Source organism: Saccoglossus kowalevskii, chromosome 7 (assembly GCF_978046115.1).
Source record: "Saccoglossus kowalevskii chromosome 7, keSacKowa6.1, whole genome shotgun sequence".
Taxonomy (NCBI): domain Eukaryota; kingdom Metazoa; phylum Hemichordata; class Enteropneusta; family Harrimaniidae; genus Saccoglossus; species Saccoglossus kowalevskii.
The window spans coordinates 17,058,994-17,167,772 of NC_140647.1; the positions used below are offsets into that span (position 1 = coordinate 17,058,994).

General features: G+C 35.2%; 3 protein-coding genes across 4 annotated transcripts; 2 read left to right on the plus strand and 1 right to left on the minus strand.

The window, feature by feature from the left end:
• Positions 1–1,238: 1,238 nt before the first annotated feature.
• On the minus strand, positions 1,239–49,292 carry LOC100378579 (lipoxygenase homology domain-containing protein 1-like). Of its 2 annotated transcripts, XM_085501184.1 has the most exons (48): positions 49,101–49,292; positions 39,253–39,401; positions 37,778–37,930; positions 37,224–37,387; positions 36,331–36,441; positions 35,816–35,998; positions 34,812–34,986; positions 34,066–34,261; positions 33,277–33,464; positions 31,541–31,685; positions 31,201–31,303; positions 30,629–30,761; positions 29,860–30,113; positions 29,599–29,734; positions 28,100–28,347; positions 27,367–27,502; positions 26,545–26,696; positions 25,902–25,925; positions 24,402–24,559; positions 24,031–24,107; positions 23,395–23,588; positions 22,214–22,406; positions 21,475–21,635; positions 20,875–21,193; positions 20,172–20,326; positions 19,469–19,602; positions 18,971–19,140; positions 18,696–18,800; positions 17,855–17,963; positions 17,024–17,208; positions 16,596–16,774; positions 15,985–16,101; positions 14,894–15,053; positions 13,609–13,763; positions 12,992–13,198; positions 12,486–12,636; positions 11,829–11,933; positions 11,115–11,218; positions 10,377–10,560; positions 9,648–9,808; positions 8,164–8,250; positions 7,570–7,702; positions 6,384–6,611; positions 5,654–5,827; positions 4,765–4,903; positions 4,276–4,440; positions 4,022–4,128; positions 1,239–2,567 (listed from the first exon to the last, which is right to left on the minus strand). In XM_085501184.1, exons 2-48 carry the CDS (start codon positions 39,368–39,370, stop codon positions 2,191–2,193), a joined length of 7,512 nt encoding a protein of 2,503 aa, XP_085357310.1. In that variant the 5' UTR covers positions 39,371–39,401; positions 49,101–49,292; the 3' UTR covers positions 1,239–2,190. The 2 variants fall into 2 exon arrangements, with proteins under 2 accessions (XP_085357310.1, XP_085357311.1); XM_085501185.1 differs by lacking the exon at positions 25,902–25,925 and having other exon boundaries at positions 49,101–49,291.
• A 1,493-nt stretch (positions 49,293–50,785) lies between these two features.
• Positions 50,786–57,838, plus strand: LOC102806712 (uncharacterized). Its single transcript, XM_006819538.3, has one exon. It carries the CDS (start codon positions 51,024–51,026, stop codon positions 53,088–53,090), a length of 2,067 nt encoding a protein of 688 aa, XP_006819601.1. The 5' UTR covers positions 50,786–51,023; the 3' UTR covers positions 53,091–57,838.
• Positions 57,839–64,456: 6,618 nt separating this feature from the next.
• Positions 64,457–108,555, plus strand: LOC100378428 (ubiquitin carboxyl-terminal hydrolase 40-like). The gene is made up of 25 exons (XM_085501824.1): positions 64,457–64,486; positions 65,346–65,492; positions 66,496–66,639; positions 67,347–67,472; positions 68,794–68,940; positions 69,947–70,015; positions 70,130–70,338; positions 70,768–70,928; positions 78,576–78,657; positions 79,860–80,031; positions 80,452–80,542; positions 88,364–88,437; positions 88,897–89,198; positions 90,575–90,707; positions 91,615–91,720; positions 96,362–96,450; positions 96,545–96,631; positions 97,066–97,167; positions 98,226–98,397; positions 98,879–99,092; positions 102,886–102,951; positions 104,364–104,589; positions 106,050–106,154; positions 106,687–106,787; positions 107,382–108,555. Exons 1-25 carry the CDS (start codon positions 64,457–64,459, stop codon positions 107,497–107,499), a joined length of 3,273 nt encoding a protein of 1,090 aa, XP_085357950.1. The 3' UTR covers positions 107,500–108,555.
• The last annotated feature ends 224 nt before the right edge of the window (positions 108,556–108,779 follow it).

The following is a 108,779-nucleotide window of genomic DNA, read 5'->3' on the forward strand; positions in this document are numbered from 1 at the left end:
CTCCATTTTAACTTAGAATTATCAAAAACTACACACCCTGGTAGGGAGAACCCTATCTCCCTCCCTTGGTGGCACCGCTGAATTGCAGTGCTCTTGCAGTTTTTTTCTAGAAAAACCTCTGTAGAGCAAATACAGTATTTAACACGTGGAACATTTTCAGAAACTGTGTAAAGCATGGTCAGTGCTTCATCAAATATTGAATGTTTTTATTGTGAAATTATTCATATTTCTTTGTCATTCGTATCAATATGCAATATCTATCAATGTGAACACATATACTGACGTTCATTAAATCACATGCCGTTGTGTTAAGTCCAAATCTTTAGAGCATGCCCTCTATAGAAATCAAGTTTATCAAGCAAACTTTTGTCCATGCAATTGTGTGTAAGACAATATTTTAGTTAGACTTGGTCACTTCTATGTGGCTGCATTTGAATGAAAAAAAAAATGTTTAAGTCACAGATACATGTTTTGCCACTTTAAACTGCTAACATGACCAAGGTTAATTTCTTTTTTAAGAATGTTATTTTCTGCATGTTCAGGGTTATATTGGGCAAGGAATTTGACAGATTATTACAAACTATGAAGCATAAATTAAAGGTTCAAAATATGTCATGGCAATATTTTGTACTGCCACTGAAAGACCATGATTGCAAAAGGTTATAAAACGTATAGTCTATATTCTGATTTGCTGTCCCCACAAACCTGTGCTTGATAGTGTTAGAAAAAGCTGTATTCTCAGTAAATGGAAAGGTTTGATCCATCAATCAGCATTTCTGTAACAAATCAATTTCAAATTTAAACCAATAGAATTTGTCGTCTTATATCACGCCATAGCTAAACATGTGACTGTTTCCATGGAAACACAATGCAACACATGTTTGATCTTGTCAACAGTGAAAATAAGTTGATAGTGAGAATCCTGCAAAGGTATGATGAGTTGACAGTTAAATTGATGAACCATGGCCAGTAAAGTTGTGTATAGTTAAACCTGTGTATAGCGACCACCCAAAGGACTTCATTAAAATGTAGTCACTGCTAACACAGGTTTGTACCTCATTCACTTGAATGGAAATTATTTGACAGACTTTAAGTTCAGATGTGGCTGTATCTATTTCTCAATCATTTCTAATCTCAAAAACAGGGTTTACCTAAGGTTTGGAGTATGGTAGATTCTATGGCAAGATCATACTTGCTTTCCTATGTTTATTCTCATTGATTCAATCAGACATTTGAAGTGTGATGCCAGTTATTTTATTTTTATACATAGCTGCCATGTGAAAGTTGGAGCTTGTCTTTACTTTGACCTTTATTGAGCAGTTCTAACAGGATTATAAACATTGTTTGATTTGAAAAAATAGACTATTAATTTAAATAGCCCTGGCTTTAAAAAAAGAAAGATTTTGAATGAAAATTACAGAGTTGGATGTTCTATAATTAAATCAACACTATTGCAGCATCATTGATACTTTCTATTTTGAATTAAAAAATCTTTATCATGAAATTTACAATACATTAAATTAAATTAAAAGATAAATGTACTCTGGTATAAAAAATTACAAAAATAAGTATCTCAAAACCATGTTCACAAAGCCTCTAATTATTTCTTATGACAATCTCAAAACATTTTATTTACATTTGTGGGTGTCATTGGATTTGTATACGACGGCCATTTTGAATTCACATAATATAGTTGGAGTGGCCATCTTGGATTGAAATGATTATTAAAATAACAGAACTATGTGGAATAGCATACTGTAGGTATAGAAATAGATTCCCATGATAAGTACTGTTTATGACAACGTATAACTGCCTATAACACCAGAGACAATGATAACTATAATCAAATGTATGGAAGGACTAACCAGTTCCGTTTTATACTATGACAAGACTTGAGATTGATATATACAATGTACCGGGTAGTAACTTTTCATGAAACTAAAAATCCTGAGTTAAATAAAAAAAAATGTGATAATAACTAAGAAAAGAAATACTTACAAATGTATTTATATTTAGCTGATTATCCTATAGCTTTTTCCCAAAATAGTTCTAATAAATTTAAGGAAATTTTAAATGTGATCTATAACTTGTGAAAAATAAAATTTGTTCATTTTCTTGACTGATTTATTATAAATGAAGTGTAGACATCAATGTTACAACGAACTTCACCTGTTATGTTCAAAATATAGTTTACTCTTGGTGGGGGAACAATTCCTTGAATATTTCACCATCTCCTTTCTTCTTATCTAACCATTTCTGTGCGGGGAAAAGTGTCCTCATACCTGTACTTTGATTAGTGACTTCAATTTTATCCAGAAACCAGCCGGGGCTAAAACCTGAATTATCGTGTTCTACTCGACACTTAATCAACTCTCCAAGATCTAACGCTTCGATCTGAAATTTATCCACCTGTTTTCGTTCGAACAGATCACGGAATCGCTGAGTTAGTGGCCTTTTTCCAGAATCTCCATACTCTCCATATAAAGTTATGAAAACATTGGCATTTGTTCCGGAACCCTTTTCGTCTCCAGTAGTGACTACTATTTCATATTTTACTGGTGCCAGATCTAGAATAGGGGAAAGAAAAAAAAAAGATTTTAAATTGGCTGGAAACATTATGCAAATATGGAATCAGTAAACCTCAAGGAACCACCATTCTTATATTAAACTGTGGTACTATGCAATGGAACCACGGTATGATGCAGTGGAACCATGGTACGGTGCAGTGGAACCATGGTACGGTGCAGTGGAACCACGGTACAATGCAGTGGAACCATGGTACGATGCAGTGGAACCTTGGTACGATGCAGTGGAACCACGGTACTATGCAGTGGAACCACGGTACTATGCAGTGGAACCATGGTACGATGCAGTGGAACCATGGTACAATGCAGTGGAACCAAGGTATGAGGCAGTGGAACCATGGTACAATGCAGTGGAACCAAGGTATGATGCAGTGAAACCACGGTATGATGCAGTGGAACCACGGTACGATGCAGTGGAACCATGGTACGATGCAGTGGAACCACGGTACTATGCAGTGGAACCATGGTATGATGTAGTGGAACCATGGTATGATGCAGTGGAACCACGGTACGATGCAGTGAAACCACGGTATGATGCAATGAAACCATGGTATGATGCAGTGGAACCATGGTACGATGCAGTGGAACCTTGGTACGATGCAGTGGAACCACGGTACTATGCAGTGGAACCACGGTACTATGCAGTGGAACCATGGTACGATGCAGTGGAACCATGGTACAATGCAGTGGAACCAAGGTATGAGGCAGTGGAACCATGGTACAATGCAGTGGAACCAAGGTATGATGCAGTGAAACCACGGTATGATGCAGTGGAACCACGGTACGATGCAGTGGAACCATGGTACGATGCAGTGGAACCACGGTACTATGCAGTGGAACCATGGTATGATGTAGTGGAACCATGGTATGATGCAGTGGAACCACGGTACGATGCAGTGAAACCACGGTATGATGCAATGAAACCACGGTATGATGCAGTGGAACCATGGTACGATGCAGTGGAACCACGGTACGATGCAGTGAAACCATGGTATGATGTAGTGGAACCATGGTACAATGCAGTGGAACCAGGGTACGATGCAGTGGAACCACAGTACTATGCAGTGGAACCAAGGTACGATGCAGTGAAACCACGGTATGATGCAATGAAACCACGGTATGATGTAGTGGAACCAAGGTATGATGCAGTGGAACCATGGTACGATGCAGTGAAACCACGGTATGATGCAATGAAACCACGGTATGATGTAGTGGAACCACGGTACGATGCAGTGAAACCACGGTATGATGCAATGAAACCAGGGTACGATGCAGTGGAACCACGGTACTATGCAGTGGAACCAAGGTATGATGCAGTGGAACCATGGTACAATGCAGTGGAACCATGGTATGATGCAGTGAAATAAAGTGGTGGTCAGCCTACCAGTACATAAAAGATACTTTTTCAACTGGGGTGTCATGTACCGGGTACTTACTTCTAATCACATCAGCTCTTCCTTTCTCTTTCTTTGTACATTCAAGTCTCTTTGCTCCTTTCTTACTGTCACTGAGAGGAATCCAACTCTTGCATGGGAATACATACCTAGAACATGTGGAAAACACAATTAGCAAAATGTGGTAGTCATGACAACAACCAACACACTTCAAAGATTCGATCATGACCTGAAATCAACATACCAATTTAATATAAATTAATTCAAGGCATGAATACACCCTCATAGGTACTTACTTATCACCACTTATTGTGTTTTGAACTATAATCTCGTAACAATACCACTCGACATCGCGTCCACTACCCTTGGCTTTCAAGTCGTATCGCTCGCGATGACCCAAAAGGATAGTATCGATCTCTCCTACGTTTCTGGTATTGAACTTGAAATCATCTGTGTCACCTCTGAAAGTTAGAAACAGTCATTATTTAATAGACTAGTACTTATGTTTTGACAATAATTCTAGATTCTACACTTCCAGTCAAACATATGCAGTTTTATCCAGATTTGTTAGTGCTCAGTTTGTTGATCTTGTATTGTCGGCACTGTAGGGCATGATGAGCAGGTGGCCTTTGAAATTTTCATAAAATACAAGAAATGGTGTTTTTCTTTCACATACATACTGATATAAAAGCAGGACAAAATTATGTCATCCCAATGTCCTGTTCTGTCCTGTCTTGATGAGCGACAGTCATTGAAAGTTATTAAACTACAGAAAGTGCTCTTACCTTCTAAATATTTTATTCTTAGCAGAATTTTCCATGAGAAACTCTTTTGAGGATCGTTTATCTCCTTCCAGGATGACCCACACATTATGTTGTGTACCTGCACTGTTTTTGTCTCCAGTAACTATGGTGATGTTGTAAGCTACAAATAAAGAAAATTCATCATAAATTATATTCAGTAACTTACAAATGACTTTGATTCAAAGATTTATCAACTGTAAAAAAGTAAGCACCAGTGAGGCAAATGCACATCTTAGATATTTCTGAAAAACAACCAATTTTGAGATTGAAAAAAACAGATTGTGCACATGTTACCAATAATAATTATTAAAAATGATCAATGTATTTAAGACATGAATACATTCAAAAACAAAATGGCTGCCAGTTAGCCATCTTTCATTAAAGGAAATGGATGCTGAATACTTCTATGTACGCAAACATATATCAAATACAGTACCAAAACAGTATAGAACAGTTTTCACTTGTTATGATTTTAAGTGATGGTGATGGAAACATTTTGTATTGTGACTCTGTTTAAAGTAGAGAGTATTGAAAGAGCTTTATTTGGGATCTATTATGTGGAATATTTGATGGTTTGACTTTGCTCGGATTGTGGAAAATTTCAATACTTTTCATTGTGTTTGAACATTCAACTTTCAATCTGATTGTGTGTTTGAATTTTTTTGGGCTAATAATTATATTGTTCCAGTGCATGCTTCTCTGGAAAGGGCATTTGCATTGGGGGCTGGAGTGTTAGAGTTTAGGTGATAGGGAGGCTTAAGGAATATCTATTTTGAGATGCATGGAAATACACAGCATTAATCTTTGCAGTCATTTGTATACAAAAATGTATATTTTGTCTCAACTTTGACTTGATATGATTTGTTCTCACCTATTTTGTCGTCTTCTCTTCCCGGAGTGGCAGGACCACTGCAGGTCAGTTCTCGCATGATCTGTTTATCGTCTTCATTCTTTGCCAACCATCGATTGCAATGGAACATGTAATTAGCGTGCGTTTTCTCATCAATGACTTCAATATATTCTAAATGCCAGGCTGCTCCCCAACCTTTGTACATGATTAAATAAAAATATTGCAAAATATTATCTAAAATACACTTCATATTTTGGACTAACATGATAACTCGGCATCAAAACCAACAGATACAGTCAGGTGTACAACCATTAAGAAACGAAAATGTTACTTGATTCTAACCTTTTCACCACCAGTTCCCTCTTTTTAATACAAATTCAGAAAATAGTCCTGTTTATATTTGCAGTTTACTTCAGAAGATTGGGACAAAAATAGCCATTTTTTTGAGTGAAAACCAAACATTGATACAATTTGTTCTATTGGCTCCAAAATAAGGGTTAATTTCCAGAAATATTGAAGAATATAAGAAAAAAAGTGCAGGAAAATTTGGACAAAAAAGTCTGGTGATAAAGGAGCAAATATCTACTCAATTTTTTTCTATTGGCTTCAGAATTAGGGTTCATTTCCAGAAATATTGAAAAATATAAGAAAAAAGTGCAGAAAAATTTGAACAAGAAAGTCTGGTGGTGAAAAGGCTGAAGGAGCAAATATGATAAACAAAACCAACAATCTCAAACATTGACAAACTAACCTTTGTTATCGTGCCAGACTCTGCATTTCAAGAGATCGCCAAGACTCAGCATCTCAAATTTAAACACATCAAGCTGATTATTCTCAAACTTATTTTTATTGGTCGCAGATTCTTTCAATGCCAGTTCTCCTGAATCACCATTCTCACCAAATAATATGAGAAACACATTGGAATCGGTTCCAGCTCCTCGTACATTACTGGTTTTCACATTGACAGTGTAGAACGTAGCTGGGGAAAAATATAAATCAAACATGGATTGTCACCACAAGAAATTTTCCTTAGTAGATTGGGAAACTATGGAATGTGAATAAGGATAATAAAAATATATACATTGTATATCAAAGATAATATGCTTAAATCATTGCTTTATTTCAGGAATCAATCAGACTGTACCATATAAAGAAATTCATTGACTCAGATACTTCAAAGTACATTTTTGGCATTGATGAACATTTATGTTCATGTTTGATCAGTATGCAATAAATACAAGTTGATCAGAGGTACTACTATTATTGCATAGATATGGGAATTCAGTCTGGATAACCATTACATAAATGGTGCAGTCACGCGAACTTACAATAATATCAACGAAAAGTTTATCTTGAAGAGATATCGACAGAAGGGAAATATTTCTGCAGATTATAGATAACTGTCAGCTCGTTAATTACAAATACATGTCTACTGAGTTATGTCATATTTGCAAAAATTAGCATATGATTTGTAAGTGTAGTTTTGTAAAATTTTGATTCTCTTTTTTATCAATCTGAGTTGGTCATGTGATTAAAAGGTTATCACCTGATATCACTTAATATTCAAAATCTTATTGATACTTATCATGGTATGTATCATCTATTCCACCTTCTAAACAAGGATGACCATGACATCACTTGTATCAACCAGCTGGGTTGAAATCGGATGAAAACCTCATGTCAAAGTATAGATGCAGGTTCACGGGCATTCGGAGTGAAATTTTCTTTTTTTTTTCTTTTTCATACCCAGATAGTGTTAAAATTTCGGAGCATTGTCAATGCTAAAAACATACTCAAAAATCAATTTTAAAATATAGGGAACCGAGGCACGCGTATGTGATTAAAAGTCCCGATAGTTTGTATATAGAATGTAAATTTCTAACACTGTTTATCTAGGTATAACATTAAGAGACTCTAAATAATGTACACAAACTTACTTTTGACCAATGTTTCACCTCTAACTGTAGCTGATATTTCTCTGGTCAGTTTTCCATCTCCCATGCTTTTTGACAACCATTGATCACAGTGGAATGCAGTTAAGTCACCAGTGTCCATATTACGCATTAATATCTTAAATGAAAAGAAAGAAAACAGTGAAATGAGTCATATTGCAGGGTTTGTAGATGGTATGCCCTACAAACTAGTACTTGTATTACAAAAAATGACTAATTTTCACTGGGTTTAAATTTCGCTGATTACCATTTCAGGCATATCAATGGGTTTGAAATTCATGGTTTTATCATTTAGAGAATGTGTTCTATGCTAAATTTTACATTTTCACTGGGTTTTAATTTACCACATTTTCCAGTCAGCGAAATAAGCAAAATTAAAACCCAGTGAATAATTAATCCTTTTACAGTATACATATTTAAAACACAATATTAGCATGTACCGTAATAACACAATTTTATTTCAATTTCTCAAGTACCCTAATAAGTTAAACTGTGGTTAAGTTTCATACTCTGAGGTGAAATGGTGAAGTAAAAAAAAAAAAAAAGCACAGAAATGAATCATTTGAATGATAATCTAACCTTCTCAAGATACCAATCAGGTCGACTTCCTTTCCCATCAATACTGATTCTGATTTTCTTCAGCGGAGCTATATCTTCTAATTCCAACTGAAATATAATAAAAACAAATAAGATGAATATCTCGCCATAGGGGGCAGGCTTCACGTACGAGAAAGTTGCACACATTATTAATGTAAAGACATTGAATAAATTTGTACATCTAATTGTCTTTAATGTGGTGGTGACATGCACAACCAACACATTGAAGTGGCAAGCAAAATTTGTTGAGTAAAAAAAAACAAGCAGCCTCTCGGCTGAGATAGCTTCGCTGTTAGCAATGCACATTTCAATTAAAGAACAAAAGATATCATTAGAAAATGAACAATACGTATAGTATCAATGCAATGGGACTTGCTGTTTTCAACAAGAATTCAAAAATGCCATTTTTCACCATAAATGATTGTGGTTTTTAACAAGAAGAAAATATCACTTTTTACCAAAAATGACAAAAATATTCACCAAAATTAGATAATTAAAGATATCATTACAAAATGAACAAATCTGAGAGAGGTCCACATGTAGTACCTATATATGTAATAATATCAAAGAAATTGGACTTGCCGTTTTTAACAAGAAGTCGAAAATATCACTTTTTACCAAAAATGACGAAAATATTCACCAAAATTAGAGAATTGACGATATCATTACAAAATGAACAAATCTGAAAGAGGTCCACATGTAGTACCTATATATGTAATATCAAAGCAATTGGACTTGCGCTTTTTAACAAGAAGTCGAAAATATCACTTTTTACCAAAAATGACAAAAATATTCACCAAAATTAGAGAATTAAAGATATCATTACAAAATGAACAAATCTGAAAGAGGTTCACATGTAGTACCTATATATGTAATATCAAAGCAATTGGACTTGCGGTTTTTAACAAGAAGTCAAAAATATCACTTTTTACCAAAAATGACAAAAATATTCATCAAAATTTGAGAACTAAAGATATCATTACAAAATGAACAAATCTGAGAGAGATCCACATGTACCGGTAGTACCTATATATGTAATATCAAAGTAATTGGACTTGCGGTTTTTAACGAGAAGTCGAAAATATCACTTTTTACTAAAAATGACAAAAATATTCACCAAAATTAGAGAACTAAAGATATCATTACAAAATGAACAAATCTGAGAGAGGTCTACCCAAGGTACATATACATCAAGTATCAAAGCATTCAGGCTTGTAGTTTTCAAGAAGAAGTCGAAAAAGTAAAACATTGACACGGACGCCGGACGACGCCGGACAATGACAGACAATCACTCATATGATAAGCTCCGCTCGACAAAGTCGACAGTGGAGCTAAAAAAACTGCAAAATCAGACAATGATTTGATTCACAGGGTCCATTATGCTCACATACATGTACAGAAGAGAAGTACTGATATGTGTCTAACTATGAAAGCTATCATAATGAAATGAAATTCTAATTATTCACCTTAATCATATCAGCTTTGCCTCTTTCAAATCTGTCTCCATTTTTATCGACCACAAGGTCTGGTGCTTTCCCGTTGGCACCGAACACAGTCAGTGTTACTTTAGAGTCTGTACCAGCACTCTTAACATCACCCGTGTAAATGGTCATTTCATAAGGAATTTCTGAAATTTTATAAAATATTAGATGTTAGCCATTTAGTAGGAATGGAAATAGGCAAATAAATATTTACAAAGAAGCAGTCTGTCGGCTGATATAGCTTCACTGTTAGTGATGCACATTTCGCAAGCAATCTACCACAGTACAAGAAAGACATCCAGTATGCAGAGTGAATTGAGGGCATGGATTTGATGTAGGAGATATTTATAATATCACAATTAAGAATATTATTATTAAACAAAATTCAAGAATTTTTGAGATGCACAGAGGGAAAAGCATCTCATCAAGCACACTGAAGTTGATAACATTTTTTTTTACCAAAAATCTTCAGTTAGGGAATTAAACTTATCATAATGAAATGAAAAAATCCAAGAGAGTTACATTTGTAGTGAGCATTCATAGCCCAAACAGCTGACTGATTGAATTGTAATAAAAAAGGAAATAAAACAATGTTGAATGTGGAGGTAACAAATATACCGAGGTACAAGAACCCCGATCAATTATATATTTTTCAGTTTTGACCAGTATGAACATTTCCAAACAGTCACTAGTCTTCAGCAAATATAAACTTACTAGGTTTATATTGAACACTCTCGGCATCTGCTACAAACAATGTCCGTGAAATCAAACCATCGTCTTTATCTTTAGAGAACCATCTTTTACACGGGAAATGGTAATGTTTACCAACAGTTGGCATGTCAATCTCCAAGTCTTCAACAAACCATCCATCTTTGGGGGTTATACCATCATGGCCAAGCTGAATCATAAAAAATCACAAGATTTGGTAAGTCAGTGAAAATTCCAGTAGGACACTTTAGAAATCATGAAATTTAATTTTTGTGAAAGAAAATCTCTAAAATTCAGCAAAGATTTAACCCTATGAGGGTGAGATATTTTTCTGTCCCAAAATTGAGTGCAAAAATTTTCATATTTAGTAGAATTTTTACTAAATTTCATCAATATTTTGGACCATATGAACAGTTTTAGATATTGCTTTAGTTTTTTATCAAAAGGTTTGTCAATGGATATCAACATTTTATGTAAAAAGGAGCAGACTACCGGTACAAAATAATTTTGTGGATGGTGCAAAAATTTACAAAAGTGCTTATCGAGATAAAAGTATATTGCTGCTCCATTATCCTAATTCCAAATGATATCATCATCAAATCTATATTTCTGAGAAACTTGTCTTTCCAACTATGGTCTAATAAATTTCTATAAGAATCCATATATATTTATCCAATCACATACTATTTTAAAAAATAGATTTTGATAGACATTCCACAGATGTTTTTTCTTGACTGATCCTACCTCAATTTTCTTGATTTCTCCCATATCAGGTGCTTCTAGGGAGAATGTTTCAGTGGATTTGGGTTCAAATTTGCTTTTGTTGTAAATCTCTAAAGGAATTTTACCTGAAATATATAAGAACCATGTGTATAAGAACATGAAACATAACATGATATATAAGAGCATGAAACATAACATGATATATAAGAATATGAAACATAACATGATATATAAGGACATGAAACATAACATGATATATAAGAGCATGAAACATAACATGATATATAAGGACATGAAACATAACATGATATATAAGAGCATGAAACATAACATGATATATAAGAGCATGAAACATAACATGATATATAAGAGCATGAAACATAACATGATATATAAGAGCATGAAACATAACATGATATATAAGAGCATGAAACATAACATGATATATAAGAGCATGAAACATAACATGATATATAAGAGCATGAAACATAACATGATATATAAGAGCATGAAACATAACATGATATATAAGAGCATGAAACATAACATGATATATAAGAGCATGAAACAACATGATATATAAGAACATGAAACAGAACATGAAAATAACATAATATAAAAGCATGAAACATAACATGATATATAAGAGCATGAAACATGATACATGTAAAGAACATGATATATTTCATGTTTTTACATCTACTGTATTTTGCAGAAAAACATGGAAAAACTCACCAGATGTCTTGGGTTTCTTGCTACCTATGATTTCAATAAAGACATTAGCTTCGGTTCCCATATCACTGTCTTTGCCGGTAGTGATTTTAACAGTGTATGGTATAGCTGAAATAAAGAAAACCATCATATAGTATGTTTTGTAGTATAGATCTCAAGATAAAAAACTTGATTTTGATTTGATTTCAAATAGGAAATGATTTAAACTCAAGCAGTATCACAACTATGTCTTAGGCCAGACTTTTATTATCCCTTGTTTCGCGAACCAGCCGAATAACCAGGACCCGAAAATGAAATAAAAATAAAATTTTATTTCAGCGTAATTCTCGCGCCCGCCGACTTGTAAGTGCAAAAAATTGCTAAAAAATTATTATTTTTATCTCCATTTTTTTGGCGCCCGTCGCAGAACAAACCCAAGTTGCATTTTCATGGAAGTATCATGATCAAAGTAACGAAGTCTCACACAGATGAGAAACAAGATTATACATGGAATAAAATTTTATTTCATTTCTTCTCTCCAATCAATGATCTCACTTACAATTCTGAGAATCACACAAATCTAATGGAAAAAAAGAATTCATTTTATTTATTTTTTCGCCCTCCTCAAAAAAATTGACTTAAAAACTTGAGAAACAAGGAATAAAAAAAGTCTGGCCTTACTTGGACCAAAGTATTCTGGTTCCTGTGCTCCAGCGGTTTTCCGTCTTGCTGATGGACTGTCAGGACCGAAGGCGCTGCGAACAGATTTTAGAGACCGTGATGATCCAGAACGAGCTAGCGTACTCATACTTGATGTGTCTCCTTGGTAACCCTATCGATGAAAAAATAAAATGAGAATGATTGTACTACAACTAATAGTTTTATAAATTATAAGAATCAATTCATAAATCCACTCCAGTTCCATTTTCTGCATCCTACCATATTAGGAAATGAATATTCCAAATAAGGATGGTGTGATGCAGAATATAGTAATGAATGAAGTTCATAGAGGAAATATTTGACTAATTTTTATCACTTTGCCAAGTCGAGAACAAGGATACAACAAAGTATCAAACAAACTCTGTATAAAATATATTTGTGAAAATATCATAAGCTAAATTTTCTGATATAAAACGCATTATTGGCGATAATTCCAAATGCAAGTAAAATGCACAATATATACCTACCTTAATATACAAAGTTCTTTCAATTTTACCATTATCTTTATTCTTAGCCAGCCATCTTTCACAATGAAATGTAACTACATCATTCTCATCATCGATAATCTCAACTTTGTCTAAGAACCATGCAGGGGATAACATTGAGTTGTCATGACGAATTGTCATTTTATATATTTTACCAAGATCCACAGCTTCAAGCGTAAATTTATCAGTCTGTTGAGAAGGAAAAAAATAAATAAAAATATGTCTTGTAATTTTGATGTAATTTTGTTAAGATTTATGTTAGTATTAACATACTGTCTGCTGTGGCTTTTTTGGACACTGTCAGTAAAGATTTCAGCAGGAATGTTACTCATTACTGATTACAAATTATCACAATAAGAATGCTGCATTAAGGCCAGGAAAAAAAAAATCTCTGTTTCTCGTTTCATGGAATTTTTTTTTTTTTTTTTTGAATAAAATGGGGGAAATTTGAGACAAGTGCGAGTACAAGCACATTTTGGAATGCTTTAGAAGGAAAAAAACATCCGAGGCACGTAGTTCAAAATGATGCGCTCGGAAACGAGAAATAGAGATATTTTTTTTCTCAGCCTAAAATATAAAATACTGTATAAATAACTCACTTGTCCTTTTTCAAACTTATCCATATGCGTTTCTGATTTGACTAGTTTTCGTTCTCCAGTGTCGCCATATTCACCAAATACATTTATAAATACATTGGCATCCGTACCAGCTCCTTTGACATCTCCAGTTACTACATTGACTTTATACACACGTTCTGGAGAATGAGAAATATGCAGTATGTGAAAAAAAAAATATTTTTAGATTTGAGGTTTTCCAGATAACTGGTGAACTTATCACGGGTGTCTACACAAGTTTACACAAGTCAGGAAAATTACAAAATTGTGATATTTCAAAATGGCTGGCACACTTCATGGTGTGAACCATACAATAATGTATAATATATGGATTTAGAGCAAACAAAACTCTAACAAACACACACACACTCACACATAAGAATGTAACTTCATAGCATGGGAATTTATAAATGGGAATTTGTAACAAGGGATTGTTGACTGAGTTCATGTACACACACACATGCATATCAGTCACCTTGGCAACATAACAAAGCTGAAAAACACATTTTTCATGTAAAATATATTTACACATGAGAAACATTTCATAGTTATCTGAATTTGAAGTTCAAATGATCCAAATTCATTATTTTATAAGAAACAAAGTTTTTTAAAAGAAAGGGATTTACCAAGCTAAAAATTTCACTCTTATGAGAAGATAAAGAATTATAAGAACCAGGATGTGTGACCTTAGACAGAGGTCAGACAGGAAGTGAATCTGATCAAATGAGCAACCACACATACATTAAGGAAATATTTTTTGAACTTAAAAGAATTACCAGATAAGAAAGAAGCAGAAATAGAGTATACATATAGAAAGTAGAGAAATAAGAAAAGATTTGGTAATCATCATACTATTATGAAACATATGCACCAATGAAATACAATAAATATATTATTAATAAGACAAAATCAATGTTTTTAGCAGGCATCTTTATAGTGAGAAAAGTATAATTTTCCTTTCAATATTTTGCTTGTATTTAGTTGTATCAATGGAATAAAATTATCCAACATTGAATTAAATAGGGATTGGGAGATTTAGAATTAATGTAAAATACTAATTTATTTTAACTGAATGGATGATTCAGTGAAAATAAAATCTATTTAATATACATTTTTTTCTAAATTCAGTGAGATAAACTCCTTACAAACCATCCAAAATATCTTTTCAGTCATTGATATAAGCACATGCACTATTACTATAGTAAGTAAAGTATGTATATTGTCAAAATAACAACAGTTTATAGGTAAAAATAATTCATATTGAACTTACTCTCAAGGGTTGCTTGTTTTACTTGTTTGGTTTTAACAGAACCATCCTTTCGAGTCACTTCCTCCACAATATGCGTCGGCACTAACTCTCGAACGATAGAACCATCATCTTCTTTCCGTGCCAACCATCGACCACAAGGAAATGTAAAAATCTTTGAACCCTATTCAACAATCACAACAATATATATTTATTCAAATCATAATAATTAACAAAGCAGCCAACACAGAAGTCCCTTAGAAGTATCGACTAATCAGAATGCAATAAATCAGTCATGTGACATATTCCCAGGGTGTCTGCCATTGACTAATCAGAATGCAATAAATCAGTCATGTGACATATCCCCAGGTTGCCAATCTGAAGTTTAAGCAGTACCGATAATTTCATATATTCTTAGGGTGTCTGCCATTGACCAATCAGAATGCAATAAATCAGTCATGTGACATATTCCCAGGGTGTCTGCCATTGACCAATCAGAATGCAATAAATCAGTCATGTGAGATATCCCCAGGTTGCCTATCATTGGTCAATCTGAAGGTTAAGCAGTACCGGTAATTTCATATATTCTCAGGGGTGTCTGCCATTGACTAATCAGAATGCAATAAATCAGTCATGTGACATATCCCCAGGTTGCCTATCATTGGTCAATCTGAAGGTTAAGCAGTATAGGTAATTTCATATATTCTCAGGGTGTCTGCCATTGGCCAATCAGAATGCAATAAATCAGTCATGTGACATATTCCCAGGGTGTCTGCCATTGACCAATCAGAATGCAATAAATCAGTCATGTGAGATATCCCCAGGTTGCCTATCATTGGTCAATCTGAAGGTTAAGCAGTACCGGTAATTTCATATATTCTCAGGGTGTCTGCCATTGACCAATCAGACTGCTAAACAGTCATGTGACATATCCCCAGGGTGTCTACCATTGACAAATCAGAATGCTAAACAGTCATATAACATATCCCCAGGGTGTCTGCCATTGACCAATCAGAATTCTAATCAGTTATGTGACATAACATCATCACGGTATCAAGAAAACATTAAATTATGCAAATTATATGCAAAACACAGCAAAATTTTGTTCCTCTTACCTTTCCTTTGTCAAGGAGTCTTCTGACTTCTACTTTATGTAAATGCCAGGCTGCACCAAATCCTGAATCATCATGTCCAATCCTTATCTTCTCAATTGTATCACCCACATCCTCCATCTGTAAAAGTTATTTACCTTGTGATATAAGTATGATTCTATTGTTTATCATAAATACGATTCTAATATTGACATACTACCATAAAATCTTTATTTGTAACAACATTACTACTAGAAGCTGACCAAACATTCACCATTTCTCATATGTGAAGCTGCATCTCCTCTGTTGCATTATACCATTTTAATAGAAACCACAGCTTCTAATACAGATTTTACAGTGCAATCATTTTAACAAGTGATATGTATTGTTTAATTATACACCCAACTTTGATGCATATAGTTCTATCATATACCTTGCTGTGGATATTTGTTGACCCAAGTGGTACATACATTAGTGCAATACGGGGTTTTGTGGAGGTCGAATTTACATATTAAGTATCTGAAGAAAGCTACAATACACATATTTATTTCTACTTAATATCTCTGTCTCACAAGTACATCACTGGCATAAGTCTCCCATGTTAAAGTTGTCACTGAATAAAAAAACTTACTTACCTCAACAACAAACTTATCTACTTTGTTCCTCTCAAAGCATTCTTTTCTTTGTTTTTTATTGGAACATAAACTCTTCTGTGAAGTGCAGGTGTCTTTGCCAAACAGAACAATATAGACATCTGCATCTGTGCCGGCACCTGACTTATCAGTGGTGTGGACGGTGATTTCATATGGAACATCTAGCAACAGTAATAATAAAATTTCAAATTTAAAAATTCAAAATGGACATGACTGATGAGTAAAAACATGTTAAAAGTACTACAAAATGATACTTGGCAGATTGAAAGTTTCCATTAAATTAATGACAAAAAGCACATCAAAACCATAGGTATGACTACTTTCAAATAAAATTGTTATCACTAAAGTAAATATTTCATTTTTAGTCAAATATTGATACAAAGTGAATGACAACAATCGTTACATCTTACGTTTCTCATATTCTTCAGTTCTTGTTTCCACCGGATACAATTCTCTCTCAATCAGACCATCGTCTTCTTTCTTGTCGAACCATCTATGGCAGGGGAATGTCCACTTTTTGCCTAACGAGGGCGCATCAATGTCCACTTTTTCAAGCATCCATCCAGGACCTGCTCCGCCATTGTTGTGACCAATTCTAAATGTAATACAATATACATGTATTTTATTAGTAGTGTATGCACTAATACTTAAATGACAAAGGTGTGTCTGTGGTTAAACTATGGTAATTGCAGAAGGAATCACAATTAATAACAGAATTTGCAAAAAATATGCTTTAGTTCATCTAAAAAATGACAAGTAAAACAGTAGGCACTGAAAATGTTTGTTTTTTTAAGCTTTTGTAACATAATTGGAAAATCATTTCAGTCAGATTTAAAATAAATACCAAACTCTGATGTGATTAAATAATTCAATATACTAGTATGCCGGAAATGTATTGAGTGCCATTGTCATTGTTTGACACCTTTACAAAATAAATTTGAACGGTCTGCTCATTCACTTATAAAATGTTGATAAAAATTGACAAACCTTTTGATCAAAAACTAAAAGCAATACCTGAAAATGTCTGTATGGTCTAAAATGATGATGAAATTTAGCGACAATTTTCTAAATGTGAAAATATTAGCACTGAATTGTTTCCGGGAAGAATATCAAAGGGTTATTTAAAGTGCCAGAGGCTGTATGCCTAGTCCTCTTTACGCAGGATACCAATGACACAGATGCTACAAAATGTTTTTTTTTAAAGTGTCATATACCAGATCGGATAATTAAGCACGACTTACTTCAATTTCTTTATTTCTCCAATATCAACTGCTTCAATTTCAAACTTATCAACTTTACCACGTTCAAACTTATTCTTATTGGTCTTTGAGGTCTTCAATTGTATTAAACCTGAACATAATTGGAAAAAAAATCATAGTAATGTCACTAACAATAAATTCTGAATGAAATCTCTATTCACGAACATCCACCTGTCACATTAGGTCACATGACAAGTCATCTGTCACAATCACTTTCAGGTACTACCGGTACACCCACTCTCCTGAGTCGCACTGAATCACCTTCACATTGATTTACCTATGTCACACTGACTCCCCTGTTACATTGACTCAATAGTCATATTGACTCACCTGTGTCACACTCAACTAATGCATTGACTAAAATGCGACACTCACCTGTGTCACTCATTTGCCTGTGCTATTGAATCACTTGTCACATTGACTCATCTGTGTCATACATACGCACCTGTCACACTCATCTGATACACTGAGTCACACATATTCACCTGCCACACATACTAACATGAGTCACACTGACTCACCAGAGTCACACTGACCCACCTGTGTCACATTGACTTATTTGTTTCACTGACATACCTGACTCAATCTCACTAATCAGAGTCACACTAACTCATCTGTCACACTAACTCACCCGAGTCACACGGACCCACCTGTGTCACATTGACTTATTTGTTTCACTGACATACCTGACTCAATCTCACTAATCGGAGTCACACTAACTCACCTGTCACACTGACTCACCCGAGTCACAGCTGTGACACATTGACTTGTGTTTCACTGACACACCAGACTCAATTCACTAATGTGAGTCCCACTAACTCACCTGTGTCATCACTTTCCCCATACAATACCACATAAACATCAGCATCAGTACCAGCTCCTCTAACATTGGCTGTTTCTACTGCTATGTAGTAGGTTGTCATTATGGCTGGAAAAAAAAAGTAGAAAATGAAGAAACAAATTCCTTGTTAAATAATTATTTCATATGAATTTAATAATACAGTATTATCATCCTCAAGACCCAGTTATGAAAATTTCAATTTATAGGTAGATTTATCTTCTTGATATCACTGGCAGACAAATCATCTCTCTGGTTACCTTTAGTTTCCAATGCCAATGAGTCCCTGAGACCAGTGCTGGATTTTCGTTTATCTCCCATTCCTTTCATCTTAGATTCCATAATCCGTCTATCCACTGGCACCAAGTCACGAGATATTTGACCATCATCCTCTTTCGTTGCTAGCCAACGTTGACATGGGAAATAATACCTAGAGACAAAGAAGACCAGTTACATCTTATTTTAATTTTGATATTTTCAAATATATTTAGAATATTAGTGTTATATAATTTTTCAAAAACAATTTTGTATGTATATTTACACCAATACTTAATTGCATTTAGAAATTGATCATTAAAATTTGACTTATTAAAACACATCTCTATCATTTACGTAAGCGCATAGATATACTACTAATATACTACTAATACATCAATCAACGAAATACGTCTTGTAACTCAGTACAAGCATGTCTAAGAAATAATGCTACAAACATTTCTAATACTGTTTATTACTGATGTTATCATGAATCTCAGTACCTCTCTTTGTTTTGTGTGTCTTCGATCTCCACTCTATCCAGAAACCATGCTGAACCCAACATTGAATCATCATGACGAATCTTTAATTTCTTCAAATTTCCAAGTTCTACAGCTTCTATCCTGAAGACGTCCTCCTACAGAAAAAATGTGTTGTTGAATGAATGTTAAATTTGATGAAATGGTGGTATGCACATTCAGATGAGCTGCAATAAAATCTGATATTTTAATTTTTTTGGAATCTTTTCATTTTTTTCAAATAAATTATGCCTAAATCATAGAAAATTAACAAACGAATTATGAAAAATGAAAGGAATTTTGAAAAATAATAAATTTTGGCAGAAAATATTATTGCTTTCAAATTTTCAAAAAAAGTGTTAATCTTGCAGGAAACGCAAGTCAGCAGAATCAATCTTTTGTTTACTCAAATATTTTCCCAAAATATGACATTTTTTATATATCACCAGTGGTTGATTTTGAATATCAACATCAGCTTTCACAAAATAAACTAACTTGTTTTAATAGTCAAATTCCTTTCAACAAAAAATGGCTGCTATCACCAAATATATAGCCAACATATTTTTTTCTAAAAAAATATTATATTGATATAATAAAGAACTCACAAATACAAATTATAATTCAAGGGCATTTCTTGTTTTGAAGAGGCTTGCATATTAACTGTATTTACTGAGTGAATCCAACTTACGCTATTCTTTTCAAACTTATTTCTGTTTGTTTCTGACTCTTTGAGTTCTCTTTCACCAGAATCCCCCATTTCACCAAATAAATTGATAAACACATTAGAATCGGTGCCAGCTCCAGACACATCACCCGTGAATATGTGAACAATGTATTCGTTATCTGTGGGGAAAAAAATGAATATGCAATTTACCGGGGAGTCACAATGATTTTGAAAAATATTCTTAACACCCAGTGTATCATGCCAGTCAAAACTTTTTTAAGGTTTTTTTGTCTCAATTTTATAAAAAGCGAAGAGAAAAAAATATATTTTCATGAAAAATCACAAATTTAACGACAATTGCAGAACATTTTTCATTTTACAAAAGTGTTACAAAAAGTAAAAAACATCTAAAAATCATTCAAACAGTTCAAATACTGCCTACAAAACCTCTACTGTTATACTGCAACAGGTTTTATTTTGTGAAAAACAACTCTTTGCAAATTATTTGAGTCAGGGAAAAGACAAAATATTGTAACATTAAGATTTCTGTGACATTCACAAAATATTATCACTCTCAAATTCTGACATCATAAATATATCTAGCTGCAACAGAATAAATTTGATGTTAAATCTATTTCTAGTTGCAAGAATTTGACACTGCTTTCAAATTTCAACCCAAATTATCAAAAAAGCACAAGATTTTGAAAACAGTTGCCATGGTACTCACAATTCAGACCATGTCCTTTGAGAGCCCTACCCTCCTCATCAGTTGGAAGTAATTCCCGGACAATCTGATGATCTTCTTCATCTTTGGCAAACCATCTATTGCACACAAAATTTACTACATTTGTTTCAGGAATATCATCGTAATCCTCCTCATCATACTCTCCTCTTCTTCTCGGTGTTCCGCTCCTCTTTCGTTTCATTTTTCTCTTTGGGGGAAATCTTTCAATAATCACTCTTTCGAGATACCACCCAGCCGATCTGCCGCTATTATCATGACCAATACGGATCTTTGTTAACATTGCTACATCAGCCGCTTCAATCTAAAGAAAAGAAGTAGTTGATGATCACTTGATTTTACTTTTGATCTAAGTCATAAAATTCATTTTAAATTTGCAAAACATCATTTTTTATCATTAAACTGTGAAGTTGTATATGTTCAGTACCGGTAACAGTTATTAAACAAGGTCTCTGAATACATGGAATAAAGGTTGGATCCACAAAATGTCATCTGAAACAGAAAACAAACATTTCCTCATTCTCTCTTATTGTGAATTGATTATTAATTAAGAGAGTAGAACCTCCATTGTCAAAGTTTAATTACCTTGAATTTATCAGTCATGCCCCTTTCAAAATTATCAGTTCTGTTATTAAGGATAAATTCATCAGTTTTTCCTTTAAGGCCGTACATTCTGATGAAAACTTGGGCATCGGTACCAGCTCCAGACTTGTCTCCGGTGATCACTGTTATTTCATATGGTATTCCTGCAAATAATTACATTTTGGTTACTCTGGTCTCATTCTGGCAACTCTGGTCCCTTTCAGCCAATCTGGTTTTCAGGTATGATAGGTATTATATGATGTTCTCAACATGTACTTCAAAAATTACTATAAAACTCAAACAATGTGATGAAAAAAATCAACACTCTGGTCTACGCATTCATTAAGAAAACATGCTCCTGACATACAGTGACACATGCACATTATATGACTTTTACATGTTCATAAGATGTTCATATAAACATCCTATAGTTGCATCACTTTTAAACTTTAATTCACACCTTTGACAAGAATTTTTTGAAATTTTTCTAAATTATTCCCTGTGGCTAAATATTAAAATGTCTGTCAACTAATTTGAGGTATCTGATGTACAATATTGAGTAGGGGAGGGTAATGCAATGAGGAAATCACAGTCACTGTTACCCCTCTTACTTTTCATTTTTTTTGGTCATTAATTTGATTGAAAACCTTTGCTCAACATTTTTGGTTATCAATAGGTAAAAAAAATGCTTGTGGTATGCGTACAAATTTCATGGGACAAAAAATTCACACTTTTGACGTACTTGGTGAAAACTCTTTCATTTCGGTGATTTGTAGCTCCACCTCTATCTCTCCATCTCCTTCACTTTCAGCCAACCAGCGATGAGCGGCAAACATATAATTGAGACCATTTGATGGTATATCTATCTCTACGCTGTCTAAGAACCAACCAGAACCAGGTCCACTACCATCATGGCCAATCTTAATATATTCAAGCTGAGAAAATATAACAATTTTTTTTTATAATTAATTTAAATTTTATTGAATGTGAGACACCTCAACAAAGAATTCTTGTACAGAAAAAATACACTACTTCTGGTGAGCCTATGATGCGCACAGTTTTTTATTGCTCATATTATCATCAAGTCTGTTAGATCAAAGACTTATAGGATGAAGGTATGCAAGTGGTCAGATATGCATTGAAGATCTCACACAAATTGACAAAGTCACGAATTGCGACAAATATACATTCCTAGAAATAGGAAAATGAGTGATTCTGTGAAAGAACTGGTTAATGTTCATTTCCTAACATCTCTTCCGTGGTGCCATTGGCTAAAATATTGCTGATTGTACGCACACACTAAAGAAAACTGCAAGAACTTGAGATCTTGTGAGAACATCATCACATATCACCGGATATCTAAGTTGCATACTGTAATATACTTTATTTTAGCTGGAATTAATTTTTGTTGAAAAGACTTTTCGGGTGTTTTGTATGGAATTTATTTTCACTGATTTTTGACCAGTTGAAGTAAAATATAGGCAATATTTTCACTGAATCATTTCTTCAGCAAAAATAGTGAAAATTAATTCCAAGCGAAAGTATTTTACAGTACACTTATCTTATAGATGCTTGGATAAATATGTATTTTAATGACAATATTTCTATTATGACTTGCTTGTAATTGAACAATCACTTACTGTAGAATACTTTATTATCGCTTGGAATTTATTTTCGCTATTTTCGCTGATTGGATGATTCCGTGAAAATAAAATCCAGCGAATATACTTTTTTTCCTATATTTCACATTAAACTCATGAAAAATCAGTGAAAATAAATTCCAAGCAAAACGCCCAAAAAGCTTTTTCAGCGAAAATTAATTCCAGCGAAAATAAAGTATTCCACAGTATTTATATCCAATTCAATCCATTATGCTCAACATAAAAGCCATCAAAATAACCCGAGAATAAAATAGATAACTACCTTGCCGATATCGCATGCTTCAAGCACAAATTTATCCTTTCTTCCTTTTTCAAATTTGTTCTTTGTATTTTCAGACTGCTTGAGCGGAAGTTGTCCAGAGTCACCAAGCTCACCAAACATTTTAAGATAGACATTAGCATCGGTACCAGCATTCCGCTCTTCTCCTGTCTTCACGGTCACATGATATGATGTTGCTAGGATGAAAAATAAATCAGTTGTAATCATAATCACAAAGATAAGGACCACTCATGTTTCTGGTCACTGTGCTCATCAGTTAAAATGTATCCCTAGCATTTTTACAGGTTTTTGTCCAAATTTTAGAAAAAAACTAAAAATAAAATTTTAAGAAAATCAAAATTTAATCTCAAAAAAAAAAATGCATTAATAAATAAATGCATTTTTTTATTTTGAGATTTGAATTTTTTTTTCCATAGTTTAGTTTCATTTTACAGTGTTCAGTTTGGACAGGTAATGTGTTACTAAGAAAAAGCATTCAGCTAAGACAGGTATCAGGGTTCAGTTTAGACAAATTTCCAGTCTATTTAGACAAATATTTTCCTATGTAACATATTTCTCTTATTTTCTCTTCAAACAATAAACCAAGCATTCATTGCACAGACATTAATAGCTACTTACTGGACAGCAATTGTGATACACCTTCTGGTACTAATTCCCTTACTATCAAACCATCATCTTCATCTCGATCTAACCATCTAAAATACAAATATACATGTGCATGTTATGATAAAACAATAAGGATTAAATCGAGTTTATTATAATAGTTCAATGTTAAAATGTTGATATTCAAATGTGAAGAGCACATTATTAAAATTACTTTCGCATTTGTCAGATCCAACATGATGTTTTGATGCTGTGATGCTATGACCTCTGCCTTTCTTTAATAATCCATTTCACACATAACACATGATCTTGAAGTGAACGAAAAAAATGATCTTTTATATTTCTAGTAATCTAATCCATAGAGTCTGATAAAATTTAAGTTGTACCTGTTACATGGAAAGACGATTTTAGATTTAGGGTTATTCTGTTCTTCTACAATAACTTTATCCAAATGCCATCCTGCTCCAGCCCAACTGCCGTCATGGAATATTTTTACTCGTCGCAATTTCTTTAGCATCACTGCCTCAATTTCAAAAGTATCAGTCTGCAAATGAAATTATCATTACACAATGTCAATTTGGGTTTTAAATTATGGTGCATCACATGATATGATGTAGCCAATCACAGATCAGCATTTTGCATCATCAGTGATAAATTATGAATATAATGTGCTAGAAAATAAGAAAATAAACGTTTACTAAGGATCATTATCTAAATAAAAGTATGTACATACAGCATAAAACAATACTCTATCTTGGAACTATAGCGCCAAAGTGAATGAACAAACATGCCATTTCTGTTTGTCTACCACCTAAATATACATACTACATGATACCTGTCTACAACGTGCACTACTTTTTCATATCCTACTGATGAAATACTATTGCCCAAAATGCCTGGTTATTGTGAATCCTTGCTAACTACAAAAGGATTCTACTATTACCTATGGTCACTCATTCAATAGGATCTAGATTACGTGCATTTATAAATGTATCCATGGTTACTTGGCTCTCAATGAATATAAGGGAGTATATGCAGCAAATGATAGCAGCTATCATACTATTGGAACAGGAATTTTAATACTAAATTATTCTTTATGATCAGCTGTTTTAAATTCCGCAGAAAATATCCAAACTTGTTTTTTTAATAGAGCCTCAATAATTAACATTTTGTTCAGTTCCCAATCCAAATTGGCCACCAAAGTAGGATTCCATGTTACATTGTAATCACAAAGTTATTGTTTCCATGGAAACAAGTTCAGGTACCTAAATTTTAAAATTTTGCTTTGCTGAGTTTTTTAAACATCCACAGATTTCACAAGTTAGCCACATCTCTGGAATGCCATACTAGAAATTGTTGACATTATAATTGTGGATGATATAAAGTTCAAAAATTTTTCCATTTTTTTCTAATTTGTGAATTGCAAAAATGTACTCTGCCTTGAATGATGTTACATGATGTGGTTACACTAGTCTGGTGCTTGCATGCAAAAATTCACACATATTACTATACTGTATTTGCTCAAACAGAAGTGCATCTCCAATAAAACACATCAGATCCTCAAGAAATGTGTTTAGGTGGAATTTCATGAACTCACATTGTAATTTGTTTGCTTTAACATTACAAAAAGATTTTAAGTGTATGTCTTTCTGATAGAGCAGATACAGCATAGATATATTATCTCCATAGAGATACTAGTACAAAAAGATTTTTTTTTTAAATCAACATAATAATACCTGTATTAAAAAAACTATAAATTTAACACATTTTTAAATGTCTTAGAAAGTGATGAAGAAAGTGTGTAAAGTTAGTAGAGGTCAGAGAAACGGAACATATTGCACGTGACATAACAAAAACAACACCTTTTAAGCAATAAACATACTTACTGAACCTCTTTCAAAAGCATTGATCTATTATGTGCATATGGTAAGAAAGCAGGATACAATGGGAAGAAAAAAGGTGATTCATTATGAAATTAAAATTATCAAGAACGGCTTATGTTGCTGATTATTCAATTTTGAAAACCGTGAAGAAAAATTGTGTTTCCGATGTCAGCTCTTTTCTTTCTAAAGAAACAGATGTGTAAATAATAGTGGTATTTTATTATCACTAATTTTAATTAAGACATTGTAACAATACAATAAATAGTATCCTCGGGGGCGGAGCTACGTCACAGACGTTCTACGTTGCTAAGACGCACACCACTGTACCATGCATTTCTATGGGCTCTGTGCGCGCTGCTGTGGAACGCCGGTGGAGCCGGTGAAAACTTGAGAAAACAACACAAACTCAACTTTGAAGTAATCCTGAACAACCAAACTTATATATGCTACACACGTAGGGCTAATCTTGTTACACTGTTCAGGGGACTCTCAACAACCATCGCAAAGTACCGTTTTCTGCGAGTTTTTGGTCTTTGTTTTCACCGCGAGGGTTGCCAGGTGGTAGAAAATGGTAATGGAATACATTTCAAAGTTAGCGTCCCCTATTGTGTGGACAATGATAACAAAAATGAGAACAATTACTTACATCACCTCTTTCAAATTTATTGATGTGTTCACTTTTGACTAGAGGGCGCTCTCCTGTATCTCCTTGGTCACCATAAAGCACACAGAATACATTGGCGTCTGTACCAGCACCAAATTTGTCACTGGTTACCACGGATACATTGTATTTCACAACTTTTAAAAAAAATGAGTAAAGTTTGTTATATACTTATCAAACCACTGCATGTTATATGCAGTTACATTATTGTCTGGTTTAAAAAATATAACGCTTTCACTGCCAATGTTAACTTTTGTAACCTTCCACACAATATAGTCCCATTACAAATCTACTCATTTCTATACAAGAATGTCAATTTCTAAAATTTTGAATTTCTATCAATATTTTATTCTATCTGTTTGGTTGAAAAGTAAATATCAATTTATAAAAAAAAATATATTTGGATTTTGTCACGAAAATATTTGACTGTAAAAATTGTTGAAAATTGGAACCAGATTATGAAGAATCTTGTCTGGAAATATTGCATTGCATCATGGGATTTGTTACAGACTTTCTTCACCAACCTAAGGCTTGGATAGTGAACATGATTTGGTCTTAATTAGCACTGAAATTCCAAAGACAACTATGGTCACCTTTCATAAAATATAAGCCAATATATTTTTTTTCACATTTATTCTTTTTATTTTGATTCAAACGTGGAGCCAATCAGAATATATGTTCATTTGGTCAAAACATAAAAGAAATTATAGAAAATACATGAAAATGTGAAAATGTTGGTGGGAAAAATAATGGTTTTTAAAGAGTTACAAAACTAACTGAAACTACTATAACAATATATGTTCTTACGTGGTTGTGGTTTTTTAATAGTTTCTCCCTCAGCTGGGATCTCTCTGACAACACAACCATCATCCTCGTCTTTAGCAAACCATCTATTGCAATTGAAAATATATTTCTTCTTTGTTGACATATTTTCCATTGTAACCTTACAAGAAAACAAATTTAATTATTTTTTTTTACAGTGTCATTATATGTAATTTACTTGCAGTAGTAAAAAACATCAATTTCATTTTCAGTTTATACAATAACACACTGAATGGTACTTGAAGTTTGGGACAAATCCTGCACACAAACAAATCTTGAAAGCCTGGATGTTCATAAATGTTTGTCTACGAAGAATACTGAAAATACGATAAAACAGTTGTGATCAGCAACCAGGAGTTATGGGAAAGAATGAGTCAACAGCCCTTACAACGGGAGATATTTCAGAGACGCTGGCGCTGGCTGGGACATACCGGTACCCTATGAAAAACAGTCCAAAACATCACAAGGGCAGCACTAAATAAAACCCACAGGAAAAAAAGAAAACGAGGTCGTCCAAGAAACACCTGGCGATGGGATGTAGAGGCTGATGTCCGGAAGCTGGGCTATACCTGGGGAGAAGTGGAAAAACTGACACAGAACCTCTCCTAGTTGGAGGAATCTTGTTGGTGGCCCAAGAGGGATGATAGGCATAACTACCTAAAACAAATCTTGCACACAAACAAATCGTGCACACAAATTAACACATACAGACACATACCTGTTTCAAAAACCATCCAGCAAATGCACCAGCATTATCGTGTCCAATTCGTATCTTATAAGGTTTGCCAACATCAGGCACTTCTATTTTGAAACTGTCTACGTTGCCTTTTTCAAAGTTATCGCTTGCATTGTTAAGTACTATATCATCTGATTTGCCTTTAGATCCGTACAAACACAACATGACTTTGGAGTCTGTGCCGGCAGCAGTCTGGTCACCTGTGTGTACAGTCACATGCCAAATATTTTCTGAAATGAAAGAATAGGACAAGAAAATAAAACACAAAAAGTACTGGAATGATTACAGAAATGACGTGTAAGAACCACCATAGTCAGTGATATATAACTCAACAATATTTTCTCTTTAGATTATATATCTATATCCTAAATCTCATCGTATTTTGGGTTCAGCTTCATGGCAGTTTTGTGTTAGACCCATAATTCGAGTAACTGAGAAATATTTGAGTAAACTATGATAAAAGCATGAAATAACTGACGAATAGCTCCTAACAATGCCAACGACAACTTTCTGGCACACTTGGTATACGTCGATAGAGGGAGCGATTTCACTTTGGTGGCATGCGAACATTGTCTATGACACTTGCCATTATGCAAACTTTTGTAATTTTCTTGATAAATGCGAATACAAACAATTTGTTTTTTACACAAATCAATGCTTATTCAATTGGAATACTTTTCTGGGAACTTAAAATGTTGTACCAAACCAAGTCTACTATGGCTAGGAAGCTACTCTGATAGAATTCATGAATGTCTGTTAATGTCAAACTAAGAGGGAGATTTTGTGGATTATATAAATTATTAGTTGTTTTTATATCTTAGTCAAATGTAAATATGGTAGAAGTGAAACAGTGGAGTGCTGGATGTGAGACTATTGTGCTATTATAATATTGAATATGAATAAATTACTATACATGTACATGCTGAGTATGACAACACAAAAAAAATTCTTTATATTTCACTAGGTTTTAAGCATTTCTGAAAGACTGAATACTAATTCTGGAAACGAAACACATGCGTTTGACAATCTGGACCATGTTTATCATATTTGGGAGTTATTGGACTGCATAGAAACCTGGAATCTATGGACAACTTTTTAGTAGCTATAGTAGTACTGGTTGGTATGTATTGCAAATCTTAGTGATGTGCATTTTTTATCTGTCCCTTATAACATGAATGAAACAATAAACTGAAATGACATGATCAGGTTGATGGCCTTGTAAAACATTATTTGACATGTGACATGTGGCCTCAGATTATGTTGCTGTCATAATAACCAGTCATTAAGCACTAGATTCTAGGATTCACAGATTTAATTGCATTTGATAGGTAATATTCATTCACTGTCACAGCTGTTCTGTTTGACACAATAAGTTTTAATCTGGACAGGATGATTCAGTCATCAAGCCAGACATTATTGAAATACATTGCACACAAATTCTAGCATAAGAATGCAGATTTTGATTGAATCTGTGTACTTACTTGCTTTCTTAACTTTTCTCATAGATTCACTTTCGTTCATGGTCCTCTCAATGCAACCGTCACTCTCGTCGTCTGCCAGCCATTTATCACATACAAATGTCTGCGTTATACCAGTAGCCGGACAGTACACCTCAACCTGATGTGGAATTAGATTCAATATATTATGCATGTTTGATCGAATTAAATGAGTTAAATAAATTTAAAAAAAAAATGCCCTCAAAATTAGAACATCCTAAAGTGTGTGCAAGGCTATTAACCTACCTTTTCTAGATGCCAACCCGATCCGGGTCCCGAATTGTCATGACCGATGGTTAACCGAGACAGCGGACTCAGCATTGTAGCACATTCCACGTTACAAATATCTGTACGACCACGCTCAAACTTGCCATCATTCAACCAGACCTTGCCACTGTTCTCTTCACCTCTTTCACCACCATACATTATCACATAGATTCTGGCACTGGTACCGGCATGGCGTTTGTCACTGGTAGTCACACGGAATTCATACGGAAAACCTGAATGATAAATTAACTCAATCATTAAAAGTAATCAATCTACGAATGACTGCAATGCATACACACTTTATTCCTTGTTAAAATACAAATGTACTATGATCCAGTAATTGCTTCCGCTTCCAATTTGATCGATCAATTCACATGCCAATAATAACTCAGTGCGACAAATACATTTGTATGTGCGATTTTTTAAATACTTTACACTCTTTGTGCATATTCATACCCTCAAATACATGTACATCACGTAATAGTCCCAGCACCTTGATAAAGCTATATAAATAATCTCCAGTGCAATTTTAACTTTCACAAAAATTATGCTCTCCAAACACTCTCAAATTATTTGACAGTGAACATTTCTAGCAGCAAAACTTTAACCATTCACACGCAATGTGTTAGGATGATATGACACACATATATAATCCTTTTTTTATTTCTATCTATTGTCACTTGACCATGTTAATTTCAAAGTGAATAATAGCAATAAAAGTAAATACCACTAAAAGATGTGTGTTTACCTGCAGGGGCATCTCCTGGTTTACCTCCAACTAATATATCTCTCTGTATCTGACCATCATCTTCTCTTTTGTCAAACCACCTATGACATGGAAATTCATAACACCTCTTCTGTTCAGAGTCATCTATTATTACCTACATTCAAATACAAAAATACATTACATTACACACCTATCAGTAACTATGAATATCATATTACTTTAAATTATATTATATTACATTACATTACATTACATTACATTACATTACATTACATTACATTACATTACATTATATTATATTATATTATATTATATTATATTATATTATATTATATTATATTATATTATAGTACAGTATTAACGTCATGATGAACAAAATTTATTCATTTTATCTTTTTAAAATGCACCGCCAAGGGAACATATGATAATACAAATTCTCATTCCATGCATGGAAAGTTCATCACTCTCCAAGCAACTTTTTATTTAAATTTCAAGTGACAGTTGTCAGCACAGATTCAACAGGATATAGGACAAAGCATTATTTACTGAATTGACTGCTAGTAACAGTATCGTATGTTATATTATTCCTGTACCTTATCTAGAAACCAACCAGGTCCAAGTCCTGCGTTGTCATGTCCAATTCTTATCTTCTTCAATTCACCCAAATGTGGACACTCTAAAATGAATTTGTCTTCACTGAAAATAAGCAAAACATTATAAAATGAAAACTTCTGTAGACTATGTCAATTCCTGTAGACCACACCCATTTGTGTAAACTATGCCTATTTCTGCCAACCACGCCCACTTCTGTAGACCTTGTATAAATATATGTGCTCATGCTGGCTTGATGTAGATAATATGTACTTTCAATTTTTATAAGTTTAATATGCAAATGTTTTTTTCAATAATAGACACAAGTTCATTTGTACTCACCTTCCTCTCTCAAAATTATTGCCTTTAGCCCGTAGTTTCTTCTCACCACAATCTCCAAACTCTCCAAAGATTGTGATGGAGACATTAGCATCAGTACCAGCCTTTGCTCTATCTCCGGTATACACACGTACAATGTACTTATTAGCTGAATAGACAAATACACATTGTTTAATTTCACTACGCAGCAGAGAATATTTACATTATTTCTTACATTTACATGCATTTCCACGCCTGAAAATCCTGAATCACAATTACAATTTCTCTTGTAGCCGACGATGACCAGCAAATTTATAAACAGAAATGGCAATGCTTCTTTAGTTTCACTATGATTTATTATGTACCATGAATGAAATCTGTTACGTAGTCACAAGCCAAGATCAAGCCCATATGCCGTTCATTATAAGCATGATATATACCCAAATTCAAGTGATGTTTATGCATAATAAATAAATAAATAAACGCAAAAACAAATAAACAAACAAACAAATAAATAAATACAATGTTGTGATGTACAGGGTTATACACAACATGAAGACAGTCAAAAGAAATTTTTTGTTTAACCAACAATTACGTTTCAGCTATTGGCATGCCATAAATGTAATTATTGACCATGTGATCTAACATTGCGAGTAACAAAAGTTCGAAAATGTTTAATGAGTTTACATGGTTTATTCAAGGCAGCTCGTAGACAGTCAATTCGCAAAAAATATAGTTTTGCATCATGTGGATCAGTTTTGGATGAGGGAACCATAAAGTAATGGCTTGTTCTTCACATGTGCGTTTTGTGAACCAACATAAAAATAGTTTGATCTAACCAGTTTCAACCACATAACAGTTCTGAAACAGTAAGCTGGCTAGCAAAACAGTAAGCTGGCTATGTTGCCATTTCAGTGTATGATACAACATGAAAGTGAACATAATATAACACAATGATTAACAATTTTTTTTATTATAGGGCCCTTTTCTCTCAACATTTCTATATCAATGTATATCACAAACATTCATTGGTGCACACGATACTATGATATTGAACTGATAAAGTTTAGTGAAGTTATTATTAATTAGATGTAACCTACCTAGTCCTGCAAAATGGCAGTATGTATGGTATGAGTGAGAAAAAAATTATAGAACAAAATGTGAATAATTAAACATGATGAATGAAATAGACTGTAAACCGCTTGAAATTTCAGGGAAAGTCAAAGAGGTGAAGATTCCACTGAGTCACAGCGATCTGCACAACATTTTTTCTTAGTTAACATTAAATTATTCAATCAAACTGGTCAAGTCAGTATTAACGTAAACTACATGAATTTAAAGAGACACATTTTTGAAAATTTCAGTCAGTGAAAATCGGGAAATTTTGTAGCACTTGAAATTTATTCCGACGTTTCTAAACACACATAATCAGAGCAACTTTACAAAATGTTGTCATCATGAATGAAAATTCAACGGTTTACAGTATATAGTAAGTGGATAATGGGTAAAATATTGTCCTATTATTGTGTTGTAACATGTAATGGAGGTGCACTGGAAGCAATTACACTCAATAGTGAGTGACTATATTATCATTAAAGAAATTACAAATTTTTTTTAGGTTTATAATGAATACAGCATGGCACTGTGGTACTTTATCCAACTTAGTAGGTTTGTATTATACTTATTAATTAATTAGTTTATTACTGTTGTTTTCTGTGATAAAGGAAAGAAGACAAAATCACTATTAAAACTCAACACACCTTTCCTGACAGCCATTGGATCTGTACTACCCAGTAAATCTTTGTACGTCAACCGATCTCCTTCATCCTTGGCGAGCCACTGACCGCAAGGGAAATAAAACTTAGCTTTTTTTGGATTTCTTAAATCTGTAATGACAACCCGTTCAAGAAACCAACCAGGACCGAATCCAGTGTTGTCATGCTCAATCCTACAAGAAAATTACAAACTTATTTTTCACATTTTCCAGAATTGTTGAGGCCTGATGGCTTCATAGTGAAAAGCATTCTAAATATGTCAAGGTTTGCCAAAAGTTATGTTTCGTAAATAAACAAGGAAATACTTCAATTTTTGGGAAGATTGACAATTGACACAGTACTGTAGAATAATTTATTTTCGCTTGGAATTAATTTTTTGCTCAAGGAATGATTTAGTGAAAAATAAAATCCACCGAATATACCTTTTCCCTTATATTGTACTTTCAACTCGTCAAAAATCAGTCAAATATATCCTATACAAAATACCCAAAAAGTCTTTTCAGCGAAAATTAATTCCAGCTAAAATAAAGTATTTTACAGTGTTTTACTTTATAAGGGTAAGGCTTCACAGTAGTTGCCCAGCCTATGTTAGAATTCCATGTATCTTGCATGGCACCCGAACAGTCATGAAGTGGTGTGATAACTGTACTGCTTTAATAATATATACATTGACATACATTGGTACAGCTAAGGACAACCCCTCATATGTGCATCACACCTATTAACAACCACAAAACAATACAAAATTGTTTTCAAAAATTATTAAAATCTGACCTTATTTTTCGAATCATGCCAACATTGTTAGATTTGAATCTACAAATATCTGTCTGTCCTCTTTCAAATGCATCTGCTCCTTCTGGCCTCAGGTGTTTCTTACTTGATGTACCCCTCTGTCCATACATGGTAACGTAGACATTAGCATCAGTACCAGCTCCTTTCACATTACCGGTGATTGTCACAACTTCGTATTCTGGAAAAACAACCAACCAAAGACATTCAGAACGCTATCAAATGTTGACGTTAATTGGTTAGTGCTTTAAAGCATTATAAATTACAGTGGATTTCAAAAGAGAGTTCCTGAATTACTATCAAGTCAGTTAAGAACTTTACACTGCTACTATACTACATTTGAATGTAAAGTAAGTAAAGGGAACTGGACACTGTTTTGAAATTGATGATATTTAAAGCTGAGGTAACACTGCCTCAAGTATAATTTAAGAACATAGTCCTTTAGAGAAATTACAGTGAATTTCAATTTGCTGTATTTGTTTCAACACATCTGATCAGATCAAAAAAAAAAAAAAAACTGTAAAACATGTCTTTTTCGCGAGCATGTTTTAGCTACTGGGTTATTTGTAATCTCGCTATAAATTCAAGATGTCACTAATTTAAAATAAAGTATATTCTCACAGTGAGAGTGTTGGCACTTTAGCAAAATTAAGATTCTGTTAATATATAATTCATGCAGAATCTGGATTAACAACATTAATATCGCTACCTTCTTATTAACTACCACTGACCTGTTTTGCCATATTTCTTCCCATCATATGCTTTCAATTCTCTAGACAGCTGACAGTCGGCTTCAAATAATGACAGCCATTGATTACAAGGAAACAACCATGATTTTCCACTTATTAAATTGGTAATAACAACCTCTTCTAAAAACCAACCACATCTCTTTTCTAGGCCATCATGCTGTAATAAAATCAATACAGACATTATTGATTTGTCTACAAATATTCTCGCATATATTATGATATTTTTGCAATGAGAAAACATAGAAGTTGTACCCCACCTGCCTCAAATTTCAAAGTGATTTATCTATTTATCTACCAACAATAACAGTCTCAACACAGCTACATTAATTGTACATTAATTGATTTACTGTGACTTTGAAAATATAACATGTAAGAGAGAACAGAAATACAACAACAGCAAACACCTACAGGATTTTGGCATTAGAATCACCCACCAGTTGACAAATAAGGGCATGTAATTTATTAATAATTCAAGTGGTGATCTTTGGTACTGACATCATGTCTACATGATTGGGTGTTGTTTCAAAAGCTAAAGGTCAAGATAGGCAAATTTATAGTGGATGGAACAGAAATACAACAACAGCAAATGCCTACATGATTCTGCTGTGTTTGAATCACCCACCAGTTGACAAATATGTGCATGACACTTAATAATTACATGTATTCAAGTGGAGGTTTTTGCTACTAACATCTTGTCTTAAATGATTGGGTGTTGTTTTAAAGGCTAAGGGTCGAGATATGCAAATTTATAGAACAGAACAGTAATCATCTAGCAAATGTTCTGGATTCTATTTTTGAAATGAAGCAGAGAAAAAAGACAGAAGCAGATTGGGTATAGAGGTTAGTTCACCACAGTAGATTCATAGTTCAAATACTACCAGGAGTTGAACTCCAAAATTGAGATCAACCTATATTCTCGAATAGTGTGCCACAAAAACAATAGAGGCATAATCAGTGTCTGAGAATCCTTCAATAACAGTTTTTACCTCAATGCGCAGTGATGTTAAGTCTCCTAAGTCTTGACTCTTCAGTTTAAATGATTTTGTTTTACCCCTGGTAAATTTAAATGGTACTCCGGATTCTATTTTGGCATTTTTCTTTACGGAGGTCATTTTACACAATTTCTTCTTTGGCATTTTTCCTTTAGTTCCTTTAATCCAGATAAAAACCTATAAAAATAAATGAAATGATTATGAATAATATAACTATGACATCATCAGTGGTGTAATCTATTTATAGTTATGAAGAATATATTGTAAAACATTCAATATTTGTACTATTCAAAATCACAGATTTCTTGCAAGTCACTGTGACCTCTGAACCTAATGTTCATTGAAACAAAAGAACTTGACTCATGCAAGTAATTTCCTCTCACGAATTAAATCTACCATAATTTATTCTGCTAAAATATTGATGCAATAGTTTGCATGTTTTGAAGTATATTTTTTAAATTTGTGAAAAATTTAGTCTTTCACAAAAATAAAATGCTTCTTTGACTCACATTTGCATCGGTTCCCGCATTTTTTCGATCTGCAGTTTTCACATCTACCTTATACACAATAATTTTACCACCCCCGGGACCTATTGCACTTCCAGTTCGACTTCTCACACTCTGGAATGTAAACACACAATGGAAACATTTTAATCAACAATTGGGTGGAAACACAAGTGTCTATTTTGTCCTGTCACAATTTTCACCACCAAAAATAATTTTCAGAAATATAACACAAGTGAGTATTAAAGCTGAGCATGGATTGAAAAAAAAAATAGTCACATTGTTTTAATTTCACTCTATTACCAGTACACATTCACCATTTTGTAAGGAAACAAAAAACTACTGTAGAATACTTAATTTTCGCTTGGAATTTCGCGATTTTTGCCGAAGGGATGTTTCCGTGAAAATAAAATCCAGCGAATATACTTTTTTTCCTATATTTCACATTAAACTCATCAAAAATCAGTGAAAATAAATTCCACACAAAACGCCCAAAAAGCCTTTTCAGCGAAAATTAATTCCAGCGAAAATAAAGTATTCCACAGTATTCTACTGTAAAATACTTTATATTTTCGATTGGAACTAATTTCCACTATTTTCGCTGAAGGAATGATTCAGTGAAAATAAAATCCAGCGAATATCTTTTTTTTTCCTATTCCTACATTAACTGAGCAAAAATCATTGAACATAAATTCCATACAAAAACCAAAAAAGTCCTTTCAGCGAAAATTAATTCCAGGTAAAATAAAGTATTTTACAGTACTACTTGTTTACAGGCATTTGGAATCCATATTGCGAGTGTGACATGTGTAACATGACATCCTGGGAGCATATAAAGCATAGCAAGTTAACAATAGGAATTAAGACTTCCAGATGTAACAAGAATTGTAACAACTTACCCCAGCGGTCGGTGGCTTTGGTTGAAATCCAAATTTTCTGGCAAAATAGTCCACAAGATGTGGGTCGTTCAATGAACTATATGGGGGTGCTGTGACTGTGTTGCCATTTTCCACTCGTGGATAATGCTTGATATCAGCTAGATCTATTGAATCATATTTTCTTGCTATCAAACAAAATTAAATAAAATGTTAGTTATATATTCTTTTATACCAACTGGAATGTATTTTTTTTTAAATTTATTTGTTAATTTTGGACCAGGTAGTCATAGTTACAAGAAAAATCTTTGGAAAAATATGAAAAAAATGATGCAGGCATAACCTAAATAACCTAAACTCTAACTTTAAATCCTATTTTCATGCAATCATTATGCAACAGTTTATGTAGAAGTGAAATAAACAGCTGATACGGTAGTATGAAATCATTAATTTGTATAAATTCATAACATTTTTCAAAACTTTTATTATTCACAAGCTTAAGGGCTTCTCTTGCTCACTGTATTGTTATTACACAGCAGCATAAGTGGCCCCTTTCTAACTTTAATTGTAATACTCACCAGCATAAGGAGCCCTCTTGCTGACACGACTTTCTATTGGATTGTGTCTTAATGATATCGTGAAGTTTCTTCTCTTGGCATGGTTTAATTCAGCTCTGGAGTCATGCCATGCTGGTCTCACATCTACAGGACCAGTGGGACGTCTCACTGGAGCTAAAACAAACAAATAATACAAAATAAATAAATATTATGATGGGATTTCAGTCACTTGAGATAGATAAAAGAAATATGCATGTTCAATGAACTATCACACATTCAAATTTGGTTTTTGAAGGCAAAAATGGGTTGAAAATAATCAGAAATGTGCAATAAGTAACCATTTAAGTTTTGTATTTTTTGTTCCAAGTTTGAACAAAATTGTAAGAGAAATACATTGAAAGCTGGAGTCAGTATAAATGTTTATACGGTAAATATAAAATTTTTATAAATCAAAATAATAAAAGCTGTTGATTGGTATTTAAAAATTGTTATAAATATGTCTTTAAACATATGTGTAATTCGTAAGACCAGATTTCATCAAACAGAGATTTAAAATGTACACATGTTAAAACTTCGATGGACTATGCCACAGTATACTATTACACAATCTAGCACCGAAAACAATAAAATTTATCGTCATTAAAAAGCTGTATTTGCATTCATTCGAAACATGTTCAAAACTTTCCTTTGTTTATAATGGTAGCAGAAGCACTGTAGCGCATGGCAAAAATAGAACCAGTCACTGAACACAAATAATCATATCCTCGGGGGCGGAGCTACGTCACAAGACGTTCCACGTTGCTGAGACGCGTACCACTGTACATGCATTTTTATGGGCTCTGTGCGCGCTGCTGTGGAACGCCGGTTGAGCCGGTGAAAATTCGAGAAAACAACACAAACTCAACTTTGAAGTAATCCCGAACAACCAAATTTATATATGTTATACACGGTGATCTAATCTTGTTACACTGTTCAGAGGAGTCTCAACAATCATCCCAAAGTACCGGTACTGTTTTCTGTGAGTTTTGGGCCTTTGTTTTCACCGCCGCTGGTTGCTGGGCGGTGAAAATACCCGGATGTCCGCCCCCGAGGATAGCCACAAATCTTAAATACATCTTTTGCTGAATTTTTGAGCTGTGTTCTTTTATCAAATTTTCATGCAGGTAGGAAACAGTATAATAATTATAATATGGTTATCATGAGCATACTGCAGGTATGCAACTCAGCAATCACACTGATCTCTGCTAATGTTGGTTGATATGAAACGCAGTACTGCACTTTGTGGTATTTTTTTTATGTAACCTTACATGTATATTATGAAATACAAATGTACTTCATGGTAATTACATCATAGCTTCATCTTCCATCATCTAAATTCAAATTTCCTATGTACGAAGAACTGTTCATCAATTTATCTTCAACAGCCTGGGTAACTGGCAAACACCATAACAGAATATATATGGTCTTAAAGTAAAAATAAAGACTCTCTTAATTACCTGAACTTGGCCTTGTTTTGCCTGTGGCATATGGTGCGTAGGGATCTCTAGTCCTGACAGGCTGATATGATGTGTATTTGGGAGTTACCAGTAAACTCTTGACACCTTCAGAACTCATTCTCACTTCAAATGCTTGTTATCATTATGTACTACAGATATAGACAAAGAAGATAAATCAGTCAAGAGTCAGTAATGATATGAAAACATCTGTAGCTAGATTCTTTACCTGATATTACCTTGCCATGAAACATTATATTTGTTTTCAAATAGATACACATTATTAATAAGCCATGATGTGTTTTTATTCTCTTGAATATTGATGATAACTTTTAATTAACATATAAAAACAGTAATGATATTTAGGTAAATAAAATATCAATAGGCCATGATAAAAATGATGTTATCACATTATCATGTACATGAATGTGTAATAAGGATTTATAAGGTATAAAGTACTGTGAAATACTTTATATTTGTTTGGAATTCATTTTCACTATTTTCACTGAAGGAATGATTCAGTGAAAATAAAATCCAGCTAATATACCTTTTTTCCTGTATTTTACATTCCAGTCATCAAAATTCAGTGAAAATACATACAAAACATTAAAAAATTATTTTACAGTATGCAACTGGTATGATATGATGTGAAAATCTCATTTGAAGACACAAGAATTGTGAGATTACTAGTATTACAATTTCTAGAAACAGTAAATAAGTATGTCTGTGAAAAAAATGGTTATAGTGTTCTTCTCTGTATATGATACATGGTTATCTAGTTAACATTCCCATATATTATAAATGGTTGGTGCTATGTGTAATATATTAATAAAGTTTGTTATCCTTTTTTATAATACTCATGCATAGACATATATCAATCTTTGAATGTCTCACGATGGAATGAATGTTTTGACATATATTGAGTTATATTGTTCTTAGTAACAATTCCCTAGTTTTTAAGAAAATTAACCATATGAATTATGAGTTAAAAAGCTAGTTATGTTAGATCATCTATCATTACCCATAAGGCATTATGAACCTATAGCACATATGTATATGCAGGGTTATTTTCAAAAAATTAAAATATTAATAAATTATAATCACAGAGGTATGATGTAAAGCAAAAATACATAGCATCTTTCAGATCTTTGAAGACACATTTATCTGTAAGACCTAGAAAACAAATATGTATTTCTGGTCATGCACACCCCAGTTAAAATGTGTGAGTCACAAATTTGTTTGAAGATTTTAGTCAGCATTTTAGAAAAAATGAAAGCAAAATTCAGTTTCACAATTTTAAGGACAATTTTAAAAGTGAAAGATGGAATCAACCAAAAGGCTCATATTTTTTTCTTGTCCTCACTTGGTATTTTGATATTACTCCCACTACATTTAGCATCACAACTTTGGTTGAATGGACTTCAACAATAGTTTCCATGGTAACGATAATAATTTAATAAATGACATTTGAATGAGTACAAATATATAATAATTCACTTTTACAATTCCCATGGGGCTTTAGAGACATTTAAAGACAGTATACAAAAACAAATTTTGGAATTATTTGATTATAAATGTTTGTTTTTGACATTTTTTAGTGTTCATATTTATTAATTTCTTTGAACAGATATACATTATTTATTGTAATGTGGAATGGGGAGGGACTATTTAAGTTGTATTACATTTTGTTTTGCAAATCCCGTAGTAATTTTAATCCATGAAAACTTGTTTGTTTTGACATTTAGGTAAGATGCCCTGGTGAATTACTGGTAAATATATTGCTAAACATCCCTGTAGTGAATTCATTATTAATTTAATTTAACCACAGGGCTGTCCACTAACAAGATGCTCACTCATTGGTTAGGATGGCATCACATGATACATACTTGCTCACTCATTGGTTAAGAGGGCATCACATGATACCTAGAATTACTGGTATATATATTGCTAAATATCCCTGTAGTGAATTCATTATTAATTTAATTTAACCACAGGGCTGTCCACTAACAAGATGCTCACTCATTGGTTAAGATGGCATCACATGATACAAACTTGCTCACTCATTGGTTAAGAGGGCATCACATGATACCTAGAATTACTGGTATATATATTGCTAAATATCCCTGTAGTGAATTCATTATTAATTTAATTTAACCACAGGGCTGTCCACTAACAAGATGCTCACTCATTGGTTAGGATGGCATCACATGATACATACTTGCTCACTCATTGGTTAAGAGGGCATCACAAGATACCTAGAATTACTGGTATATACATTTTTGTATATTGCTAAACATCCCTGTAGTGAATTCATTATTAATTTAATTTAACCACAGGGCTGTCCACTAACAAGACGCTCACTCATTGGTTAAGAGGGCATCACATGATACCTAGAATTACTGGTAAATCTATTGCTAAACATCCCTGCAGTGAACTCATTTATATTAATTTAATTTAACCACAGGGCTGTCCACTAACAAGATGTTCACTCATTGGTTAAGAGGGCATCACATGATACCTAGAGTTACTGGTATATATATTGCTAAATATCCCTGTAGTGAATTCATTATTAATTTAATTTGACCACAGGGCTGTCCACTAACAAGATACTCACTCATTGGTTAAGATGGCATCACATGATACATACTTGCTCACTCATTGGTTAAGAGGGCATCACATGATACCTAGAATTACTGGTATATATATTGCTAAATATCCCTGTAGTGAATTCATTATTAATTTAATTTAACCACAGGGCTGTCCACTAACAAGATGCTCACTCATTGGTTAAGATGGCATCACATGATACATACTTGCTCACTCATTGGTTAAGAGGGCATCACATGATACCTAGAATTACTGGTAAATATATTGCTAAATATCCCTGTAGTGAATTCATTATTAATTTAATTTAACCACAGGGCTGTCCACTAACAAGATGCTCACTCATTGGTTAAGATGGCATCACATGATACAAACTTGCTCACTCATTGGTTAAGAGGGCATCACATGATACCTAGAATTACTGGTATATATATTGCTAAATATCCCTGTAGTGAATTCATTATTAATTTAATTTAACCACAGGGCTGTCCACTAACAAGATGCTCACTCATTGGTTAGAATGGCATCACATGATACATACTTGCTCACTCATTGGTTAAGAGGGCATCACATGATACCTAGAATTACTGGTATATATATTGCTAAACATCCCTGTAGTGAATTCATTATTAATTTAATTTAACCACAGGGCTGTCCACTAACAAGACGCTCACTCATTGGTTAAGAGGGCATCACATGATACCTAGAATTACTGGTAAATCTATTGCTAAACATCCCTGCAGTGAACTCATTTATATTAATTTAATTTAACCACAGGGCTGTCCACTAACAAGATGCTCACTCATTGGTTAAGAGGGCATCACATGATACCTAGAGTTACTGGTATATATATTGCTAAATATCCCTGTAGTGAATTCATTATTAATTTAATTTGACCACAGGGCTGTCCACTAACAAGATGCTCACTCATTGGTTAAGATGGCATCACATGATACATACTTGCTCACTCATTGGTTAAGAGGGCATCACATGATACCTAGAATTACTGGTATATATATTGCTAAATATCCCTGTAGTGAATTCATTATTAATTTAATTTAACCACAGGGCTGTCCACTAACAAGACGCTCACTCATTGGTTAAGATGGCATCACATGATACATACTTGCTCACTCATTGGTTAAGAGGGCATCACATGATACCTAGAATTACTGGTAAATATATTGCTAAATATCCCTGTAGTGAATTCATTATTAATTTAATTTAACCACAGGGCTGTCCACTAACAAGATGCTCACTCATTGGTTAAGAGGGCATCACATGATACCTAGAATTACTGGTATATATTGCTAAATATCCCTGTAGTGAAATCATTATTAATTTAATTTAACCACAGGGCTGTCCACTAACAAGATGCTCACTCATTGGTTAAGAGGGCATCACATGATACCTAGAATTACTGGTATATATTGCTACATATCCCTGTAGTGAATTCATTATTAATTTAATTTAACCAAAGGGCTGTTCACTAACAAGACGCTCACTCATTGGTTAAGATGGCATCACATGATACCTAGAATTACTGGTAAATGTATTGCTAAACATCCCTGTAGTGAATTCATTATTAATTTAATTTAACCACAGGGCTGTCCACTAACAAGATGCTCATTCATTGGTTAAGAGGGCATCACATGATACCTAGAATTACTGGTATATATTGCTAAATATCCCTGTAGTGAATTCATTATTAATTTAATTTAACCACAGGGCTGTCCACTAACAAGACGCTCACTCATTGGTTAAGAGGGCATCACATGATACCTAGAATTACTGGTAAATATATTGCTACATATCCCTGTAGTGAATTCATTATTAATTTAATTTAACCAAAGGGCTGTTCACTAACAAGACGCTCACTCATTGGTTAAGATGGCATCACATGATACCTAGAATTACTGGTAAATATATTGCTAAATATCCCTGTAGTGAATTCATTATTAATTTAATTTAACCACAGGGCTGTTCACTAACAAGATGCTCACTCATTGGTTAAGATGGCATCACATGATACCTAGAATTACTGGTAAATCTATTGCTAAACATCCCTGTAGTGAATTCATTATTAATTTAATTTAACCACAGGGCTGTTCACTAACAAGATGCTCACTCATTGGTTAAGATGGCATCACATGATACCTAGAATTACTGGTAAATATATTGCTAAATATCCCTGTAGTGAATTCATTATTAATTTAATTTAACCACAGGGCTGTTCACTAACAAGACGCTCACTCATTGGTTAAGATGGCATCACATGATACATACTTGCTCACTCATTGGTTAAGAGGGCATCACATGATACCTAGAATTACTGGTAAATATATTGCTAAACATCCCTGTAGTGAATTCATTATTAATTTAATTTAACCACAGGGCTGTCCACTAACAAGATGCTCACTCATTGGTTAAGAGGGCATCACGTGATACATACTTGCTCACTCATTGATTAAGAGGGCATCACATGATACCTAGAATTACTGGTATATATATTGCTAAATATCCCAGTAGTGAATTCATTATTAATTTAATTTAACCACAGGGCTGTCCACTAACAAGATGCTCACTCATTGGTTAAGATGGCATCACATGATACCTAGAATTACTGGTATATATATTGCTAAATATCCCTGTAGTAAATTCATTATTAATTTAATTTAACCACAGGGCTGTCCACTAACAAGACGCTCACTCATTGGTTAAGATGGCATCACATGATACCTAGAATTACTGGTATATATATTGCTAAATATCCCTGTAGTGAATTCATTATTAATTTAATTTAACCACAGGGCTGTCCACTAACAAGACGCTCACTCATTGGTTAAGATGGCATCACATGATACCTAGAATTACTGGTATATCTATTGCTAAACATCCCTGCAGTGAACTCATTTATATTAATTTAATTTAACCACAGGGCTGTCCACTAACAAGACGCTCACTCATTGGTTAAGAGGGCATCACGTGATACCTAGAATTACTGGTAAATCTATTGCTAAACATCCCTGCAGTGAACTCATTTATATTAATTTAATTTAACCACAGGGCTGTCCACTAACAAGACGCTCACTCATTGGTTAAGAGGGCATCACATGATACCTAGAATTACTGGTATATATATTGCTAAATATCCCTGTAGTGAATTCATTATTAATTTAATTTAACCACAGGGCTGTCCACTAACAAGATGCTCACTCATTGGTTAAGATGGCAGCACATGATACATACTTGCTCACTCATTGGTTAAGATGGCATCACATGATACCTAGAATAACTGGTAAATATATTGCTAAATATCCCTGTAGTGAATTCATTATTAATTTAACCACAGGGCTGTCCACTAACAAGACACTCACTTATTGGTTAAGATGGCATCACATGATAAATACTTACTCACTCATTGGTTAAGAGGGCATCACATGATACCTAGAATTACTGGTAAATCTATTGCTAAACATCCCTGCAGTGAACTCATTTATATTAATTTAATTTAACCACAGGGCTGTCCACTAACAAGACGCTCACTCATTGGTTAAGATGGCATCACATGACACATACTTGCTCACTCATTGGTTAAGAGGACATCACATGATACCTAGAATTACTGGTAAATCTATTGCTAAACATCCCTGTAGTGAATTCATTATTAATTTAATTTAACCACAGGGCTGTCCACTAACAAGATGCTCACTCATTGGTTAGGATGGCATCACATGATACATACTTACTCACTCATTGGTTAAGATGGCATCACATGATACCTAGAATTACTGGTAAATCTATTGCTAAACATCCCTGCAGTGAACTCATTTATATTAATTTTATTTAACCACAGGGCTGTCCACTAACAAAATGCTCACTCATTGGTTAAGATGGCATCACATGACACATACTTGCTCACTCATTGGTTAAGAGGACATCACATGATACCTAGAATTACTGGTAAATATATTGCTAAATATCCCTGTAGTGAATTCATTATTAATTTAATTTAACCACAGGGCTGTCCACTAACAAGACGCTCACTCATTGGTTAAGATGGCATCACATGATACATACTTGCTCACTCATTGGTTAAGAGGGCATCACATGATACCTAGAATTACTGGTAAATCTATTGCTAAACATCCCTGTAGTGAATTCATTATTAATTTAATTTAACCACAGGGCTGTCCACTAACAAGATGCTCACTCATTGGTTAGGATGGCATCACATGATACATACTTGCTCACTCATTGGTAAAGAGGGCATCACATGATACCTAGAATTACTGGTAAATCTATTGCTAAACATCCCTGTAGTGAATTCATTATTAATTTAATTTAACCACAGGGCTGTCCACGAACAAGATGCTCACTCATTGGTTAGGATGGCATCACATGATACATACTTGCTCACTCATTGATTAAGAGGGCATCACATGATACCTAGAATTACTGATGATAATAGACAGATGTACATGTATAGGCCATGAAACAATAATTTATATAGTTATTTCAACAAGCTTAATACATATACATATATAGATATTCATAATTTTCGACAGAATTTGTTATGCAATGCTCCATTGTATCCATTTTACACTGCCTAGTATCAGTCTCAGTCCTTGACAATTATTCAAATACTGAGCAAGCTTGCATTCTAAAAATAAATTTGTAACATTTATTTTTGGTTAGGAATGTCTTTGTTTAAGAAATGTTTTGAATTTGGTAAACTGATACACATTGCCTTAAAAGGAAACAGCCTTGCTTATTACAATTCTCTAGAAAGTCAATAGTGAATAGAAGCATGATCAATACTGTTCACTAAAAAAAATGTTTGATGTCTTTTAAGATCATTGCTGCATTGGATATGAGACAAATACATGAGCATGTTGTTTTGAACATTTATTTGTATTCAACGATATTGTGTATATAAATTCAATTACTGTAAAACCACTAACATTTAATTTCACTATTTTGATGTTTTGAGCATATTCACTATAATTTCATGTATTTGTCAAGGAAACAATGAGTTTTATTGTTATTTTACATGTCCAGCTAGATTTAATTTTGAGAATTTTACTTGTTAGGAAAAATAACAAAATTAAAACCCAGTTTTCATTCAAGTTATAATGATTATACTATAGGTAATGACTGATAGTGTTTCTACAACAAACAAACTTCTTCTTTTATTGAAAAAAATATTAAAAATCATTTTTCCTATTGTCCCTGCGACAAACTGTTTTTGTTTTGGCCTAAGGGAATTTTTGTTTCAACCTTCTGCATCAATTGACTTGATTCATATGTACAATGCATCATGGGAGGTGAAAATCCCATTGATAAGTGATAAGTTGGCTTAGTCTAGATTGACCCTTGACTAGCGTGGGATTACTTAGGGCTAAAACACAGTCAATCCAGGGATAAAAATCCAAATAATGACATCAGAATTTTTGTAACAGTAAAATTGGGTTATGTTTAATTAATTTATTTAAAAAGTCATATTTCTACTACCACTATTTTCCATTACTACTTTCTAAAATGCTTAAAATACTATATGCATGGGTCTATGAGTAATTAAAAAGGTCTGATAGAATTTGCAATTGTGTTCAACAATTTTTGACATTTTCAGTATCAAAACTGCAAAAATGAGGGTAATTCCTTGAACAGGTAGACATTTACACTTGATACGACTTGTAACAGCAGAAATGATGACCTAAAAGTCAGGAACATCAGACCAGTATGACCAGAACTCAACTCATCATTAGAATAAATATCAATATTAGACTTTTTAAACTCATGTCACAGAGCAATATTTTAGATATGATAAAATTCACTCTTTTTGGATTACTTGTTGTTTACTGTACTTTTTGAAAATACAGTAAATTCAAATCAACGAGAGGTTGTGATTATGGCACTTGTTTGTATAGCCCTCCATGCGTAGGCTGATTAGAAGATTAGAAGATGTATTAATCTCTAAATTATATTTATTTACACCAGTGACATCAAATCACAGATGCTCAGATTGGTTGAATGCCTTTTAACTGCTATTTTAAGTTTTTAAATGTTATTTCAGCATATATATAAGATAACCGCAAACCACATCCACGGGTAATCAAAATGGTATACATGTTATAAATTATTTATAAGCTTAAATATTTAAAAACTCAAACTAATTAAGTCTTTCCATTTGGATTTGAATGATACTCTTGTCGCAACAAAGATATTTATAAGTTTCACAATTCAAACTGAAACAAGAGATTTCTACAGGCCGATAGAATAACAATAATGTTTTCAAATGACATTGTTGTGCACTGTGCTTGCAGATTAGCTGGTTTATTGACATTGACATTTATAAATTATTATAAAGATGAAGGGATGCCTTTGTTTTTATAAAAATTTATAAAGATGAAGGGATGTCTTTGTTTTTATAAATATTTATAAATTTCAATGACAGTTGAATCTAACCAGCCAATCAACAGGCACATTGATGTCATTTGAATATGTTCCAATATTATTTCATCGGCTATGAGAACCTCGTTTCAGTTTGAATTGTGGAATTTATTGTAATTTATAAAGATGAAGGAAATGGGTCTGTTTTGCTGGAAGTAGTGATTTATAATTGAAACCCTGTATATTTATATTTGCTGACTTGAGTGTACCATAAAAAATAAAATAAAAACATAGATGAATTTTAAATAATTAATTATTCCACAAGATTCATTTCATTTTTTGCATCCTACTGTGTGTTCTACAGATAAATTTATCAAAGTGTTTCAGTACATCTTGTGGTATACCAACTCAATCTACAGTTCACCAAATTCTGAAGACAATGAAATACTTTATATCATTATAAATTCTCTATTAAATTTCGATTTTGGTACCGTAATTAATTGACAGATAAATGTCAGTTTCCGTTAAAAAGCTTTCCAGACTTAATGACAATGTAGATGTCATACCGGGGTCACTGTGCTGATGGTTATGTAATACCATTCACGGATTGAAATACGGTATGCCATTCATTGGAAGCGAAAGTAACAGTTTATTTTCATTTTGCACCATACTGCAGCCTGAGAAAGACCACAGAGCCATACACTAGTCTGGAAGTGAAATTATGGTGCTCGATATCAGTGATATGCCTTCTGGTATGTGTATGTATACAACATCAGAGAGTACAATGGTGTGTTATTGCAGCGTTTGTATTATAAATGGGTTTGGCCGTGTGTATCACAGCCATTGCTCCTTACCTTGCCGACTTACGCAGTTATGCGGTGAAATCCACAGTCTTCGGGGGTGTGAATTACGGTGGACAGTTTTCTTGGGTAAACAACTCGTCGATAAAGATTATATGATCTGCACTTTGTCACTGACGTCAACGGAGAACGGAAAATTAAAAACTTCACGTGTGTCGAGCGTAGTTTGTAATCTCTGATAACAATGTTTTGAACGTTGCCAACATATATTGCACGCATGCGCAGATAAATTAGTTGAGTACTACCGCCTGAATATGTTTGCATATCAATGACACTCTTCAACGACTCCCGAACTGGAAAAACTCTCTTTCAGAACCGTCTGAAAATGGAAGTACATTTTGTAGAATTGTCCCACATCCGCTAATGACTACTTACGAAAGATCTCATTACTTTTGACACTGTTATTTTATTTTTCAGCAATAACGGGTTTCAAAACTTTTTCTTTGGTTACTGAGGGAGACTTGTTTTCCACGCTTTACCGCTCCTAGGGGGTTGCAAGCTGAAACCCCTTATCCCCCGACCGTAATCTTGGCTGTCCGTAGTTTGCATGATATTTTGTCAACGCCAGTTATAAGCGATGATATCAATCGGTGCATAACTTTATATCTTATCATATATATTATTCTGCATGGGAAAATCGGAATAATATTATTTTGAGTGGAATAATTTTATTCAAAGTATATTCAAGGATACAATGAAAGTTAAGAAATAACACAGTTAAATGTTGATATTCTGAATCAGGCACGGTATACATCAGAATGTCTACGCATACGTATTGTTTCCTCTTTTAATTTCACGTCAACGTGGGAGCATATTATCTTGTCTCTAATATTATATAGTATAGTCATATACCTCGTATTTCTAAGGTATATGGCATAGAAAGTCACCTACCATACGTCATAGACACAGTCATTGTGAGATAAATTCTTGAATTTCAGCGCACCAGTGAATTGAAATCCAAATCTAAACAATAATCAAAATATATTTAGAAAAAAGTAGAGGATAACTGTTTCGATTTAACTTGAACACCGTATTGTATGTATAATAGCTTTATTGTCCCCTTGTAAAAAGAATAAAATTGGAATCACAAAAAAGTTGTTTTTCATTAATAAATGACACTTACTAGTACTACAAAGTTGTAACTTCATTGACACCAACCAAATTGTGCCATTGCAAATCAGCAAAGAATTGCATGAACAACTGGTTGCCCCCTGAGTTTGACAAAATCAACGAGTAAAATAAACAAATCTTCTAAAACAAAATGTATAATCACCATAAGCGGGGAAAAAAAATAATAGAATGAGTTTGTGAAAAATACTAGTAGTGTTTTCGAGTTCTGATTACATTAATCTCAGATATACTACAATTATGAACTGTTTCCACGGAGTGTTTGTTAAAGAGAAGTACATAACGCATTTACTGTTATTTTTCGTTGGCAGCAGAACAAAATGTATATTGGAACAACATAGAGCTGTAACATACCGTCAGCGTGGTGGACATAATAAAACATAATAAATAAAATAAAACATATTTATATTTCGGGGGTCGTTTCGTTAATCCTCCATAAAGAATGTGAATGTATTACTCGAATTTCATTACCCAATCACCGTCAACCAGACGGTTATTGGTTTTATTTGCATATGAATAGATATCTATCCCAGAATGCAATACGTTTTACCGCGTCATCACCGTCATGGCGTTGGTCCCCCTAAGCCTTTGTGGTGAGTCGAGCTAAATTTCGCAAAAGTACTGCCCTAAAATTAATTTCAGACCTGTCGGAGTATAGTGATTGCGTTTCCGCAGAAACTTGTGAACATTTTGGTGTGAAATTCGCCCAGCTATTGACACATCTTGCTGGCGAAATTTTAGACCGAACTAGGGGTACAAATTTTACCTGGGAAAATTGAAAAGAGCAAAATGGCTGCCACGACTCCAACCTACGTAGAAGTCACCATACCGGCTCCAGTGGCAACATCGCCTCAGCAACAGCAACAACAAGATCATCACCAGCGTCAACTTAACGACTACGAAGCTTTTAAAGAATACATCGAGGTGTTCCTTGTCGAAGTTTACCGCTGTAAACTATGTAAGTACAACAGCGCCGTGAAGGTGAATATAGCGGAACATATGAAGGAAAACCACTTTCCGACTTACAATCAAGCTGCTGGCAATGGGGATCAGAGAGAAGAACATGCCAATGCCGAATCTCAGCAGCAAAATCCAGTTCATTTAGGCGACCTGACAACACAACAAAATGACGCAGTTTCTCTGTCAAATGCTTTGGAAGTGTTGATGGGGTTAGGAGCTGAATGCGCCGCTGACGCTGCTCGGAGTGCCGAAAACACGATGTCGCAACCAGAAGGTGAGATGCAACATCAACAGGGGCAGGTTCAGAGTCAGGACCCAACTGTGACGCAAGAACAAACCGACCAGGATGATGACGATGATGACTGTGAGGCAAAACAGCTGCAAACAGTCGACACACAGGTATTGAAAGATGTTTCTAGTCAACAGACGACCATAACGATTGTACAGGATCCAGCATCTGCGCACGGACAGCTACACACTGCAAGTGGCCAAACCCTCATCTTGAGTAGCAAGCACTTCAAGAAAAGTAGAAAAAGTGATGCTGTGATCCCTACCAGAGAATCGCTAGGTATATCATCTCCATTCCAGAAGAAAGAATATATAGGGCAGCGAAAATTTCAGTGTGAGAAATGCAAGATGAGATACAAAACAAGAGATGAATTGGATAAGCACATTCAGAAAAAACACAATCGAACAAAGAAATTCTTGTGCGAGATATGTGGTGAAAAGTTGTCAACGAGAGCCAGTGTCAGGCATCATGTGCGAAGAAAACATGCCGACTCCAAAGAAATTCTTAGTTGTGACAAGTGTGACTACATCACCAAGTTTGAATCTCGTCTCAAGATACACATGGGAAAACACGGATCAGAGTTTCAATGTGAATTGTGTAACCGTACATATGTGAGTAGTGAAAAGCTGGAAGCCCATTACAAAACACCCATGCATAAAAATGCAGTGAATCCCATCATATGTGAACACTGTGGGTATAGAACAAAGAAGAAAGACAATTTTCTGGTTCATATGAGGAAACATACCGGGGAGAAACCCTACAAGTGTAACATGTGTGACTATGCTAGTGCCGATGGGAGTACCTTAAAAAAGCATGTGATGGCAAAGCATTCTAACATTCGCCCATTTAAGTGTAATCTGTGTTCTTTTGCTTGTGTTGACAAAAAGGGACTGACTATCCATATGCGACGACATACTGGTGAACGGCCGTTCAAGTGTGATATGTGTAATTATGCAGCGAAGCGACGCAGTGCTCTTAATGTTCATAAACAAACCCATCTGAAACAAGCTGAAGGGATGGTGAGAAGAGCAAAAATGCCTGGGGTTGTACCTAGTCAAGTCACCATAGCATATGACGACCAAGACCAAGCCTACCAAGCAACAACTGTCAGTTTTCCGACGCAGAGTAATGTCCAGGCGCACTCATCACAGATACCAATTGTCCACCATGTCATCACTCAACAAGAAACTGAACAAGCTGTACGTCAAGCTACCCAGATAACTCATGTCATCAACCAGGATGGAACCCAAGTTCAGATACCATCATCTATTGCACAGCATGTCATTGCGCAACAAGAAGCAGGACAGACAGTACAGATTCCAACCTCCATCGCCCAACATATCGTAGCACAGCAAGATGGTAGTCAAGTGCAGATCTCATCAAGCATTGCTCAGCATGTTATCGCACAGCAGCAACAACAACAACAACAAGAAGGAGTGCAAACCGTGCAGATACCAACATCAATTGCACAACATGTAATAGCACAACAAGATGGTGGTGTCCAGTCAGTAAATCAGGCAGTTCAGATTCCTACATGCATTGCTCAACATGTCATCACACAACAAGAGACTGATCAGTCGGTTCGAGCTATTTGGCAAAGCATGTGAAAGTGACTTGTGAATGAACAATTAATTTAAATCAATTAGAAATGGATTTAGTTTTCGCTGATAATACATACTTTCAAACAATTCAACAGTTGCGTTCTTTGATAGAGGCTGTAACATTGCTTTTCGTAGAGGTGCTTTAATATTATATTTGAGCTGAGTCACCATTGATTTAATTTGTCAGCAACAATTACATACTTCTTTACATGGCACTTGTGGTCTAAAGCTTCATGTCTTAAGTGAGAGGTGCATTTTTCTCCTTGTAGAGAACACAGTTGTCTGGCATTTAATATTTGTATGCATGACTAAGAAAACATGAGTGCGTAATACTATAAACCATTTAATTTCCACATTTTGATATCTTCATTACATTCGCATTACCTAATGTGTGGAAACTGTTCTTGTGAAATGAAATGGGTTTACATTAGTAATGCATTTGTTGATCATTTCAAATTGAGAAATACTTTAGTTATTTTAGAGTGGAATATTTTTCCACTGAAGATGCAACAGTCTGGTGTTTGTGTAATTACGTATTAATAATTTCAACTTTAATTCAATTCATATGAAAAAAAGTGTAGGTGTCACTAAGACTGAATTTCACATGGTGCATCAATTCTTTGCAAAGCTTGTATTTCAATGGGAAAATGCCAGTGACATTCTTAGCTTCCAAATTATTAAAGCATTTGTGTTCATAGTTTGAATAATATGGAAGCTATGATGTCAATGAGTGCCCATTTCTATTTCTCCCTAGATTTTTGTTGAGTTATGAATACAAATAGTGAAAATTAGTGATAATTTATATGTTTGTAAATTTATTAACTGCTAATTAGAAATGGTAGTGTGTTTGGCTTATATAAAAATATCAAGTATTACTGAGATGGTCCATCTCTAAATCAAAAATGTTTTACTGTGGCTGTATTTGAAATTCATTATTGTTGTCAAATACTGTGAATTTTGCCATAGAAACCTGAAACCACACAAATTTCTATCTGCAAATATTGATAAACTGTTTACAGTACATTGTGTTATATAAATATCCAGCAGTAAGATGTGTAAACTGAACAATTTTCAAGTGCTTTTTTTCATAGACTTGTGAGTATATTGTATTTTGAGTTAATACCGCTGACCAATGATTCTCCTAGTCAAATTGATTTTTCATATACCTCGGTTTCACCAGTCACCAATGCCAAATTACCATATGCTTAGATTTGGCTACAGGTAATTATTTTGAATTACAAACATTGTCATCAATTAATAAAACTAGGTCATTACACTAAAAAAGATAAATTAAAAATCAGGAAAACATACTGTTTATTATGTTTAAATGCGGAATTATAAGATGATGGTATGCAGTTGGTGTGATATGATGGGAAGAAAATCTTGCATGTATTGAAGAAGTCAAATGTACATTTCTGGAAATGAAAATAACAGTGTTTGACTAGGGCTGTTTCTACTAGCGTTGTGTTGGTTAGAATACATTTCATTGAAGTGTGCATGAAACTCTATCGTTATCGCAGACTGTAAATAGTTAATATGAAGATGCATACCCTTGTAAATTCATGGTACCGGTATACGTGTATATTACTGTAGTATCACTGTAAACCGCTTAGATTCTGTGAAAGGCAAATTCTCACGAGTCTGTGAGAATTCTGTCTTCAAAAACACTATTATGAAACCATGAAAATTAAACTGTTTACATTATTTTAATCTTACCGGTAATTATGCTGTTTCATGAGGAAAGTTTCTCTTCCTGTCTAAATATAAAGTGGGAATAAAAATAATGTAGTCTTTGGTTAAAAGTATTTGATACTTGTTAGAACCCTAGTGTATAATATTTTTTCATGAAAACAAACTGTATGAATCTTTAAGTTACAAATTAAGTTCCCCTGGCAGGAATGGCTGCATAATGTCATTCTACTAAAATGCACTTTTATATTGAATAAATAATTCCTGATAGGTTTTGAATCTTTTTTCAATACTTGGGTACTGACTGAATTAAGGGAAAGGTTTCTTGCACACAAAATGGGTCAAATATACTCTTGACATTTCTTTCCATTTTTGCCAACCAGCATGGGCAAGTCAGCACTAACTGGTGACATTCCGCAAACATCGTTTTATTAACCAGAACATGTAACGTAATGGCTCTATTAGAAATAAATTTCTAATAAAACTTTGCATAAACCAATGATTGCATTTATTGAATGCTGAATGATTAAAATAATATGATCATATACATGCATGTTTCAAGTAATAGAGCAAATATGGTACATGGGAAAACAAATGACATTGGCGAATAGTCTCATTTGATGAGTGACTGGTTTTTGTCACTGTCAACATGCACAAAATGAAATGTAGCCTTGCCCAAAACAGAATATACTCGTACTGTAAAATTATTTTAGCCAGAAATAATTTTCACTGAAAAGACATTTTTGCTGTTTTGTAAGAAGTTTATTTTCAGTGATTTTTGATGAATGTTAAATATAGGGAAAAAGTAATTTCATTGATTCATCCCTTCAGCGAAAACTGCAAAAATAAAGCCAAAGCAAATTACTTTACACTAGTTCTTGGTGGATGAATAAGTTATATTGAAAGTTGAGGTTTCTAATCGTACTGTAAAAGGGTTAATTATTCACTGGGTTTTAATTTTGCGTTTTCGCTGACTGGAAAATGCGCTAAATTAAAACCCAGTGAATATGTAAAATTTATTATAGAACACATTATCTAAATGATAAAACCGTGAATTTAAAACCCACTGAGTATGCCTGAAATGGTAAATCACCGAAATTTAAACCCAGTGAAAATTAGTCATTTTGCAGTATTCTTTTATAATTCAATATTACCAGATGACGTTTCGGCATCAGTCTTGTTATTTTTGGATTACACTTACAATTTCACACTTTCAATATACTTTATAAAATATTCCATGTTTTATTATCAAAATATGTTGCAGAATTTGCATATACTTGGCATAATAATGTGTGCTTATCAAAAGAATTAGTGACTGAAGTAGGTGGCCAGCTGAAAAGTTTACAGACCAGTCACCCTGTGAATTTATGATGAAATGTGCATTGACAATATGCTTATCTGCCAGTGACCCCAACTACCTACCCACTTTGCATATTAATCAGTTTTGTAAAGTATAGACATGATTAGCTTGCTTAAAATGAAAAATTAACTTTGGTTATATTTATGTACTAAAATTTTCTTGCCAAATTAACGCTTGTCAACAATTGTATTTTTTAGTATACTAAATTAATCTTGTGCAATTGTTGAATTTACAGATATACAGTTGCATATTGACCTTTTTTTTTAGCAATATAACTGCCAATGACCTCTTTGTTGTACATTTAAACCAATCAAATTCTTTGTCTTGGCCCAAAACTGATACAAGAAAATAGGACAACAAAAAACATTTGTTATATCAACTAAGTTGAGATTTGAATAAATCAATGTGACAAATATCCATATTTTGAAATGAGATATTGATGTTTTCAAGGGACATATAACCATGATCTAATTGTATTTTATATCAGATACATGTAGTGTGGAAATATCAAGTAGTACTATGCTGAGATGATATATACTGTACATTCAATAATTATGTAAATTTGAAACTTGAGTTAATTTTTCAGTTTAATGCAAAATCTTGCCTGATATCAATTATAATTCCTCTAGTTCCTTTTCTTGAGGAAGAGTGAGGAATGCTTCATGAGTTTTATTGAATTAAAATTGTGTCAAACTTAAATTTTGATAAATTAGTATACATACATCAATATGTTCAATTTATGATTTTGTGTTGATTATTACATTTCCATTGCAGTTATGGACAGTTTTATTTGTGATCAGAGAAGGATGAAGTTCCCCCCCCCCCCCAAATTAAAACCTCTTGTTTTGCTGTGGGTAACATCAAAGTAGAGTTATAGCATCTGAATATGGCAAATTCCAACCAGGTGGTTGAATTGCTAGAGAAAAATAAATTATATTTTGAGCACAAATCAGCTGGTCCAATTAAAAGAGGAGCCAATGGAATGACAATTTGTTGTTAATGTTGCAATCTTTGACAACTCGTCAAAATAGTGCCCTGTGATTAGCAAAAGACTATATAAAAGTCTAAAATACAGACCAGCTGCTTGCAGATATCAGACAAGGCCACTCAAGTGGAATATTAGCTTATATTTGTTGATTATAACCCATTTTGTTAATGGTATGAGTGAATGAAAACTACATTTTTCCCCATCAATAATTTTCTAATTTACTTTGAAATAATTGCATAATTTGTGCATCAGTCTGTTGAGTGCTTTGTAAAGTTAACAATTTATTTTGTACATAATACAAGCCTTTCATTTAGTAATTTCATAATGTAAGTGAGAAGAACTGTAAAGGTACTACTGAAATGCTATTATATTAGAATTTTGATTCAAATTTTGATTATATTCCTGTCCTTTATTTGACAGAGAAATAATAAATTGAAACATTTGAGTGTTCACTATCAATATAATTGTAATTTTTTGATTTTAACTCAATTTTTCACATCTACGAATTTGTGTATTCTTTGGTTGTGATCAGGAAATTGTTTAAAAAAAGACTGAATTTATTTAACTTTTAAACAAGATTTATTAAGATCTTTTCATATTATTTCAATATTCAGAGTACTGCATTTCACATTGTTAGCATGCCAAACTGTTTCTTGGAGCTTATTTTTTCTTTGGTGTACAGAGAAAAGATTATTAAACATTTTTTTGTGAAAACTATTTCCTTTTTATCACTGCTATCAGTGTGGATGACAAAAGGGGAGCTATTCGTCATCAACGTCCTCAACTTAGTTGACAAAAGAGCTATTTTGACCGTGATTTTGCTGGCATGCTTTCATTATGCCCTACCCTCAAATTAATTTGAAATGAGGTGATTGAGGTCTATTGTACACATATGCACCCAACTGGCAACCATATTTGATCCAAAAATGGCAGAAAACTTGCATTTTATGTGTGTGCATTGCCCCTAAATTGTGCTGACCAATTGGAATATTAGTAACACCTGTTGGCTTGCTGAGAGACATCAATATTTTTTTCAGGATTTGTTCCAACATTGACCAACTGGCGGCCTATTTGTATGACAAACATATTTAGTCTCTGTTTCGAACAAAGTTTGGACTCATGGGTTATTAATTTTGGTTCCGTTTGTCAAACATGCTTTGACCCATCACAGGGCCCATGTATGATGACTTGCATGTGCACTTTGACTTTTATTATTTGATCAAATATGGCTGCCTGGTGGTTCTCAAAATTGCTAAATTCTAATACCTAAATTTGTCATTCAATATATTGTAATATTGTAGGTTATGTTATTTTATGATTTAATAAAATTTATCAAATTGACAGCCATTTTGTCTAAAATTGCAGTGTGAAAATGTGTTCAGAATAATTAGGCCTTTGTATCGGGATCATACATACCATAGATGGTATCCAATGCTAGTTCCTCTGTATGCATGATTGTAATCACCACATTTTGTCAGTCAATGTACTTCAAGTTGTACTGCATTAAAATTGACATACAAATGATGCACAAGTCCTTTGGTAGACATGTCTATCTACATGTGATTTGTACTAAACACTGAGATCAACTGCTGGTAAAACAACATGGGGACGATGCATTGTCAAAGCTTGTTATTTATATTAAGCTTGAGTATGCAACTAGTAAAGTTTATTAAAACTTAGTACAGACGCAATGTATTGTTTCACAAACATTCTTTTTGCAGCAATCCTATACAAGATGGCCAACTGGCAGCCATTTGTATCACAAAAATTTAGTAATCCTTATTTTTTCTGCACAATTATGCTTATACATTTGTATCTCAAATTCACACTGTGCAGGTAATTTGGTACACAGAAAATTGTGTTCAAGCACATCAATAAAAGATGATTTGTGTTGTGATACAATCCAAGATGGTCATATTTTCATCCAAAATTTCAGCAAAATGCTGGGAGATGGTGATGTATTGCCAAATATGGTTGCTATGGTGGATTATAAATTTGCAGTTATGTTCTTGCTGCTGACCTATCTTTTCAAGATACAAAAACTAAAATTTAAACATGATACACTGTCATGGTGACCTAAAATAAAAATATTTTTGGCTGTATGTTATCATCAGTAATATTGGTAAGTTACTGTTTGTTATACTGCCCTCTATGATACATGTATTTGTCATAAACACAAGTCTATTCAGAACGCTTAGGCAGAGTCACAATAGGACAGCGACAAGAGACTGGAACTGAGTCTATTTGTATGTAGAAACTTTTGAACTGTGGAATTCACACTATGGTGTACCGGTATGTTAGGCTGGAAAGTAACCACTCATAACGTTGCGTCAATTGGACAGTTTTAGAACAAAATTGTTGCAACTTTTGAAAAGAGATGTATTGTTCTAGTGATTACAACCACCATTTGAATCGTGAATTAGACCAGTTTTAGAATTAAGTTGTTGCAACTTTTGAAAGTATTGTTCTAGTGATTACAACCAAGGTTTGAATCATGAATCAGACCAAATTTGAAACTAGCAGAAGATGAACTATATCTATGATGCACTTACAAATGGCTGTGAATTGTACAGAGTAATTACAATTCAACATGTATACAGGAGTTGACTATTTGATTTTGCACAGTGAAAATTTGAAAAATAAACATCATACAGGGCAAATGAAAGAAAAAAAATATTTTACATGTAAAAAGGAACGCATACAAACACTGATAGAAAGAGGAGAATATATTTTTAGAGTATCATCAAGTGCATGAAAAAACATAAATTGCAGTTTTCCACCACTATCTCCACAACAATTATGATGGATCAACCCTGAATAGGATTTTGTTGTTGAATATAATAGAAACATACTACATGTATTACATTGAAAACCTCACTTTTAAAAAATTGAAAAAAAAATCCGGATATGAAAAAATAGTTTTATTTTAGAAAACTACAAAAAAAGTTACCAGACGTATTACAGCCTGTAAGGACGTAGTTCCAGTACTGAGTCAACCAACTGAACTTTCGAGAGTTCACTCTCGCGTAAAGCATTGTGGGAAAACAAAATGGCTGCGTACATTGTAGAAGTCGAGCCGCACAATGTTGTGCAATGTTGACGCTTCGCCCCACTCAGCTGCTGAAGTCCATCCACACTCTGCAACTGACTGCACGCGAACAGTGAATTGAAGATGTTCGAGGGGCTTTTTGGCGACGAGGATGATGCGTTCTCTCAATCGTTTGCCATGGGAGACGCTCTTACCGAAGTCAACGGTAAACGATTTCCGGCCCCGAGCGCACCCCGTCGGCCCTGTGGTTTATGTGGCATACAGAACCAGGGGTCCACATGTTATTTGAATTCATTACTCCAAACTTTACTCTATACACCAGAATTCAGGGGTGAGTTTTCCATAGCCTTACACATTTTTTCTTAAATAAATAAATAAGAAATTAATTCTGCCAAGAAATCGCGACTCTGGTACTGTACGATCTGTCACTGCACATAGAAAAACCAACACGGACGGGCATAAACCATTTCAAGCCTGTTAGTGTAACCACCCTCTATAGACCAATTGCTTGACAATGCATGTTAGTAACACACCATACCGTTCAAAGGGCCCTGGAGACGCCAAACCATGATGAATATAATCATAGCTTTTTGATGAATTGTCATTGCCCGAAACGCAATTAGATTCAAAGAAACCGATGTGATAAATCTTGTGGTTCTGTAATTATCGGACTCTGTGTTCTAATTTGCATAGTTATTGGAAAAATTGTAGGTTAAATTTAATAGTAGATGTAAATAAAAAATTTTGATTGTACAAATGTTACATTTGTACTGCATATTTATAATTTTGTTAGTTGTTTTCTTATAGAAAGTTTATTCCAAATTGGATCTGATGAATTAGGAGAGCTGTCAGAAAAGGATAATCCACAGGCAAAGGTTTGTAACATTTATTGCACTTTTTATTTCACCTTGTATTGTCAGCAAATTAGCTGATTGTGTGCCTAGCTTTAAAGCAGGAGTGTCCGTCACCTGTGCACGCGCAGGAATTTAGTCCCAAACGACGGTAACAACACACGCTAAAAATGCAAAGGCTCATGGGTAGACGCCTGTTTGTAAACAATGACACACTATGGCCATCTGACGCATGCGCATGTAATGACTTCCCCCGCTTTAAGCATATGACACAAATTTGGAGCCATGGTGAAATAAGTCAAATAAATACAAAAGTGTGTGAGCATTGGTGACTGCATCTCTCTTCCCAGCATCAACATTTCCTCTTGCCTAATATTTTTTTCACCAAAATGATTTATTCAAATGCTGCAATGCGTTTGGTAAATGCTGAAGGCATTTCAAGGCTGTAAAGCCCAAGAGACTGGTATAAGCCGCTACACCATCACATGCGTGGTCAACATAGAGTAAATGGCATAGAACATAAATCAGCTCCTTTAATGAGCGGAAATGCAATATTTATTCATGACTTTCATCATAGTTTTGCGAAGTAACATTTTTGGAGCGCCTTTAACCAGATCTTTGTCATACACTCCGATTTGACCTTTCCATGCTAAACAAGCTCACGCCTATATGCAAATTTTACTGTGTCATCCTGAAGCATGCTTAATTAATAGGCCTTCGGTCTATAACATCACTCGGCATTATGGCATCTGATCGTTTAGTTAAAAAAAAAAACATTATCAAAGAGGGTTCTTTCACATTTGTTCATTACAGGTGGCAACTGTTTTTTTCTAATATTTGGTCAAAACTGCAATTTTTTACTTCTTTCCTGCTTTGATATCTGTTGGGTCTGTGCAAAGGTGTAGTCTCATTTAGATTTGTTCATTCAATGATAATATCTGCTTTTTTCTGTTTTGGGGAATTTGTTTTTTATTCAATATTACAAATTTTCAGCAGTGACACTATTTCAACCAACAAGGCATTTCTTGTTTTACATTTTCATTTGGTGTTTATACACACAGGTTCGAGTGATTCCAATTCAGCTACAGAGACTGTTTGCTCAGCTATTGCTGCTAGACCAATACACAGTGAGCACTACCGATCTAACTGATAGTTTTGGATGGACCAATAATGAGGTAAACATTCTCAGATTTGAAATGTGATTTAATGTGTACATTTCAAGTATGTGACTGCATTTCTCACAAGAAGAGACCAATGAAACTAGAATTCTGTTGTGAAAGTCTCAGTGCATGTACATTTGTTTTTTTTTATGGGAAAAACTTTTTAAATCATGAGGAGTGCCTTGAAGAGTTTGACCAGGGCAATTTTTTTTCATCGTTTCTTGTGTGTACATTTTTATTTTGCTTTCTTTCATTTTTTTATTTTTATCTCATTGTCTAGCTTGCAATTTTTGTTTACACAAATCTTCCAACCACTACCCACGGTTCCATATGGTCGACTTATTATTTACTGATGTATTTGAAATAAACTTTTAAATATTTGTATGCGATTTCAAACTGACATGACATAATAGTAATCATATTACTGAATTTGTTGTAGGAGTTGCAGCAACATGACGTGCAAGAGTTGAATCGTATTTTATTCTCAGCGATAGATAATTCATTAGTCGGCACATCAGGACAACACCTTATTTCAAAGCTGTACCATGGCTCTATTGTCAATCAGGTTTGTCAAATGTAGACTTGTGTATTATCTGTGTTAAATTGAACTACACATTATAATTCAAGGAAGGCCTAAAAAGCATAAAAAGAAAAGCTTTAAAAGCCTTATTCTCCTTAAAGGGAAAAACAGGCAAAAATCTAAGTATACCACTGTCACTCTGTTTGATAAACTAATCAGACCAATTCTCACATATGGTAGTGATGTTTGGGGAGATGAAATTTCACTAAAATCACCAATTGAAGATGTACATATAAATTATCTTCGTTTTCTTTTGGGTACATCCAAAAACACTACAACAATGGGTTTATACGGAAACTTGGACGTTACCCATTGGAGACTTTTATCGAAAAACAAATGATAAAATATTTTAATCGTATAAAGAACTCGTCAAATCCATTACTAAAACTAGCTTTCCAAGAAAATAAAGAAATTAATAGTAAATGATACACCAATATAGATTCCCTTTTAAATAACATCACCAAAGATACAATTCATAGCCTTGCTAAACAACAGTGGCCTAACACTCCCCGTAGCAAGGTACCTAAAGACGTGTTTTGAAATAAGACAGCAACCCCAGTGACAACCTTCTTTCACTATTTGAGTTTTGCATTTTGTTTTCTATCTATCGTAGTATCATAATTTTATACTTGCTATTATCTGTAATGTATTAGCTTAGCTTTTTTTTTTTTTCCTTTTTTCTATTTACTGTTTTGTAACCTTTTATTACCTTTTTATTATAAATTATAAAGACGGTGCATTGCCATTCTGTGATGATACAGTCTGCTGCACAATCAACATTCTTGGTTAACAATAAATCATATAAATATGTGTTTCCATCAATGTTGCATTTTTAACCAACTCGTTCAGTATTCTTGGTGCAAAAATATTAACATCATGGGCAACACTCTCCTGTAGTAATTTTAATAGACAGATTCGAATTTGGTTCTTTTGCATTGGAAATATTCTGTGGCATTTCATATGGAACATCCTAATGTAGACGGCCGGCCGGCCGACTGGTGGCCATGCCCATGTGATACCATACATTGATGCATTTGATTGAAATATCTTACATGTTTTAGGTCATACATAACATTTCATGTACCTTTTAAAGCTAGTATCATAATATTGGTGCTAAGAACCACAAATGGTTAAAATTATGTGAGTGTGATCATGTAACTAAAAAGATGGCATTTGTCATGCGCAATGACTGGTTGGCTTGATAAAATATCAATAATGCAACACCACAATATAAGCCAGGAATAACCTCTAAGCCAGTGTGCCAGCCTATATGCCTCGTTGTAATAAAAAATATTAATGTTAATCATTTTCAAAAAGAGTTAAATGTAATTTGAATTAATGTAAACAATTGCTGGGTTTAGTTACATGTTTACTCATACCATGCTCTCCTCTCTGCTAGATTATATGCCAACAATGTGGGAAAATAAGTGAAAGACAGGTAAGTAATTCACTAAAGACAAAATAGTTTGTCTGTTCCATGTATGCTGCAAGTTTAGAAGTACAAGAAATACACCAGTTATCAGTTTTTAATTTCACACTTCTTATTCAAAATTACTGTTTTGGCATCATCTACTGTTGACACATAAACACCAAACATTAATTACTGCCCCCTTGGCATGCATGTATGACAAACAATTCCCACAGTCTGTATGCACCATACAATATATTGTAAATTAGATCCTTTGGTGCATCAGCATGACAAGCATTTCTATAGTCCTTGAAACAGTAACCAACTTGGTTACATTTTGATATACTGGTACCATCAATAGCGAGAAAAACATAGAACTGTTGTGATCATAGAAAGCTGTATGGTGTGTTAATCTTTTCACCACCATTCCCTCTTTTCATCACAAATAGTCTGCACTTTCCTTCAGAAGATTGGAAGAAAATAGCCAAATTTTTTGAGTGAAAACTGAAAATTGACTCAAATTTTGACTATTGGCTCCAAAGCCAGGGATCACTTCCAGAAATATTGAAAAATATAATTAAAACAAGTGCACACAATTTGGGTAAGAAACTTATGAAGTTATCAAATGAGCACCAAGTGTGCAGATAATAAAGACAATTGTGTTACTTTGCTGGGATTATCCATTATTTGTTGTGAATCCCAAGAAAGTTTGTTGTCCGAACATAGGAATTATTTTGAAACCAGATTTAACAGTGTTCTCCCCAGAAAAACAGCATAGAGTATCAGGTAATTTGCATAATAATAATATAATATGTTAATCATCACTATTCATTGTTATGCTAAATTGGCCATATTGTTTATCCAAAATTAAACACTTGGAAACCCCTATTCTTTAATGCCCTGAAGAGAACCCTACACAACAGATATAACACCTGTCACTATTTTAGCTTTCTCTTTATTTATTTATTTATTTATTTATTTATTTATTTATTTATTTATTTATTTATTTATTTATTTATTTATTTATTTATTTATTTATTTATTTATTTATTTATTTATTTATTTAATTAGATGTCCTCATGAATAATTAATTACCTGTGAAACAATCAGAGCAAATTTTAGATGCTTGATGATTGTATTGTTATCTATTACTGAAATATTATTTGATTTTTGCAGGAGGATTTTCTTGACTTGACACTGGCTGTGTGTGGGTATAAAGGTTTGGAGGATGTGCTTTATTCCTGTTATCAGGAGATGGAATTATTATCAGGCAGTAACCAGTATAGATGTGAAAAATGTAACAAGTTGGTCAATGCCAAAAAGGTAAAGTTGCTGTTTTACTCTCATGTGTGCGGGTATATAGAACACAATTTTACAAGCATTCCAATACAATTATAAATACTGTTTACAACATTGTAACAATTGGGCAGACTTGCTGTTTATCTTACTTCCAGGACAAACAAAATAAATCCTTCATCCATTTGCAAAAGGGCAGCTATTTAGTCATCACATCAGAAACCATTATGTCTTTATTAACATGTCTTGTGGAGTGTTTCCCCTTGCATTCATGCAGTAAAATCTGCCCAAGTATTTTACAGTATTAGTAACTATGCTTTTGTGCTTAAGGGAAAATCCTACTCATGATTTCAAATTCCCAGAATTTATTCATTTTTTAATGAATTGCACATCTGGGCAATACAAGAATATTGACCTAAAAAAGTTGGGGGTCACCAGTTTGATGTTCAAGAAAATCATGGTTGTATATTTGTGGATAGTGGCCATTTTGGCAGTATTATAGTGCTTTTACCATAGGAACCTATGGCAGAGATATTATTTCATATCTCAAATTGTGACATAGACTGAAAAAATAATATATTGTTACTGATGGGGTACTTTTTGTTTTCCTGATTTTTTTAAAAATAAATCTGGGTTTTAAAAAGCGTTGAAAAATGCAATTTTCGTTTAACATTGCACTCTATGGAATTGTTCTAAAAATAGCTATTTTTGAAAAAATATTACCGATAGTACAAGTTTCTCAAAATATGTCACTGTAACACACAATAGAATGCTATTTCATGGTGCAATGGGACAATAGCTTCATGATTTTACATAATAAACCAATGCGATTTATGACCAACTTTCTCAAAAATGATGAGTAGGCTTTTACCTTAAAATACACTATGTTCAAATTTTGCATAGATATACAATGCAATTTGCCCTCGCATACATATAATAATGCTTTCATAATAAATAGTCTTATTCAAAGACTTTTAAAACTTGTGTCATCTGCGATGTCCAGAATTTTGATCACTTGTTATGATTTTAGGGTGCCAGACTACGTACATTACCACCAATCCTCACATTGTCGCTACTCAGATTTAGTTATGACTTTGTTAAATGCGAACGATACAAAGAAACTGGTAAATTTACATTCCCTCTGGAAGTTGACATGAGTCCATACTGTGAAAACGTAAGTATAAATTCTGTAATTTGACATGATGGTATTCATACAAAATGTATATTCAATAATGTTGCAAGTTAGATATTAGTCTTGCTGCCTCTTTTCATAATCTTAAACCCTGTAACTAAGACTAGTTACTCATTGCTATGAAAATGGAATCTTCCGCTTTGAGTTGAACCAATCCCAGTATTGAACTTTAAGATCATTATGCAAATACATGTTCTCAAAGTTACCAGATTTTTGGAGAAAGTAGTTCTGGTTTTGATTTCAATGTGCTTGAATAAATGGGACTTCATAGATCTCTGATTCTGACTTTATGCTTCTTGGAATTCTTTGTACTCCACACAAAACAATCCTAATACTCACCCCACCCAATAATCATAAAATCACAAGACAAACGTACATTTCTACAGATATGAATTCAAATGAAATCTTGTTGAAAGCTGGCCAGAAATACCCAATGAAACATGATGTTTCAAAATCTTAATGTTTCATTATAATTTAGAATAGTTTGAAAAATGGTATCTCGTCATGTGATATGATGGATGTAACCCAATGACTGGTTTTCAACTTCTTGTTTACCATTGTTTGCATTGTTGAATCTTACACTTTGTCCTCCTGAAAAATAAAAAAAAAGGAACGTTGAGCATGTTTTTGACAAAATTTTTTAGTAAAGATCACAAAATTTTAGAAGCTATTTCAATTTTTTTACACAGACCTTACCAGCAGAGAGTACTGAATATGAGTTGTTTTCAGTCGTCATTCATAAAGGCAGTGGGTATGGAGGACATTACCATGCATTCATCAGAGATGTTGATACTCTTGGGAAATGGAATTCACCTGTAAGTAATGATTATTCAATGATGTGTTACGAGTTTTGCCGTATGGTTATGGCAGTCTGATTTTAATGGCTTCCTACTACTATATGAGTGGAATACCAATTAAACCAGAAGTACAAAACATTCTTATAGTACTCCTATATATAGGACTTTTCATGAAATCTTGTAGAATAATAAGGCCCATAGGATTTTACATTGTCTGTTCTATAGAACTAATACATAAAATCACAAAGCCTACAGGATTATAAAATTCTTATCAGACAAAATCCTATAGGATTCCTGTAATATGTTGACACATTTTTCTATAGGATTCCTATAGGACTATTCCTATACAATTCAGTGTAAAATGCTATAGGAATCCTACAGGTGTTTGTCTTTCGAAACAAAGTGCTCTACATAAATAAGAATTTCATACACAATGTAGAAGCTAACCTAAATCAAAGGTAATTAAATTATAAAAAAAACAAAATTAAAGCAGTTTACTTGTATTAATTTGCAAATCTACCAGTAGTGTGAGAAATATAACCATATTTTGAGGTTTTTTAATATCATATTGTAGTTATCTATACCCTGACCTTGTACCTGTGCCTACTTAGTACATGTAGTTATTAATTCCTGTTGGTATGTAGTAGGAAACTTGAACTTATTGATTGTCCTCTGTGCTTCCATTTGTCATGATCACATTTAAAATTGACACATGCATCATACATCTTGGAAGACATAATGCATGTTCATTTATTTCATGATCAGATTTAAGATGGTTGAATGACGGCCATTTTTACTCACATGCTGGAATTGAGTCCCAAGCTGCAATAACAACACGCGCTAAGGCTCATGGGTAAACGCTTGTTTGTAAACAATGACACGCTATGACCATCTGACGCATACGCAGGTGACAACTCCCCCACTTTAAAATTCATCAATAGTTTTCTCTTCGTTGTCTTTGGTGAATTTTGTTCAAAATTGATAGATACATTGAACATAATGCCCATTTTGTTTAAATGAATGCAGTTTCAGAGCTATATCTCTGACATACATTGACTGATTGACATGTTGAGACATATACATTACTTATGCTCTTATGCACATCTGTTTGTTTGGTAATCAGGTTAAAGATGGCTGAGTGGCAGACATTATAATGTTGAAAATTCAGAAAAATCAATCTTTTCTGCCATTCCGTTATATTGTTATTAATATATAATCTTTGATAGGGAAAACTTACCTACTTACCTACTATGTAGTTTGTGAATCAATGTGCATACCAACATATTTCACAGCAAACATTTTTAACAATTTAAATATCATTTCACTCTTTGTTTTTAAGGAAGATGAACCAATTCACATAGCTTCTGATCCAAGCAGTGGTAAGATTGATTACATTGAACTGGGTAAACCAGACGAGGTCTTATCAGCCATACTGGTGCAAGAAGGTGGACCACATTGTAATTTAACAATAGATAAGCTATGCCAGGTTAGTGCTCTGATATCTGTCTTTTGTCTGCTGGTCAAATACTACAACTGGCACCAATTATATTTCACAAATTAACACCATATATTTCATTTACTGACATAAGACAAGATAAGACTTTATTTATTACAACTTTACAAATGTTAACAAGTGGAAATACCAACAATTTGTTTGACTTTTTCAACAGTTTGTGCTGTCTATTTTAGAACCAAATTAAGTTTTAGTTCATGCATGTGTGCATGTATGTATGCATGTATGTATGTATGTATGGATTAGCAATTTGCACACTAGTTCCTGTTGGGCATCAGTAGGGTAAAACTAACGTGTCTCACGACAATACCTGCTCATGTTTGATGTTTAAAACGTTGACCAAGCTTGGTTCGAACTACGATTTTCTTATTGGTAGTCAGTACCTATAATCCCTACTCTATCAGAGGTTTGACTGGGATAGATATAAAGATGTATATGTTTGAAAAATACATTCATCATCATTGATATGTATGACAATGTATTTTGTATTTATGCAAATGTACTCTTCCACTGTCAACAATGGGTGGAGCAGTGTGTGCATTTATTTTGCATTTTCAATGGTTTGTCATGGTAAAAATCATTAATACCATTGTAGCTATGCTGTTTCAAGTGTAAAAGCCACATATATCATCAGCATCTTGGAAACACTTAGCACGGCCACTCAGGTGATTAACTATACAAATTACATTGTATCATATGATGTTCATCTCCCGTCATATGTGTTCAGTTTCTGTCTTCCACTGGTGTTTTAGGTTGTGTGTAGTGTTCTCTCTCAATTGCTAGTTTATGGCTGCTGATTCTAAACTACACCATTGGCTTGATTTACTGTCTGTTGTTGTCGAGTAGTTTATTTCTTTTGTTCTAATTTTGTTTTTAATGTATTTTGAGTATGTAACTAGCATTATCTCTCTTGTTGTCTCATTCCATCTGTTGTTGTTAGTGAAGTTTTTTAACCAACTGTAATTTTATTTGCAAGTAGAACTTGATAAAACATACTGGTGTGACATGGAACAAGCGATTCAAGAAACACTATGGGCCAATTCAGAAGGTACAGTAGCAATGACTATTTCACACCCAAGTATCCCACACCAGCTACATTTATTTTTTTATTTATTTATTTATTTATCCTTTTTTCGCTCATTCTGTTTTCATTTATTTTCAGTTTTTAAAAAAGCATGATGAAACTTTTAACTTCTCTCCCACAACAAACTCTGTCAGTTTGAAGCACACAGACAAGAAATCCATCTCCTTGGCCACAGTAACCATGGAAACCAGTTGTGAAAAGAAGCTGCAAGAAAATGAACAATTGGCAGCAGAAGAAACTTTTGATGAGAGTAGGCGAGACTCTAAAAAAAGTTCAAAGTATAAAAGGTAGTTATTGGCTTGTCACTGCATTATTGGGTTACATGCAGGACGGTATGCAAAAATAAGTTAGTTACCATTTAATTTTTGTTCTATGTAAACCAGTCTATTTAGTCTGTCAGGTCTATATCTAAAATGACCACTCCCTGTGATTGGAGTGTAAGAGTGATGCAAGGTAGCCAAGGAAAATAGTACAAATCATGAGAACTTGATTGACCAATCAGAATACGGAAACCATTACTAGTTCTTGGCCTCTTGAGGGTTGTTGCACCCTGACACTTGAGGAAGGAACCAGCTAATTTTTGGAACATGGAGGGTTTTGTTTTTATTTCTGGCATGCCAGTGGGAAATCCACAGAGTGTGCTGAGTCATAATTGCTTGTATGTTATGATTTTATGAGTTGCCCTTCCTCATGTTAGTATGGGTTGGTATTTACAGAGAGCCATCACCACCGCCATTAGATGGACATGCATGGTATGATTTCAACGACTCCAGAGTATTTCCTATCAAAGACAAAGATATACAAAAACAGTACTCGGGAAAAGAAAGTGCATATATGTTGTTTTATAGAAGAAAATCTTTAAAGAGGCCAAATGAAGGTGAGAGCTTTATTATAGGAAATGCCCCATGTACCTTAACTATGATAGAGTTTTCTATTTAAGGTAGCGAGAAGGGAAATTTTCACTTTTTTCTTGATTTTTCAAAAATTGATAAAACGTTTACTTTAGACCTTGATACATCATCCCAGGTTTACAAAAGATCGAAATTGCGAAATAACGTCGCTCAAATCAGTGTTTTAAAACGCTAGCAGAAAAGACTACAACTGCCGTTTGCATATTGTTTATCTTTGAAAGGGTTTAAATGATAACATCTTATCTGTATACTCCGTTGTTGACGATTCTGATATAACGGGTGATAAGCTTCCAGTTGCAAACAATGAGTGTTTATCTAACGTCCATTGTCAGCATTATTGTTAGTCAAGACTTCGTCGGAGAAACATGGCCATACAGTACTCATTTCGCCCAACCTTCCGCTTTTACATCGACCGCTTAACGCTTAATTTCCGACCATGCGGTCTTGTCCGACCGGAAACCGACCGCATTTTAATCGCGTTTTTTTTTTTTTTTTTTTTTTGGCTCGCTCGCTCATTGAAAACACCGACCGCTCGTCCAAACACTGATCACTGGCGCAGCAGGGGTGGTCGAAATGGTGGTTTTGATAGTAAAGTGTGAACGTACAACTAACTAGTATTAACTATTATTAAATTCTGAACGGCACTTCAAATCTAATAGTTGTATGACACTTGTATCGTGAAAGCAACTGAACTGGGACCTCTTGTTACGTGTTTTGGGTGCTTGTTCTAAATGTAATATGTTATTTTATTTTAATGAGACAATCACGTGAAAAAAACATAGGTAACTCATTTTGACAGAGCAGAGAAACGAGGAAATGTTAATGATTAATTCCAAAAATAACGATACCGAATCCATGTCGGTCCATGTCTGGTAAAATTTGACATTCAATTTTTAAAATTAGGTCACGATCATTGAATGACTTCGGCCTAAACCGTATACGTATACGTAAAATTGTTCCCACAAAAAATATTTTCGACTAAAAACGGCCACAGGCCCTGAAAAAATCGAACAGAGCTTGACATGTATGAATAATTTATTGGGCTTAAAAATTTAGTTATAGCCATAGATATTTGGTGGCCAGTCGATGAACAATTTCGAAACTCAAGATTCACACGGCTGCGAAAGTAGAACATTCCGGAGGCGGTGAAACGGAAGAGCCAAACTTAACGCATAAAAATAGAACGCGTATTTTGACCTCTGTGGCCAACCAATGGCTGATCACAATTACGTTTGCGGTCGTTGCCAAAGAACTCCGCGTCCATCGCCTGGCGATGCTCTTCACCCCCCCCCGGAATGTTCTACTTTCGCAGCCTAATCGCAGATTTTTCGAAAAACGTCGATTAGTAGAAATGTTCCTATTTTGGGCGGATTATTGATAGAGAATAATGTCTTTATTACACGGTCGACAGACATTCCAAACAATCAAAATTATCAACGAAAGACTAGGTTTATTTTAGGCTTAGAAATATATTCTTTCAGTCAGCCCATGCATGGAACTGCCATTTAGCTTCATAGTCCTTCAGCTTGTCTTCGCCTCGGAGGAAAACAACAATAATTATACAAAACACATTGCGAAGACTCAATAATCAGGAAAGAAAACCCAGACAACCATGTCGTACTTGTGTTGAAATACATTTTGTATTTCACGTCAGAATATTGTTTAAAATAAAATATTCAGTCCAAGCCAAATCGAGGCCAAAGGATCAGGTTGCGTGCTTATAACTTTTGTCAGCTGTTCAACATCTATAAAAACCATAAAGACAATTATAAGACAATGTGAACCTCGGAAATTTTTCTGTTAGTCCGAATTTTAAATGCGTGCGAGCGAGCGGTGATATTTCGGGGTTTGCGCGGTCGAAAATAAAACTAAATAATTGTCCAATTCAACAAGCGGTCAAAAAAGCGAGAAAAAAGGTGTTTGGAACGCGGGAGCGGGCGGGAGGTAGTGCAAAATGAGTACTGTAAATTTGCGCAACTTTCCTTTAAATCGTTTTATTTTCCAAGTCAATATTCTATTTTACTAATACACTGTACCATGTTTTCTAACGCAGTGGCGAAAAAAAAGCGTTGACAGATGAGGCAAAGAAAAATCTGCCACTCAGTGTCACACTCTGACACAGCAATTTTGTTTTCAAACATCGGCCATTTTGTTTCACCATGAAAACCGTTTTATTAGATCACTTATCAGAGACACTTGAAGGATTAGCTTGTTTGTAAACTGTCAGCGTGTACAGTGGGACAGTAATGTTTGTCAGAGGATTATCCCTCGTTATTCGTTTGCATAACAATGGAAACCCGAACGTTCCTGGAGTGGGGACTCAAATGCCAGCAGTTTTCTTCATTTTTCACGCTCGAGCATGAAATTATTCATTATCAGACACTCTTTATGAGCTCTATGATATCAGTGGTTAATATGTTTGGCCATTTTTAGTGAATATTTATAATAATGCTGCAAATCTACAGTGTTTTATTAACCAAAACTGTTTTTCGCGTTTTTCTCGAATTGAAGTTTCGATTGAGTACGACTCATTGGGACCGCCGCCAAATCAAGTGCGTTCGGACTAGGACATTCAAACTCGCAGTTATCGTTCAATAGATAATGATGGTGAAAAATATGTCTGGGTTTTTAAAGAAAATGCTTTGTCACAGAATAATAGTCTGTTAAAGGTGTCAAGTATGAAATAAGTTGAGGACAAAAAAACAAACCTGCATAGAAATCGGAATAATAGGTCTTTTGATTATCTGAGACGCATTTCAATGGACTTGATTACGGACAATGCATGACGTAAATTTCACCAGGAAATTCCGCAGTGTGCTCTCGCAATCGCGTACTTAGTCATTTTTACAAGGTTCGCCATTTTTGATGTCACGTGATAATTATGTAAACAACGACTGTCCAGTTTGTGCGAAATTGTGCCTCTATACTTAGTCTTTTGAAATATATAAGCTAAATTACTCTTCTGAACAACACAACAGACAGAGAATGTTTTATTCGAAAATGTCACAAAACCCTTCTCGCTACCTTAATGTACAGTAGCCTGGTGCCTTACAATAAAAGGATTAAATGCAGACAGACCTATATAAACTAATATTTAAAATCCAACTTAAATACAGTCGTAATACTTCGTCAAAATAAATATATTATATACCGTACTTCCCCGTGCATCAGCCCACCCCTCTGTTTTTAGACATTTAACAAGTTGAGGGCATCCCTGATAGGCCCAGGTTGTTTTTACCGGGCGTTGACGACATTTATTAAAATATGCATGTAAAAAGTGTATTTCATTGCATAATAATTGTGATCGGTACAGTAGTTTAGTTCCTGCTTTTACGAAAAAACTCGCATTAATTTCAGAGAGCATGGCCGGCGAACGCGAGGAACATTGTCCGCACCTTTTCTATTCTGTTATTTACTCAGGATGAGCCCTGATGTTGCAATACTGAAGTATTTCATATCTCTTCTGAGTAGTAGTTTTAGAAACGCCAAAAATGTGATTGTCAAGTTGTGAAACCTGGTCACTGAACATCGTTTTACTTTTCCGAATAATCGTGTCCATTGAGACTTTCATGAATGGGATGTAAACGAGCAAACTATTCTTTGACATGACTTGTTGTAACCGTGAAAAGTTTAAATATTTCCTCCACCTTCAGTTTACCTTTATAAAATTGTGAATCAACAGCTTTAGGGGAAAAAATCAGCGTTTTTTGTCAAAATCAGATCACTTTTTAACATCACAGTAATTCACTTCCGCATTGTGTTGAAAAAAAAACTTTGTCAATAATCAAAAAACTTTGTCTGTACGACACAGCGTTTTGATTGGAAGACGTAACCTGTTACAATGTAGGTCAAAGAAAGTTGTTCAGGTCAAATCATAATGAAAAACACCATGGCAGAAATTGCTTTCTTTTGATAGTTTGCGTACGATCAAAAACATTCCACAACGAAGATAATAATAAAGATCTTGCCTTCGACTGTTTTCCCACAAACCCATTTTTGCACCGTAAATTCAGACGGTATGTAAACCATATTGTCAAAAAATGTGTCTATTTTTACATGTTTGTTTCTTCATTGTGAAAAGTGTCGTGGAAATCAAAAAGACGTAATATTTCTCCGAGACTGATACTGTGAATGAAAAATGTAATTTGGATAATTTTTCGTGGTTGGGAAGATGGTTACAATTTTAAACCCCCCAAAAAAGTTATCTTTTCTGAGGTGGTCCTCGAGTATAAGCCCATCCCCTAATTTTCCCGATTTTACATGAACAGGTCCCTGGGTTTATATTCGGGGAAGTACGGTATCTTCAAATAAATAAAAAGTAAGTTTTCAAATAATTCCCTGAATCTCCCCAAACCACCAAATTGGACTTCCCCAAACCACCAAATTGAACATCTCCAAACCACCAAATTGGACATCTCTAAACCACCAAATTGGACATTCCCAAAACAACAAATGGGACATCCCCAAACCACCAAATGGGACATCCCCCAAAACACCAAATTGAACATCCCCAAACGACCAAATTGAACATCCCCAAACCACCAAATGGGACATCCCCAAAACACCAATTGGGACATCCCCAAACCACCGAATGGGACATCCCCAAACCACCGAATGGGACATCCCCAAACCACCGAATGGGACATCCCCAAACCACCAAATTGGACATCCCCAAACCACCAAATTGGACATCCCCAAACCACCAAATTGGACATCACCAAATGGGACATCCCCAAACCACCAAATGGGACATCCCCAAACCACCAAATGGGACATCCCCAAAACACCAAATGGGACATCCCCAAAACACCAAATTGGACATCCCCAAACCACCAATTGGGACATCCCCAAACCACCAATTGGGACATCCCCAAACCACCAATTGGGACATCCCCAAACTACCAATTGGGACATCCCCAAACTACCAATTGGGACATCCCCAAACCACCAAATGGGACATCCCCAAACCACCAAATTGGACATCCCCAAACCTTCAAATTGAACATCCCCAAACCTCCAAATTGAACATCCCCAAACCTCCAAATTGAACATCCCCAAACCTCCAAATTGAACATCCCCAAACTACCAAATTGGACATTCCCAAACCAACAAATGGGACATCCCCAAACCACCAAATGGGTCATCCCCAAACCACCAAATTGGACATCCCCAAACCACCAATTGGGACATCCCCAAACCACCAATTGGGACATCCCCAAACCACCAATTGGGACATCCCCAAACTACCAAATGAGACATCCTCAACCACCAAATTGGACATCCTCAACCACCAAATGGGACTTCCCCAAACCTCCAAATTGAACATCCCCAAAACACCAAATGGGACATCCCCAAACCACCAAATTGAACATCCCCAAACCACCAATTGGGACATCCCCAAACCACCAATTGGGACATCCCCAAACTACCAAATGAGACATCCTCAACCACCAAATTGGACATCCCCAAACCACCAAATTGGACATCCCCAAACCACCCAATGGGACATCCCCAAAACACCAAATTGGACATCCCCAAACCACCAATTGGGACATCCCCAAACCACCAATTGGGACATCCCCAAACCACCAATTGGGACATCCCCAAACTACCAAATGGGACATCCCCAAACCACCAAATGGGACATCCCCAAACCACCAAATTGGACATCCCCAAACCACCAAATGGGACATCCCCAAACCACCAAATGGGACATCCCCAAACCACCAAATGGGACATCCCCAAACCACCAAATTGGACATCCTCAAAACACCAAATGGGACATCCCCAAAACACAAAATGGGACTTCCCCAAAACACAAAATTGGACATCCCCAAACCATCAAATGGGACATCCCCAAACCACCAAATGGGACATCCCCAAAACACCAAATGGGACATCCCTAAATCCACCAAATGGGACATCCCCCAAACCATCACTAGGTCATCCCCAAACCACCAAATGGGACATCCCCAAAACACCAAATGGGACATCCCCAAAACACCAAATGGGACATCCCCAAACCATCACTAGGTCTTCCCCAAATCAACAAATGGGACATCCCCAAATCACCGAATGAGATATCCCCCAAAACACCAAATTGGACATCCCTAAAACACCAAATGGGACATCCCCAAAACACCAAATGGGACATCCCCAAAACACCAAATGGGACATCCCCAAAACACCAAATGAGACATCCCCAAAACCCCAAATGGGACATCCCCAAAACCCCAAATGGGACATCCCCAAAACACCAAATGGGACATCCCCAAACCACCAAATGAGACATCCCCCAAACACCAAATGGAACTTCCCCAAACCACCAAATGGGACATCCCCCAAAACACCAAATGGGACATCTCCCCAAACCACCAAATGGGACATCCCCAATCCACCAAATGGGACATCCCCAAAACACTAAATGGGACATTCCTCAAAACACCAAATTGGACATCTCCAAAAAACCAAATGAAACATCCCCAATCCACCAATTGGGACATCCCCAAACCACCGAATGGGACATCCCCAATCCACCAATTGGGACATCCCCAAACCACCGAATGGGACATCCCCAAACCACCAAATTGGACATCCCCAAAACACCAAATGGAACATCCCCAAAACACCAAATGGAACATCCCCAAACAACCAAAAAGTACAACCCCCAAACCACCAAATTGTACATTCCCAAAACGCAAAATTGTACATCCCCAAACCACCAAATGGGATACCCCAAAACACCAAATGGGACATTCCCCAAAACACCAAATGGGACATCCCCAAAACACCAAATGGGACATCCCCCAAAACACCAAATGGGACATCTCCCCAAACCACCAAATGGGACATCCCCAATCCACCAAATGGGACATCCCCAAAACACCAAATGGGACATTCCTCAAAACACCAAATTGGACATCTCCAAAAAACCAAATGAAACATCCCCAATCCACCAATTGGGACATCCCCAAACCACCGAATGGGACATCCCCAATCCACCAATTGGGACATCCCCAAACCACCGAATGGGACATCCCCAAACCACCGAATGGGACATCCCCAAACCACGGAATGGGACATCCCCAAACCACCAAATTGGACATCCCCAAAACACCAAATGGAACATCCCCAAAACACCAAATGGAACATCCCCAAACAACCAAAAAGTACAACCCCCAAACCACCAAATTGTACATTCCCAAAACGCAAAATTGTACATCCCCAAACCACCAAATGGGACATCCCCAAAATAACAAATGGGACATCCCCAAAATAACAAATGGGACATCCCCAAATCACCAAATGGGACATCCCCCAAAACATCAAATGAAACATCCCCAAAACACCAAATGAAACATCCCCAATCCACCAAATGGGATACCCCAAAACACCAAATGGGACATTCCCCAAAACACCAAATGGGACATCCCCAAAACACCAAATGGGACATCCCCAAAACACCAAATGGGACATCCCCAACAACCAAATAGAATGTTACAGGACCATCTCATAGAGTATTTTCAACCTCATAAAATACAGATATCTATGAAGTACACAAACTAACCAAGTACGTCAACTCTATTGTATTAAATATTGATTCTAATTTTCAGCTAAAGGTCAGCGAATGTATGGCATTCCCAGTAGAATACAAGATGAAATTACTGCTGAGAATATTGCATTAGCTGCCAATAGGTGAGCTCTTATAACTGTCAAGTCAGTGAAAAAGAAAGAAAAATACTGTTTATCTGGTTTATTCACTTTCATTCATATATGCATGGACTAGCATTGTTCCTGTTCCTGAAATATTAAAAAATATTTTGATAGCATGCCTTTATTTTCATGATTTATTGTTTTGTAGTCATTTTTTCACAGTATCTGGAAAATAAAACAAAATTGAATATACAGTAAAAAAATCTTTATTTTTTGTATAGATACTGTAGGTAATTTCATTGCTGGAAATTTTCATGAATTTGTCATTCAAGTGCATGTGGACTTCATGGAAGTTTGGTTATTATTTATGAATCAATATGAGATGTTATTGAAAATTACACTCATTTAAGAAATAATTACATAATAGTTATGGATTGTTGATGATTTCTCCAAGTGAAAAACAAAATTATAGCAGAATACTTCAGTATACTATATGTTGGGATTCACTACCATATATTTTTTATTTTCATAGCATGTTTTTCACAACATGCGGCAAGTAGTTAATATATTACTTTGAACCTTTGATGAGACAAGTTTTATGAAATAATCATCTTTGATGTCTGCAACAAACAACCAAACCCAACTGTGTCTTTATATTTTGTCTGTGTGTCTGCCCCAAATCTCCCATAAAATTCAGTGAATAGCTAATCTTATCTTATCTGCATATTATTTGCATATTAATTAGTAATTTGGAATATTTTAATAGAAAATAGAGCGAGTGTAGATATAGTGGCCACTTGTTAAGTCGCGGGTGTCGAGATCCAAGCAAAAATACGCGACTTAACAAAGGTTGATAATGCATTGAAAATGAATAAAAAGCACATATATACAAATAGATTTATTTATAGTACTTTTCTTTATTGAACATTATCACAGCGTCAATGTTCATATGGATTCAACTCATTGCAGCAAGTTTTATAGTTTTATCATACTCCCGCTGACACCTTGAGTCAGGCTGCCGTCACCTTATGCGACAATGCATCAAAACATTAGTTCTTTTACTTCAAAACTGATGACAAAACACAATAGAATTTTTGGGAGCCATTCAACTACTCACGACTTAGTCAAAACCGCGACTTAGTCAAAACCGTGACTTACTGAGGCACTACTTAGCGAGGGGGTCACTGTATATATAGGGAGTACATATTTATACAGTATTGCAGTATATTTGTATTCTTTTGCAGAGACAAGTATGACACACTTGTGAACATGATAGAAGTTAAATTATTACATTCCAACTACTGTACTGTAATAGACGATGTGTTACAATTAAGAACCAATGTTGATACGTGTGTGACTGCATTGTCAATTGACAGAAGGAAAACCATAGCCGAGTTGGAGACTGCAATTACAGAGGTAGGTATGGACAGTGTTTAAAAGGTTGAAAAATGTTGATTAATAAATTCTGTGAAAACCATGATCTATTCAAGATTTTTCTAAGAATGTATTTTTTTCTCATTTGTATCCTGTCGCTACTGGTACATTTATACAACAAAATAAAGAATGTATATATGTTTTAATATTTAATTATAATTTAGGTGCAGTTTTGTAAACTTAAAGTGATATAAGTATGCACAGAATACGATTACCTGAATACATAGAATAATTACAAGATTATGCAAATGAATATGTACAGCATTTCACACTGTTTTTAGTAATTGTTTTATTCAGAAATGTAGTTGACACCAAAAATATTGTACTATTGTAATTTTCAGATATATTTTCCAAAATGAATACTCTACTGTAATAACTGTTAAGTTCTGTTTTTTTTCTTAGGTGTTTGGTAGCATGACTCCCTCTCCAGACATGTGTCTGCACACTGTCAAAGACTTACCTGCAGGTTTGCATCTGTATAATCATGTCTCAGGTAAGACCATATCAAACAACACCTTGCCCAAACTGGTAGTAATCTTTTTTGCCTTTCAATTAGCCATTGATTGGATTTTGTATTGGGTAAATTATTAGCCTAATAATTATAATGTTGTATTTAAGAGGTTATTACGAGGATACTGCAAAGTATACACGAAGAAAGTGCAGCGATGCGACCGCGTACTATCTGAGTGCATACTTTGCAGTATCCTTGTAATAACCTTATAATTATACATCTTTCCCTCCTAGGAATACATCATGGGAATGCCGAAATCCAAAACATTTAGAACACATTTAGTGAACTTCTTTGTGTGAGGTCCGGTCAAACTCTGGGGCAGTCATGTTGTTTTTATTATTATTAGAGAATGCTTACGAGCATAATCGTTCCATATTTGGAATTTGCATTTTCTAATATGATAAGATGAAAATACCTAGTGCAATACCACGAAATTATGGCACGCTGTAACTGTATGGCGTTACAATGACAGATGACTGATAAAGATTAATAATATTATCTAATGATTGACTTTTGTTACTCTACTTGTATTTTAGAATCATTGATAGCAATTCAGATGTTGAATCATATAATAGCTTCACACCCTAACTGTAATATTACAGTGCGTTTTACGTTCTTCAAACAATTCACTACGTTCAATTACCCACCATAGACTCCAGTCAGTCAAAATGACTAATTTGAACTGTAGGCATTAATCAGCGATTCTGCCGGTGACGGAGAGATAGAATCTAGGTCAGGGGAAGCCCCATGACCCCAAGATTATCTTTCCCTTACGTCACAAACCACGTGATGCGGGGATGAAGTTTTAGCGGCTCTTTTTTCCCTCATGCATGTCGTCTTTTATTTGCAATGTATTTAGCAATGTATGGATGTAATGACAGTACCAGGACTCGCTGCCGTTTTCCTTTTGGTCTCCTCGCGTTTCGGGTCAACTGTGCAGTGGTTATATTCAGAATTTACCAGCATAGAACCTGCATCCCAGATGCTGCGTGCGGGGTTCAGGGTTTTTGCGTGAAGGTGTGTTTTTCACTGGAGTTCTGAGGCCTGCTATTGTCTTTCAGAGCCATCAAAATCGCTGAGACAGACCGCGTCACAGCAAGGTTGCGCGTCCAGTAAACAAATCGGTTAAAGTGAGTTGCGTGTTTGGCATGAGTGGAAAATCCTCACACTCGGCTACCGGTTGTACCGGGACGTCGAGTAGAAGGCCAGTTGGTGGAGGTAGTGATATTTTTCTCGGTCTCCCCCCGCTGATTGGAAGGCATCCTCACAGTCTGTTTTTTCAGGCGGTGGTTTACCCGATTTTACCTGCTGCAGCGAGACTGTGCCCCTGGAGGCTTTCCTCCTGTGGGGCCCGTTGTGGGTCCTTTTGTGGACCCTTCCTTGCACGGCGCCGGGTTTGCCTCCGAGTTGAGGGCTTTGGTCAAGGGACTGTCGGGGCAATTGCGTCCCTGGCAGGCCGGGTAGATCAGACGCAGTCGGAGCGAGCTGTCTCCACTGCGGCCCCTTGGTGGGCAAGCAGGAAGAAACACGAAAGCATGTTTGCATTCAAACACGTCTCTTCCGGGGAACCCCCGTTCCCAGCCATGGCTCTCCCACTATTTTTGGGTGAGGCCTCGGGCACTGAATGCCAATGGGCTGCTGGCAGCCAAGCCTCCGATCTCAGGGCAGGGCTTTCAGGGCAGGGCTTTCAGGGCAGGGCACACATTGACCCCCCCTACTTTCAGCAAGCTAGGGTACAACAGTAATAAATTTATCCTTGTGTCTGGTCTCCGCTGTGGGTTTTGACTTTTTCTTACTGACCCACGGGCGTCCCCAGAGGGAACCGACCCTGTTATGAGACAGACGCACAGTCGAACACGCTCCCTCTCACATATTTGAAAGTGAAAGGAGACTCAGTTCGCTGGTGTCGGATATAGCCGGTACTCCATGTGGCCCCTCAGAGTCTTCCATCTGTATGACTCGATGAGCCATGCTTTTTGGGGTGATCCCAGTGATACGATGTAAATACCCCCACCCTTGATCCTAAGGTGACCACCGAAGGTTGCTTCAATGCTTATGGGATCACGGGTGTCGGGATCCAAAGCAACCCCGTCGGCACGTCTCTCCCTGTCCGTCCCAGTGTGGAGTGGGACGCAGAGCACGCAAACGGTGTTGATGGGCGGTGTTGGTCAGCCACGGAGGATTTAATCCTTAAGGCCCCCGGGTGGGGAAAACATTAGACAACACTTTCCGCTGGACTAAACGCTACCCGGTCGATGTGGTTTCGGGATCTGACCCCATAGCGTGGGATGAGACCAAAACGCGCCCAACCGGATCCCAAGGCTCCTTCCCCAGACCCCGGTACCACGAATTTGGCAAACCGGGCAAAGGGGGACAGCCGCGTTCCATGGGCGTTCTTGCCAATCGTAGACGACCCATCCAGCCCTGAGGGCAGAGTCGCTTGAGCGTATTATTATGCGTGCCCAGCACTCTGGTGACCTTGGAGGCAGAACGCACCAGCCTCCTAGACCAGGCGACTTTTTTACTGGTGGGCCACCGCACATCTACGTGCGACACACCCTAGTGTCGCCTGGCTCTCTTGGCCGGGGCCACTACTGTGCTACGAGACGCGGCCTTAGACGCACATGTTTTCGCCAACAAGCTGAGTGGGGGTACGTCCCCACCTCAGTGACGCAGACTGGATACCCTCCACCCTCTTTGTTCAGGGAATGGTGGGTACAGTCTCGGAGCTTTGGAGTGCAATGAATCAGAGGGTTCAGATCGAATCCGCTAGCCAGTTGGTCCTGCCAAGGGCAAGTGGAGGGCACCCCAAGCACAGAAAACACAATGCCCTAGGGCATCGTCCGTTAGCCAGAGTCAGCCAGGAGGCAAGCGCTTATACCCTTCCATGGGAGGGAAGAGTAGTGGCGCACCCCCAGGGAGGAAAGAGCCAGGTGGTGGCTCCTCACTCTCCGTGGGCGGACGTCTACCCGGCAGCGGGGGAAGCGTGTTTGACCCTCACCTCTGCAACCGGGGGAGACAGGCATGTGTTCGGCAAGTGGCCAGTTCACAACTTAGTGACTACTTCAGGCCTTGGGGAACTGATCCTCATAGGGGAAGGGAGCACTCCCCCCTCGCAACTGCCGAACCCATGACCACATATCCCTGTCGTACACAGATTGCGCCCGTGTAGTCCGGTTTGGAGACAGTGGGTGACCGATCCCTGGACCTTTCCAGGTGGTGACATCCTGTTACGGGATACCGCTGAAATCTCCATTTCCCCTTGTCAGTGACTTCCCTGTTGGACACTGCCAGGGGGCTCAATCAGACAGGAAGTAGCAGTTTGCTGGGAAAAGGCGCCATACACAGGGTACATCAGCCGGAACTAAGTCCAGGCTTCTACCCAAATGTGTTTGTAGTACCAAATCTACAACTGGCGGGCGTCCAGTTCTAGACCTAGGCAGACTGAATCAGTACGTGCTCCTCGATCGATTCCACAAGGAGATACCATTCAGGGTTCTCCTCTCCATCCACCGTTTTGACTGGCTAGCCCCACTAGACTTAAGCGGGGCCTACCTGCACATACCGATGCACCCAGTGAGTTGCCATCTCCTTCGAATTGTGCAGCTAGGCAAAGTATCCCCCCCCCCCGTTCGGGTTAGGCACAGCGCCCTACATGTTCACCCGAGTGATGTAACAGGTAGTGCTGCTGCTTCACCACATGTCGGTACACCTCAATCAGTACCCAGACTACTGGTTACTAACAACCCGGGCAAGGATTTACTTCACCAGTTGGGCTCGTTAGTAAATCGACAAGTCCCACCTTGACCCAACGCACAGTTGGTGTCTCTGGGCATGGAGTTTTGACACAGAGGTAAGCTTAGCTTAGCTATTTCAAACGTGTTTTTAGCGCTAAGCAGCCTAGCCGAATGCCTAGTCAGCGTTCCCTCAGTGTCCCTCCGAGAACTAATGTGGATCATCGGAATGATGACCTCAGTTGAAAGGGTCGTTCCCCAGGCCGCACTACGCAGCCGCCCGATATAACGCTTGTTATAATGCCAAGCTCTTCTATGGGAATTAGATAGGCGGGTTTTGGTCTCTGCCCAAGTGAAGGAAGCCCTGCCCTGGTGGTCGTCACTGGCCAACCTCGGGCAGAGGGGCCCCTTGGACCCGCTCACCGCAGGTATGACTCTGGTAACAGACACCCCCCCCCCCCCCGGGTTGGGGAGTGCATCTGTTGGACCAACAAGCCCAAGGATATGGCCCCCGCATTAGTTTCAGGACTACCATATCAACCAGCTCAAACTGAGAGCAGTGTACTTAGCACTACCGCGTTTTCTACCCGTAGTTCGAGACCACAGAGTCCTGCTCCGCACAGGCAATGCAGCGGTGGTCTCCTTTAAGAAGAAGGGGGGGGATGCATTTACCATCGTTGTCAGTCCTAGCGGAGCAAATCCTCCTTTGGTGCCTGAAATACAATGTGGAGCTAACCGCACACCACCTTCCAGGGGTGAGGAACAGTCTGGCGACACCCTTTCAGGACGGCTCCATCTCCAGAACACGAAGTGGCTGATACCCCAGTGGGTAGCCTCCAGGCTGTTTCACCTGTGGGACGGTCCAAGGTTGGACCGGTTTGCCACACCCCGGAATGCCAAGCTCCCGGCGTACGTAACACTCCTGCTGACTCCAGAGCCTGGGCCAGAGTCACTTTGCTAACCCCATGGACCCACTTAGTTGTGTACGCCTTTCCTCCCTTCCCGCTAGTTCACCGGACACTGGAGAAAACTTCGACAGGGGGCACACCTGCATATTATCATTGGTCGCACCCGATTGGCCAAGCAAGGCCTAGTTTCCACTTCTGTTGGAAATGCTAGTTGTCCGAAACACCAGCAGTGCTTCCGGACTTACCGGACCTGCCGCCCCAAATAGACGGCGCACTACCAACGAGCCCAGCAGGTATCACTTACACGCATAGAGGCTCTCAGTAGACCCGCATATACGAAAGCCTTATCTGAGCGGGCTGCCAACGTCCTGGCCAGGGCGAACAGGGATTCCACCAACGCGAACTACATTTCTAGGCTGCGAACATACACTGATTGGTGTAGTGGAAGGGAGATTGATCCATACCATCCCTCTATTGGCCAGGTAGCAGGCTCCTTCGTCCACCTGTTTGACGAAGTGGGTTTGTCCTATGCAGCGATCGTTGGTTACAGGTCGGCCTTGTCCCCCACCACTCAAAACGTAGGGGAACAAGACTAGCCGATTGTCCTAGGAGACTATTTACTGCTTTCCAGATGCCAAGACCCCATACAAGGGAGCCGCCCAACTGGCACTTGTCGGCTGTGTTGTCTGCTCTAAGCAGACCGCCCTTTGAGCCTTTCCGATCAGCACCACTCAAATTTTTGACGTGGAAAATAGTCTTCCTACTGGCCCTCGCCTCAGGTAGGTGCCGGCCAGAGCTGGGGGCATTGTCCTTTTTGGATGATGTACCGCCGTTATGGACAATCAAGTTGTGCGAAAGACACAAATCGGGTTTCTCGCCAAGAACCAAATCCCAAGACATGATCCTCACCCGATCGTCATCCCCCGGCCGTCAAATTTTGTCTGCCCGGAGGGTCAGGAGGAATTGCTTCTCTACCCGGTTCGAGCACGGAGTTGCCACCAAACCGTACTAAGGATTTGGAATGGGTTGCCAGGCACATAACTTTGAGTTATGGCCCAGGCAGGCAGGATAGGCCGGCCTCCCCAACTTCCATAACCAGGTGGTTTACTGCGACTATAATCCTTTAACTTCCTCGACACAAAGCTTGCAGAGACACCAATTATGAGCGCATGAGGTCCGTGCGATTACTGACTCGCTAGTGCTAGCATCAGGCACCCCCCCCCCCCTCGAGCACACATGGAGGGCAGGCTTTTGGAGAACGCAGAACGTCTTTATCAACTACCACCTAAGAGACACCGAATCCATTGAAAAGGGTCTCTCTAGGTTGGGTCCCGTCGTAGCGGGTCAGTCTTGGTTTGCTGACCCAGCCTGAACGACCGCTAGGGTCCCTGCGCATAGGCAATAAGTCAGTCCGGCATTTTATGTGGACAGATTTCTCTACCATCAGCACTCCCCTGGAAGGTCCCAGGTCCCGCTTTGCTGCCTAAACCCTCATGCAGAACTGTTTCGGTCTTTACTTCGAAAGCTTACTACCCCCCAGAATCGGGTTGGGGTCTGGCTTTCTCTGGCACACCGAACCCTGTCACCGTAGCTGCATTTTGGCTTTTTTGGGGACAGCACAGGCAAGGTAAGACACCACCCTTTTTTGGGTCTTAACTAGGGTGTTGAGTGATTTTTGTAGAGTGTTTCATCCTGGACTGAGACTTTTCATCACTTTTCTGTTTGCTTGGAAAACCCGCCACCTATCGGCGTCTGACTCTGCCTACAGTTCAAAATAGTCATTTTGACTGACCGGAGTTTGAGGTGGGTAATTGAACGTAGTGAATTTAGGCAAGGGTTCTCCGAACCCGCCTATTCACATAGTTCATACCCACCATAGACTCCGGGTCTCCCCCAACCACCCCACTCTTTCCGTAGCATTGGTCTAAGTCCTCGATGCGGAGAGAAAGAAACCAGAGTGATTTGTTATAACGCCGAGCTCTCCTATGGGAACTAGATAGGAGGGTTTCGGTCTCGGACCAAGTGAAGGAAGCCCTGCCCTGGTGGTCGTCACTGGCCAACCTCGGACAGGGGGGTCCCTTGGACCCGCTCGCCGCAGGTATGACTCTGGTAACAGATGCCTCCCCCCAGGGTTGGGGAGCGCATCTATTGGACCAACAAGCCCAAGGATATGATCCCCGCATTAGTTTCGGGACTACCATATCCATACGTGGCCTCGGTCGCGTGGTTTGTGACGTAAGGGAAAGAGAATCTTGGGGTCATGGGGCTTCCCCTGACCTAGATTCTATCTCTCCGTCACCGGCAGAATCGCTGATTAATACCTACAGTTCAAAATAGTCATTTTGACTGACCAGAGTCCATGGTGGGTATGAACTATGTGAATAGGCGGGTTCGGAGAACCCTCGCCTAATTTAGTTGGTCGCAAATACTAATGATGCATAGTGGGAGTATAATTAAAAAAGTAGATTGAAAACTTCAACTCTCCCATTCAGATATCAGTTGTGATTCTGTTTCATCAACACGGGCCATTATGCCGGCAAACAAAGATCTGAATCTACTGGAAAATAAGTGAAACACGACCTGTGCAATTTTTTGAACTCAAGGCAATGAAATAGTGTCTGGAACTGAATTTGGAAAAAATAAATGATGGAAAGAGGGGCTCTTTGTTAAGATAAGGCAGTTTCAGTAATTTGTACAGCTTTTGATCTGATTGAGTTTTGTCTAAAAAAACCGTGTCTGTGATTGATCAGACCACTTTCATCAAACAATCTAGCAATCAATCAAATTTCACATGCTTGGCCAACTTTGTCAATAGATGAGAATCAACTTGATCTCCTTGGCAACTTCAGACGTTGCAACTTGGTTAATGCTGCACAACGAAGATGCAATATCTGGTTTATACAGAAACATTGTAGGTTTACAAAATATGTGAGATTTAAATTTAGCAGTTTACAAAATATGTGAGCTATCACAATGTAAGTTTATATGTGACAGTTACAACTACAGTAATTTCCTGTTAGCATAAAGAAAGAGACATGTACGAGTTTACCAACAATGTATGTTCAGTAAATACAATAGGGTGAAATGACCATGCATGCTATAAAGACTAAAAACACTTACTAATACTATTTTCACATTTTCTAAAATTATTTTGTTCTCAGGTGAAAGACTTGTCAGTATGCATGAAGCTGGGATCTCCAATGAAACACTGTTGTTTGTGTGGAATGGTATTCAGGTAGGTGTAACTACTCAAATATATTTATAATTTTCATATATACAATGATTTCATATGCCACATCTAATTCATAAGTATCATTAATTGTTGATATCAGTGTTATCATATTTCGAGCTTTATATATTACTAATTACTGTAAGATCTGTATTAGAAGCCGCATCCCTAATAGAAGTCACACGCATTCTTTTTGAATAATTGAGAACTAAAAAATCATCATTTCTCACATGTGTAGATACTCTAATAGAAGCTGTGGCTTCTAATACAGATTTTACAGTACTATCGTTTCAGTCATTCTCTGAACGATATTGTTTATGTAAATGTTGCTGCTCTGCTATTGAAGATTGTTTTGATACATTCGAGACACACCCAGACATATTAATTTAAGGATTGCAGTCTTTGCATATTAATCTATAAATTAACCAATTTTAAGTGAGCTGCATACTTTTTATTTTGTCACAGGTTGATGGAGTACCATTGCACATTGGCGCATCATGTGAGCCATTGTTGTTAACAATAACGTATACAACAACAAACAACACTCGTCCCCAAGAACTGACAAGAACATTTCGCAAGGACTCTATCATTGGTGAAATTAAAGTTATATTAAGTGATATAATTGGTATTGATATAGAAAACTTAGTGTTAAGTTTACAACACACAGTGCCTGTCGTGTTAAGACGTAATGATGATGGTAAAACACTATCAGAACTCTCCATTGAAGATGGAGACAGAATAACAGCTACAAGTAGTAGCAAATATGGGTATGTAACAATTGCTAGCTGCTCTAGATATTTAGTTCACTTGACATGAATATTATAAATACTGATGATATCTGCCAAATGTAGCAAAGCAGTCATTTAATTTTTATACTTAAATTATATTTGTTGTTGTATATTATGTGTGATATCCTGCAGTGTTAATCTGTTGACATTGAGAAAGTTCACATTTTTGCCAATTTCAAGCACTGGCGGCCATTTTGTTTTAATGAATGGGCTTCTAGAGCCATATCTCTGACATGCTTTGACTGATTATGTTCAAATTTTATATATTCATTATACATCATGTTATAGATATATACATGTATTCAAAATGGCTGATTTTGTTTTAATTAATGTTGTTCCAGAGCAATTTCTCTCAATGTGGACAAGTACTTGTTTGACGATCAGATACAAATGTCAATCATTTTCCTGGCATGGTTATATTCCAGCTATATTACTATAAACAAAACTATATATCTTAAATTCAATAACTAACGGAAACTGGGCCATGCATGGCTTGTTGGCTGATGTTTTGTTTTGAAAGTGATACAGCGAAAATCGATTTTCGCGAAAGAGCCATACGTTTTTTGCTGTACACTCTATGAAAGGAAAGCATGTTTTGTCATGTTAAGAATATCAGTAAAGATGAGCTGTGTTTAAACAATTAGTAATTTTCAAAAATGAAACGAGTTTTTCCGATGTTAATCTTGTCCTTACATCCGGAGAATATGTATAAACTCATCTATTTGCTGTTGGTCTACAATCTAGTCATGATTTTCTACTCATAAGAAAAATGAAGATGGTATTTGTACCAATCCTGAGAATGATACAACAATGGACATTATGGCATTATAAATATTGGTGCTCATCTTGCGGGAAACTACCTCTACTCAAGAGTGGTGGCACTTAGTAATATTAACAAAAGATAACAGTATATATAATACTGATGTATTTCACCTCACTGTAGATAACAATGTATTAAAACCTTACGATAAGAGCCAGATTAGCTTTTGGTGCTGAACTGTGTCATCTCCACTGTATGTCCCCACTCACAAGTGATTTCATGCCTGCTATGCACCAACAATATAAACACTATAGTGTTCGTAGTTGTAAACATTATGGCATCTACTGTAAAACCATGAATTTTCACTGAGTTTCAAATTTTCTGATTGTCCAGTGAAACAAGGATTTCTATTGTAATTTGACCTATTCACCGGGTTTTAATTTAGCGGATCTAACTGATCAGTGAAAATAGTGAATTAAAACCCAGTGAATATTTACTGTAAGTATTCTGGATTCATTGACAGAAAAATATTTAAAAAGAATTACAGAGAAGTGTTAATTATGCAATCAGCTGATAGCATGATGTTTCTTTATAGGGATTCTCTTATGTTAACGCAAGCAGAGGCTGAAAGACAAAGTAAAATGATATCATTTATTGTGGAAAACAGATGCTCTGAAAAGAATGAAGAGAGCTGGCCTGTCATTCATGTGGAGGTTGTTAAAGATTACGTAAGTATACATGCTTTGCAATTCGTTCATCAGGTGCTTCAATGTGTTTAGGCAGGTATCAAGAAAGGGCGCCCTCTGTGACCAATAAGTTCCACTAGTTCAGATCATGAAACAACATTTCACATTTTGAAAATCTGTCATTGGTTTCCAATTTTTCTGGAATTATGACCCGCTGGAATTTTATTTCACACAATACTGTTAAACCGTTTATTTTAACTGACATTCAATTTCAATATTGTGAGCATGTTCATGAATTAGCAGATTTTTGACATATCAGCAAAAAAGGGAAAATTAAAACAAGTGAATAAATTATTACTTTTACAAAATAATCCTGTTCATAATGAGTAGACCTTGCTCAGAATGCATTAACAAACTCAAGTCAATACACAAGGATTTACTTATTTAGTAGGGATCATTTTAGATATGGGCAGCTAGCCAGAGTCCATTTTTTCCCAAAACAAATACCTTGCATGTACTGGTATCTGTCTATGTTATGTTCCTTGGTAAATTTTACTCAAATGAGGTATACAGTTTATACACAGTGGAGGTTAATAAATAATTTCATACTATTTGTATTCATGTTCACAAAAACTGCAATGCAAGTATTATCCTGTTTACTTAACCTTATGAATATTCAGGACAACTTATATCACCTTAAACCCACCTGTTTTGTTTCCATATTTATTCAACAATTTTGATCGAAACTAAGCCAAAATCTACATGTATGTTCATTTGTTCCATAATAAATAAATATTAGAAAAATACACGAAAATATCCACAATTATGTTGGCAAGAAAAATATGAGGCAAGTCGTGGAAAATGGCTACTGTAGTGCACCAGTCACCAGATAGGAATTTTGATGGAGGATAAATTTGAATATTTGAATGAAATACTTTCTCTATTGCAGTCAGTTCAAGATTTGAAAGGCAGCATTCTCAGTAAACTTGGATTAGTACCAGACGGTGGAGGTAGATTACGAATTGATGACGAGAATCATGGAATCAAACCTCCCTGTAAGTGTTTTTAGCAGATTTATACGCAAGACACTATGTACAACATATCCATATACTTTGAGATACTAGTCAATATACTTTGAGATACTAGTCAATATACTTTGAGATACTAGTCAATCTACTTTGAGATACTAGTCAATCTACTTTGAGATACTAGTCAATATACTTTGAGATACTATTGTCTATATACTTTGAGATACTAGTCAATCTACTTTGAGATACTAGTCAATCTACTTTGAGATACTAGTCAATATACTTTGAGATACTAGTCAATCTACTTTGAGATACTAGTCAATATACTTTGAGATACTATTGTCTATATACTTCGAGATACTAGTCAATCTACTTTGAGATACTAGTCAATCTACTTTGAGATACTAGTCAATCTACTTTGAGATACTAGTCAATCTACTTTGAGATACTAGTCAATATACTTTGAGATACAAGTCAATATAATTTGAGATAGTAGTCAATATACTTTGAGATACTAGTCGATATACTTTGAGATACTAGTCGATATACTTTGAGATACTAGTCAATATACTTTGAGATACTAGTCAATATACTTTGAGATACTCGTCAATATACTTTGAGATACTAGTCAATATACTTTGAGATACTAGTCAATATACTTTGAGATACTAGTCAATATACTTTGAGATACTAGTCAATCTACTTTGAAATACTAGTCAATCTACTTTGAGATACTAGTCAATATACTTTGAGATACTAGTCAATATACTTTGAGATACTAGTCAATATACTTTGAGATACTAGTCAATCTACTTTGAAATACTAGTCAATATACTTTGAGATACTAGTCAATATACTTTGAGATACTAGTCAATATACTTTGAGATACTAGTCAATATACTTTGAGATACTAGTCAATATACTTTGAGATACAAGTCAATCTACTTTGAGATACTAGTCAATATACTTTGAGATACTATTGTCTATATACTTTGAGATACTAGTCAATCTACTTTGAGATACTAGTCAATCTACTTTGAGATACTAGTCAATATACTTTGAGATACTAGTCAATCTACTTTGAGATACTAGTCAATATACTTTGAGATACTATTGTCTATATACTTCGAGATACTAGTCAATCTACTTTGAGATACTAGTCAATCTACTTTGAGATACTAGTCAATCTACTTTGAGATACTAGTCAATATACTTTGAGATACTAGTCAATATACTTTGAGATACAAGTCAATATAATTTGAGATAGTAGTCAATATACTTTGAGATACTAGTCGATATACTTTGAGATACTAGTCGATATACTTTGAGATACTAGTCAATATACTTTGAGATACTAGTCAATATACTTTGAGATACTCGTCAATATACTTTGAGATACTAGTCAATATACTTTGAGATACTAGTCAATATACTTTGAGATACTAGTCAATATACTTTGAGATACTAGTCAATCTACTTTGAAATACTAGTCAATCTACTTTGAGATACTAGTCAATATACTTTGAGATACTAGTCAATATACTTTGAGATACTAGTCAATATACTTTGAGATACTAGTCAATCTACTTTGAAATACTAGTCAATATACTTTGAGATACTAGTCAATATACTTTGAGATACTAGTCAATATACTTTGAGATACTAGTCAATATACTTTGAGATACTAGTCAATATACTTTGAGATACTAGTCAATATACTTTGAGATACTAGTCAATATACTTTGAGATACTAGTCGATATACTTTGAGATACTAGTCAATATACTTTGAGATACTAGTCAATATACTTTGAGATACTAGTCAATATACTTGAGATACTAGTCAATATTCTTAGAGATACTAGTCAATATACTTTGAGATACTAGTCAATATACTTTGAGATACTAGTCAATATACTTTGAGATACTAGTCAATATACTTTGAGATACTAGTCAATATACTTTGAGATACTAGTCAATATACTTTGAGATACTAGTCAATATACTTTGAGATACAAGTCAATCTACTTTGAGATACTAGTCAATATACTTTGAGATACTATTGTCTATATACTTTGAGATACTAGTCAATCTACTTTGAGATACTAGTCAATCTACTTTGAGATACTAGTCAATATACTTTGAGATACTAGTCAATCTACTTTGAGATACTAGTCAATATACTTTGAGATACTATTGTCTATATACTTCGAGATACTAGTCAATCTACTTTGAGATACTAGTCAATCTACTTTGAGATACTAGTCAATCTACTTTGAGATACTAGTCAATATACTTTGAGATACTAGTCAATATACTTTGAGATACAAGTCAATATAATTTGAGATAGTAGTCAATATACTTTGAGATACTAGTCGATATACTTTGAGATACTAGTCGATATACTTTGAGATACTAGTCAATATACTTTGAGATACTAGTCAATATACTTTGAGATACTCGTCAATATACTTTGAGATACTAGTCAATATACTTTGAGATACTAGTCAATATACTTTGAGATACTAGTCAATATACTTTGAGATACTAGTCAATCTACTTTGAAATACTAGTCAATCTACTTTGAGATACTAGTCAATATACTTTGAGATACTAGTCAATATACTTTGAGATACTAGTCAATATACTTTGAGATACTAGTCAATCTACTTTGAAATACTAGTCAATATACTTTGAGATACTAGTCAATATACTTTGAGATACTAGTCAATATACTTTGAGATACTAGTCAATATACTTTGAGATACTAGTCAATATACTTTGAGATACTAGTCAATATACTTTGAGATACTAGTCAATATACTTTGAGATACTAGTCGATATACTTTGAGATACTAGTCAATATACTTTGAGATACTAGTCAATATACTTTGAGATACTAGTCAATATACTTGAGATACTAGTCAATATTCTTAGAGATACTAGTCAATATACTTTGAGATACTAGTCAATATACTTTGAGATACTAGTCAATATACTTTGAGATACTAGTCAATATACTTTGAGATACTAGTCAATATACTTTGAGATACTAGTCATTATACTTTGAGATACTAGTCAATATACTTTGAGATACTAGTCAATATACTTTGAGATACTAGTCAATATACTTTGAGATACTCGTCAATATACTTTGAGATACTAGTCAATATACTTTGAGATACTAGTCAATATACTTTGAGATACTAGTCAATATACTTTGAGATACTAGTCAATCTACTTTGAAATACTAGTCAATCTACTTTGAGATACTAGTCAATATACTTTGAGATACTAGTCAATATACTTTGAGATACTAGTCAATATACTTTGAGATACTAGTCGATATACTTTGAGATACTAGTCGATATACTTTGAGATACTAGTCAATATACTTTGAGATACTAGTCAATATACTTTGAGATACTCGTCAATATACTTTGAGATACTAGTCAATATACTTTGAGATACTAGTCAATATACTTTGAGATACTAGTCAATATACTTTGAGATACTAGTCAATCTACTTTGAAATACTAGTCAATCTACTTTGAGATACTAGTCAATATACTTTGAGATACTAGTCAATATACTTTGAGATACTAGTCAATATACTTTGAGATACTAGTCAATCTACTTTGAAATACTAGTCAATATACTTTGAGATACTAGTCAATATACTTTGAGATACTAGTCAATATACTTTGAGATACTAGTCAATATACTTTGAGATACTAGTCAATATACTTTGAGATACTAGTCAATATACTTTGAGATACTAGTCAATATACTTTGAGATACTAGTCGATATACTTTGAGATACTAGTCAATATACTTTGAGATACTAGTCAATATACTTTGAGATACTAGTCAATATACTTGAGATACTAGTCAATATTCTTAGAGATACTAGTCAATATACTTTGAGATACTAGTCAATATACTTTGAGATACTAGTCAATATACTTTGAGATACTAGTCAATATACTTTGAGATACTAGTCAATATACTTTGAGATACTAGTCATTATACTTTGAGATACTAGTCAATATACTTTGAGATACTAGTCAATATACTTTGAGATACTAGTCAATATACTTTGAGATACTAGTCAATATACTTTGAGATACTAGTCAATATACTTTGAGATACTAGTCAATATACTTTGAGATACTAGTCGATATACTTTGAGATACTAGTCGATATACTTGAGATACTAGTCAATATACTTTGAGATACTAGTCAATATACTTGAGATACTAGTCAATATACTTGAGATACTAGTCAATATACTTTGAGAATTGTCTATATACTATGAGAAACTATTATCTATATAATATTATTTAAATACTTAAAAGACACGGTAATCTATATCTTTTGAGACACTATAGTCTACATGTCTTTATGACCACTAAACTGTAGCACAAACTCTGTAGTTATTTTTGTAGATACCATACTTTGTGTATACTAAAAGCATACTTTCTCTAGCATCAACTTCAAACACTGCAAAGAAAAGAGTAGGCATGCTAAAGTGACTTCATAGTAGTCCGAGCATGTGGAAGAATGTTGGCTGATGTTCTATGCCAGATTTGGTCAAAATTTTTAATATATAACCTAAAACTTTAAATAAAAAAAAAGTAAGCTTACCCTTCATGTGATTGTATTTTCAGTGCATGAGAAACAGGATCTAAGCACAGCTGGACTGACACAGGGTATGAGATTGGTATTAGAAGCAGGCACACCACCGAAAACAAACCAGGTAAGTAGACAGACAGACAGACAGACAGACAAGCCCTGGAAGGCTGCTCAGATTATCTTTATTTCACCTAGTTAAATTAATTTTTTTTTTTCAGATAACTCTGGTATTTACTCCAGGTGACCCTGCCAGTGCTAAACCTGATATGGAGATTGTAGTGGACAAGAATTGTACAATTAAAAAGGTAATTTCCAAAAAGCATTATTATAGTTTATGATTTATAAATGAATGGACTGTGAATACATTGTAATTATTCATTGTTTTTTTAGTTTTTTTTACAGTCACTAGTTTTCACTTGGCATGTTAACTTACAATACTGTCATAGCCTAAATATACAACACAGTTTGGTTTTCGGAAAATTTGTAGATGAATACATGTCAATTTGTTTTTGTATGTGTACTCACAATATCATGAGTTATAGAATTCTTCAAACCATGCTTTTACAACAAAAATTTGAACTGGAACAAAAAGAAAACAGTTTCACACTCACTATTTTCAATGACCATACCCATACCCAAATCAAAAAAATTTTGCCCAGTATTATGCAAATAAGTATTGGTATGCCCATGTGAATATCAACACTTGCACACTTTCTATCACATGCTCTTTTCTTTGCAGTGTTTGACTTTGATGCTTGAGAAATCATGGTTAGAAGGGAGTGCTTGGCATCTCAGGAAAACCAACTGGTGTGGTGAGGAAGCGGATGTCTTGGACTACACAGTGAGTATGACATAATGCACTGTTATCTTGTCTCGCCTCTTGTTCTCTTTTTTCAACTTGGGTGCAGTGAATATTTAAAATGAATGTCAGTATTTTATTGTCAAAATTGACATGAGCCAACCAAATATGAAAACTAGTTGTGCACTTGGACAACCATGAAAATAAATACAGAAATCATAATTCAATGTAGTATTACCATATAGTGCACTCGTTTCTGCTAAAACAACTTCCGTTTTTACATTTTTTTTGAAGTTTTTTGAAAATCACAAATCCTAAAATTACTTAGACTGACTTAAACTGCCACAATTAAAGTGTATTTTGTTTAGGTGAAAAAGTTTATTTTTAGTGAATATATTTTCAAATGGAAAATAGTTTTTTTTAGAGTGATTGACAACCAGGCATTTTATTTAAATTTGACCCCTGGATGTATCATATTTTTAGTTCCTTTCAGATGAAGTCAGTAATAGGAACTTATGTTTTTGGATTCATTCATTTGTGTGTCACAGACATGTCATGATGGGAGACATATGCATATAGATTTGTTTTTCATTTGGTTTGACCTTTCAAATAAAATGGCCGTCTTGTGACCATTTTTGCCAAAAAACTGATCTCAACCAAATTTGGCTTTGCCATCACTTATGGCAGGTTACTGATGTACATGTGTGTACATTTGTACTTGATTCAAAATGGCCGACTAGTGGCCATGTTGGTTTTATTTTCTTGTGTCTTTAACCATTTTTATTTTCAAATAGGTTATGATGCACATAAGTTTGTTTTGTGATTTGATTCAGTCTGGTCGACTGGCGGACATGTTGGTTTTATTTCATGTGTCATTAATAATTTTTTCAGACATGCTTTTGCTAGTTTTACTGTTCTGTTATTTGATTCAAAATGTCCAACTGGTTTATATAATTTTGTGTGATTTGAAAATAATCTTATTCTTAGAATGGATGCCATTTGAACTAAAACATTATTTTTAACATGCTGAATCTTTCATTCCTTATTATTGACACAGTCACTGAAAACTGACAATGACTTGTTGTAATTCTGAATTCCAGGATGCAACATTAGAGGAAGAAAATGTTAAAAATGGTCATCACTTACTCCTTGTTGAAGGGAAGTTGCCACCAAGAGGTTTCCTTAGATTACCGATATATCTGTACAGTACACCAAGCCAAAGTCTCTCCTCAGATACTGGTATTGTTTCAAGTATTACATCCAGTGTTGAAAGTAAGTTAGGGTATGTTTGTAAATTATTGTATGTTAAAGGGACATAGTCTGCAAGTTTCGTATTTTAATTTTATCAAATAGTGTAAATAATGGCAAACTTATTGAAGTGTGTATGAATAATTTGTGTGTGTAGCCTATAAGTCTGTACATTCAACTCTAGGTGGCGCTATTTAAGAAAGTGTATTGACTGGTTTCAATTTTTGAAAAAATTCTGACGGTTTACAAGGTTTTCACGCTGCTGAAACATGAGAAATCATTAATATATAGAATGATAAACTAAGCAAGTATGTTTCCAAAACCCATTCTTCCCACTAGTTATGTCTCTTGGCAACAAAGTGGCTACAATACAATTATTATTTTATGTTGATATTTACGGCAGCCATTACAGTTTCTATGGTAACTGCTTCCCATGGTAAATGATGCAATGTACTATTGGGTTAGGGAAATAATGGGAATAACCGAATTTTTATTTTTTTTTCAGATTTATTGTCTAATTTTAGCATTAAAGATAAGCCCCTACTGATTGGAGAAGTTGAGCTGTCTCGAGAAGACACACTGGAAGATTTGAAATACCAAGTATTGACATTACAGCACATGTCAGATTTATTCTTACCCACAATACAGTTTCTAAGACTTCGAGTCATTGAAGAAGGAAAGCCAGCAAGAATATTAAGAAATTTGCAACAGACATTAAAGTGAGTTTTGCTAGGGACATGGTCTGCTACTTTTCAGTTATTCTCAATGGATTGTACAACAATCATTGTTATATGTGTTAAAGGGGAACCGCTCAATCCCTTGGATTGCACCAAGTGCTCATGGGTAATTAACTCCGCCTCTGTCCACTGAGTAAATGAATTCTTATCTTTCCCCCTGTACCGCTAATCCCACAAAACAACAACTGATATAACCATCCTAAGAACGGATTACAATTTGCTTGTTTAAATATAACATAGCAATTGAATTTCAAACAAATACAGAGCAGTCTTCATGTGCCATGATTTGAAACATCGCGCGCTCGGTAATTTATACATCTTCGGAAAAATATGACGCGGAACTAATTCAAGTTGATGATGGCCAACAAGAAAAGACACCAGTCCACCGGATACACACGACCAGATTGTTGCTAAACGGTCGCGTTGAAAATCCGCCAACTCAAGTTTATTTGTCTGTTTCCGTTGCGTCGGTCTATTGACGGTACTGATCTCGTATACAGTAAACCTGAGAACGAAACTTCCTATGTACATTCTGTATACATACTACTCCTCCGGACTGCCAATATAACAAGTGTGAAAACAAGAAGTCAATGACTTCAGTTTTCATATTTCCGTCACAAATCGGTAAACAGAACGTGTATTTCCTATTGCCCTCAAATTTCGATATAATATTGACTAATTGGTAGAGGTGACAATGAAAAAGTTTACTGTAAATTATAAGTACAGGTTATTACATGGAAATTCTTGTGATAAAATAAAGAAAAGTCGCCGCGACATCACAGGCTTATCTTGTAACCTGTTTACGACACTCGTGTGGAAAATCAAAATGTACACTATAACAGCCTTGTCTTCCGTGAAGCCTAGCCCGTATGTACACGGGTGGTACTGGCTTGTATCTCGTGTGAGATTTGAGTTCTTGTGAACTGGTGGGTGAAAGTCAGGTTGACCTAACAGTCAATTTCAAATGAGCGGTGAGGGGGAGAACAGCGTTCTGTCAAAACAATTTTACCGTAGACTAAATTTTAACGACCAATCTGCAGCGTTGTATTTATTATAAAATAAGAATTCAAAAATAGAATATAAATACACACATACACTCGATTACATTTTCTAGACATATATACGACGCATGAACGAAAACGATCTATTGTATTAAGATATGAATTGAAACTGCCTGTGATGTGTTGTCTGCCAGTGGGCACAGTTTCGTCCTACAGTCAATTACAGAAACAAAAACTGATTTATTTTCTTATGCCAAGACCTGGTTGTTCATGCATTTCAAGCTTGGCGTATTTACTTCTTGTACTCTGTGGTGTGTGCTGTGGAAACATCTGATTTTGCGGTTTTGAGCTGTCGAAGTATTTTGCGAAAAATAAAACAAAGGGTAACACCATACGAAGCAGTCAGACCAATGTCTTGTTGATATTCGAAACTTTGAACCTTAAACATAACGGTTATTTCCTGCACGCCTACCAGTATTACACAACTACCATTTGCAGCTCATTGCAGTCTGACACTTATTCACTGTACCCCTTCCTTTTTCCAGACTGTCTAGAAAGTTATACAAAAAGTTTCATCCCTTAGAAAACATAAGTCTTTGCCGTACGATCAAAAGAAAAATGTCCACATAGTAGTAACCATCATCGTTCTGGCGTTCCTAAAAAACGTTTTTAAAAAACGAACACTGCATTGCTTAGTAGCAAATAATCACGGTAGCGCAATCCGACCATGCTGTGTTTCACAATTATTATTATTACTTTGTAGTGATTATTATTAAAGTACAAAAAGTAAATTCGTTGAATTGTTCTGAAATGCAAGTAAATTTCAATTTAGTTTCATCGTAAGCAAATGATTCCGGTCGCAGGCAAATGCTCAACGCCTTATAGGTCAAATTGCTAATCAGCCAATCAAAATACTCGGTGATGCCAACTTGTTCAAATTACCAACACGGAAGAGATTTGCTGATGTTCCAACATGATCTTTTACCTCTTCATTTGATGGGAAGACGGCACGTTTAATAAAAAAATTAGTTGTTTTCGATGATAAACTGACCATTTGAATTTAACATTTTTACAATGATAACAGCTCATTGTCGAAGCGAAGCTTTACCCATTCACGCTAACCACAATAAACATCGTACTCTTGAATAGGCGTCAATGACTACGGTTAAATTCGTAAGATTGTGGATCAGGAGTGAGTGTTGTTTTGACTTGGGTATTGTGTTTTACATTCCAACAGGAAATTTTTGCGTGGATTTAATTTCGCACTTTTGGACTCACCGCGAAATTAAAACCACGCGAATGATTTCTACTTCTACAGTTATTGCAATGGATATCCGAAAGCGCGTAACATAATGTTATTGACATTGTTTACTGTCTTACATCGTCATGTCCCAGTGTTACCGATGGTTAGATCATGGTTAGAGGGACTGTGGTTAGACATAGACAAACTACGTGACGATAATGCTGTTTGTAAACCAACAAGCTTTGTAGATTGAATAAACATCTTGGGGATTTACATTTTCGTTTACTCGAACTCTGATTGACAGGCATTTTGCATACATTAGTCATCATTTTAAACTCGTGATTTTCACTGGTCGCGGCACGTTTCAACCGAAAATAACAACATTTATACATCAAAAGCCCAACCAGATGAGTGTAATCGCTAGCGTACATATTCATGCCCCCGTGGATATGTAATTCGAACCACAGCTTGATCTCCAAACATCGTAAATGGCACATTTCACGGAGCTCCCGCCACGATGTTAGCGGCTTGGTTCGGATTAGCATACTAATACGGTGGCCATCTTGAGATGGGTTTAGACCGTCGTAAGACAGGTTAGTTTTACTCTACTGATGATTATTTATAGTATCGGTTCCCCTTTAAAGTTGAAACCAGATGCATTTTGTACAAACAGTGCCACCTATAGTTGAAACTGAGATCAAGTAATAGTTTCTTGACACAAATTTATTTATGCTCATCCATTATGCATTGAGACGTGCATCGGCGTAGATGGGTTACATGGTCCTTGCACATATTAAGCTTTGTTATTAAGTATCTTTTTGTAAGCATGCTCACCGATCACCAAAAGCACACAATTGAGGCATTTCTAGCTGAAAAAAGATGTTTGTTGCAACGAGGACAGGGAGTGGCAAATCATGAAAATTGTGCAACTCCTGAATGATCACTCGAGTAGAGTTTCTGAGACAGTTTTATTACTTTGTTAAAACATGGTCGGCATAAATATTTGTTACTTTGCTGACGAAGTATGCAACAAACAGCCTGCAAAGCTGGCATTAAAAATTATGGAATACTGGGTGCTGTTTTTTTTCGGATTGTCAACACCCTACATGCACAGTTGCTAGAAAAATAACCATGCTACACGTCACCATTTCTGACATTTTTTTTCTTTAGCTTACCGCGCTATGTTACACAGCGTCAGATTGGGAGCATCCAATCAAACTTGGCCATTTGATTAAAATACGCGTTTACCCAGGCTGATCTTGCACGGGTTTGTAGAGTCAGCAATGAGTCAGAACCAACAAACCATGCGATTTGGACAATGTTGAACACTGTGATGTATGTCCCTCTAAGTTTTTAACATTGTTGTGAATTTTTCTTCAATTTTTTTGTTAAATGTGACCAGGTGGACCTAATTTCTTATTGGCTACAAATCAATGTGTTTGAGAGAAAAAATATGCAAATTTATTTTTTGAAAGGTGACGAAAGTTTAGTTTAGCATTCAAAAGGTCAAAGGTTATCTTTCTAATTGCAGGAGACACAAATTGACAAACTCATGTAAGTTATGTGCTCAAATTACACCACAGGAAGAAGATCTTAGGTGAGTACTTTATATATGTACCATGTGTACTTTTTCTGTAAATCCCTATGAATAATTGTAATCACTGCTGACGATGTTACGGTATAATTGTTTCAATACGTAATCATCAATAAAAAATAAATTTCCTATATTCTAAATGAGTCTGCAACAAACATAGTTGTTACTTTGAATGTCTTTACTTGTCCACCAATCTACATCATTTTGACACTCTTACAGAAGTGATTTATTGCTAGAAGTGCTTTATTGCTTACAAAATGAATCAATATTGCCTGTGATGTTCACAAATGTTCAGCAATCTTAAAACATGGCTGTGCGGTTCAAGAATCCACCTGCAAGGTCAAACTATATTCTTTGAGGTGATATGTCATTGACCGCGTACAACTCAAAGTGTTGTACTTATCAATAAGGTCACTTTGAATTACATGCTGGATTGAATACGTGTTGTATCATACACTTCAGTGATCACAATCTCCTTTAGATGCAGATATGTATACTGTCAAATGTTTCAATTTCACGACAGACAAATCATGAATTTTGTCACACTAAAAATTTGTTTACTATACTACGACATGGCCACATAATTATACTTCATAATGTCATGAAATTATCAAATTAAATGATTTATATCTAGTGATAAATGAAAATTAATTTTCTAATGAAAGACATTTGCTGCAAGATTTCATGTGTTTTAATAAGGTTTCATAAGATAAATAATAATAATAACTTTACTGCATTCTTGGAAATACAATGTTTCAATCAGTTAATAGTAAAAAAAAAATATAAGTGAAGAAAAAACAACTACAAAAGAATAAGATAATTTAAAACATCAAGGATGCAACTTTGATATTTATGGGTAGTGATATGTAACGACAATCTCACAAATTTCACCCTTTTAAGGTTTAATTGCAAGTTAAGACCGCCTTCAAAAATCTTAAACATGCACACCATACACACAGATAATCCTGGACACTAGTAAAACAGTTTAGGATGATGCTAACCAATTTTGTGACAGTCTTCCCCAGTTGCTCATTAGTATGCCTAGAAATGTCAGTTTGTCTTGCAATTTTTATGACTTTGTATTGAGACACCAGTTGCTTACCCTTGTCTTATAAATCCATGGTTTTATATGTCTTATGAATTTTGCATAAACTGGAAATCTAAACTTGCTACAATCTCTTTTCCAAAGACTACCCACTTCAATGCATTTCATTTCTGCATCTGTTCAATACATTGTTTAACATGAAAGTTTACTGTGAGTTGTCTATGCATGACACTTTAATTTAATTTAATAATAATAATGCAGATAAAATGATTTGGTGAGCCACTAAATCTTTTCTGCAAATGTAGTTGACCATCAATATATTTGATATTAATTAATAATTTTTATAATACTTATTTTTATTATTGCACAGTACCAACACAATCGTGTTAAATATCTGTCGGAGAATACCAGACACCAGGTCATATACACCGTGTGAAGAGATGATATTAGATACATCTAAAGGCGCTACACCACTGATATTAAAACAGACTATTGCAGATAGATTGTGTTTACAGATGGAGAATCTACAAATAGCTAAGCACTGGACTGAACAATATGAATGGATGATTCTAGATGAGTCATCACTTAATGCAAATGTATGTACCGGTATTAGTAAAAATAATTCTATCAACATCATCATTTTGTCTCACCTAAATTTTGGTGCCATATTTGGTACGTTTGTATTGTATTTTCTGTAATATCCTGGTTAATTTTATTACAACTTCAACTGTACAAAAGGGTTTTTGAGTTAAATTAAAATTTTGCAATATTGAGCTTATTTGAAACACATTGTGTATAATGGAAAATGGTTGTCCCACTGGAAACTGATTAAAGTAATTATAATTTTTTTAATATTGTTCACTAAATCATGATTCATATAAATATCAGTATAATGATAGAAGTAAGAAAATCCCATAACTTTTCAGTCAGTCCAAACCACCTTAAAATAGATTGCAAGTATTTGAACTAAGAAACGCAGGCAACAAATTTACTATTTTTTGTTTCAAAAGTGTACCATAATTATTGATTTTTGACACATTTCATCAACTTTAACTACTCAAGTTATTTTGTTAATAACCTTATTATTGTACATGTCAGTTAAAATATCACATATTCAAAGAACGCACCACACGCACACACTCTACTGGCAAAAATTCTGAACGCTCGTTTCTTACTTGATCGGAAAGGCTGTAACCGCTCTCTTATGCACTCATTAAATCTAGCTCATAAATTTGTGCAGCCATGTTTTATGAATATCTTCAGAAAGTATTATACATGTAACATATAGTAATGACCAGAAAATAAGAAATATACTGCCACCTTAACGGAACTTATTGATAACCACTGCCGGCATTTCCTTGCATATAAATTAGTGAAATTTGTCAAAAGTTCTACATCAGCATGAGACGATAAGGTGTCGGTAATCCTGACCATCATATTCCAGATTGAAACAGCAGACTACAAGTAGTGTAGGAGATTGTGAAGCCAGATTTTATGCAACCGAGTTTTTTTTCGTATGCAAACCCAACACTGTACAAACGCACTATTAGACTGCTCTGTTTCTATTTTTTTATTGTTTTTGTCTACAAAAGGTGAATAATAATGAGGTTATACACAGAATACAGGGAGTTATGTCCTTGGGTATTGTATGCTATGGTACTGTCTCTGAAGCTTCACGTCTCAGACAATACTTTTGTTGTACCAATGCGTAAGAACCAAGAACGTAAATTCCAGTATTTTTGTAAATAACCGTATATTATCATAGTTTACTTACAGTATTTCACAGTTATGCGAAATATCATTATGTTTTCACTATATGTAGTGAAATGAAATTATGAAATATGGTGAGAACTTTCACCATAGAAACCAATGGCCATTTTCATGGATGTTTGACAATAGAAAACTAAAAATTGCAATTATTGGGCGAATGGATCATAAAAAAATATAACTTATTTTGACCATAAATACAACTTTTTCATCAACATAAGGGTATGCGCAACTAATAGAACAAATATGGTCTTGTCATTCTTATTAAGGTTTGTCTATTTTTGTCTAGGTTTTTAAGAATAAGCAAGGAAAAGGTAAAAGGAAAAACATGCCAAAAGTAAACTTACGCCAAGGTCCTTTCTACCTAAAGGATGGAGATACAGTTGGTGTCAAGGTAATACAGTATAATTTATGAAATTATCACAAGGATACTGCAAAGTATGCACAAAGGCAGTACACCATTCATATCAACTGTCTATGCGATCCTGTATTGCCTGGGTGTGTACTTTATAGTATACTTTTGTGATAACCTTCTTCTTGTACACATATTTTTCTGTTTGTTGAAATATTTTAATAAAAGATAGCATTCAAAAATGTCAACTAAAAATTTATTATGTTGAAAACTGAGTTTGACTGTGACATCAATAACCTAGAACGCATTCAATGTTGTGAATAGTTCAACCCATAAAAGGAAAAACTCAAATGTTGGAGCAATTACAAAATGTTTTTGAACAAATGCAGATATAGCATTTTATGGTAAATGGTAAATTCTATTGTTTTTGCTGTTATATGTTTAATAATGTAAAATATCAGACAGTATACGATCACATTGACCTATGTGTTTATAGTTGTTGTGATGTTCAGTGCATATGTATAGTGCATGAGAGATGAGGTGAAACCATAATATTAAAATTTCATCTCTGCAGGATATTCAACATGATTCTTCAAACAAAGATGATTTCACGACAGTGGAAGACGATATTGGTAAAGAAAAACTAAAAAAACAAGCAGAGGAAAGAAAACTAAGGTACATATTATGAGTGTGATACAATGACATGAATCACTGGTTGCCTAATGGATGTTGCTATTGACTCGTCTTTGGCTCTGATTTCAAATAATACCTGGGGTTGCATACCCAAAACAGGGATTGATTCCATACCCTGGGTGAGTGCACCACTGATTCATTAGGGAGGTCAAAGCCGCTGGCAGAGATTAATTCTCTTACTTGTCCTGGGTTGGCACAAGATACTACAGTAACTTGCCATAATGCCTCAGCCCTGTCATGTTGTCTTAATCATACAATATGGTTTCCATGGCAAATTTACAATTTAGCATGTGCACTTAGAAAATCTGGCACAAAAATATTTAAAAACAAAGCAACACGAGACAATGATGAATTTATGGGTGTCTCGTGCTAGACAATATTTGACTGTTTTGTTTTTAAAAATGCTAGTGCATTTGTCAGATGCCAGTATTTGAATTCCATTACAGAGCCACAGTCATCATGCATTGTGTGTTAGAGATAAAATTAACATTGTGTACACCCTATGGGAAACATGCCATGTTAATGCCAAAGAAAATTCAGTAACAATCAGATGACACTATGATAAATATATTACAGGAGAATAGAAAACCGATTGAAAAATGATGCTGCTGGTGTTGATGACGAGTCTGGCAGCAAATCCAAGGACAGGAAACCTGAAGTTGGGATACATATCCATGTTGGTGACTTCAGATGAGGACATTAATACAGTTTCTGTCAACTGATGGAAGAAACAGGCCTCAATGAAGAATTTATTAATCAATTGTTTATGAATCGACACAGTAAAAATGTGGACTATTTAAAAACTAAAAATACTAAACAACAAATAGCAAACAAAAATAAATAGGAACCAAACATGTTTCTATGGAAGCAATGACTTTGTAATTTCCCTTGAAATCCTAGTCTGGCGGCCATTTTGAATTGAAAATTTGTCTTAGTACTGAGGTTCATAGTTCAATAACTCAATATTGTCAAAAGTTGTGTTAGTCGTGTCCATGTCTTAATTATTCAGACTTATTCAGAACATTCGAAAGATGGAACAGACAAAACGTGTTTGAAATGAAATCAACACCTTACTAGATGACATAAGCTGATGAGATCAAAATTGTTTTTACTAATGAAAATCCAATGGAATTTTATTTTGGGGGCTGAAATATTAAAATGCTTTATATTTATTGTTCTCATTAGAAATATCAACTGCAAAAAAACCCTCAGATTTCAAGGTGCATTTTTTCATGTTACAATCTATTATCCCCCTGTCTGTCTCCCTCCCAAATATTTTGTTCAACTTTTATTTTTTTACATTTTTCAAAACTTTAAAGAACCAATTAACATTCACTCTTGTAAACAAGCGTGCTAAGCTCAAACTAAATATAAAAAATAACAAAATCAATTTAAACTACATGTCTTTTGGGAACATATTTTTTCATTTATCGAGGTTCCATATTAATGTCAGATATGTTTTTCATACATTACTGTATTTCACAGATTCTCACATTTTGTGACAATATCATATTTTCTCTATTAGAATTTTCTGTTCTTACAGGTATCATAGAATATAGTCTCTTTGAATATTTGATGAATCTCAGTTTTTTATTTTTTAGCTTTAATGACTTTATTTGGGTCAGAACCAATATTTTGACTGTTACATACTAATCATGTGTAAAATTAAAAAAAATATTATTTTTATTACAGCAAAGAAATGTTAATTTATTGATTTCAATAAAAACATCCCTGGCTAGAGAAACATGCATGTGTTTTTGTTGCTAAGTTGTCATCATTTTCCACAAACATAAAGTTTCTCACACATTTTCAGTCTGTTCTTGACTAAACGTTACAACAGAGAATTGATATGAACCATGGTTATGTGATAAAAAAAACTGTTTTTTTTTTTAGTCCGAGTAAACAGAAACAAAAATTGAATGTTTATATTACAGTACGGTGAAGTATGGTTTATGTGGATTTCATTGAAATGTT

What these genes read in the sequence shown, in the direction of transcription:
- LOC100378428 (XM_085501824.1), top strand. Translation starts at nt 64,457, where the DNA reads ATGACAAGCATTTCTATAGTCCTTGAAACA. An exon ending in TTTAAAGAGGCCAAATGAAG is followed by an intron (nt 70,929 to 78,575) that starts GTGAGAGCTTTA and finishes TCTAATTTTCAG; the next exon opens with CTAAAGGTCAGCGAATGTAT. An exon ending in AGTCATCACTTAATGCAAAT is followed by an intron (nt 104,590 to 106,049) that starts GTATGTACCGGT and finishes ATTTTTGTCTAG; the next exon opens with GTTTTTAAGAATAAGCAAGG.
- LOC100378579 (XM_085501184.1), bottom strand. Translation starts at nt 39,370, where the DNA reads ATGAGTTCTGAAGGTGTCAAGAGTTTACTGGTAACTCCCAAATACACA. An exon ending in GAGAAAAGTTAAGAAAGCAA is followed by an intron (nt 28,348 to 29,598) that starts GTAAGTACACAG and finishes CTTTCATTTCAG; the next exon opens with AAAATATTTGGCATGTGACT. An exon ending in AAGCATGCGATATCGGCAAG is followed by an intron (nt 22,407 to 23,394) that starts GTAGTTATCTAT and finishes ATATTTTCTCAG; the next exon opens with CTTGAATATATTAAGATTGG.
- LOC102806712 (XM_006819538.3), top strand. Translation starts at nt 51,024, where the DNA reads ATGGCTGCCACGACTCCAACCTACGTAGAAGTCACCATACCGGCTCCA.